This window comes from Pinus tabuliformis, chromosome 2_1, assembly GCF_031772625.1.
Source record: "Pinus tabuliformis cultivar Carrire ecotype Pingquan chromosome 2_1, CPIR1, whole genome shotgun sequence".
Taxonomy (NCBI): Eukaryota; Viridiplantae; Streptophyta; class Pinopsida; order Pinales; family Pinaceae; genus Pinus; species Pinus tabuliformis.
Window position 1 is genome coordinate 107,630,108 of NC_142299.1, and position 144,179 is coordinate 107,774,286.

General features: G+C 38.4%; 1 pseudogene; it reads right to left on the bottom strand.

Moving 5' to 3' along the window:
• Nucleotides 1-33,506: 33,506 nt before the first annotated feature.
• On the bottom strand, nucleotides 33,507-93,505 carry LOC149199021 (maltose excess protein 1-like, chloroplastic pseudogene; annotated as a pseudogene).
• Nucleotides 93,506-144,179: the final 50,674 nt, after the last annotated feature.

Genomic DNA, 144,179 nt, shown 5'->3' on the forward strand with positions numbered 1-144,179 from the left:
CCTCGCCCCTGTCCCCTTTCTTATAATTGCAAGGCCTTCGCCCAACTGATTACTAAATCACTACCATGATTACTTCTTTAAAGACCTTTACAATATCGGCAGACCTCATTTCTTGGCCTTCAGTCACAAAGGAAACTGCAAACGAGATTCCAGTCTTACCGGTCCCTACCCATCACAGTTTCAGAGGCAGCAATAAGAAGAAAAAGAAGAGTAATAGCTGTATCCGTTGTCATTACACAGTTAATGAAAAACGAATGCAGCAAGGATTGATGTATCGTCGCCAATTCCTCATGGCTTCCACTTCGTTGCTCTTGAAACCCCAACAGATTTTGGAGGCTATTCCTCCTCCTGTTAGCCTCACCGATTATCATAAACTCGTAAAGGCTGTGCAAGAAGCAGAAAAATTAAAGAGAACATCATACAGACGCTCGAACATTAATGACGTCGTCTGCACGCTAAGTTCGCCGGAGCCATTAAGGCCACCAAACAGCAGGAGCCCAGATGAGCGTAATTGCAGTCCCTCGTCCGCAAGAACTTCCTCGTGAAATTAATCAAACTGAGGTCGTCACAGCTCGGGTAGGAAGAGCTGGAGCATTCAAGCTGGTAAAGCAAAAGGAAGAGCAGTTGGTGTTACAAGGAATAACGGTAACAGATGAAAAGAAGGCACATTCAATCACATGCCTCCTCGCCAAAAGCAGCTAGGGTGCCACACCAAGAAACACGATTTTGATGGTGGTAGTCATGAGCAGAAAAGGACCGTCAGGAGGTGTTGCTTGAGGTTGGAAATAAATGGCATATTAATCCATCCACATAATCGCAGGGCACACCAAGAGGAGAGTGTTATCGTAAAGTTAGTGCAAAGAAGCAGGCAGATGTCTTGACAAGTCTGTTGGGTATTTTTGATGGGAAATACCAAAACCAATCATGCAAAGACCAATGCTCTGTTTCCTCTGTCCAGGATCTTTGCACAGGGAAGCTATTTAAAAAAATTTATCTCAGAACAAACCATTACACAGCCATACCACATTTCTATTGATTAAAATATAAAGCCTGATACAAACTTCATCCTCTTTCACTCAGAGGGATTTTCCAAAAATACATTCAGCCAACTCTCATACATATTCATCATCTTTGCTGAGAGGGATTCACCAAAATATTTCAACCAATAAAAACTACTCTGTCTTTTCTCTCCACCTGAGAGTGAAAGAGTTCACTGTGCTGGGTTTACTGCTGTAAAACTCCCTTTCCATTCATTGCTGTGAAAAACATTTTACACACATACTACTGTAAAGTAAAGTTCACTGTGCTGGGTTTACTGCTGTAAAACTCCCTTTCCATTCATTGCTGTGAAAAACATTTTACACACATACTACTGTAAAGTAAATTTACATTTACATCTGAGTGAAATCCTTTTTTCTTACATTCCTGGATTTTCACATTACAAAAAAAACTTATGCATTCTTTTCTTTTGCATTTCAATGCAAATCCAATTCATTAATAAAATCTATGCACTACTGTGCAATGTCTTCACCTGCTTCATGTGCGCTCCCCTGTTCTCTTCACTCACACTGCTGTGCATAAACTTCTATTTCATTTTTGCTCCACACCGGGCTCTCACACTACATACATACCTTTTTATTACAATGAGAAAACTGGATTATTTGTGCACTGCTGTGCAACAATACATATAGTTTTTCCGCTGCTGCTACGTTTCTCCCATGCCCAATAACAACTCCATAATACTCCTCGCTGCTGCGAACACATATGTATTTGTTCTACTCCCGTGTGCGATAATACAATGCCATACAAAGTCAACGTTTTACAAAAAAATATTTTTATGTGTCAACAAAACTAAATGTCATATTATGTGCCGTATGGACAAAACTTAAAAGTTTACCAACGCATATGACATTGCATTAAAACAGGTATGGTCAACCAGACTTAGTTTTTACTCCACGCAAACCTTGATTTGATGCGGGCGGGCTGCATCTTCGGAGATCGACGGCTGACTACACGCAACCAGATCGGACGACTGTGATGAATATCGGAAGCCACTTTAATGCTGAGCTTTAGCACCCGAGAAAGTGACTTTGGCTGATGTCAGGTGAGAAACACGTGGCGCCACCATATTCCATCGGGTTCGTTTGCCGGATTATTCCTTCGCCGGAAAGCTGGTCCGAGAAGTTCCAGGCGGGTATGCTGAACGGTTTCTGGCGATGTTGCCGCTGCGTTGAAATTACGATTTCAACACTCCCCTTTAATTTCAACAGCTGGGCATTCGGTCATACCCAGACTCTTCCTCTCGTAGAGGGATTCCTTAGTACTGCTGTTACAAAGATATCTTCCTCACATAGAGGGATTCACCAACTGCTTCTGATGCAGTTCACAAACAAACAAAGTTGTCTTCCTCTTAATAGAGGGATTAACATGAAACTGTGCTTAAGAGCACCTTCCTCATGACAAAGGGATTTACCTGTGACTGTGCTAAAGAGCACCTTCCTCATGACAGAGGGATTCACCTGTGACTATGCTGAAAAGCATCATCCTCTTGATAGAGGGATTTACCATAACACTGTGCTGAAAAGCACCTTCCTCTTTAACAGAGGGATTCACGAAGAACCTCACTTCCTCTCACGGAGGGATCACTGCCAAACACTGCTTTAGATGCAGTTTCAAATCAAACAATCATTGCACTGCTGTGTGTGCAAACTCATTACATTGTTCTTTTATGCTGCTGCATATTCTCTGCTGCACTGTTGTGCCATCTTCTTTGCTGTGTCTACCCCACACTGCTGTGTCTACACTTGCACTGCTTGTGCACTTTTCAAAGACAAAATACTCTGTCTTTTCTGGAACAATTACACTGTCCCAACTTACAAATTTACACTGCTGTGTGTAAACATTTCTTACACTCACTGCTGTTGCATATATTGCATTTCAATTCAATGAACAACAAATTCATTACATTTACCTTTACTGCTGTAAGGAAAATTTCTTTTGCATGTGCTGCTGTTCAAAACTTCTTGCTGCTGCATTTTTCATATTCACTGCTGTCCATACCCATAACCATAGACTGTCATCCCTGGGTTTTTATTTGCTGCTGCGTTGCCTCTGCAATTTGCACTGTGGCTGCCTTTTGTTTCATCATACTGCTGTGTGCCCATACACTAACTCTTTACTCTCCATTACTTGCACATAGAGAGAAATCATCCTCACGTTGTTTTGCGCTGCATTCTCCACACAACAAAAAAAAATTAACACGGGCTGCTGCCTTTTCTTTTTACACCCTTGCTTCACATAATCTTCATCTTCATTTTTTTATTACACAATGCACTGCTGTGCAATTCCTTTCATTTTTCTGCTGCCACACATTATCATTCACCCATGTGCATTAAAAATCTGTTGTCCCTGTTTTTCTTTATGCATTTCTTTGCATGTTGCATTGCATACAAAAAAAACATTACATTTTTCACTGCTGTGTGAAAAATTTCATTGCATTCTCAGCCACTGGGCATTTACGCTCTGCTGCGTTTTGCCTTCTTCTCATTTTCTTCTCACTGCTTTGCATTTTCATTCCCAATACAAAACATTTCCATCTGCTGTGTATTATACTCACTCTGTTGTGAGTATATTCTCTCACTTTACATAGAAGGAAACTACCTTCCATTGCTATGCATTTCAATGCATGTGCTCCATAACAAAAATTTCAAACTGCTGTTTTATGTTTTGTCCTCCCACTGCTGTGAGGGTCTCCATGCTTTGCATTTTTCTCTTATCTCGCTGCTGCTCTTTACATTTCAGCGCTGCCATCTTTTCTTCTTTATGCATTTCTGTGCATATTGCATAAACACAAAGCAAAAACATTGCTGATTTCATCACTGCTGCATATTACCTTTTAGAGGGATTAACAAAGATTTCATTTGCAACTGCTGCGCTGCAATACATCCTCCATCAACAAATGACTGTTAATACAGTTCAACAAACAAAAAGTTACAAGCTCCCCTTTAATGTATGCTTGTCTTCTTTTGGCAAGTTTTCTCAAAACAAACTTAGATCAGCTGCGTTGCTTAAGGGGCTTTCACACTGTATTTCTTTTCTTCTCCATACTTGTGTAACTTTCTTCTTTTGCATGGGTCTAGCTTGTGTAAGGGCCCATGTCAAGTTACAATCTCGTGCCATATGCCCAATGTTATGACATTTGAAACATTCAACATTGTTCATGAACAACATTTCATGATTTCTTCTAAAATTGTTTCTTGGAGATTTTCGGAGACCACAACATTTATCTTTATGAAATGCTCTACAGTCTTTTGCCATATGACCAAAGTTTGAACAAGCATAACAATAACCAAAAAATGAACTTTGGTACCTGTGAGATGGAGGTTTCCTTGATGTACTTCTGAAGCCTTGGTGCCTTGAGATTCTTTGTTGATGACCATTGCCTCTTACCTCTTTGACATCAGCTACATTTCTTCTTGGAGCTGGTTTTCTACTTGGAGTAGGATTTCTTCTATTGCACCCTTCATTTTTCTCCTTGCCTTTGCTGGAACTAGGAGCATCACCATCTCTTTCTGGCTTCTTCACATCTCCTTTGCTTAAAGCATCCTCATCCTTGTTTGAGGGTTCAACTACATACCCAAGTCCTGATTTATCAGATGGAGATCTGTGATAGTTGAGCATGTCATCCAAAGCTTGAGAGCTCTTCATGATCTTGTTCATCCCTTCAACCTTCTTCCTGAGGAGGACAATCTCTTCTTCCAACTTTTCACATGCATTATTTTTCTTTGCTAGTTGTCCCTCAGTTTCTTCCTTGCTAGGAGTAGCTTCAGCTGCTACTATTTTGAAGGAGATAATATCTGTCTTCATTTTGGAGATTTCTGCTTGACTGCTCTCCATTTTCTTTTCAGCTCCTTGTGCCTGCTTCCTGGCTTCTTGTAGATCAGACTTAAGGGAGGTGACCTCTAGCTTGTACTGTCCAATCTCTTCTGCAAGTTTGTTCACAATCTTGTGCCTTTGTTCAAGTTGACTTGACAAGGCATCTTCCTACTTTTTTGCTCTGTTCAACTGATTTGTCATAGACATGACTTCTTCATGATGCTTCCTCTTGCATTGATCCAACTCCTTCTTGAGCTTGGCAAGCTCTTCATCCCTTTCTTTTACTTGAAGCTTGATGAGGTCAAGCTTTTCATTCTCAGCTTCTATGATGGGTTCTTCTTGACTCATTGTCATGGTCAGTGCTCCCTTTGCATGAAGGTCATGTAGTCTGTCCCATATATCCTTTGCTGATGAGTATTTTCCTAGATTCTTCTTCACAGAATCAGGCAGTCCATCCAAGATAGTCTTTGCTGCTTGTGCATCATACTCCATGGATTCTTTATCCATCTTGCTGTCATCAATCACTGACTCCCAGACTTCAATCCCCTCAGACATTAGGAAAGCCCTCATCATTATTTCCCATACATCAAAGTTTCCATCAAACTTTGGGGTTTCAAATAGAATGTATTCTAATGGATTGCCTTCTATTTTAGTAGAGGAGGGAGACACATTTTTAACAGGCTTGGAGGCTTTCTTCTTTGACCTTGCCATTCTTATCTAGGCTTTAAATACTTGACTGTGTTTTCTTTTAAATCACTGACTGTTCCTTTAATAGTAACAGAAAGGAAAGCTTTGAAAAATACCTTAACTCTTTTGGCTGAGTCTTCACATTGCTGGAGAAGTTTGACTGCTGCAACCACACCTTCCTTCAGCTTCTTTGAGTCTTCAAAGAACCTGGACTAGCTTCGATACCACTGTTGGGTATTTTTGATGGGAAATACCAAAACCAATCATGCAAAGACCACAGAGGCAATGCTCTGTTTCCTCTGTCCAGGATCTTTTCACAGAGAAACTATTTAAAAAAAATTATCTCAGAACAAACCATTACACAGCCATACCACATTTCTATTGATTAAAATATAAAGCCTGATACAAACTTCATCCTCTTTCATTCAGAGGGATTTTCCAAAAATACATTCAGCCAACTCTCATACATATTCATCCTCTTTGCTGAGAGGGATTCACCAAAATATTTCAACCAATAAAAACTACTCTGTCTTTTCTCTCCACCTGAGAGTTCACTGTGCTGGGTTTACTGCTGTAAAACCCCTTTTCCATTCATTGCTGTGAAAAACATTTTACACACATACTACTGTAAAGTAAATTTACATTTACATCTGAGTGAAATCCTTTTTTTTTACATTCCTGGATTTTCACATTACAAAAAAAACTTATGCATTCTTTTCTTTTGCATTTCAATGCAAATCCAATTCATTAATAAAATCTATGCACTACTGTGCAATGTCTTCACCTGCTTCATGTGCGCTCCCCTGTTCTCTTCACTCACACTGCTGTGCATAAACTTCTATTTCATTTTTGCTCCACACCGGGCTCTCACACTACATACATACCTTTTTATTACAATGAGAAAACTAGATTATTTGTGCACTGCTATGCAACAATACATATAGTTTTTCCGCTGCTGCTACGTTTCTCCCATGCCCAATAACAACTCCATAATACTCCTCGCTGCTGCGAACACATATGTATTTGTTCTACTCCCGTGTGCGATAATACAATGCCATACAAAGTCAACGTTTTACAAAAAAATATTTTTATGTGTCAACAAAACTAAATGTCATATTATGTGCCGTATGGACAAAACTTAAAAGTTTACCAATGCATATGACATTGCATTAAAACAGGTATGGTCAACCAGACTTAGTTTTTACTCCACGCAAACCTTGATTTGATGCGGGCGGGCTGCATCTTCGGAGATCGACGGCTGACTACACGCAACCATATCAGACGACTGTGATGAATATCGAAAGCCACTTTAATGCTGAGCTTTAGCACCCGAGAAAGTGACTTTGGCTGATGTCAGGTGAGAAACACGTGGCGCCACCATATTCCATCGGGTTCGTTTGCCGGATTATTCCTTCGCCGGAAAGCTAGTCCGAGAAGTTCCAGGCGGGTATGCTGAACGGTTTCTGGCGATGTTGCCGCTGTGTTGAAATTACGATTTCAACAGTAGTCATGAGCAGAAAAGGACCGTCAGGAGGTGTTGCTTGAGGTTGGAAATAAATGGCATATTAATCCATCCACATAATCTCAGGGCACACCAAGAGGAGAGTGTTATCGTAAAGTTAGTTAGGACATTCAAACTGCATGAAGATCCCATCAAAGCGGAGAGGATTTCCATAGATACACACCTTTAACTGTATCTATCTCTTGAATTTATTTAGAAATGCATATTTAAGTGTCTGTCTACGCAGTGTTCTAAAAAATATTTGTTGAGTATACCCAACTGTTCCTACTATATACTCACCTCTCAATGAGAACAGTTTAGTTGGGCCTCTTATTGCACGGACTTGTTTGTTACGGGCTTCATGCACTTAAAAGGTGAAGGCTAAATATTATTTGGGATTTTGTGCTTATTCAAATGTCACAGTGTAACCTAAAACATCTTGCGAAAGTGCAAACTCGGAAAATGGTTTTAAAGTCCCACCACGGCATCCAGTATCAAACATAAATAATTGTATTAACATCGAAATTAATGAACAAGATCCAACAATTGCATATTATAATCGAGGGTTCAGATTTACTCCGTTAACCTCCTGGCAATTGTTAATCCGGACCATATTCGTCCTGCAATCACGGACGATAGGTGTCCTGCAATCAAAATCTACGTTGTAATCACGCTTTGAGTGCCAATTTTGAAATGAATGAGCGGTATTCGACAATGCAAGGAAATATGATCTAAGACTCAGATTTACTCCGAAGCTCATATACAGAGCTTCGGATATATGATTGAAATAAGCTTTTCACTTTATTTATTCTTATTAACTTCTTTATGTATTTATTATATTTTGACTTTCTAGATTCCTTGTCGCAAAATCTTTTGCTTAGGATGTTCGACCATGAAATACAAGGAAATACTAGTTATAGAAATCTAAAACTAACAAACATTTCTTTAAAGATAAAAACGCTCCGTGAAAGGTTAAGCCATAATAAGGATGTAAGAAGTGGTATATGCAACGTACCAAATTTGTTACGGTAGTGGTATATGCAACGTACAAAATATGTTACCGAGAGTCCCTTATAATTCAATAGAGGGAGATACCAGTATAGGAAGATTTGGTTGATAAATTTTAAATTTGCAATTGTATCTTATGTTGCAAAAGAAATTTTGTAAGGCAATAGCATATGGAAGAAGAGCATAGATGAAGGGAGATGTGATATGTTATGTGATCTAAATATTGTTTAGTTTGGAAGTATTTCTTTTGCATCATAATTTACTACTTCTAACAATAGGTAATAAATTAATTTAATTTTACAAGAAGTTTGATTTAATTGGAGAAATTTCTGCTCTTCTCAAGAAAAGGACATGGTACAAGATGTTCTGTGCTGGTAAAAGACAAGCTTAGATGGCCCATGGTTGGAGCAACATTTCATTTTCAACTCCAAAACAATTATGTAATCTCCATTTTCTAGGAAAAGAAAATTGGAAGGCATTTGACTAATCACCATCTTGTACAAAAAATAAAATCTAACCCTGAAAACAATATGATGTGACAAATCTGCCAATTGGTCACCAACAGTGCAAAAAATTCCAGTGTGTCATTTGACATCCGTCTGTTACCAAAAAACACAAGAAATATTTTACAGGGGATGCCATTTGTGGTAACTTGAAGCATTGGTGTCTAACATGAGACATGTGCCATGTGAGCCTGTTATATGATAAGTCTAGTTGTGGTAACTTCCAACATTTGCTTAAAGTTACAGGTATAATACCCAATCACTAGTTCACTCCATAGGACTCCCTAATTTTGGGTGCAATGAATTTATTGTGTCCTAAGTTCCACACAGAGATCCATTATTACCCAAAAGGTTTCTTATGATGCCCAATATCCCTGTTGGGGTCAATAGCATATTTACCCCACCATTGAAAAATTGGGTCTCACATGAGGTTGCTACCAATTTCAACTACATGAGAGTGCCCATAGGGCTTTGGATTGGATTTGATGAAGAAATTGTACAAAAATTAGATGAGATGTACAATAGGCTTTCCACTTTCCCTTTGTCTTTAAGTGTGAATACCTAATTATATGGCTTGAAATTTCTTCTTCAATGTTGAAATTGGTATCTCATCTAATGTTACCACTCTAGAATTGAAGGCTTGAAAAGGTTTAAAAATATTTCAGGTCTACAAACTTCTGAAAATGAAAGTGTCTCTTTTGGGCTTCATAGGCACGAGGCTCACTATATGGTGTTGGTGTGTTTTGTGTGAGTGATAAAGAGATCTTATTTATTATAATTGTGCTTCTTTTTCCTTTTACATACCCAATATAGTTGTTCTCAATGGAAAATTGTTAATGTCTTTCTTGGGTGATGCAAAGAGCATTAATATTATGATGTATAGGTTGGTTTTTTTTTGTAATTATGGATCTCAAAAGAAGATTCAAATACATGGGACGGTTTTTTAGGGAAGATATCCATACATCAAAGGCCCAACTTCATAGGACCCAATTGAATTGTGACAACAACTACTCTATTAATTTTCATTTTGTTTATTTCCTATGAATGAATTAAGTTTTGTGAAACCATGGCTTCCAGCACAAATGTGTGTTATTTTATGCTTTCTACTAGGTCTTGCCAAATATTGATAGTTAAAAATGCATGTTTTCATGGATATTTTTCATAGCATTCACTGAAAAAGGTTCGACAATGAGGGAGGAAGATCAATTTACAAGCAATATACCCTTCATATTACCAGAGATTATCTAATTTATCTTAAATTACAAGGTCAATATGAAGAGGCTGAGCAAACAAGAAAAAAGAAAAAATAAGAAAGATGCAAATGATAGTAATTAGCCTTGTACTCAAGTATGTGTTCCATCTATAACATAGTCCATAGAAGTTTTAGTAGTTGTCAATAGGAAGAACAATAATGACTAGCCTAAATAAAATTTATCTCCAAAACTGCATTCAAGTAAGAATCACTATTTTCACCTTCTTCTGCATTTCTAGCTTGTTTTGTCCTTCAATTGAGATGTAATGGTAGCCCACCTATATCCACAACATATGTACCCAAATTCAAGAAGTGCTAGATACGAATGTGTTACCAACCAAATATTAAATTTTGACCCATACTCAATTCAATTGAGATGTAATGGTAACCCACCTATATCCACAACAAATGTACCCAAATTCAAGAAGTGATAGATACAAATGTGTTACCAACCAAGTATTAAATTTTGACCCCATACTCAATTGGCACATGTGTAGAAACAATTATGAAATTTATTTTCTCTCCAATTGAAAAAAGCACACAATAGAAAATTGATTGAAGAAAATTAGCAATAATCCCTTAAAGACAACTTTGATTTTAAAAACATGGGGAAGGAGGAATGGTGATGGACAAGAAATAACTTAATGATCTTGTTAAAGTTGCCCCAGGAATCTCAAACTACAAATGATATGTCACTAATCTAGCGAAAACTAAGCCAACCGTCAACTTGGCCATCTCCAAATGCAGAGGCAACATAAGTCCAATCAACAAGACATGTTTGACATAGCTACCTGACCAACAGTTGGGTAAATTGACCCACGACTTTCCTGGCGTAAGGTGAAAATAAAAAGCACCCTTCCTCAACCGGTAACAAGGGGAAAACAAAGGAATTCACAACCAAAATGTTGCAAGAGACTCAAGATCATCTTTACGTAGTCACAGTAGCCAAAAGAAAGCTCTGTAATCAATAATATACTTAATTAAGAAGAGTATTTGTTTACTGGTGGATATTTTATACTCCAATAGTGTTTTCTTCATGTAAATTCATGTGTTATTGTGTGCATGCTCTATTTCCCGAGTTCATTATTACTTCATTGGCATTCATCAGAATCTTGAAAGAAAGCATTGTTACTTATGTTATTGTAATTCCACAATTTAGTGTCATGTGGTTGTTAGACGCTTTGTTATGTCCTCCCTCAATTGTGTGTTTCTATTTCCTTTTTAGACCTGTTGTATGTATTGATGGTAGACATTGCAAGCATGAAATATTACAGAGATTAAGTTGGTAGTGCAATGCAACATTAAAAAGACTTTTAGCCAATATGCAGTGTTCCATCACTAAAATTTAGTCTCTGCTAAATAAATTGATGGCATGCACTAAAACCATGAAATATTGTAGAGACTAAATCGATACAACAATGCAACATTAAAAAACTTGTAGCCAATATGAAGTGTTCCATCACTCAAATTCAGTTTCTCTAATTTTAGTTATGTGATTTCATATCAAGTCAACATTAAAGCCAAGTTCAAAATTACTTGGGAGTAATGCATGTATGGTAAAATACAGGAGTAGGTACGAAAAGAGAATAGAACCACTTCAGCCAAAGTTGGAAAGGTACAAATAGAAAAATATGAAAGGGTTTCCCCATGAAAAGCAATGCCAAGAGGACCCAAAGGTTAGGTTTTCCAGTTGGAGTGAAAAAATGTTTTGCTAAGAGAGACGATGACTGATCTCATGAAGACAATGGCCAAGAGAAAGGAACACTCAACAACCTCTGAGTTGAAGAGGAGAATCCTGACCAGGAGGAAACCAAAGGTAAGAAACCTGAAACCTCCATTAATAATGTGGATTCTTCTTTATCTTCTATTGCACCATTTAAAGAAAGATCAATATACCAACCTATGATGGAAATGTTGATGGTGAAAATCTCAATGATTAGTTCACGCAAGTGGAGATATATTTCAGTGTCCAGGGACCAAAAGGCAAGGAAAAAGCATACTTTTATAGGATGAAAATAATTAGTCATGCATTAGATTAGTGGGAGATCTATATGGAGTCTGAGTCCCCAAAACAACAAAAGAAAGCCCCATTGGCTTCTTGGGAGTTGTTCAAAACACAACTACAAAGGCAGTTTTATCCCATCGGTGCTATCAAGAGGAACATCTGATTAAATCATAATACCTTACCAAAGTGACAGAAAAAGAGCCAAAAATAAGAAGCAAACCATTATGTTAAGCACGTATTGATGAAACACCAAGGAGGCTTATGTGGCAACATAGAAAAGGAACTATCCCTCTTTGAGGTAAAGAAACTTGATGATATTTGTAAGAAGGCATTTTTTTATTGTAGCTTGCGATAGGAAACCATCACAAAATCGGTTAATGTGAAACAACAAGGAAGGTACCCAACAACATGATCGGAGTAGTCTAGATGGAGATTAACAGTCAGTCGAAGGACAATGGTGAGAATCATTGCAACTATTGTGGTATAGATTGACATAGTGAGACTAAATGCTTAAAATTTTCCTTGAAATTTCATCCTAAAAATCAGAAGAAAGCATCAAAACAAACTCTTACCAATATTTAGGGACAATAATCAGAATGTGACTCCAATTCAGATGTCAAGAAGATTATGATCTCATAGCTATTGGTGCAGAAATTGAGATTAAATAACGACAAGAATCCATAACATTGTCCATTGCATTGGCTTTACAAGACAATGTAAGTTCAAATTTGGCATATTAGTTCATTTCATTGATAAAGGGAGATGTGATGTAGTCTCATTAGATGTCTTCAAGGTAGCCTTTTGCAACACTTTTGTGGGAACACAATGCCATAAACCTCAAATGACTGCATAAATCATTAAAATATGGAAATCCATTCCAAGTTGATGCCTATAAAGGTAATCAGAAAATATTTTTGGTTTTAGCTAATAAAGCCAAGAGATCAATTAATGAGAGAAAGCAACTTGTAATTAAAGTTAACAAATTTCAGAGCTCCCAGGGGTTAGCTCAATTGGCTATCACAATGATAATGAAGTGTTATGTACCAAGAGATTTGAGGTTCAAATCCCATGATTTACATCTGTTTGTGGAAGGGGCATATGTAGCCACTTATAGGTTATAATGGTAGTTTTCAAAATTATCAAGTGAGTAGGAAACGAAGGCATTTGTTGATTTCTCTAGTCATTAAAAGAAAACATAAACAACTATCAAACTTCAAGATAATCAAGCTCCAAAACCAAGTCTTCAAACACAGGTTTGCCTACAAAGAGATAGGTGAAGCATGAAATATGTCTTCAAATGGTTATTTTCCTCCAAAAAGAGGTGAAGCATGGAACACCACTATTGTTCATCTCAATTGAAGTTTTTTGAGACCAAGAACGTTAAATTTGAGGAGGATTGATCTATAACAAATCTAGCAAAGAAGAAGTCAACAACAAACATAACCCTCTCCAAATGCAGTGGTAGAATAAACCCATAAAGCTAGACCAAGACGACATCTTAGTGAGCTTTGATGTAAAAGCCCTTTACACCAATATTCCTATAAACGAGGCCATGGATGTGGTACACAAAATCACTGACCCCAGCACGGCTAAAATGGTTGAAGTCTGTCTAAAATCAACCTTTTTTAGCTTCAAGGATGATATATATGAACAAACATGTGGTGTAGCCATGGGATCACCCCTGTCTCCCATCATTGCCAATTTATTCATGGAAAATTTTGAAACTAAGGCCATTGAGTCTGCTCCCCTAAAACCCAAATTATGGAAAAGATTTGTCGATGACACATATGTCATTTGGCCTCATGGGAGAGAAAAACTAAATGAATTTCTTGAACACCTTAACAGCCAGTCAGATTCCATCAAGTTCACTATGGAAGTGGAAGAAAATGGTTGTCTTCCCTTTCTTGACATCCTCATCAAAAGGAACCAAGATGGTACGATTTCTCACGAGGTCTATCGCAAAAAAGCTCACACCGAGCACTACCTACATGCTAACTCTCATCATCATCCAGCTCAGAAACTTGGGGTACTAAACACCTTAGCAACAAGAGCAATTCGTATCTCAGATCATGATAATTTTGAACAAGAAAAGAACCACCTCCTGGAAGTCTTCAAAAAGAATGGATATAAGAGACATCAAGGGATCAAGGCTTTCAAGAAGATTGAAAATCCCATGAACAAACACCATAAAGAAGATTACGCTGGCACGGTTCACCTCCCTTACATTCAAGGAACCACTGACAAAATTGCTCACACATTAAGAAAGAATAAAATAAAAACCACATTCAAACCTCTGAAAACTATTAGTAGATGCCTTAAATCAGTGAAAGATCCTGTTGACCCTAAGCACCACAAAGGAGTCTACTTGGTCCCTTGTTCATGCGGAAAGGCATACATTGGTGAAACTGGCAGATCTATATTAACAAGGATTCAAGAACATGCTGCAGACATTAACCATAACCGCTCCAAAACCTCAGCCCTAGCTGAACACTCAAGCAAAACCAATCACCACATTTGCATCGAAGACTCCTGTGTCATGGCCAAAATTGAGCATTACCACCATAGGAAATTCAGAGAAGCTATTGAGATAAGAAAACACCCTAATAACCTAAATCGCGATGACGGTTGGAAGATAAGCGATAACTGGATTCCCACAATATTAGAGGATGCCGCCACCTCCTAGTCCCCCGTTCCCCTTCTTCCCTTTGTCTGATCAATTTCCCTCTCCTTCATAATGCAATATACCCTTCACCATATCCAGTTAATTTAAATCCATAATAAAAATCTATATATATCAAATATATATACACATATACATATTCATAGCATATTAAATCAATATATATACATATATATGAGATTATATTAAATCAACCAATATACATATAAATAAGAAATATACTAATTCAACATATAAACAAAAAACATAATAAATATTAAATCAATATGTAAATCAAAATATAATATTTATTAAATCAAATATATTAAACACCCTTCACCTTATCCAATTAATTTAACTCCATAACTATATACAATAAATATATATATACAAAAATATATATCATAACACATTAATTCAATACATATATATATGAGAAGACATTAAATCAACCAATATACATATAAATAAGAAATATACTAAGCATTCAAATTCACAATGCACTTGTAGTTATAACAAACCATAATACATATCAAACAAATAAATTTATATCTCAAATAAAACTAAACATAATATATATTAAAGAAACATATAAATCAAAAACATAATATAGATTAAATCAATATATAAATCAGAACATAATATATATTAAATCAAAATATACATTTATATCATAATATAATAAATATATACATATTAACATCAATCAATATATATATATAAGTATAAAAAGAAATTAACATAATACATAGTGAATCAAAATATAAAAATACATATATATATATATATATATATATATCATAATACAATAAAACAAACCGAAAAAAAAAAAAAAAAAATAAAAATAAAAAAAAATCAATATATATTAAATCAAATCATAAACATATATAAAATCTAAAATATATATATATCATAACATAATAAATCAACATATGCATATCTTATCACATTAACATTAATCAAGATATATATAAGTATAAAAAGATATAAACATAATACATTGTGAATCAATATATATATATATATATATATATCATAATACAATAAAACAAACCATAAGATATCTAAAAATCAAAATATATATTAAATACAATCATAACATATATTAAATCCATAATATATATACATATCTTAATACATTAATCAATCATTATACATAAATCATTCATATACAAATGAACTAAGTCTATTTCATAACTAAAAAACATGATTAGGTTAAACATATTTAAACACAATTCAAACAAATAAAATGATAATTAAAAATAGCAATAAATTCTAAATCTAATTAATAAACCACCTATCTGGATCTTGTCGGCCATGTACTATCCCTCATCTTCACCTATTTATTCACCATCACCCATCTCTGACTTCTTCAAATAATTCTCATCCTGATGATGAACCACAGAGGCTGGTTCGAAACGTCGATGCACTAAAAACAACAGATGCGATGAATCCAGAAGATACAACCACACAAAATACAAATCGCAGAAGTCTCAAATCCATAAGAATAAACCCAGTCAACAAGGCAAGTTAGCACCATGTTGTTGTAAGTATGTAACTAATGGATGGGAAATTGGCCTACAAATTTCCTTGCTAAGATAGAAAAGAAGACATTCTTCTTTTGGCTGAAAAGGAAAAATAGAGAGCGTGTTCATAGTCTATTGTTATAGGAGACTCAAAATCCTATGTATGAAGGCATGGTAACCAAATGCGTTGAATATGAACAAAAATATTTGTAATCATTAATGATTTCTAATGAAACAAAATGTTTGTTTGGTAGTGCAATTTGCATATCCTAAGAGGATGTTATGTGTTGAATGTGCGTATACTATATTTTCAGTGTTCATCATCATTACACTGATATTTGAATGCAAAACAATTTTACTTTCATAAGTACAATTTCAGATTTTAATGTTATTGTATGCGAGATAGAAGCATTGTTGTTTTTTTCTATTTTCATATTAAAATTACTAATACACTCATAGCGGGCATCTAAAACAAAAAATGTTGCAGGGTTTAAGTCTCTATAGCAATGCAATGGTAAAAACACTTACATTCAAGGGGAAGTGTTGCATCAGTAAAATGAAATCTTAGTAATTTCAGATCATCAAATGGAAAATGAAGCTACCCTACTACAAGGATCAAATTAACAAGAAATCAATAGAAACAAGGCTGCCTCTATGAAATTGCAGATACAATCTAGGAACAAGCACTAAAAAAATACCAAAAAAACACTCATTTCCTTGAAATAAAAGGTAACTCATGTCAAATATTATGTGATACCGGTGAAATCCAAGCAAACAAACACATACTACCATTGGAAGATTCAATAGGTAAGAAGGAGTATGTACGACATGAACAAACTCATAATGACAACTATATCCTTCTTAGAAACACAACAACGTCAAATGAAACTGCATTTATAGAATTTGTATAGCATTTTCCTCATAGCTAATGCCACTTAAAACATAAATGAAAAATTGATAGTAGACTCCCATTGTTTACCCAAAAAAAAGGCTAAACACTAAAGACCAACTCTTGAAAATATAATGTTGGCTGTGTTAAAACTTACTTGTCCTATAGACAAGGATCCTTCTCAATTGGTAGCTTATAATGCTAGTTTCACAAGTTCATTTCTCCATGTTCAAAATGGTATTATGCCCAAGTTACCCAAAATAGTGCTTAACATATCTAATTTTGATCTAAAATAGAGCAGAGGTAATCACATCAAAACCTGCTCTGAGAAATTAGAAAGAACACAGTGTCTTGCCCATCTTATTCACTAAACCCAGATTCAGGAAGTCACGTGATTGTGGGAAACAATTGCTTGGTATACTTGAATTAGTCAAGGAGTGTGAATTAGAACAACCAAGAAAAGGAGATCCAAGCTATAAGGAAGGGCCATAAAAGATTAAAGGATGGAATAAGGACGTGAAAAATGAAAATGGTAAAAAAGTTCCCAATGGTCGATATAGTTATAGCTAAAAAATAGTGCAACTGAGTATAACCTGATATATCATATCCAAAAGTAGTCCTCGCATGATAGAGATATTTATTTAAGGTAAAATATTAACACTGATTTGGTGGTTGCAATTGAGATGACTCTAGAATTTCAACGTGTAAGAAAGAAAGAAGAGAAAACAAAAAGGATAAAATTTGGGATTCAACCATATAAATACAAGTAAGGGGTTATGAACAAGTTCATACCCAAAAATACCCATAGTTTCCACCCTTCAGACTATTATTCTTGTTTCAACTTTCAATGAAGATCATCACGGTTTGGCTTAGTCAACAAGGAGTAGATTAACATTAAAACCTGCAATCAACAAAAAAATGTGTTACAAAGACAATATTGAAAATATAGAATTTATATATTCTACTAACATCAACAGGGGGCTTAGTATTGGATACATGTAGGGGGGAGCAGAAGGCGGAATGAGGGTTTCAGAGGAAGAGAAGGTCTGATCAGACTTTCCTGCATGCAACTTTGGAGCAGAGAAGGAACACAAGGAGCTCGGTTTCACCAGCGGAAGTTCAAATCAGAGATTTGCAGATCGTAGCAAAGGAGTGGAAACAGGAAGAAGCAAGTGCTGAAGGGATTAATGGAAGCAAACGCGGGGAGGGGAGAGATCCCCTCCTACAAGAGCATGGCAACGGGGGAGGCAAACAAGGAACGAATGCAGAAGGGGACGATGGAAAATAACGGTGAGAACCCATCAAACGGGACAAACTGGCAGACGGGTCTGAGGGGAAAATGCCTTCCTAGGGCATCGAAGAAACCCAGGTTCGTAATACCAAGCAACAAACTTGAAGAGTATAGGAGTTATATGAAAGATTATGCCTTAATATGTAAATTTGTAGGGTTCTGGCCGTCAGAGAAAGATTTGTCCAAATGGATACAACAGAGATGGAAACCTAAGGGGCATGTGGAATTGAAACTGGGTGCGAAGGGTTTTTTTACAGTAATATTCTCTAACTTAGAAGACAAAGAAAGGATTTTCGAGGGAGGCCCCTACTTTATGAACAATGCAGGCCTATTTATTCGGCACTGGGAAGACTGCTACAATCCAGACAAAGAGAAAATGCTAGCGGCCCCGGTCTGGATAAGACTCTTCGGGCTCCCAATGGAGTTTTGGGATCCGGAGATTTTAGAAGGGATAGGGAATGCTATAGGGTCATTCGTGAAAGTAGTTGAATCTACAAAAAGAGGGAGATACACGTCCTACGCCAGAATATGCACGTATATGAATATAACTGAACCTCTCCCAGATTTCATTGAATTGGAATATCATGATGAGATCTGGCAACAACCAGTGGATTATGAGCACATACCATTTCGGTGCAGACGATGTCATGAATACGGTCATCTTTTCAGACAATGCCCATTAAACAGAACAGAGGAAACAAAGGATAAGAGGGAAGAAGAGAGGGCAACAGCAGAGGGACCAGGATGGGAGGAAGAGGGTTTTAAAGAAGTACAGAACAAAAGGAAAGCAGGGAGCAGTAAACCCCAAAGACAAAAACCAAAGGAGAATATACCCCTGGAAACGCAGAACAAATTCAAAGTCCTCCAGGAAGAAGAGGTTGAGATGGAAAAAGAAGACAGTGACGAAGAGACAATGGAAAATTCAAAAGATTCAGGAAAACAGGCTTCAGGACAAAAGGATACAGAACATGAGGAGGCAGAAGAAAAAGGGGAGCAGACAAATGAACAAACGCAAATGGAGATAGACCCACAAAAAGATAAAGGAGGAGAAGAGGAGCGAATAATGAGGAAACTGTTGCAGGAATGGAGGCTGTTAGATGAAAGATTCATTCCGGAAGAGCAGAAGCAAATATATAAAGAAGCATTTCAAAAATACAAGGAAAAGGCAGGGGTAACAGCAGCAAATAAACTGGAACAGATAGAAATGCAGGGAAATCAGAACATGGGAATGAGCAACGCTGGAAAAGGAGGAAGAAAAAGGGGTAGGCGCTCGATGAGCGAGACAATCCAGGAGGTAGGAGAGATGCTGGTGAACTCAGGAAGAGTTATACCTCTATCTGAGGTATTTCAACTACCCCCAAAACTATTAAAATGATTATTACAAGTTGGAACATCAGAGGCCTTAATAGCAGAGGTAAATAGAGATATTTGAGAGACAGATTAAAAAGAGACAAACCAAGTATAATGATAGTCCAAGAAACAAAGATTAGTATGCAAAAATTGGAAGAAATAATGAGCAGGAGTAATACTAGGTATGAGATAATGGGGCAGGACGCGACAGGCAGTGCAGGAGGATTGGCAATCCTATGGAACCCGGAGGAAATACAATTTGAAAATTGGATAAGCCTCCCTCGGATCCTCTCAGGAACTTTTAAGGTGATAGGATCATCTGAATGGGTAGTCCTATCAGGAGTTTATGGACCACACTCTCCAATAGAACGTAAAGGATTCCTTCAAAACCTGAAAGCAATATGAAGACTTATTCCAGAGAAGCCATGGATTATAGGTGGAGACTTTAATATGATTACGACCTTAGAAGAAAAGAGGGGGGGATTGAGAAGGATAGATTCAGATATGGAAGCTGTTAGCTACCTATACCAATAGGTTTCATATTTCATGATTGGCAAATAAAAGTTCCAAATATGCTCTGCTTTGGTGATTCAAAGATCCCATATTTCCATAAGAAGACAAGGTGTGTACAAAAGCTTGATGTTGACTCAATTTTGGATGGATGGTCCAACAGCCTAATCTGGATCATGCCATGTTTCAATTTTCTGTTGTAGAATAGAGAAAGAAGTCTGTCCAAACTGCTTAATCTTGGCAGACCAGTAGCTAGGTAGAGAAAGTAAGGTTCCCAACTGCTTAATCTGGGACCTTGGAAGCAATAAGGGTAGCCTTAGATAGAAAGTCAAAAGAAAAAGCCAAAAGAAAAGAAAAGGCACATAAGGGTCTGCAAGTCTAAGTGCACCCTCCATGAAGAAACAAAAAATGTTAGACAAGTAGATGGGTAGGTAGATGGGGTTGCAGAAGTGTTGTTACTCTCAAATGAGTTCTGCTGGTCTAGCATAAACGAAACATTAGTGGATAGAGAAGCTCCTCTTCTCCATCATGTTGCAGCAAAGCAAAGGAGCATGACTAACTCCCTTTTCTCCCCTTTCGCATTCATTACTAACATCCCTTCATCAGTTGTGTTCATGAAAGAATTTAAGGTTTTATGATGGTTCTTATTCCTTTAAAAGCCACATTTCTTGTCTAAAATTCTTTTCATTTTGATCTACTCCCTAAGCTAAGTTGCTTTTATATAAACTTAGTGATATCACTCCTCATTCACCTCTTCCATTCATATTAACCCCTAACTTCTTAATATATAAATCCCCTATGTTACCCTTTCCCTATTATTATAAACACTATGGTGTATAAACCCCAAGCATTCTATAACTATCCCTTCCCCCTGGCATTATAGCCATATGTTCACAGTGAGGGATTAAATTGACATCTGGTCAGTTTAAGAACCCAAACCCTACCCCTCTTCCCCCTTCAGAAGTTATCTAAACCGTTAACCCCTTCATTTGCTAAAAAAACCTTGTAAATAAACCCATTTTCACCCCTAACCCACTCATTTGCAAAAATACATGAAAAAACCCACATTTCGGCTTTATCCAAAGTTTGGCACAAAAGCACATTTGCATTAAAAAAATACACTGAAAACCATACAAATCGCCGAAAGTCCTAAAGTCCCCGCCGGGCGCATCCTCCAAAGAAAAATATTATTTTATTCCTGCCCCCTTCCGTATTGACCTGGCACATTAACGATCCGTCGATCGTCGGATCTGGCCTTTTTCATCGGACGGCTCTCATACATTTCGGACCGGGCTCGACGTCCGAAAGTTACCTTCCAAAATTTGTCAGAGGGTGACGTCAGGCCTCTGCCACGCGTCACCCCCAAATCGTATCAGAGCGTCCTCTGACAATTCCGCTTCCGTATAGAGAGCGGTGCGATATTATACCGCTTACCATTCCCGGTTTCTGTGAACCCGCCTTGCTAACGACACTACCACGTCATTACCGCGTCACTGCTACATCACCGCCGTGTCAGCGCCCCCGTCCGCCACTGCTCTGACTTGCCCGCCACCTCACCATCCCCGTGGACCACTCTCAAGCCGCCACGTCACTCGATGACATCATGCTGACGTCATCCGACCTTGACCCCACATGATGACGTCATGCTGACGTCATCAAAAAAAGCGCCAAATAACCCAAAAATCCATATTTTGGCCGAAAAGTCGTGTTTTTCATTACTTTTGCAAAAACGACTGTTACACCTCTGCATGTATTTTACGACCAAACAAGCGTCAAGCTGCTGAATTTGACCCAAGGACCGTTGATACGCCAATTCCACCTGCATTTGTGACTATTACCGACAGTTTACCAGGTATTTATCCCAGTCATTCCCTCTGCGCCTGGTTTTATCCTGCATTCTCCAACAATAGCTTAAAGAGTAAGAAAACACTGTGTTTACCGCTAAATCCCCTGTGGCTAGCCTCCATTTTAAGTTGTAAAGTCGAAATTCACCTGCAGAGCCTTGTTCACCCGAGTTTTCACAAAACATACAGTTAGTTCGCGCATTCGTGAACTGAGAACCCAAGCTGCACCAATTCACCGTAAAGAGTGTTTTTAAGGCCAATCATTTGCCCTATCAGTGCTTTGTGCAGTGTTTCAATTGCTGCCATTGCCATTTTATCCTCTGCTCCTCGGTAAATCACCTCTCTTTCCAAGAAATACTCCTTTGTGTTGCTCTGCACAGTAACACCAGTTCATACCAACATAATCCTAAAGTAACCATGGATGCACCAGTAGCTCCTGTAGCCTTGAATATTGCTCCATTAAATGCCCCTCAGAGAGAATTGGAATGGCAACCATTAGCAGACCTGGATTATCAAATATCAGAAGAAATGTTAATGCACAAGAAGTACCACATCCACTTGTTAAACGAATTGAAGATTAAACATGAGACTGGAACAGATGTATTGGGCATTTGGGAATCTTTCCTCCCTATCTTCAAGCTCCCTCAGGTCAACCAGTTCCCTGACCTCATCCACCTATGTGTTGACTGCTACGACGCCACTCAGAGGGCTGTGATTGACCCTTCAGGCTCAGTTGTTTTCTATGTCACCCCTGAAGCCATCAGAGAGATGTTGCACTTCAAAACTGAGAAGAAATTAGTTCCTTTATCACTATCTGATCTGATAAAGCAAGGAGCTAAATTGACAGATGCTCAGCTCACCAAACTAAATCAATTGTACATTGACTCTGACACCGTGAAGTACCCTCCCATTTCTCATGTTTACCTCAACCGATTGGGCAGGGACCTTGTAGATATGATCAGTCCCATTCTGGGCTATAATTCAATTGAGTTTGTTGATGAAACTGTGCTGGTGATGATGCTCATGTTTTCCCCTCACAAGTCTCCCATATGCTATGACTATGCCACCTATATATCTGACAAAATACATGAGCAATTGATGAACTTGGCAAGAGAAAGGGTGTTCAGATACACCTCCTACATCTACCACTTAATTTTGTATTATCAACATGAGAAATTTCATTTTGCTATGAAGAGAGTGGATGCACAAGGCAATCCAAGGTCAGTAGTCTATTGGTCCTCTGCTATCCACTGCAGATCTTGTTCTCCATACACGTATTGTGAGTTTATAGACCTTTTCATCCACCCGACCATGTCTCTGCTTCTAAGATCACCTCCTCCTAGACTAACTGATGAGATGCAGAGGATTCTTCAGCTGTCCAAGGTATACAGCATTGGGGATTGGTACTATTACCAAAACCACACAGTCATCAGAATATATGGGTGTGAGTTGCCCCCATACAGATTGCCTAAATATGTGCCCATGAGATTGTTTGCCCTTGAATACTTCAGGCAGTTTGGGAATGCTGATGTGCTACATTTTTTAGGCAAAGGCAAGAAAGCACAGCTCAAAGTAAGAAACCAATTAGGCCACTTCATTTACAACAAAAGGGAGGAAGGTTGGCAAGAAGCAGACAGAATGCTAGAATCCCTTGGCCTACAGACCAGTTTCCTTTGGAAACCTTATGACCCCAATCACTTCATAACTTTAAGAAGGGTCAAGTATAGGCTGGCCAATTATGACCACGTAAGGTTGCCTCACATAGAAAAATATGCAAATCAAATAAAGTGGAGGAGGGGAACCTTGGAGGAAGCTATCACACAAGAAGAATTAAATCAAAGAGCAGTTAAAAATCTCCACAAGATGGCTGACTTAGAGCTTTGTGCACAGGTATTTGCTCTGCCAGGCACTCAAGTGGGAGCAGCTGCCTCATCCTCCACAGCACTTCAGCAAGCAGCCAAAGATACTGATCAAACCTCTAGCAAAGGCAAAGAGAAAGAGATGGAGCCAGAGCAGCCACCTCATGAATAGGTACAGCAGCACGAAGTGCAGCAACAGCCATAGGTACAACAGCAACAAGGGGGGCAGCAAGAAAAGGAACAGCCAGTGCAACAAGAGCAAACATCACAGGCCCCAAAATCCACCGAGCAGCAAGCTCAGGACACTCTGCCTCCTAGGCAGGAGACAACAGTGGAGGCCTCAGTCCTCCAAACCCCACAAAAAGAAGACATAAGTAGAAAGAGGGACAGAGAGACTCCCCTCACAACATCAACAACTCATGGGGAGAAAAGACACAGAATGAATCCCGTCTCAGAGGAAGAAATGCCCATAGGGCAATCTTTGGGCATGGGCCCACCTAGCATGGAGGCATCTGTGAGTTCCTTCCAGTAGGAACAAGAGAGGACAGTGGGAGGAGAAGTCATCTCCTCAAGCCAGCAAAGAGGAGCTGAGGTGGGCATCAAGCAATAGTTCATTGATATAAAGAAGAGGAATGAGCCCATAAGAGTACAGCTATATAATCATTTGTTGAAAATGGCTCCCACTAACCAGCGAAGACTAATGTCTGCATATGATGTCCAGGAGAGCAAGATGATCATGAGCCACTTTATGCCAGCCGTGTTGCAGCCGCAGTCAGCTGCAGATTACATAAGGACCAAACTTGAGGTCCTTGCCAAGGACATCCACCCAATGGATAAAATCGAATTACATAAGCAAACGGGTGAGATGGTGTATGCCTCCTTGGCAGATAAGACATTGGAGAACTACAGGCTAGAAAATAGCCTAAATAATACAGCTGCCCAACTTGAGTTGGAGAGAGCATCCTCTCAAGCAAAGAACAACAGAATCAAAGCCTTAGAGGAGATAATCATAGAACTTGGGCATGATCCCAAGGACATCAAGGCTATACAAGCATTATTGAAGTTAAGGGATGCAGATATGGCAGCACTAAGGAAAATGGTAAAAGTCCCAGCAACCATTCACCCACAAACTGGAGAAGTTGCCCAGCTGAGACATGACCAAGATGCAGCAGCTATGCTAGTGTCCCTATACAAACAGCTAATCCAAACACAAGAGAAATTGGGAGAATCAGAGGCTGCACAGGCTGCACTACAGGAAGCATTACAACAAAAAGAAGGAGGACAAACATCTCAGCCTCCTCCAGAGATAATTAACTTGGAGGAACCTCCTCAGACTACTGCTCCTCCTGCTAAACAGACAGCACCATCTACATCAGCAACTGCACCAACAACAGAGCAGGCTCCAAGCCTGGATATGCAGAAGCTCAAGAATGAAATTCAGGCCTTAGAGGCCCAAATGGCAGAGCTAAATGAGGCCAGGGAGAGTCTAGCCAAGCTCAATGAAAGATATGATAAATCCAAGCAGACTGTAGCAGAAAAAGGAAGGGAAATAAAGGCCCTTAAGGATAAGATAAAGGAGCTAGAGAAGGAGCTCACACTTGACAAAGTGATAGCTGAGCTTAGGACAGTTTTATGGGCCAACATTGGCCAATCAGTCACTGATCAATGGAAATACATTGAGACCATTCATGAGCAGATAGAGCTCATAGGGAAAGCACATAGAGAAATTGAAAGAGCAAGGGCATCTCTAGGCAATATGCCTGAGGTTGCCAACAGAATGATTAATGTGCTTAATAACAGAACAAGTGCCCAGCTGGCAGCAATGGAAATCTCCAGTAGAACTGAAACCATCCAGCTGATAAAGAGGGTCCTCACACTAAGAAACCTGGTACAAACACTGGAAAGAAGAAGCCAGGATATGCAGACAGAGGTTAATAAGTTCACGGACAAATTTGTGGCATTGCAAAACAGAGGTCTTCCTAGCTTACTGAACAGCGCAGGAAGACTACTTTCCCATGAACATTATGCCAAAAGGGTCAACACATTTGCTACAAATCAGATTACAGAAAGGCCCAGTACTTCAGAAGAATCAGGGCCAGCATCAGGGCAGAGTCTCTACAACAGGGTTGAGAACCTATTTTTCATCATGAATGAAATCCAACATTTGTTTGAAGTGCCTCCAAATTTCTACAAATACACAGAGGCAGATGAGACTCTAGAGGCAATCCTGAGACATCAATTGCCCACACAGGAATTCTGGACCAAAATGATACAATTAATACTGTAAACCAGAGCCTGTATTCAAGTTTTTTCATTTAAATATATAAGTTATCATGCACAGGAAAATTTTTGATAAAATCAGCATGCATGGAGAAGAATGGGCTGAGCCAACTCAGCAAAACTATTCGGCCACTAAAGCAGCACTGACAATCATAGGTGACAGGGCCAAAAAGATACAGGAGGACAAAGCCACAAAGACACGTCATCCAGCATTTATAACAGAACATTCAACCGACTCAGTGGCCTCCAAAGGTCAAAAAGTCTTCTGACAGAATTGAAGAGCATTTATGTTGTATTCAAAGTTGTAATAACTTCTTATCTGTTGTTCTGTGCAAGTTGGTGAACATATTTATTTCTCAGATGACTCAACGCTTCAGATATTTTGTATCACCGTTTGTATATATTCCCCCCTCGCATAAGTTTGCAGGGGTTGTTGTTGATTTCTCTTCTAGAGTTTCTTATGCTGTAAATTTCCAGAGTATCAATACAAAAGTGATGGAATTTCCAAAGCTCTGTGTTATCTGAGGCATTCTGGTGTTTTGCTGAAAGTTACAGGATTCCTGCGTATTTCATGGCACAATAAGTTCTCCTTAAAAACTCTTCGTTATGTGTTTGATTATCTTTTCATAGCTCATTCATGTTCCTATGTTTCATAGTTAATGGCAAAGAAAAAGAATAGTTCCAGGATTTATTCACAGAATACCCTGAACTCAATCTATGCTGTTATAAATGTTTTTCTTCAGTTATAGTCATAAGGTGTAATTCTTAATTGCTGCACCTCCAAACTATATCTTTCACAGTGATTGTTGTTTCAGGAATTCAAGTTTGCTCCTGTGCAATATATCTCTTTCTTACACCCCAGCTTAGTGGAAAATTCTTAATTGCTTTTCACAGGTTAAACACACTTCATATTCTCAATCTCAAATTTGTTTCATGATGTATTTGAATGGCCCTGCAATTTCAGCAACTCAACTTAATATTTCAGATAAACCTGTAGCCACAGACTCCATTGCCCAATGGACTAATACTACCTGAAGACTTCCACCTTAGGTACAGAAGACATCCCTCAAACAAAACATACAACCAAACCCTGAATTCATAACTAGCCTAAAATCTTCACAAAACAGAGACAAACCTTAAAGAGAGAGCCCTCTCTGATTACAGTTTGGCTAGAAGCTGTAATCCAAAGATTGGTTAGTGGTTGCCCCGGCCGTATTCCCTTGGGAGTCAAAGGGAACAACTTGGGTGTTAACAGAAGCATTCAGAGATATGATTTCAGAACAAAGAATGGTGGATATTCAAACAATAAATGGTACCCATACATGGAATAATCGTAGAGGAGGAACAAATCAAATAGCCTCAAGATTGGATAGATTCCTTGTCTCTGAACAAATCATGATGAAAGATGTGTACATAGAGGCCATGATTCTACCAGTAGTAGGCTCAGACCACTGGCCAATAAATTTAGAAATCGATCTCAAGCAGAGCCCCAAAAGAAGACCATTTAGGTTTGAATCTTTTTGGCTCAGGAATCAGTAGTTTCTACCTAAAGTAGAAGAATGGTGGACTACGAGTAGACAAAGTGGGAGAAGTAAAATGCAAACATTCCAACTAAAATTGAAAGAACTTAGGGGGAAAATAAAAAAATGGAATAAAGAGGAATTCAGGGATATTTTCAAAGAGCAGCAATGCTTAGAACAGAGAATGAGCGAGTTGCAATAGGAGAATATACTGGAGGGCAGAACTGAAGAGAGAAGCAGAGAAGAAGGAATCGTTATAGGCCAACTAGAGGAGCGAAGAAAGCAGGAAGAGATCTTATGGAAACAAAAGTCCCGAGTTCAGTGGCTCAGAGAAGGAGAAAGGAACACGAAGTTCTTTCATAAGGCCATGATCCAGCACAGGCAGAGAAATAGGATCTTCTCAATTAAAAACTCGGAAGGTCAACGCATAACCCAGCATGAGGAGATAGAACAAGAGTTGGTGGGCCACTTTAAAGGTATTCTCACTGAACCCCAAAGGAGCAGAACAGAGGCCATAGGCAGGATAAGCAGCGAAATTCCAAAGCTAGTAACTAGGGACCAAAATTTAGCCTTGATGAGGGCAGTAACCCTAGAGGAAGTGGAGGAAATAGTGAAGGGCCTGAAAAGAAACAAAGCCCCAGGTCCAGATGGATATACAGTGGAATTCTATCAAGCTTGTTGGCAGTTCATAGGAGAAGAAATCCTGGAGGTGGTGGAGGAAGCGCGCAGACAACAAAAGGTATGGCCTAGACTAAACTCTACTCTGTTAACACTCATCCCTAAGACAGCTCACTCAGAATCAGCAGAGGGCTTCCGGCCGATTGCTCTCTGTAACGTGATCTATAAGATTATAGCTACCTTAATGGTCAAAAGACTAAAACCAATCCTCTCCAGCATAATATCCCCAGAACAAACAGGGTTCGTGGAAGGGAGGCAAATCTTAGATGGTCTGGTGGTCTCTCAAGAAGTAATACATACCTTAAAACAAAAAAAGGAACCAGGCATGATGATCAAACTGGATTTGTCAAAAGCCTACGATCGTCTAAACTAGAAATATTTAGAATCAATTCTACAGGCCTATGGGTTTTGCAACAGATGGGTGAAATGGATACTTAGCATGATCTCCATGCCTAACTTTTCCATCCTCCTGAATGGTACTCCAACAACAACCTTTAACGCTTCAAGAGGACTGCGCCAAGGAGACCCCTTGTCTCCATTCTTGTTTATAATAGCGGCTGAAGGATTGGGAAGGTACATCAAAAAAGAGCTGAGAGAGAGGAAAATTAAAGGGCTGCGTCCATGGGGAAATAACATCCCTATCACACACCAACAGTTCATAGACGATATCATGATATTCTGTAAGGTCTCACTGAGAGAGGTCAAAAAAGTAAAGGAGATCCTAGAATTATTCATGGAAGCTTCAGGTACTGAAATCAATAAGGACAAATCGAGCACCTTTATTTTCAACTCACCTGAAATGGTCAAATCCCATCTGACAAGAACGTTGGGGTTCAGAAAGGGAGATCTACCTACAAAATACCTGGGCACCATGCTTGATGTAAGCTCTCTGAGGATAGCCAACTGGCAGCCCACCCTGGAGAAAATGAAGAACATATTAGAAAACTGGTCCTTTAGGACTCTTAATATAGCAGCTAGATTGGTGCTTCTCAAATCGACTCTCCAATCAATTCCAATCTATCCCCTATCGGTAATGGCAGTACCGAAAGGAGTCTGTACCAAAATGATTGAAATCTTCAGGAAATTCTTATGGGGAGGGCCAAAACAGCAGAAGAAGTGGGCCCTAATCTCATGGAACAGCCTAACAAAAGCAAAGGAGGCAGGGGGGCTAGGGTTAAGAGATCCATTCATATTAAACCAAGTCCTAGCGGTAAAACTTTGGTGGCGCTGGATGAATGGAGGCAAAGATTTATGGAAAGAAATATGGACACTAAAATATAACATGCCCACTGCAGCTGAAGAAATCATGAGAAAGGAAGTGATGCCAAAAGGATCCACGATATGGGAGTTGGCATGCCAGAACAGAGATATCATAAATAGGCATGTTTTTTGGGAAATAAGAGATGGCAGGACAGCAAAATTCTGGGAGGAAGCATGGCAGCAGAGGGGAAGAATGGAGGAAATTCAGGAGTTGCAAAACATTTACAGGGAAGCCAAGGCCAAAGGCTTAAATTATGTCAAAGACTACTGGAAGGAAGGAAGAGAAAATGAGATGTGGAGGGAATGGAAAGAACCTGAAGAATGGGATAATAACATCGATGAGGATCTAAAAGCTAGGATAATAAAAGAGATGGACTCAAGGAGGATTAAATATAGAACTGGACCGGATATCCTCAGATGGGGCGGAACTACAAAAGGCACCTTTACGATCAAAGAAGCATACACCATAAAGTCTAAGCAAGTGCAGGAAGAACAGACCCAAGAATGGAAACAATTATGGAAGAACAGGTGGTGGCCAAAGGTTACCATGTTCGCCTGGTTAGTGGGAAGAAGACGCATACTAACATGGGATCAAATCCAGAAAAGAGGATTCCTAGGACCACCAAGATGTTGTTTATGTAAACAAAATGTAGAAACTCAGGAGCATATCTTAAACTCATGCCCGGTAGCTCAACAACAATGGGAAGAGACCAGAAGCCTCTTTGGAAAGACGAACCGTAACCCCCAGGACATAGCTCTAACTTTATTCCAATGGGGAAAGGGACAATTTCAAAGCCTGGTAGTGAGAAGAGCATGGAACCTGGTAGTGGGATTCAATATATGGACCATCTGGAAAGAGAGAAATAGAAGGATTTTCCAAGGTAAGACCAATTCCCCGGAGGAGTTATGGAAAAGAACCCAAAATATGATAAGAGAGACAATACTAACGGAAGCTTGGGATCAGGAAGATTGGAAAACCACAGATGAGGAAAACTACATTTTAAGGAGGCTAAACCTGGACCAGGGGATGGTTCACCCACAGCAACAAAAAACACAGGGTACAAAGAACCAAAGCCCAGTCGTGTTCATACGCCCTCAGGACGGATTCATCAAACTTAATTTTGACGGAGCGTCAAAAGGAAATCCGGGGCCTGCTGGATATGGCGGGATCTTCAGAGACAACCAAGGTCAAACCAGGTGGATTTATGCAGACAAAGGAGGGATAATGAGTAACAATGAAGCCGAGTTCATGGCGGCCTATCAAGGAATCAGGATTGCAATAAGAAATGGATACATGAAACTAGAAATAGAAGGCGATTCAAATTTGGTAATAGAGACAATCAGAAAACTAAATCATGGTAAGTCATGGGAACAGGTGGCTAAGAGCTGGAGGACGGCGGGTCTCATCCAGGACCTAGAAGAATCAATGAAGCATATTGAGTATAAGGTCATTCATCATGTCAGGAGAGAAGGCAACAGGCCTGCAGACTACCTGGCTAATTGGGGATGCAACGAACAGGACGGAAAAGTAGACACCATATGGACAACTCAGCTGGCAGAGACAAGATGGGAGAACCTAAACCGAATCACCAAACAGGATAATAATGACACAACACAGGTATGATCATATTAACATACACACCCCGATTGGGGTGGAGAAAGGTGAACTGCACAAGGTTATGATGGGGTGCAGTACATGGCAGCATACGCCTCACCTCAGGGTAATCATATTAAGGTCTGTAGCGACGGCATGCGAAGGAGATCGAAAACCAAGACAAGGAACCGGGAGAATTATGGAAATGACAGGGGAGAAGAACGACAACGATCAGTTGGTGAAGCAAAGGGTAGGTGGCGGCATATCTATAAGAGCAGGGGAAGATAGCAAGACAGACAAGGCGAAGACTGGAAAGGTGGCGCAGAGTGAAGCAGTTTGGCAAAGAGACCTTGGGTATCGGCTCAAAAGAAGGCAAGAAGTTATGGCGGAGGGAGGTAGGAAGGAAAGGTTGTACAGGGACGGAGAAGTTAGGAACATATAGAGGGAGCAAGAGCGAACAGAGGAAGAATAAGGAAATTGCAGGGAAGGGGAAATGGAGACCGGGAAGGAAGAGTGCATGGCGAAGGTGACTTTCGAGGTGGGGAAGAGTAGCAGGGGGAGCAATAGGGGCAGATCATCTGGAAGAGGTAAGGGCAGAAGGCGCAGGGGGTGGGGAGAACGAGGCAAGCAGACCGTTACGAAACTGAGACACCGGTTTCTAACCAACAGAAAAGAGGATGTAGGTCCACTGAGCAGATTGCTCAGGAAGCAGAGAGAGCTTACACCAAAGGAACCAACGAGGAGATCAGAAAGATTATAGATGCTTTGGAAGATAAAGTCCTGGAGGAGGCTTCTGATCCAGAAATGGAGGAATGGAGCATTCTCCTTCCAGACCCTGGGAATACAAGAGGGCGCCTTTCGCTATATAAGCAAGCATTGCACATGTACTGGGTTGTGAAACACCTGTTAGCTAAAGCCATGGAGCAGGTCGCCGAAGAGATGACGGAGATAGCTCAAGGTCTACCGAATTTGAAAAGGGAGATGAACAATCTGCAGCTCATGATCCAGAAACAGGACAGCAGAATGGAGGAAATCCGCGGCATGCTGAAGAAGATAACCACTGCGCAGCATGAGGAGGAAATCAAGCAAGAATTCATGGTAGATTAACTGTTTTGCTCTGTTCTCATTTGATTTCTCTTCTAGGCATAAGAGAATCAGCTTTTGTGAGCAAGTCTTTTGAACTGTAATCGCTGATAGGTATATAGATATAGTAAGTAGATAGGGTGTTGCCCTAGTTTTAAACATTTTGATGCACCAGCTAAGTTGACAAGTTGATAACCTCAGACTCTTGGTGATAAACAGACCCGGTTTCCCTCCGGGACATGTTGAGGTCACCAACGATTGTATATTTTTGTGGTTGTATATAATAGAAAAGAACACACCGTAGCTTACAAAGAAAAACATCAACAGGGGAATAGTAATATGCTACATTATAATAAATGAAACATTGGATATTGTCAATGTAGGACTCCATTATTCTCTTAGGATGTCCAAAAAGAGACTACCATTGTTGTTTATACTTGGGTGGAAAACCTTAGTGGATAATGCAACCTACACAGTATTTGAAACCTTTAACCACATCAGAGTAACAGATTTGTTATGTTACTTGGATTTCACCAATGACCAATAGACAACATCCCTAAAACAAATACACAACCCTAAGGTTTCCATTGGAAAATACTCAAATTTACACACAAAATCAATCCACGACCATTTTTTACTAATTTTTGAGAAATTCCGCTTATCTACTAATTTTTAAGAAATTCCACTTGAGCCTTTAATTAAGAAGAGAAAAAAGAGGAAAAAATCATGTAATTTTTTCTAGAAATTGTACTTATCTACTAATTTTGATCATTTTTAAGAAATTCCACTTCATCTCTTTAGTGAGGAGAGAAGAAAAAGGGGGCAAAAAAACCCAAAATAAAAAACATAAAAATTTATACGTTTGATACCTGAAATCATCCTAGAGAACCACAACGTGACCTGAGGAGAAAAGGATCCATCCACTACTCCACTTAGTCTGTTGTGCAAACCCTTCTCTTCTTCTAAGGGAACAATAAAAAAAGAAAATGAATGGATGAAATCAACCACGAAATACAAAAAAAAAGCACCTGTGCATTCCTCCCTCTAGAGCAAGCCTCGAAAGAAGTCATGTTTATCATATGAATTTATTATTTAATAGATTCTTCTTTCTGTTAGTTCGCATTAATGTATTAGGCAAAATCATTTAAAAATGAATATCAGATCCACATAAAGTTTTTTACAACCATTCTAAGCTAATGTGGGATTCATTCATCTAGAAATTATTCACTACTTTCATTTATTCCAAATGTTTATATGACATCTTAATCAAAATCCTCAAGTAGGTGTTCATGCCTTATTAGTAGTCTCTAGGCTGAAAATACACTATTTCGTTTACGACACAAAACTAGGCATCAATTGTTTTAGGGACCTAAATGGAGAGTTCAATCCATAGGCCTTGGCTTCCCTTCAAATTATTTTTCCTAGCAACAATATTAGAGCACTCGTAACTTCCAAGAAGTATGTCTGCAAATTCCTCTGAAAATGAAAACATTGAGAATATTTCCCCAACCATAGAATAAGGCTACCAAAGATGAACCAGTGAACCACATGATATCATGAGTAGACAGGGCTCGTGGAATCAAAAGACCATTGCCAATCATGGCCAAAAGAATTGAATCAACTAGTAAACGTCAAATGTTTTTAGGATTAAGGTAGTTTATCCACATTTGTGCTATTGGAATCCACATAAATAGTAGATTAGTAGTTCATCCTAAGGTCGATCCCATAGGTTTCACAGCCTTCTCTGAAAGTTTTCCACATCGATCAAGAATAATAGTTGTTAAGTCCACCACAAGTGATAAAATACTAGTATAATGCTATGAGGTAGATAATGGACGAAATCTGCCCACATAGCCTGTGCAAGAACAAAGAGTCCACCAATTGTAATACAATCTTCTCAAACCCTTCATATGATAGCATTAAGAATATTGTAATAGTTGAGTGATTAAGATCTTTTCACTTCAAAAATGCATACAAAATTGCAGTTAAAAGGGCACGTAACCATAATATACATACACATAAAAGAAACAAAAATAAATGACAACCATGAGAAGCAAAGACACAACAAGTTTATAACGGAGTTAACCCAATGTGGGTAACATCTCCGGGCCCTGCTTAATGTGGGGAGGCCTCTTTCATTAATCTTGGTGAAATCAAATTACATACATGTAGAAAAGGCACCTTATACCTCCAGTTCCAGGGATGGCCTGAAAATGCACACCTTTTCTGAAAAATGGATTGCATTGTTGAATTATTGGCATGAAATCGTGTCAAATGACTATAGTATTGACCCCTTTCTACCTTGGTTAAAACCCAGACGCTTAGGAATCTCAACGATTCTGTTGGGTCCCTATAATACTAGTGATTACCCCATTACTATTGTAGTTATACCCCTTATTTATATTGTTGTGCCCCTATTACCCCCATATTATTATTTCTGTGCCCCATAGAATCCCTCTATTGTTATTTTTGTGGCTTTATATTATTATTGTTAGGTCGGCTGGATTATATTGTGACTCCTTAGACTCCTATATATAGAAAGGAGGTTTTGTCATTTGTATCATCCAAGAATTGTTCATTTATGTAATGTAAAGGAGGTTTCCCCCTCGAAGAGGCTGAATTCTAAGGCGTTGATCTATCTTTTCTATCTTTTCTTGAGCTGGTTTCATAACATTTGGTATCAGAGCTTTGGATTCTAGGGTTTCGCTGCTCCAAACAGGTCATCGTGGAATTTTTGCTATAACGTTTTTTTTTGTGATGTTTCAGAAGTCGCCAAAAAAACCCATTTGAGAAGAATTGGCGCTGAACCTTGGGTCCGAATTTCAGAGCTTTTCGCGCGATATTTTCGGAGATATGATCTGAGGAAGTTGGTATTTTTGCAGACTCCTGAATTACATTCAAAACAGGTGACCTGGGGAAAATCGTCATAACTTTCTCTCTGAGGATCGGATTGAAATTTAGTAAAAAGGTGCAGAAAGAGGACGGACTGTAGTTTCTTTTGGGTGTTTTTTAGATCCAAAGTTCAAAACAGTGACTCGCGGCATGTCGTACAAGTTAGCTCTTCTGAACTAGTCTATAATCAAGTCACTGTGGGAGATTTCGCATAAATCTTCCTTGGAGAATCCAATTTGGGTCAGACTTCTGGAATTGGAAAGAGGACATAGAGAGATACTATAGGTCACAATTTCAGAACTAGATGACTGGAAAGTACAGAGATACATCAGAGGCAATATCGAGCTCCTACAAAGTGAAAAAAGGTGTGTAGATTTTTTTAAATTTTTGCTTAAGCTTGGTTTGAAAATTTATTTTGAAGGAATTCAAAGGGCATAGTAGAGAATTATTATCGGTAACTGATGCCCCGAGGAAAGAAAATGCAAACACCTAGTAAGGAACCTGAAAGCTCTAGCATGACTCATGAAGAAGAGGAAGAAATGCTACATGATATATCAAAATTACAAGAACAAGTGCAACAAATGTCACACTCACAAAAGTTAACAAATGCTAAGATAAATGGCGTGGAAGCTAAGATAAATGGCGTGGAAGCTAAGATGAATGGCATGGAAGCTAAGATGGACAATTTGAAGATAGATTTGAACACAAATTTGAAGACAGGCATGGCAGATTTGAAGAAAGATTTGACTAATTTTCTACAAGAAATACTTACTAATGGTGAAAAGGTAGTAAAGGAAACTCATGATGAGAACAAAAGAAATGTTAATCATGATTCCATAGACGCTAATGTTGGATCGAAGAATCACCATATTCCAAAAATCGATATGAGGAAGTTTGATGGCAAGGATCCCGCCACATGGATATTACAGATGGAGCAATTCTTCGATCTCAATAATGTGCAAAACACACAAAAGGTACGTATGGCAACTTTATATTTGGAACCAAATCAGTTTGTATGGTATCAATGGCTTTGTTCTCGTAAACAATTTATCACTTGGGCAATTTTTACGGAAGAATTGATAGCACATTATGAGGATACAAAAAGCAACACTTTTTTTAGCCAATTGATAAGTCTCAAACAAAAGGGTTCAATAATGGAGCACATTGAGGAGTTCCAAAAATTGAACATAAGGGTAAAAGATATTCCAGAGGAGCATAGGATTGATGTGTTCATAGGGTCTTTAAAGGATAATATCCAACATGATGTGCGCCTTTGGGAACCTGATTCATTAGAGAAGGCATTCAGGTTAGCAAGAAAAATGGAAAGCAAAATTATGGCAACTAGGAAGCATACCATTCACAACTATAAAGACGGAAGTGTTGTTGCCCATAGTCTTCCACAACCTACAAGGTTGACACCACAACAATTGGAAGAAAAAAGAGCAAAAGGGCTTTGTTACAATTGTGATAGCAAATACACAAAAGGTCATAAGTGTGCTGAGAAGAAATTATTCTACATAGATTGTGAAGAGGAAGAAGAAAAGGAGCAAGAAAGGTCAAAAGAAGAGAATATATTCCAGGAACAAAGCCTAGATGAAGAACAAATAAATCCGACCATATCTTGTAATGCATTGGCGGGAATTACCACTCCTCAAACCATCAAGATAGAAGGACAAATCAAGAAGAAAAAGGTAATAGTGTTGATTGATTCAGGAAGCACCCACAATTTTATTCATTGTAGGGTAGCAAAAGAATTGAATTGCTTCCTATATCCAGCACCAGAGTGTCAAGTGATGATTGCAAATGGAGGAACAATAAATTGTTCTGGAAAGTGCCATAATATCAAGCTATCCATGGGAGAATATGTATTGACTAGCCCAATGCTTTCCATTCCAATGGGAGGTGCTGATGTTGTACTAGGAGTCCAATGGCTACAATCCTTGGGTACAATAGCTTTTAATTTTCAAGAACTTTTCATGAAATTTTCTGTGGAAGGAAAGGAAGTTGAATTAAGGGGTATTGCAGGGAAACCAGGAAAGATAATCAGCTCTAATGGCATGACAAAGCTTCTAAAAAAGGAGCAAAGAGGTGTAATTGCACAATTATGTTCGCTAGATGTTTCCACATTGGAATCATCTATTTCTCCAGATCTCCAAAAAGTCCTGGACAATCATTCCAAGGTATTTGAGACTCCCAAAGGTCTCCCACCTATGCGTGATCATGATCATGCTATTCATCTGATTCCAGGAAGTGTTCCTCCAAACATCAGGCCGTACAGATATCCCTATGTCCAAAAAAGTGAAATTGAACGTATGGTTGCAGAAATGCTAGAGGCTGGTATAATTCAACCGAGTCAAAGTTCTTTCTCAGCTCCAGTAGTATTGGTGCACAAGAAGGATGGATCATGGCGCATGTGTCCAGATTATAGGGAGCTCAACAAGCTCACTATTAAAGATAAGTTCCCCATTCCTGTCATTGATGAATTACTGGATGAATTGCATGGATCAATTTACTTCACCAAGTTGGATCTTCGTTCGGGATATCATCAAATCAGAATGAAGATTGAAGACATTCCGAAAACAGCATTTAGAACTCATGAGGGTCATTATGAATTTTTGGTCATGCCTTTTGGCCTTACCAATGCACCTTCAACATTTCAAGGTTTGATGAATTCAATTTTCAAACCATTCCTTAGAAAATTTGTGTTAGTATTTTTTGATGATATACTAATCTACAACAAGTCTTGGAAGGATCATGTTGAACATGTTGACAGGGTGCTACAACTATTGGAGGAGAAACAATTATATGCAAAAAGATCCAAATGTTTCTTTGGAGTCCAGGAGGTGGAATATTTGGGTCATATTGTATCTCATGAAGGAGTTAAGGTAGACCCTAGCAAAATTAAAGCCATTAAGGAATGGAAAATCCCCACATCCATAAAGCATCTGCGAGGATTTCTTGGGTTGACAGGGTATTATCGCAAGTTTGTTAAGAATTATGGGAGAATAGCAGCACCTCTAACAACATTATTGAAGAAAGATTCATTTTCATGGACTCCGGAAGCAACAAAGGCCTTTGAACATCTTAAAGAGGCAATGTGCCAAGCACCGGTCTTAGCTACACCGGACTTCACAAAAACCTTTATTGTGGAATGTGATGCTTCAGGAAATGGAATTGGTGCTGTTCTAATGCAAGATGAAAGACCCATTGCTTTTGAAAGTCGTCCAATCAAGGGAAAGTTTTTAAGCAAAGCTATTTATGAGAAGGAAATGTTGGCAATACTCCATGCACTTAAGAAATGGCGACCCTACCTAATGGGAAGACACTTCAAGGTAAAAAAGGATCATGATAGCCTTAAATACTTTTTAGAACAAAGATTATCCTCTGAAGAGCAACAAAAGTGGGTCACAAAGATGTTGGGTTATGACTTTGAAATCATCTACAAAAAAGGGAAGCAAAATGTGGTGGCAGATGCACTCTCAAGAAAGGATGAGGATGTGGAAGCATTGTTGTGTGCCATTTCTATTATCCAACCAGATTGGATAAACGAAGCAAGGAGGAATGGAAGAATGACGAAGAAGTGTGGGCACTTATTCGAAAGCTACAACAAGATTCCAGTACTTCTGATACATTTAGCTGGCAAAATGATTCGTTATGGTACAAAGATCGCTTATACCTCTGTAAGAATTCCCAGCTAAAACAAAAGATTCTTATGGAATTGCACACTTCTCCCTTAGGAGGGCACTCAGGATTTTTAAAAACTTACCACAGGGTTAAGAAGGAATTTTTTTGGGATGGCCTTAAATCAGATATTCAAAAGTTTGTGGCGGAATGTTTGGTTTGCCATAAAAATAAAGTTGAAACAATTAAGACACCGGTCTATTACAACCTTTATCCATTCCAAGCCAACGTTGGGAGGAGGTTTCAATGGATTTTATCACAGGTTTACCCAAGTCTGAGGGAAAGAGTGTCATCATGGTGGTAGTTGACAGACTTACCAAGTATGCACACTTTTGTGCATTATCACATCCATTTAAAGCCAGTACAGTTTCTACTGCATTTATGGAAACAGTTCAAAAGCTACATGGAAACCCAAAGATTATTGTAAGTGACAGAGATCCCATTTTCACTGGAAATTTTTGGACAGAATTATTTTCTTGTCTTGGTACTCAGTTAGCTCATAGCTCATCTTATCATCCTCAATCTGATGGGCAAACTGAGATAGTAAACAAATGTTTGGAAGGATATCTTCGTTGCTTTGTATCTGATAAACAGACACAATGGGTCAAATGGTTGCCTCTGGCTGAATGGTGGTATAACACTTCCTTCCATACAGCAACAAAAATGACCCCATTTATGGCACTTTATGGGTATCAACCACCATCCATCACATCATATTTAAGAGAAAATTCTAAGGTTCAGGCAGTGGAACATCACATCGAACATCAACAACAAGTCCTCCAACTCTTAAAGGATAACCTCGTGTTGGCACAAAATAGAATGAAACAACAGGCAGATCAACATCGCAGTGAAAGAAGTTTTGATGTAGGTGATTGGGTATTCCTACGGCTACAACCATATAAGCAAATGTCCCTAAAGCAAGCTAAGAAGGATAATAAATTATCACCAAAGTATTATGGTCCGTACAAGGTGTTGCAAAAGATTGGTACTATGGCATACAAATTGGAGCTTCCTGCAGCTTCTCGATTGCACCCAGTTTTCCATGTTTCATGTTTAAAGAAGGTTATAGGCGACAAGCTCCCAGTTCAAACAATATTGCCAGAACTTGACGAGGAAGGAAAAATTATATTGGAACCGGAAGCAGTCACAGAAACAAGAACTCGACAGCTACGAAATCGATCAATTTCAGAGTATCTTATCAAGTGGAAGAACTTATCCGCTGAAGATTCCACATGGGAGGATGAGAATTTTATGCAGAAGTATCCAGAACTACTCAAGCGTTGAGGACAACACTTTTTTGAAGGAGAGGGGCATGTTGGGTCCCTATAATACTAGTGATTACCCCATTACTATTGTAGTTATACCCCTTATTTATATTGTTGTGCCCCTATTACCCCCATATTGTTATTTCTGTGCCCCATAGAATCCCTCTATTGTTATTTTTGTGGCTTTATATTATTATTGTTAGGTTGACTGGATTATATTGTGACTCCTTAGACTCCTATATATAGAAAGGAGGTTTTGTCATTTGTATCATCCAAGAATTGTTCATTTATGTAATGTAAAGGAGGTTGCCCCCTCGAAGAGGCTGAATTCTAAGGCGTTGATCTATCTTTTCTATCTTTTCTTGAGCTGGTTTCATAACAGATTCCTCAAAGATTCCTTCTCGCTAGTTGACTAGAATTCTACTGTTCATATGATAAATCTAACTTCACCACTACGCTTCTTGTGAAAAAATGAGTAAAATGAGTATAAAGTCAGCCTAGTTTTGAGACTGTCGAAATTGGGCCTTTAGAGAATCTTTTAGATTCCTCATGATTCCACAAAGATTCCTGATCTATTTTTAGATGATTAGTTTTGTTTTACTAATAACAATTACATATTTATAAACATGTGCTTGCTTCTTTCTTCTTGTGCTGAGTTTTCCGTAGTTGTAGGTGCTTAAAAATAGGTAAAGTTCCTTAAGTTAAACAAGACATTCATGAGTAAAATAGCTTCAAAAATGAATAATGAATAGCAAATATATACAATGTAGCAAACCATTAAAGAGGCACATTAACACAATGTTTTGATGAAGGATTTCACCCCTCTTGGGCTACATCTCCTTGGTCCAACTTCTATGGCTTGGGCTTCTATATTAGCTCCATGTGGTAAAAATGTTGTTTACAAAGCTCTATGGCTACTAATACCTACACCAATGTGTTTAGAAGGTTCAAATTAGCCAAAAACAATTTTTTTATCTCAATTTGGTTGAAAATTAAACAAGTTATGCTTCATTCAATTTTTCCTAGGAAACCCCGCTAAATTTGGAGAGACTTGAGTTAAGTACACAAAAACTGGAAATTTATGCCTAATTTGGCATGCCGCCAAATCCGTCGCCAACTTAATAAATTGTTTAATTAAGTGATAAACTACATTAATTAAATTAAAACGTGATTAACGCGCTAAGCACTATCCATTCGTTGACCCTTGGTTTTTTGGTGCATGACCACATGGGGTGGAGGCTGGCTCCCACCACCTCCATTGTCAGCAATTAAGCACCATTTAAATATCATTTCGTGGCTATTCTTTTCAAAGTTCCACGTTGTGGTTCAATGGTAAGGCACATGGGTTCAAAACCCACCTCCGTCCAACCCATGTTCTTTTGCCATATTAAATGTAACACCATATATATAATGGACTTTGACCATATCAAATAATATTTAAATATACGCCATTGAAATATTCATATTTGTAAAGTCGAATTTAAATTAATTTAATATATAAAATATATATACGATATTATAATATAATATATAGTTAAAAAATATATAATATAAATAAAAATTATATCTATATATATATATATATAATTATAATTAAAAAAAAATCAAATTCCACCTTAAGATCACTTAGGCAAATTCACCTTCACAAAACCAAACTAGTGAATGTTAAGGTGACATTTATCATGGCCCCATTGGGCTAAAACTGAAGAATATTCCTCTTTTTGACTAGACTACTAACTGGACTGCCATGTCATTATTCTGTCCCATTTTGCAATTTTTTTAGCTGTTTAGGAAAATGAACATCAGGCCTTTTCTCCTTCATCCAGATTCTATTTTCAGTGGAACAAATTGCCTTGCGATCATCTTGATGAGATGGATGCATCCATACAGTTTTCAAGCCAATTTGAGAACTTTTATTTTTGAGCTAAATATTGAGCACCTCATCATTCCTCCCCACTAGAAGCCTTTTGGACCCGAGAAGATACTATTATCTGACAAGTGGATGAGGATATAGCCTCCTCACCTTTCCAAGCTCGATCTAATTGGATTTTTGACGAATTTGTTTCCTTCAGCTCCTCTCTAACAAAATCAACATTCACAGGCCTTGAGGACCCCGATCTACACCTGTACTTGTCTTTTCCCTTTTCAAGCCGATCTTGCACTATTTGTTGCAGCATTTTCAGTCGTTCATAGAAACTCATGGTTTTTTCCATGTTGCCATCAATAGAAACATCCTTCTTACCAAGATGACATAACAAAATATAATGCAAATGGATGACAAATTTCACTACTTGGTTTTCTTGACTCAAGCCCGATTGTACATCTTGAAAGTATGAAATTTTCTGAACATAACTTTCATGTAAAACATAATGATGCTTGAATACAATAGCTACATAACCAATAGGCCTAAAAGGCATAACAATGAACTTGTTTCTTATACCTCTTTTGTACCTTCGAACCAAGTGAAATTTTTGACAAGTATCCATCCAATGAAAGTGCATGGATCGCTACAACTTAATCTTTACACCATTGAAATCTTCTGAATGAAATAAGATGGTGAAGTTTCTTGCATAAACTTGAAACTAAAATGAACCTTTCAAGTTTGAAAGAACATAAAAAAGAATTGAACTGATCTTTTGGTTTGAAGCAACACATGCCTCTTGATGTTTTCCTCCCCATTGGAAGTTTTTGCACACACCTGAAAATGCATGCCAAGGATATTTGAAAGAAGAAATCTCAACAACAACTCTCCTCCAAAATTGGGCTGCTCCCAACAAATGTCTTATCAAAATGACTATCTTGGACATTGACCAATCAACAATGGCATCCAACTTGGAGAGGCTTGCCTTCAACTTATCATTTCCAATATCATGGCCCAAATTCATCAAAGAAGTGATACCCAACTTGTACTTTGATATCTTCAAAACATCAAACAATTTTCCTTCCTAGATGACATGTGCATAAGAAAACATTCTAAACATGTTTTTGTCACCCAAGTGGACAATTTCTTCAAGAAAGGACTCTTTTTTTCCATAATTCAAATACATGTATGTAATAGAAGTGCTACAAATAACATACAACATTAAAAACCATACAAACCATTCTTGTTTGGTGTTATGTATATTCTTGCACTAACCTCTTTTTACAACTTTTCCTTGGAGAAAACTACTCCTTTTGTCCTCTTTCTTGAAATACTTACCATTCGTCTTTGGTGCCATAACCATCGGTGCACAACATGGCATAAGCGATGATTGAATGAGCCCATTTTTCAACAAACTTTTGCATTGCATTCGTGTCTCTACACTTTGCAATTTTGTCAACCCTTGCATGCTAAAATCACAAAGAGAAACCTCTTGGTGCAAAGATATTTCATGTGAACTTTTTTTCTCCTTGAAGGACGATTCATTCACAACCTGAAATACTTCATCACTCTGGCGAACTGAATGAACCAAATCAGGATTGAAACTTGCATTACATGCAACAAAATTTTCATAAACAATATCATCATTTGGCTTGAACATGAGAAGTACTAAACTTTTACTTGAATTCACTAGTCTTTTTTCCTCCCCTGCATTCACCAAAGAAATGTTCAGCTTTTTGCGATGGGCTCTCACTATGTACTCCACCCCATCCTTGAAGAAGTGATACTTGTTTTCATGGAGGTAAAACACTGCTTTCCATTCATACAAATATGGACTACCCAACACCACACCTAAAATATCAAGCGATACCACATCTAACTCTACTTCGTCAACAAAATTTGTAGTGATTGCAAACTTAAACAAAATTTTTCTTGTAACCTGTAACTAGTGTCTCTTGCTATCCATCCCAAAGGGTATATTGTGAGGTACAGTTTCAAGATTCAATCTCTTAACTAAGTCTTCGGAGATCAGATTCGCTTGTGACCCACTATCGAAGAGTGTGTCAATCTTGGTGTGTTTAGATATGACCCTGACATGAAATAACTCAATTCGTCTCTTTTCATCTGGAGTAGTAGTAGTTTTATAGTTTTGTGAACTAGTGCTTGAAATATCTTGTTGTCCTTCGATTCCCATGACAGTGATTTTGTTTTCATCACCTGATTCAGAACCTAAGTCTTCTTGAGTGATAGCAGTGGTTTTCTGTTTCCCTTTATTGTTAAACTTATTTGGTCTCATTTTTGGATGCAATTTCCAGCAGTGGGCTTCATCATGCCCCTCTTTGGAACAATGTTTGCATCTGATTTTGTCCTCTTATTTCTTCACACTTCCATTCTTCTTTACCTTCCATTTTCCTCCTTTCTCTTTCTCCTTACCCTTAGATGGCCTTTTATCACTACTCTCTTCATAAGTGTTCTTTCCTCTAGATTCAAGATGCGTGGCTTGCACACATCATCTAAATTAGTTGGATTGAACATAAGAATAGTGTGTTTAAGATAGGAATGTAAACCCCCAATATATTTCAGAAGTGTGTCTTGGGAATTAAAGTTCCCTCCTAATAACAAAACCCTTTTCCTAAACTTCTATGTATAATCTTGGACTATTTGACCTTTAAGCTACCTAAAATTCTGCCAACTCATAATGCCTTTTTCCATATAGGCTGAAGGATAAAATTGTATTTTAATTAAAAAAACAAATTCAAACCAAGTGATGGATATCCTACCATGGATTCTCATTTCCTCTTGAGTCTTTGCTTCCCACCAAACTAGCGCAGCTCCTTCTACCCTCAATGAAGCCAACTAGATCTTTCTGTCGTCTTCTTGAAGTTTATGAATTCTGCAGTATACCTCCAACTGTCGAATCCAATTGTCCAACTTTTCTGCATTCACTTCTCCATTATACATGGGAAGTTCAAATTTTATGTCCAATTTCAGTAATGGAGTTTTTCCTTTTGGGGTTTTTGAACGAGTATGGGCAGTTTCAGTGGTGGTAGTGGAATATGATGCTATGTGAGATAGTGAAGATGACGAGGAATATTATGAGGATGGTGGAGATGGAGGTGGATTTCCACCATTCCCTTTGGAATCCTTCTTCTTATCTTTTTTGTCCTCTGAGCTTCCTTCTCCATGTGGAGGTTTAGAACTATCTCCAACCATTCTAGTGTTCCTCTCTTCATAGAGGAATTTAACCATCTCAGTCAAAGTATAGAAATATTTCTTAAATTCTTCCTCTTCTGAAGAGGGATCTTCAAGCTCTCTTTCTCCAGACATAATGGCTATGGATTCAAGCTCAGAAATTTGTACTGATTGTACCTCTTCAATATCAGTTGAAGACAAAAATTGAGGAGCTTCAAGTGCAACTAGATTTGCAACTTTGGGTGATGGAAATTGTGGCCTCGTGGCTCTCCTTCTTCTAGGCATTACCTCAGGAGTTGCAACCAATTTCCTCCATTATCCTCTCTACAACTTTACCCTTGTAAGCATCAAAATTTTGCAGCCATTAAAATCCTAATTGCACAAACTCATTTAATCAAGCAATTCAACCTTGTGCTCTGATACCAACTTGATCTATTTTTGTATGATTAGTTTTTATGTGCTAGTAACAACTACATATTTATAAACATGTGCTTGCTTCTTGCTTTTTGTGTTGAGGTTTCCTTAGTTGTTGGTGCTTACAAACAGGTAAATTTCCTTAAGTTAAACAAGAAATTCATGAGAAAAATAGCTTAAAAAATGAATAATAAATAGAAAACATATATAGTGCAACAAACCATCAAAGAGACACATTAACACAGTGTTTTGATGAAGGAGTTCACCCCTCCTGGGCTACATCTCCTTGGTCCAACTTCCATGGCTTAAGCCTCTGTATTAGCTCCATGTGGAAAAAAATGTTGTTTACATAGCTCTGTGGCTCTTGATACCTATGCTAATGTATTCCGAAGGTCCAAATTAGCCAAAAACACTTCTTTCTGATCTCAATTTGGTCGAAAATTGAGCAAGTTATGCTTCATTCAATTTTTCCTAGGAAACCCCGCTAAATCTGGAGAGACTCTAGTTAACTCTGCCAAAACTGGCAGTTTCCGCCTAATTTGGTGCACTGCCAAATCCGTCGCCAACTTAATCAACTGTTCAATTAAATGATAAACGACATTAATTAAATTAAAATGTGATTAGCTCACTAAGAACTATCCATTCATTGGCCCTTGGTTTCTTGGTGCATGGTCATATGGGGTGGGGGTTGGCTCCCACCAACCCCACTGTCGGCAATTAATTTGCATTTAAATATCATTTTGTGGCTAACATTTTCAAAGTTTTTCATTGTGGTTCAATGGTAAGGCACATGGTTTGGGTGGGGGACATTATGGGTTCAAAACTCGCCTCCACCCAACCCATATTCTTTTGCCATATTAAATGTAACACCATATATATAATGCACTTTGACCATATCAAATAATATTTAAATATGTGCCATTCAAATATGTGGATTTGTGAATTCGAATTTAAATTAATTTAATATCTATATATATATATATATATATATATATATATATATATCTATATATATATATATATATATATATATATATATATATATATATATATATATATATATATATATATATATATATATATATATATATATATATATATATATATATATATATATATATATATATATATAATGCAATATATTGTTTTTTTTTAAGCAAGAGTATGGAACAAAAATTCTTAACCCGACAAACTTTGCGCGGATCTGAGGATGTGAATAATGACTATAAAATAAAGATTTTAGGTCCACGAGGGAGTGCCTGGACCCACTGACCAACTTGACAAATTAGAGCCCTTGATCTACATCTGCAAGATCTAATGTCCAAGGGAAATATCGGGCAGAGAAGAAGTCGGAGAAAAACCCACTGACCAACTCGACAAATCAAAGCCCTTTATCTACATCTGCGAGATCCAATGGCCGAGGGAAATATTGGGTGGAGAAGAAGCCAGAGAAATACCCGCCCGATGAAGGCGGTATTCTCTCTCCTCTGGAAGCCACATGTTGAGCACTAAGTGGCATCAGAGACATTTCTAATAAACCACTTCATGTTTTGAGGATGCCCAATAACCCAAAAATCGCTTGATGCCTAATAACCCAGAAACCACTTGACACGTGATAACCATTCGACTTCAGATAACGGCTTGGCACCTGATAACCACTTGACGCCTGAGATCCACCTAATGCCTGATAACCACTTGACGCCTGAAAACTCTACATTGTTGTCATCCATTCGACTAAGCCACCCAATTGAACCTGTGCCTCATAGTTTAGAGCAGATTCTCACCATTTTTCTAACGGCCTGCTCTCCTGCAAAACCCTCGAGTAGGCAACCTGAGTTATCCCACTGCGAGGCCCGACTATGCCAAAGCTTTGGTTGACTAACAATCAAACCCTTGTCGTCCATTGATTATAGGTCAGCTGGCAGATTCCCCTGCATGTGCTGATAATGCTCCTTGTCTGTGAGGGCCAGAGTGTGGCAGCTCTCATGCAATTGTCCTGCGGGTACCATCTCCCATAAGCAACACTTGTTGTCTTTTGTGCATCTCACCCCTTCATTAGTGAGCCAGTCCGCTACTCTATTGGCGCCTCTTCGCACATGCACAAAACTAAGAGTTCTGAGAATTATTAGGTGTGATTGAATTCAGTAATAGACTTGCAAAAGTCTACAGTGTCTCCAGACTTTGTCAGGTGCAATACCCGTGCCTAGCCGCTTGACCGCCTTAATTACTAATTCTGAGTTAGCCTCAATGATTGTATTATGTAAATTGAACTTTATCAGAATCTCTAAGCATTATTCAATGGATATGAGTTCAGCCAGGTTGTTAGTGGCCCTCCCCAGATGACTGTGAAAGATGACCTTTATGTGGCCTTCTTCATCTCTTATGACTCCTCCATAACCAACATCTCCAAGGTTACCTTTTGAGGCTCCATCAATATTGAATTTTAAAAATCATTTGGGAAGGGGTTGCCAGAAAGTCCTTCCAGCTGATATTCTCTTTTTTGTCTTGATTATTCCCTGAGGGATGAGAGACCGAAGTCCCAATAGTTCCAGGATGTGAGTGTCCCGATGACCCGGGGGTTTCTCGGGAGGATGATTCCGATGGACATTGACTGTTTCTTTGAGCTGTTTTAGTATTTGAGCTATGATGCTTTGAGTTGTCCTAGGTTTATCTTTGAATATCCTGTTGTTATGTTCTCTCCAAACATCCCAGATCAAGAATCCTGGAATCAGAGCCCAGGTTGTGTTTACTATCTCATTGTCCAAGAAGTCCTTCCTCTAATTCTTTAGAGTGTCGGTAATGTCACTATCGTTCCTGTCTGTTTGCTTGAAGATACTGGCTATCCAATTCCATAAGGTGGAGGTGAAAGAGCAGAGGTTGAGAAGGTGATCTATAGTTTCTTCCTGCTGTCCACATAAATGGCATCTTGATGGCCCAGAAAAACCTCTCTTTCTAAGATTTTCCCATGTGAGAATCTTCCTGTGTTGTACCAGCCAGCTGAACAGATTTATCTTCGTCTAGTGTGGGTTTTTCCATAAGTCCTTCCATGTCTTATCAAGGCTTGGGTAGTTAAGCCCTGTGGCTATTCTTTTGGCTTCTTTGAGGTTGAATATACCCTCATTGTTTTTACCCCATATTAGTAGATCATTCGAGGTAGAGGTAAAAATTTGTCTTTTCTCCAGAATAGCTTGCAACACTATAGCTTGGGTCTTCAAGGGGCATTCTTCACTATAGTCTGGTACCTTCCAAATCCTCCATTTGCCAGTGCCCTTGACTGTTCCCAGTAGTCACTTACTTTTTTCAGTCCTCTATTAAAGGTGTCAATTTTGATAATGTCAAGTCCTTCTCTACTGAGGTTATGTTCTTGCTACTAGTTGTCCTCCCAAAACCATGCAAGCTTCCCATTTCTGATCTCCCAGAAACTGTGTTTCTGAACTAAGGCTCTATTTCCCCATGCCTTGTTCCAAATGTGGGAACCTTTGATGTGGCCTATCATTCTGATGTGGTTCGTTTCTTGCCAATCCCTTGCATATTTTTGTTTCTAGAGTTTGGCCCAGGGGTTTCTGATTTCCTTTAGCCATCTCCACCAAAGTTTTTCCCCCAAAACTTTATTTAAAATGTCCAGGTCATGGAGGCCCAAACCACCATGGGTTTTGGGTTTAAAGAGCTTGTCCCATGCTACCAGAGCCCGTTTCCTTTTCTCTTCCCCTTTACCCCAAAGAAAATCCCTTTCAATGTTCCTAATATGTTGTAAAACTCATGTTGGTGCCGGAAGGGCTGATAACATGAGGATTGGAATGGTTTGTCGCACTACTTTTGTGAGAACTAACTGTCTAGTCAATTTAACATCTTAAATTGCTCTACATAAATTATCAATCCGGGTATCATAAATTGATGAAGTGTGGTGCAAAATATGTGCTTAGTTAAACTTTCTCTTACTTCGTTGTTTTATAGTTTATGTTGTTTTTGGGGTTTTGTTCTTGTTGGTTTTCTAAAGTGTTTAATGCAAATGGAAATCCTATTCTAAGGTCTTAAGAATACTTTTAAAGGACAAGTATGGATAAAGATTTCAAGACAAGGCCTATGTCCCTAATGGTAACTTCCAAAACTTAGCACTTCAAAAGAACTTAAAACATGTTATTGATGGAATTAGTATTTAAACAAAAGTGTAAATATACAGCTAGTTCAATTAAAATAAAATGCAATAACCAAACAATGAGCTAGTGACTATGAGACCCAGTATCCTTGCTGCTTCTGCAGAAGGACAAGATGATTCTATCATGTCATTAGTCATTAAAAGGCTATGTGCATCACTAATCTACAATCAACCAGTTGAACACACTTGCATGAATTAAAATTGCATGAATGAAAAATCTAATCTATCAAACTTGAAAGCAATTAAATAACATAATGAAATCAAAGCAATATTTACAAAATGAAATCTACTCTACCTTACATTCTAATATGCTCCATGACATCTACTTCACATCTCCTTCCATGTTGAGAACATCAAAGCTTTATTCAATTTCTTCAAAAGTACAAAGTACAACAAAGTTCTCCAAAGCTTTCAAAAGCCATCAAGGAAGAATTACAAACTTAAGAACTAGGGACTAACAAGCTTAAGCTAAAATAGACTAACAAATGAAGGAGAGAGATCTCCTATTTATACAAAAAGATGAGAGCCATCTTATTAATGAGAGTCCATGAATCTCTCCCTCTACCTCTAGAGTCCTAATCAAAATAGGAATTGATAAGGCACATGTCTTCTTAGAGTTACAATACAATTAGGAGATGTGACACATATCCTCATGATCCCATGATTCTTTCCAACCAAATTCGAATTTAGCCTTAGAGTGCCACATAAGGGTCTTCTAGAAGTCTCCTTTCAACCTACACATGTCAACAACCTCAACCCATTTGTTAGGTATAAGCATATGCACATTATTTTCTAATTTTTAACCACAAATTCACTTAAAAGACTTAGAATTAATAAAGATTGGAAAAACATAAATGTGGCCCAATGATAATGAAAGTGGGATGAATGTGGTGACATAGTAGTGAAGTGGAGGTGATATAATGGACATAATAGTGAAAGTGTAATGGAAATGAATGACATTTTCAAGGCTCAACACTAACCTCCCAGCTAAATTCAAGGATCTGTTTATCCATTTGCTGACTTTATCCTTCAATTTATTGATTACTAACTCCTAGATTTCCTTGCTTAGCAGTTTGTCTATGAGGGGTATTCCCAGATATTTTGAGGGAAGATGTTCTCTTTGAAATCCTAGAATTATGGAGAGATTTATTTGAATTGAGATATCCGTATTGAAAAAGAAAACTTTAGATTTTGTGAGGCCTACCTCAGTACCCGCAGCCATTGCGAACTCATGTAGGATTTGTTTGAAAGCTTTGGCTTCCTTGACTGTTGGTGTGCCCTGCAGCATGGTGTCATCCACAATTTGTTGATGGGTCAATGTGTCCCCATTTGGAGTGAGTCTTATTCCCTCGATCCTTCCCTCCTCCTTGACTAAAGTGATCGCTCTGCCCAATCCTTCCATCATGAGAATGAAGAGGAAGGGGGACAGAGGATCACCTTATCTGAGGCCTCTTGAAGGCTTGAAAGTTATGGGAGGAGAGCCATTAAGACGAATAGAACAACTGGTAGCAGTGACGAGAGCCATAACCTATCTTATCCAGTTGTGGTCTAAGTCGTATGCTTTAATAACTTCCTTTATATAATACCAGCTTAGCTTATAATAAGCTTTTGCTATGTCCAACTGTATTATCATACCTACTTTCTTATTGGTCCTAAGGGAATGCACCACTTCGTGAACATAAACTATGTTATTGGGAATTTGTCTACCTTCCACATAACCAATCTGCTCTTCTGACACAAGTGTTGGAAGAAGGGGTTTGAGTCTGTTAGCAATTACTTTGGAAATGATTTTGTACACCACATTGCATAAACCGATGGGTGCAAATCTATCTGGGGTCACGGATTTTTCCTGTTTGGGGATTAAGGCTATGAAGGATTCATTAAGCGCTCTCAGAAATAATTTTGATTTTCTCGAGCCCTCCACCACCTCAAGGATGTCGTTTTTTACTATTTCCCAGCACGTTATGAAGAAATCTACATTGAAACCATCAGGGCTTGGAGCTTTCCCACTGTGCATCTCTTTAATTGCTTCATTAACCTCTTCCTCTGTTACTGGCCTGTTGAGATTATAATTGTCTTCTCTGGTTACCAATTGTGGAATGTGCTGAGTGAAGCTTTTAGTAAATAGAGATCTGTCTTCCATGGTCTCCTCTGCTATACTTTGGAAATGTTGGACCAGAACCGCTTCCATTTCCTTGTGAGTATTTTGCTCTATACCCTAAGGATCGATAAGTTTGTGATTCTATTATGAGCTCTGTGATCCATGGTAGACTTGTGAAAGAATCTGGTGTTTCACTCCCCTTCCTTAGTCCATTGCACTCTGGATTTCTGTCTCCAGAAGATTTCCTCCTGCTAGTATCTGTCGTCCCATTCTTGTTGAAGTGAGTCCACTTGCATTTTATTTTCCTCTGTAAATCCTTATGTGATGAGAATTTGATTAATTTCCCGCAGTTTTCTTTCCACTTCTCCCTTGGCTTTGAATATATTTCCATACTCACTGTGATTCCATTCTTTGAGCTTTCTCTTGATGTGTTTTAGTCTCTGATGTAGGAGGAACATTTTTGTGCCATGGGTGGGTATTGCTTCAGCCCACCACTTTCCAATGTTAGTGATGAAATCAGGGTGTGTAAGCCAGACATTTTTGAACCTAAAAGGTCTATTCCTCAGGGTTCCAATAAAGGAGGCTTCCAGCTGGATGCGCCAGTGGTCCAAACCTTCGTAAGGGAGGACCAAAGCAATCATGATTTGACCAGTGAGTAGGCGATCGTATGAGATTATGAATCTATCTAATCTCAAGGCGACTTGGGAAGTTCCACCTCTCTTGTTGTTCCATGTGAAGATGCCATTTATTGTGTCCATATCCACCAGTCTCATATTGTTAAGGAAGTTCTGGAAGGCTATTGAGTCTCTACCAAGTGATCTCGTTCCTCCTTTTTTCTCTGTGAGAGATCTGATCATATTAAAGTCCCCTCCCAGAATCCAGGACACTGTTGGATGTCTCCCTCTCAGCTCTTCTAGAGAGGTGAGGAGCCTGAGTTTATCGTCCAAAAGTTGAGGACCATAGACATTTGTGACCAAGTAGCTATCCTTGTCCCCCAACAGTTGGATAACCATTGAAAGGTGGTTTCTTGATGCCTCAACATCCAAGATTCCAAATTTCTGAGGATTCCAAAGAGTAAGAATGCCTCCAGTTGAATTATTTGCTTTGATTTCTAGATAATCATACTTAATAAGCCATTTACTATGTAGTTCTCTTATTTTTCTACTGAGCATTTTGTTTCCTGTATAAACACAATATCTGGTTTTTCTTCTTTTATTTTGTTACCGAGATTTCTTTGTTTCCTTTTACTCCCCAATCCTCTAATGTTCCAGGTTGTAAGCTTCATAATGATGGGTTTGTAATAGAGTAACCGGTGAGATCTTTCATCTTACCTGAATTAATCAATAGTTTTCCACACTTTGTCAGTAGCTCATTCTGTCTCTTACATCCTCTTTTCTTGCTTGGGCTCTTGGTGGAGTGTCCTATTATTTTCTCCTTTGATTTCGCCCCTCGGTTCTCTTGGCTATCATGGTTCCTTTTTACTCCTATTGCCTTTGTGTGAGACCTTCAGAGGAATAGCTGTTGTACTCTATCAAACTCCTCCTGTGGTAGAGATTATATTCCCGTGTTGATTCCTTGCTCTAAAATTTTTCTAGTCCCAAGTTCTCCATTTCTAGGATCTCCTATAGGTCTTGGTCCTCCATACCTCCTTCGCTTGGGGTCATCTCAAGGTCCCTTCCAGGTTCCATGATGCTTGGAATGTCCTCCTTTTGTCCATTGAGCTCCTGTATGATTTCCATATTATCCTCTTTTTCCTTTTCCATTTGATAGTCTTTTGTTTTCTTGTGCATTCCATTTTCTCCTCCTTCTTCCTCTAAGATCTCGAAACTGTTGTGACTTGGTATCTTGCTTTCGCTAGATTTCTTTTGGGACATTTTCCCCCCTCCTTTCCCTCTACCTCCCACTTTAGTGAAGCCTTCTCGGTCTTTTCCCTTGTTAGTTTTTAAGAATTCCTCCCTTCTATTGAGTGGGCAGTCTCTGAAGAGATGCCCATGTTCATGACATTTATGGCATCTGAATGGGATGTGTTCATATTCGACTGCCTAGATCCATTCCTCCTCATATACTTCCAGGATGACTTCATCCGGGAGTGCTCCCGATAAGTCCATCTCGACACATATGCGGGCAAAGGAAGTGTATTTCCCTCGCATAATCACCTCTGATATCTTTATGAAATGCCCTAATTTGTTACCTATAGCTTTTAAAGATTCCGGCAGCTAGTAGTCTAAAGGTAAGGAATATAATATAATCCAAACTAGGACCGATGTGAATGTTTCTCGATCTGGAACAAAGTTCATCACCCAGGGTCGCATGTAGAGTCTTGCAGCAGCATAGAAGTACGGTTCTCCATCGAAAACTCTATCTTTGTCTTCTAGGTTAGTGAAAACCACTGTGAAGAAACCCTTTGAGCCAAGATGTAGATTTATTTCTCCCTTCGGTTTCCAATTATTTCTTATCCAAGTATATAACACTTTTTCCATTGCCCATATGCCCATGAACTTGAAAGCGACTGCATAAGTCACCAGATGTCCTTTGTGGACTTGTAGGGCCAGATCATTTAAGACCACCTAGGGTTTAATGTTAGCCTTGGGCTTACATGGTCCCGTTGTAGACAATTTCTCATTTCTCTAACTAGTGTCACCAAGAATCTTTTCCCTCCTAGCTTCCTTGCGGGTCCCTTCCTTTTCTTGGGAAATTTTGCTTCCCAGCTTGTCAATATCTATTGTCTTTGTTTCTGCCTTAGGTGGATGCCAAAAATTGTTCAAACTCATCTCTTTGCTTCTGTTCGAAACCATGTTACTGTAGGAGGGAGTGGAGCTCCCTCCTCCAAGCCCCTCCATCATTACCTGCTCGCACTTGTCGCCCCCTGTTCAAAACCCTAGTTCCTCAGAGCGCTCTCGAATGGGATCTATGTTGTACAAGTAATGCAATATATAGTTAAAAACTATATAATATAAAATAAAAATTATATATAATATATGTAAATATAATATTTAAATAATTAAAAAAAATCAAATTCCACCTTAAGTTCACTTAGCCAATTTCACCTTCACATAACCAAACCGGGGAATCCGAATGTGACATTTGTCACAGCCCCATTGGGGGAAAACTAAAGATGATTCCTCTTGTTGACTTGACTGCTGACTCGACTGTCATGTCATCATTCTGTCCCATTCTGCAATTTTTTAGCTGTTTAGGAAAATGAACAACATGCCTTTTCTCCTACATACATAATCTAATTTCAGTGAAACAAATTGCGTTGGGATCGTTTTGACGAGATGGATGCAGCCATATAGTTTTCGAGTCAATCTAAGAAATTTGATTTTTGAGCTGAATACTAAGCACCTAATCAATTCCTCTCTGCAAGTGGATTGGAATTCCACTTCTCATATCAGAAAAATGATCAGGCCATCATACTCTTGGGGAAATTCTGGTTCGTTTGAGTATAAACTTGGCAGGTATCTCACACTGTGAAATTTTGTCTCCAAAATGAATCTCTAAGATTCTCCTCAAGATGATGCATGGAATATTCTGTAGAATATCCCCCATAGAATATTACCCTCGAATTGTGTGCCCAAGGTGGTACCCTCTTGATTCTTTCATTCGTTATTCTGCTCTATTGCCTTCCATTCTCCCTCTACTCGGCGTTGAACGAATCTGAGGATAAATGATAAAATTGGTGAACTTTACAAAGCATAGGCCCGTGGGCCAATGGTGATAGACCCAACTATTATGGGACCCATCCAGGGTCATACCCCATGGGATCCCAATTGGAAACCTTTTTTATGGCATGTTATTATTTTTTAATTGGTGGTGGTTATGGGGTCGCCGTTAGCAGGCCAATCCACCGATCGACGCAGGTCAGACCCCCACAAACCCCTTATAATAGGTGGTCAACATTACGTGGTGGGCATTTTGGGTGGGTCCACCAATGGTAGCCCACCAACCTTTTCTTTTTATATCTATTTTGATTTTTATAATAACTTGGTGTTAATTCGTCAGAAAAGTTTTAGGGGTTACCATAATTTTTAAGTAGACGACAATTTCACCAATTCTAACCATTAGAAACCGTCGCCACCAAGTGACAAATTGTTTCCTCTTTAATTTCTTCTAAATTTAGCAGCTCCGCCAAATTTAGTCAGGCTCCAAATTTAACTGGCGCTATGCTAACTTTACCCAATGGGCATAGTTCACCAAAACTTTGACTGGCCATAAATTTCGCATAAGATGTGGGATTGAGGTGCCATTTTCATGATTCGAAATATTGTGGCGAGCTAACCGATTGAACTCTGGTTTCATTACAATCCCAGAACTTTAATTTTTTTTGCCTTTCGTGAGCCCTCTTTGATCACTGGGTGTTTTCTGGAACCAACTGGACCATTGAGAAAATTCAAAAGTATCCCTAAACCTACAACAACAAAAGTGGCAATGAAAGGGGTTGAAAGCATGGATCCAGCCATAGCAAGATGGAAAAGAACATGAGAAATTGGTATTACTCCCATTGTCTATACAACCACACCTCTTGACTCCTTTTTCTTTGAAAAATATGAGAGCAGTGACAGATTTCCCAACAATCGAGTTAACCAACCACCCCTCTACAAATAATGCAACTTTGTTTCCAGCCAGTAGATTCTGATAATTCAACATAATATGTGGCAATTGTAGAAGGAGAAACGGTATGGTAGAAGAATTTGGAATGGTGGATGTCAAGGAATCCTAGTTTGTATAAGATGGATTTTTCACATGCAGACTATCATCACCTAATTGCTTATTTTCATCACCTAGATCAGGGAAACCATATTTAGCCTCTTAGTTCGATGTGGTTGTCGGAATTGGGTTTATGCATTTCTTGCAAGCATTGGAAAAGTAAGGATTCAGATGGATGCTTTTGAGATTACCACAATGGGTACTAGTACTAATACTTTGACCAAAACTAGGCATTGTAGAACTGAAATTGGAACCCAAAACATCTTTTTTATATTTATAGTAGGAGGAAATCGATAGCCTCAACATCATTATAGAGGCCGTTAGTCATTTCGCCAAACTTACATTGAATATTTCTTTGTATGTATTACATGTGTAGTGCTTTCAGTTGCAATATTTCATATTTGTAGAAAGGAGGGGAGTCGGGGAAAGAGATGAGCAATGGTGAATCAATAGTCTGCTGTGGAAAATGGGATGTATGAGCAGTTGACACATCAAGTGAATCACAACCTTATGTTAGGGGCGGTTGGGGTGGTTGATATTATAATAATCCAATGTATCAAATTAGTCTGATCATCTAACAAATTCATCTAATGGTGCACGACGACACAAAGTGACACAAGAGGGGAGTCATTCTCAAAGGAAACACCTTACAGTGTAAATACTAAATTAAAAAATGGGTTGAATTCATTTGATTATATTGTAATTTAAATAATTTTTTGAGAAAAAAGAATTAATTAATAATGATTCATATTCGTAACCATAATATTTAAGAACATGATATTTAAATTTAAACAATGACCATATAAAGATTTAATCTTAAAGGTGATGATGAATTTTAACGTAATCTTTCATGTATTTTAAACATCTGTGTGTGTGTGTGTGTGTGTCAGTTCATAATATGATGTAGTAGTGTAGCTATAGAAATTAAATGGCTAGTAAAGATGGATACAAATAAAAATACTTACCTCACGATACATTTCGAGTTACCAAGATTAAAAAATTCATAAAATAAACTATATTATAACTTTATTTTAGACTATTAATTATTATAAAAATAATTACTATATAAAATAAACATATATACATTAAAAAAAAAAAACTAAAAATATTCTTAATAATTTAGGATCCATAAAGTGTCATGGATATTGTACTTGACAGTTCATCAAAAAAAATTTCGTAAAATTATACTTACAATCTGAAATCTCCACTATGAGGTTCTATTTGTCCTTAAATTTCTCGAATTATAAATTATTGTACATTGCCTCTGAATGCAACTAATTATGCAAAAAACATAGAACGACGAAATAAAACCCAGAAACCACAAATCAACACAGGATATAACTTTGGAAACCCTCTTGGCATAAAACCTGGCTGGAATGTGAAGTCGCTCTACTCCCTTTCTATGAATGGAAACTCAATACAAGCACAAAGAAGTGAGGTCAGTGTCCCGTGGGTTGTTATAGTGAAAAAATCCCTTGTGTTTTTTCTCTCCCTATACAAACTTGGCTACAATGCACTCAAATAAAATGACACGCACTTTAATCCTAGTGGTCCAATTATAACAGAGCCTGATACCTTACTAATGGTTAATGAACCTCCTTAACTCTTAACTAAAGTTAGAATATGGATTTTTCTAGAGAATTCTTCATCATGAGCATGTGGGTAACTCATTTTCCATGAATAATGTGGGTTTACATGGCATCCTATTGAATTATTATGGTCAAAATAGGAAATTCAACTTTGGAGTGACATAACTTTTGCATACGAGCATGATTGAGGCAACTTTTGCATCGTTAAAAAGGTTTTCGTATATAGAATAATACAAAAATCTATGGTTCTTAAGAAACAAATTGTTACCCACAAGAGATGCAAATTGATGTCTCAAACTACTCTAACAAGATTTCGACCCTAATTTTGCCAATTGGGTCCCATAGGTTAAAATGGTCTAGCGAGATGATTCTTCTAGTTTTTCCACTCTCGAAGCTTCAAAAGAAATAACAAGCAATATAATGATCTAATGTGGTTCACTTTACCATAGAATTTTTTAAACTATAAATAAACTTCATTAATATACCATGAGATAAAGTCATAGCTTCCTACTAACTACAACGTGCCCAAAAAACCATAAGTCATGTTCATATAAGATTATTTTTAATTAGTTAATTTAATTAAAATGACAAAAACATAACTCATTTTCAAATAATGTCCATCTTTTAAAACTCTTCCGTTAAAAAATTATATATATATATATATATATATAAATTAAAATGAGTAATTAATTTTATATATTTTATTCTACATATATATAATAAATAATAATATATAAAATAAATTTAAAATAAAAAAATATATATTATTTATTAAATAAATAAAAGCAACTATTCAAACTTAATTAATTTTTTTTTAAATAATTATTATAAATAAAAACTTATAATATATAAAAATTGACAAAACAAAACCACCACTCATTTAAAAGAGGAGTGAAAGAGGAGTATTATTTGTTTAATTATGGTATATTAAAAATATAATAAATGCAGATTTAATAAATAAAAGCAAAAAAAAGGAACTTACCACACATTTATTTAAAATACGAATGAAATAAAAGATTTAACGTCAGATTGAGAGTGAAAGATTAGATTTGAATATAGTAAATTTCAAAGAGGCCACATGATATTATGTTCCAATATGTATTTTCGAAGAGAATCACATCCCATTTAACTCGGACTTTTCTCTTTACAATGGGATTACTCTCAATAAATACAAAATCTTTCCGGGATTACAATAAAGTAAAAGTTTATAAAACTGAAGAAGAAAAAAAATTAGTAGAAATTATATATGAGAATTTTATGTTCATGTTTTTCGAATCATCCAGTGTGGTTCATCGTCTTAACGATGAACCAAAGGAGATGGTTCGAAAACCATCGGCATAAAATTCTCTTATGTGATTTCTATAGAAAGTTTTTTTTCTTTTTTTCTTTTTCTTAATTCATTATAGATCACAGAATCTTGAATTCAGAAATTCATAAAACAACTAAATATTTCAAACATGTAATTTCAAATTTTAATGCTAAGTTCATTGCTTGTGGTCATAGGTGCTTTATTTTTCAGTGTAGGGGACATGTTTAATTGTTACGTATAATGTACGAAAGAAAGTATATCAATTTTAAAAAAATGTTTGTTCAATATGTTAAATTTATATTTATTTATATGTTATTTTTATATATTTTTTATGTAAGCATTTTCTTAAATTATGGTGGAAAGTAATTGATGATAAATATTTTATGTACATAAATATGAAATATTTTAGCTCATATTTTGAACTAGCATTTTGATGAGATGCTGCAAAGGAAACACCATAAGTCGGTAGTGCATATGGAATAAGAGCATAGATGAAAAAAATGTGATATGTTAGGCGATCTAAGTATAACCAAATTTGAATGAAAAAAGAAATCTTACTGTTAAATGTAATACAATCAGACAATCTACTCAAAACAGAGGCATGCGCAACTTCCTTCTCAAATTCTCAATGGAAGAGCTTACTTTCATTATAAATTACATCTGAGACCAGTCCTTTGTCTTTCATTGCCTCATCCAGACTGAACCCTTCACCCTCATATGGTAATGGTTCTAGATCAAAATTTTGTGCAAGTATTCTACAATGGTGTTTCCATTTATAGGAATCTCCATTAGCATAATCAAAGGCCTATTTCTTTTGATAAGGATCTCTGACAACCCAAATTTCATGTTCTGCAATCAATTCTGCATCAGATGCGTCCATAAATTATTCCCGGGAAATATTATTCTCTAGGTACTTGAAAGACAACCCCTCATGTTTGCAAATGGCAGTGTAAACACAAAGTGTGCTAAATCGACCATGTCAAGACCCCATGCAAGTGAAAACACTAAAACTAAGATGAGTGAGGAACAGTTTCAACAGGCATTCTTAACCATGCAACAGATGTTGGGAGAATTGTACGAAGACAAGCAGGTGAGAGATGTAGTTTCTTCTTCAAAGGCATCGAAGAAGGACAAAGGTAAATGGAAGACTGATAAACCACCTTCACCTCCATCATCTCCATCATCCTCTTCTTATTCTTCCAGTGCAAAATCTAAAATGGAAAAGAAACCTAAGAAAAAATCTCTTTTGAAACTTGATGTTAAATTTAAGTTACCTATTTATGATGGCGAAATGAATCCTGAAAAGCTAGATAACTGGATAAAGCAATTAGAAGTGTATTGTTGCATTTAGAACATTTCTAGAGATAAAACTAAAATTCAGTTAGCTACACTTAGAATGGGGGGAACAACTTTAATCTGGTGGGAAAGTCAAACTCAGCGAGACATAAAGCGTAAAGAAAAAGTCATCTCATCATGGTCTAAGTTTTTAAAATCTCTTAGGAAACAGTTATATCCTTTAGGATACATGCAGCAAACTGTTATTGATTGGCAGCATCTGAGGCAAGGTAAAGGGCAGAGTATTCAAGAGTTTACTCAGGAGTTCAGAAAGAAAGAATTGGCACTTGGTATTTCATTAGATACACGTGAAACTTTGTTAAAATACATTGGAAGTTTACATTCATATTTGCAACATACTTTATTGATGTTAAATCCTAATGATTTTTATGAGGTGTGTGTTCAAGACATCCATATTGAATCAGGTGGCAGACCATTCAAGTTTTCATCTCAGTCATCCAAATAGTTGGAAACCACAGATTCAAGTGACATTAAGGGGAAGAAAATTTCGAAGTGAAAGAAATCAACGATAGCTCAAAAGGAAAGACATAGTTGTTCTGATTGCCTGAGAATCGGTCATGATGAATAGAAGTGCTGGAAACTTCATCCAGAACTTAAGCCCAAAAATTTCCTTAAGGAGAAAGATGAAAAGAAGGCCATTGCAACAATCCAGCAAGATCTAGGTTCAGATTCAGGTGATGAAAGGAGGATAACCGCCATGGTTACGATAGGTAAAACTTCTGATACTGGTTCAAGTTCGAAAACTAATGTATCTTCTTCAAACATAAATCCTCCACATGAGGATAAAAGAGTTGAACTCTTCCACATAAGGATAACTTCTAAGCATACAAATATTGACACAATGTTTGACTGTAGATCGCAAGTAAATTTAATATCTAAACATATAGTTAACCAATTCGGATTGGAAACACAAAATCATCCAAGACCATACCCATTAGGTTGGATTAACAAATCAACTCAGATACATGTCACAAAGCAGTGTCGATTAAAATTTGCAATTACATCTAAGTACATTGATGAAGTGGAGTTAGATGTGGTCCAAGTAGTTAATAATTTCAAGTAAATATGAACTCATGTTTATTAAGGAACAACATAAGGATGATTGTTTGGAATGCGAGATTCAGGTTATAGATCAATTGTTCAAGGTAGTTAATTCTTTTCCAATAAATCTTATTCATAAACAAGATAAGCAACATGAGATACATTTAATGTCCTATCAACATCTTCTTAAAGACAGAATGACTCTCAACTCATTAATTCAATTGAATTCTAGAAACTATCATCATCAGCAGTGTATTGCAGTGGATGGTACATGTGAGTCTAATCAGAGACTTCTTTCAGATGGTATATTTATTTTCAGTCTTAGGGGTGTAGGTCAGTATTGGGGAAAGTCGGTTTTGCATTTATTTAGTATTACATCATCATTTGATGCTTTAAGAAGTAATGAAGCCTCTTTTCAAGTGAGAAGGAAGTTTATAAGTTTTCATGACAAAGCATTTTCAAAAGTAGATCTAAAGTTTCCTTATCATGATTTGAAAACTAATGCATTAAGTGAAAGTGTTAGTGAATGCAAATATCAATTAATAGATGAAGAAATAGTGATTCAAGTAAATCAACAATTACTTAGATACTTTCAAAGTCAAACTAAGTTGCAGCAGTCTTTACATCACAACTGGATGAGTTTTGTGCAGCAAGTTCACTTAGTAATCAGTCAACAGGAAAGTAAATCAAGTCAAGTAATTGATATGAAGTCAAAATCAAAGGAGTCTTTGAATATTTCAATTATTCCAGAAAGTAGATTGTTAATACCCATCAGATGTATTGAACAAAGTTCTACAAATATTGTTTTCAAAGATGTTTTTGAATCACTAACTCATGATTCTTCGTGGAAAGAATTCAATTTCCATGTTGATAACAAGTTGTTTGCCCATCGTCGCAAGTTGTTCATACTTCAGATGGAAGAAACAAGTCACCAACTCGAATGGTATCACGGTCAGCATCATCAGGGTCATCACATCCAGGTGATTGATCGAATGTATTGGTACATCGTCAGGTCAAGGTGGAAAGAGAGGGAGTTCTACCCTCATCGACTATTTGTTTAGTCAAACCTTTGTGGTCCAAAAGATTTCAAGTGGAGAGGAATGATCTAGGAGGATCTGTTGATTCAAATTTTATAAGTGTTCAAGTGTCGTTTAGTGTCGTCATTGCTTTAGTTCAGCGTCAACAAATTGAAAATGTTGGTTTTGGATCAAGTTGCTCAGGTAATGTTAAGGTTTCATGGCATTCAGTTGATATGGGTTTAGCGCCTAGTTGTCGACTTGAGTTCATCAACAGTTCCCCTAGGTTTGGTCGAATACATGTTTTATCGATCATCGTTGTAGGATATGTTGACATGGGTGTTGTCAGTGGCATAGGTTCATTGTCAAGGTTGTCGTTGCAAAGTTAGCTAGATTCGACGATTTGCGTGGGTTTTGTTGTCACATGTGGTTTTATGTTACATTGTGACAAATGATTGTAAAGGTTTTTTGTTTTAAGTTCTAGATCTAAACCCTAAATCCTACATCTAAGTCCTAATGCTAAAACCTAAGTCATCAAACCTAACACCTAAAACCATATCACCTAAGACCATACTCCAAACAAAAAGCTATGTGTTAAAAGTCCTAAACCTATCACACCAAATTATGTGTTAAACCATGGTAAAACAACTCTCAGCCTATGTAATTAAAAAAACATTACATAAAACATATATATGCCCCTAACCACAGGTTACAAAACCACGTCAGAACCAGATTCATGTGGGCAGCGTTGGAAAACAATGCGGTGAACAGTTAGTAAACCGTGGGTCCCTAACCACTGGTCATAACCACATCGAGACCGCAGGGCATATGACTAGATGTGTAAAGACTGCTAAAGGATTTGTCACCGTGACAGAGATGAACTTCCAGGGTAGGTCGCAATGGTCAAAGAACACAGACACATGAACCGTCAGCCCGCGCTATCAACCGGAACCGCCAGTGTACTAACCGCGGGTTAGTTAAGTGTTCACATGAGGTGTCACCCTCCTCCACCTGGTTAGCTAACCGCTAACGGCATTCGGGCTAACCTAGTTTATTTTTGGTTTTAAATTGTATTTTTGGATTAATTTAATTCATAAATGGTGAATGTCACTATGTGACATTAGAGACTCTTAACCAAAACCTTAAATCAACCCCAAAAGTCAGCTCATACACCTCAAAGGCATTCAAGGAGGTTTGAATGTACTTGCAGGGCTATAAGAGGCAAATTTTTCTCATTTAAGAATAAGATTGGAGTGGTTTTGAGTTTCATGTGCAGATTCTGGAGGTTAGAGGTTGTTTTTGTTTTTAGTGTTCCAGGAGCATCGAGAGTCAGAATTGGAAACCGTAAGCAGCGTTGGAAAGCGGGTTCAGAGGGTGATTTGATGATAGAGGTCAAAATTGCATGTGTGCAAGTTCAGTCTATCTAATTCACTGTGTAATCAACTCCTTCCTTCTCATTCCTAATAAAAAGTGTTGCCCATCTTGAAAGCGGACCCGAAGGCGTAGTCCATCAGGGACGAACTCAGTAATCAATTTTTCTATCTGGTATATATGTGTATTTCTTGTTTTCACTTCTTTTTCGCATCTTACTTATGGTTTATATTCTGTCGTAAAGTTTTCTATTCAAGTAGTTTACTTTGATTTTTGTGCTTTCAGTTAACATTCAACTCATTAATGGCTAATCAATTCTACATCAGTATTTAGTTTATGGTCATTTCAGATCTCCACCAGATGACCTGCATGCTTCTTGTGTCTCTATTGACCTTCATCAAACTTCTTTCGACAATCTTTAGCTATATGACCAACTCTACTGCAATAAAACATTTTGGTCCTGAATCACTTCTGTTTAAAGAAATACCTTGGGATGGAGGTGGCTTTCTTTGTGGGGTTCCTCCACTTTTTTGTTCTGCATTTGTCTTTCCTCTGAATGGCTTCTTCTTTGCCATTAGGGAAAGATTTGAGCTCTGGGGTTTCAAGGCCATCCGTCTTTCCTCCTCTAACATTAGGATCCCTGTCAATTCTTCAAACTTGGGGGATTTTTCTCTCACATTCAACGCAGTGATGAACATCTGATAGTTGTTAGTCATACCATTCATGGTAATTGTGACAAAATCAGTGTTTGATACTATTTCACCAATGTTTCCCAACTTATTCTTAAGCTTCTTGATATGAGAGATGAACGTTGCTACTGATTCATTCTCGCCCATTTTAATGGAGAGAATATTTCTCTTTAGAAACAGTAGTCGATTTGTGTTCTTGATCTTGTACAAGTATTTGAGAGTTATCTAGATGTCTATTAGATATTTACATTCTCAAATATGGGGAATAATGAAATATTTCACATACAATTTGACCAACACCTTTGCCTTATTCCCCCTCTTTTCCCAGTCCTAGATTGTTGTTGTTGTTCCACTTGTAGCTATGGTCGGCTTCAACTCATCATCAGTTGCAATCGCCCATGCATTCTGCCCCTCCAACAAAGTCTACAACTTAAATTTCCAATTAGAGTAATTGGAACCATCGTGCTTATTGTTGTCATTTAGATAAGCCTCTGATATCTGATTTTTCATCTTGATAGGTCCCCCTCAACAAATAAAAAATTGACATCCAACAACTAAAAAACAGATGTCCAAATCCAAGGAGCAATCTAGGAAAAAAATGTATGTGTGCCCTAAAAAAAATACAATCCCTCTCAAACAATTTCTTCCTCCAATAATTAAAACACACGGATCTATCACCAAATCCAAAAGGGCAATCACAAAACAAATGGTCATTTTGTTTAAACACAATTCTTTGAAATGGATGCTTTAAAAAAAAAATATAGTCCACCTTTTTTAAAAGATATAGAAACCATTTTAAACAAAATAGTTCTCTTTATAAAAAACTATTCAAAGACTATATGCATCATCCATACAAGTCTTTATGCTCCAACAGAGTGAATGCATCCTCCTCTTCACGACAGTGGAAGAAGGTTTCAATTCATAGTATAAAGGACTGCATAGTTGCAAGCTTGGCCAAACAAAGTTAGCTTCAGGCCTCTCCATGCTTCAGTTGTGCCTACCCTGTTGTAGCATGCATGCAACAATAGCACTCTATCACTACTCAGCCTCCCAGCAGTCCACCCACTCTCAACCTTCGAGCTGCCACCAAGATCCGCACTTCGGCTTTAAGAGGCACTCAACAATGCATTTTGGCCTTCGCCAATGTACCACTAACAATGATGCGTGCACATGCAACACGTTAATTGGACTACAAAAACCGGGTTTGATGATACCTTACAAATCAATGCTCATTTTATTTTCCACAAGCCTGAAGGGAGAACCAGGGATTACATGCTCTTAGCCAAATGTGGAAGGTGTTCTTGGAAAATCTTATAGGCAAAATGTCCAAAACCTAGTGAAGGTGGGAGTGTCAATTCCTATCATGGGTGGCAAGAACAAGTACCAGACCTCGTCTCTTCTCCCAGCAAATTGCAAGGCCTACATTTTCAAGCCCAATTCTTCACCAGCCCATGAGACTAAGAACTCACACAGGTTTGGTGATCTACCTCCAAACGATTTACACCACAAGAAGCTCCAACATTTCCAACCAATCTAGGCTACTACCAAATAACCACTGCACTACATGCTGCTCTCCAAAACTGCATGCTAAATCTCATATCTGAACTGGATATGCAATCTCCAATTCGAAAATACGCCGATCTACACAATATCCATAGATTAGACTCAACACTCAATCACTTCACCACTCACACCAAAGACGATGCTAAAACACGCGGCCTTATCACTTGATTTGCAATCAACAACATCCATCTAACTCGATCTGTCGCCACCAACATTTGTCGAGTTAATTTTTTTTTTTTTACCTTTGAGTGCAACACGCAGCACTGTCGCTATCAATCTCAACAAAAAAAAAACAAATCACTCTGCCCTCTGAATTTTGGGATGAGAGGAATGTGGCTAACAATCCAACACCAGGAATATCACTTGATTTGCATGCACCAATGATCGTATCACTCAATCTGCGGCCTTCAGATGCATCTTCCACCAACTCCCTACTTAGGGATTCACATGCCCTCTCAAACCTGTAGCTTTGATACCATGTTAAAAAACATCAAACCAATCATATATTCATAAATTTAGTATCTCTCAGGTGAGGGCTTCACCTAGAGACTGCCTCTAGCAGAACGCTCTACATGTTCTTCATTACACACATGAATATATATATATCTATATATATATATATATCTATATATATATATATATATATATATATATATATATATATATATATATATATATATATATATATATATATATATATATATATCTTAATCAAATATGGAAGTTAGAACAACCTCCAAAGGAATAGGAACTAAATCATAATGAAAGGCATACACTCAACTAATGAACTGACTCCCTCCTAAAATATATTTCTCCATTATCTTCATCAAAACATGTAAAAGAATTTATGGTTTGCATTTATAAAATAAAGATAGGTGACTGGAAGTTGGCATTTCTTGAAGTGGAAGGAAATTTGGTGGAAGGACATTAATTTTCAAAGTTCGTCATGTGGCCAATAAAACCCATTGAGGTTACGTTGGCATCTTACCCACGCTCAATATTTTCACCCGATACAGGTCACTTTGAACAGAGTTCTCCACGAAAGCAATCTGTCATGATCTATCTATATTCTTTTGTGAGGTTTCTTCTACATCAGTTTGACATTTGTTGTTTTTTATTAAAATTATTATGATTATTCCACTGCATTCACATAATTATCCTTGAATGTTCTAATATTGTGAGGAATGTGCAAATATTTAGTTTTAAAATCTGTTGGAAATATTAATCGCAACCACCACCTTAAACACACTGACAAACACCATGCTTGCCCGGTCAACTACTACAAGGTCGCAATTTTGTTTGCGGCTGAAAGGACTGAAGCCAGAGCATAAGTACAACGTTGACCATTATGCAACACAGTAGAGAGTTTAAGGAATTTAGTAAATTTTCCTAAATAGATATGGGCAAACATTTACTCCGTAAGTGTTGCCCACACTACACAACACCTGCAAGTTCAGACAACCATTTACTATGTAAAATTACCCATGTTGTGTATTAATTATTTGCTCTGTCATGTATTAATGTCAATTTGTATGTTGAGATAAATATGAATGTAAAACTCATTTGCATAGTTGGGGCAAGTTAGAGAGTGAGATTCTGTGAGGTAGTGAGGAGAAAATCGTGGAGGAAATATTGGTGGGTGCATGAAAACTAGTTTTACAGAGTTTACATACATTTACTCTGCAACTCAATGATGCGTAAATCGTAGTAAGACTTTTGTATTTTCAGTTGGAGGAAATATTGGTGGGTGCATGAAAACTAGTTTTACAGAGTTTTACATACATTTACTCTGCAACCCAATGATGCGTAAATCGTAGTAAGTCTTTTGTATTTTCAGTTGGAGCCGTAACCTCCATTTATCATGCGAATGTATTTTCCTATGTTTTATATTATAATCAAGAGTATTTTATGTTGTGATGTGATCTTAAACATTCATGAGTAAATTTACCAAACTAAATTTTGAGCTAGACTCCTCTCCTCTACCCTGTAAAATTTTTCTAACATGGTATCAGAGCGAGTTAAACTCTATTAGTGTAAAAACAAGTGGTTTTACTAGGAGTTAAAATTGTTTTGAGGGTAGATTGTTTTTTAGCATATTTACCAGCAAGTAGAAAGTTTTTTTTTTACTCAGAAATGGCAACATCAAGCACAAGCTTGACTAATCCTTAGATACCTCAGTTTAACGACAAAAATTATGATTATTGGGCTATTAAAATGAATGCCCTTTTTTCTTCTCAAGACATTTGGGATTTGGTGGAGAATGGTTTTCAAGAACTAGCAGATACAATAGGAAGAAGGATTCAAAAGCCCTGTTCTATATTTTCCATGCAGTTCATGAAAGTATTTTCCCAAGGGTTGTAGCAACAACGAAGTCCAAGAAAGAAAGGGACACCCTCCAGACAACCTACCAAGGAATGGCAAAAGTCAAGACAATAAAGTTGGAAATGTTGAGAAGAGACTTTGAAACACTTTGTATGAAAGAGTCTCAGAATGTAGAATTTTTTTTTACACATGTAATTGAGTTGGTTACTCAAATCAAGCCTCATGTTAAGACACTTGAAGAAATGAGAATAGTTGAGAAAGTTTTGAGAAGTTTGCCAGCAAGGTTTGATGCCATTGTTGTGGTCATAGAAGAGACAAAGGATCTCTCACATTTCTCAGTGGATGAGCTTCATGCATCACTGATTTCTCATGAACATAGATTGAATAGAGAAATAAGCTCCTCATTAGAGCATGACTTCAAGATGCAAGTTTAATTTGGTCAAGGTAGAGGCAGAGGAAGATCATATTCTAGAGGAAGAGGAAGAAGCCCACATAGAGGTGGAAGAAGCAAACCTTCAAGCTCAAGTGGAAGAGGAAACAATCAAATTCCAAGTCAAGGCCCAAGCCAAAATCAAGCAGAAGGTTAGAGGTACGATAAATCTCAAGTCCATTGTCATTACTATAAGAAGTATGGGCATTATGCAAATGAATGTAGAAAGAAGAAATATGACATTAGTAACAAACCAAGTGTAAATTTCACAAAATAAAATCATAACCATGATAGCATGTTTTTAGCTTGTAATGTAGCACAAGAGAAACAAAGTGATATATGGTATCTAGATTCAGGTTGTAGCAACCAGATGTCGGGGAACATAGAAATGCTTTCGAATCTAGATGGAAGTGTGAAATCTGAAGTGACATTAGGGACTAATAATAAAGTCTCTGTCATGGGCAGAGGAAGAGTTAATATCCTAACGAAGAAGGGGGTGTTAGAAACTTATATATTACAGAGCAATGGAACACATAAAATATTGCAGAAATAAAAACACATAAAATGCATAAAACAAGAGAGACACAGATATATGTGGTTCATCCAGTTTGGGCTACGTCCATGGGAAACAGCCAGTCCTTATTTTTTATATTATCCAACAAACTAAAGAGATACAACCTACTGCAGATCTGCTGTAACACCCTCTTCGCTCTCAATCTCCTCTCTCTTCCTCACTGAGAATACCGATATGCATAGACACAATACAATTCCCTCATATATAGTGAGGGGTTGCCTTCTATGTTGGGTTGCATTATATTCTTTCCACGACTAGCCCACATAGATAACCAGGGAGTTAGAGAGGGAGCAGAGCCCCCCTTCGTTGTGCCGATTGTGTAGCGAGGGGGGGTGATAGGGGGTTTGAGGTGTACCCATAACCCCACTTTATGGAGTCTGGGGCAGCGCCCCAGAAAATTTTGGTTTTGGACCCTATGTTAGGTTGGGCGGACCCACCTATGGTTTTGTGCATGATTTTCACACATGTTTTTGGACGCGATGGTTTTCAGTCCATGGTATTGGATGTTTCAGCATGTACAAATATTTATTATAACATTGAAAGGAACATAATGAAAAATCAAGCTGGTAGTCCCAGTTTTGGGATCCAGGGGAAATCTCTGTGTATATGTGTTTTATGTGTTATGCTCTGGCATTGTTTATTTTCTGTGTTTTAGAATTTGTATGCAGGTAATTTTATGTATGGGGTTAAAACCTACATTTGGTATCAGAGCAGTTTTAGCTTCAAGGGGACGCCTTTGTTGCTGAGGGGTTTCGCTCGGGCCTGTGGTAGACCCTATTCAGTGGAATATCTCTGAGATCGATTCTGGTGGTGAAAGAAGATGGCGAGCAGTGGAAAGATAGAGATCAAGAAATTTAATGGTCATAGTTTTGAGTTGTGTAAACTCAAGATAGAGGATCTGTTGGTGGATAAAGATCAGTGGATTGCAGTAGATCTGAGTACTAAACCAATGGGAGTATCTGATGAAGAATGGAAGAAGTTGGATCGGAAGGCAAAGAGCACAATACAATTGTGTGCCTCAGATTCAGTATTGTTGAATGTATCAAGGGAAGCTACGGTGAAGGCTTTGTGGGACAAGTTAGGGACTTTGTACCAATCTATGTCTCTGGTGAATAAACTGTTCCTACGGAAAAAGCTGTATAACCTAAGGATGAAAGATGGAGACTCGGTGACATAGCATCTGAATGCATTTAATACTGTGGTAAGTCAGTTAGCATCTGTTGATTTTAAAACTTTAGATGAAGATAAGTGCATCAGTTTGTTGTGTTCTCTACCAGATTCGTGGGATAGTCTAATTATTGCAATAGGTAGCAATGCAACTACCTTGCAGTTTGATGAAATAGTGTCAGTCTTGCTGACGGAGGAGATGAGACGGAAAAACATGGAAAGCCAAAATGGTGATGCCTTGTTTGTATGAGGAATGTCCCAAAATAAAAACAAAAATAAGTCATTCAGTGGGAGATCTAAATCTAGAGGGAGATCTAAACCTCTAGGAAAACCTATAAAGGTGGTGTGATGTAAATGCAGAAAGGAAGGCCACTTCAAAAGGGACTGTAAATCTAAATCTCTTGACAAAGGAAAGGGATTTGATGATGCTCCTTCTGCAGAGGCGAAAACCACCTCAGATGAGGGTGGGGATGTTTACTTGGCTTCTTCAAGTACACATGTAGATCATAAGGAATGGTTGATTGACTCAGGTGCATCCTTTCACTTCACTCCCCATAGAGAGTGGTTCTGCGAGTATGAGAAATAAGATGGTGGTGATGTCGTCTTAGGGGATCATAGGAAGGCTAGAATCGTTGGTCGCAGAAAAGTAAAGTTGAATTTGCAAGGTGGAAGGATTAGAACACTTTCGGGTGTTCTACATATTCCTGCATTGGCCAGAGATCTGATTTTTGTAAGCAAGATGTATGATGCAGGTGTAAAAACAGTGTTCGAGAAGGATACCTGCAAAATGGTTCGGGGAGTATTGGTATTGATGCGGGGAGTTCGGATTGGAACTCTGTACAAGCTACAAGGTAGCACTGTTAATGATGGGTGCAATAGTTCAGTGGTTCCTGAAAGTGGAGCAGAAAAGCTAGTGGTCTCTGGAGAGAAGACCATGTTGTGGCATCAAAGGCTTGGACATATGGGAGAGAAGAGCCTTCGAATACTTCATGGTAAAGGTGTGGTAGAAGGTATGAGTAATAGCTCTCTAGATTTTGATTTCTATGAAAATTGTGTATACGAGAAGCAGAATCGGGTGAGTTTCCCCTCTGATGGTAAGAGGGTGAAACAAATATAAGAGCTTGTGCACAATGATGTGTTTGGACCTTTGAAGGTTCCATCACTGGGTAATTATGTGTACTATGTATCATTTATAGATGACTTCTCAAGGAATACATGGATATATTTCCTTAAGAAGAAATCTGAAGTCTTTGACAAGTTTAAAGAATTTAAGGCTCTCATGGAAAATCAGACAGAGAAGAAGATAAAGGTGCTGAGAACAGAAAATGGTGGAGATTTTTGCAGCAAGGAATTTGAAGAATTCAGTAAGAATTGTGGTATAGCATGGCATAAGACTACTCCATATATACCTCAGCAAAATGGAGTTGCTGAAAGAATGAATAAGACGTTGATGGAAAGGGCAAGAAGCATGCTCAGTGGTGCCGGGTTAGGACAAGAATTCTGGGTAGAGGGAGTGGATACTACATGTTACCTGGTCAATAGGTCACCTTCATCAGCGTTGGAGGATAAGACTCCACAAGAGGTACGGACTGGTAAGAAACCTTTTCTTTCACATCTAAGGGTATTTGGATGTGATGCATATGTACATGTTTCAAAGGAGAAAAGAACCAAGTTGGATAGTAAATCTGAAAGGTGCATCTTTATTGGTTATAAGGATGGTTTAAAGGGTTATAAGCTTTGAAACCCAGTAACAAGGAAGGTTGTGTACAGCCGAGATGTGGTGTTTAGAGAGGTGAAAGATGTTATTAAACATGAAGTCCAACCAAAGGAACCTAAGAAGATAGAGTTTGAGCTAAAAGAGGAAGAATTAGACTCTACAACAGAGGAGGAATCAGAAGATGAAGAGCCACAAACTCCAGCTGTGAGAAGATCAGTTCGAGAAAGAAGGTAGCTTGAAAGGTATAGTCCATCTGCTTTGTGTTCAAATTTTTCTTTGTCTGTTACTGATGATGATCCCATAACTGTGAAGGAAGTAGTGGATTCAGAGGATGGAAAACTCTAGAAAGAGGCCATGGTTGATGAAATGGAATATGATGATGATCCCAGAACTGTGAAGGAAGCAGTGGATTCAGAGGATGGAAAACTCTAGAAAGAGGGCATGGTTGATGAAATGGCATCTTTGCACAAAAATGAGGCTTAGGATCTAGTGGAGTTGCCGGCTGGAAGGAAACCCATTGGTAGCAAATGGGTGTTCAAAAAGAAGACAAACATAGAAGGAAAAGTGGAGAATTACAAAGCTCGGTTGGTAGCAAAAGGTTATTCCTAGGTGCGGGGAATTGATTTTGGTGATATTTTTTCTCCTATTGCCAAGGTAACTTCTATTAAATTACTTTTATCTGTTGCTGTTGCTTTTGATTTTGAGGTAGAATAGATGGATGTGAAAACATCATTTCTTCACAGGGATTTGGAAGAGGAAATCTACATGAAGCAACCTGAAGGCTTTGCAGTGAAGGGTAAGAAAGAACTAGTATGCAAGTTAAAGAAGTCTCTGTATGGGTTAAACAGTCACCAAGGACATGGCATCAGAAATTTGATACATTTATACGGGGACTTGGCTTCACCAGAAGCAAAGCAAATCATTGTGTGTATTTTAAATTAATTGGTGACCATTTTATTTATTTGGTCTTGTATGTGGATGATATGTTGCTGGTTGGAAATGACAAAGAAATTATCCATGATTTGAAACCCAATTATCCTCCAAATTCGACATGAAAGATATTGGTGCTTCAAACTATATTTTGGGCATGGAAATTAAAAGAGATTGGGTAAAGAGGAAGCTCTGGTTAAACCATAGGAAGTATGTCGAGACAATACTGCAGAGGTTTAATATGCAGGATAGTAAACCGGTGAAGGTTCCTATTCCTATAGGTGCGAGGTTATCTACTGAATAGTGTCCCAAAACACAAGAAGAGGAAGAGGACATGTCCCATGTTCCATATGCAAGTGCAGTTGGTAGCTTGATGTATGTAATGGTCTGTACTAGACTAGACATTGCACATGCAGTGGGAGTATTGAGCAGGTTTATGTCAAAACCAGGGAATGAGCACTAGACAACAGTGAAGCGGGTTTTCAGGTATTTGCATGGCACTAGTGATTATGGTTTGTGCTACCAAGGAAGATCAGGATTGGATAGAATGTTGGATATTCATGTCTTTGTTGATGCGGATTGGGCTGGAGATCTGGATCAGAGAAGATCTACAAGTGGGTATGTGTTTAACCTATTTGGAGGTGCAGTCAGTTGGATGAGTAAGAAACAATATGTACTGGCACTATCAACTATAGAGGCAGAATACATGGCAGCCACTCATGCAAGCAAGGAAGCAATTTGGTTGCAGATATTGTGTTCAAATATGGAGTTAGTACAGGGAGCTATAAGGATAGACTGTGACAGCCAAAGTGTAAATTTTTTGGCAAAGAACCCTGCATATCATTCAGAGACAAAGCACATTGATGTTCAGTATCACTTTGTGAGGGATATGATAGAAGACAAAAAGGTGTTGCTAGTAAAGGTGGACACTTTGAAGAATACTGCAGATGCATTGACAAAATCTGTGAGCTCTGAGAAGTTCTCTTGCTATACAAAGACAATGGGCATTTCAGGGTTGGAAAAATGACTAAGCTCTCTTGTGGCCCCTTGTGGAAAGAAAACAACAAGTGGGAGAATGTTGGGTTGTGCTATATTCTTTCCACGACTAGCCCACGTAAATAACCGGGGGGTTAGAGGAGGAGTGGAGCCCCCCTTTTTTATGCCAATTGTGTGGCGGGGGGGGGCTCACAGGGGATTTGAGGCGTACCCGTAACCCCACTTTATGGGGTCTAGGGCAGTGCCCCAAAAAATTTTGGTTTTGGACCCTATGTTAGGTTGGGCGGACCCACCTATGGTTTTGTGCATGATTTTCACACATGTTTTTTGGATGCAATGGTTTTCAATCCATGGTATTGGATGCAATGGTTTTCGGTCCATGGTATTGGATGCTTCGGCATGTATAAATATGTATTATAACATTGAAAGGAACATAATGAAAAATCAAACTGGTAGTCCCAGTTTTGGGATCCAGGAGAAAATCTCTGTGTATATGTGTTTTATGTGTTATGCTCTGGCATTGTTTATTTTCTATGTTCTAGAATTTGTATGCAGGTAATTTTCTGTACGGGGTTAAAACCTACAGTCTAGGGCAAAAAACCCTAAACTAAACATCACTTCTACCGTCAGATCATCCGCCTAATGAACGACCCAGATTAACTAGAAATTACTAGACTTTTACAAGGAAATTTTGCATCTATTTTTTTAGCTCCGGGTGCACTGCCCCCAAACCCTCACCGAGGGACCGTTGGCCCCTAGAACCCTGTGGGGGGGACAAGTCCCCCCCGCATGGAGGGGTTTACAATCTTCCTAGGGTATACATCTAGCTGAAACCTTTGAATACAAAAGATAATCAGGCTCCACACCCAACAATCTCCCACTTGGAGTGATCCAGGTGGATATTGGTGGCCACCTGCCAAGTCCACCTGGACCCCCACCATTGTCTTTCTCAGCATTTTCAGTTTCCTTAATTGTAGCACAGTTTACTATTTTTAGCAGTTTTTCGAGTCCTGAACTTCCGGAGCCGTTTTGAGGCCCTAAACGACGTTTTTTTTGGAATCTGGGGCAACATGGGTCCGTGGACCCATGTTGCCTCCCAAAGTGGTAGTACTCAGATAGATCTTTCTAACGAGCTATTGTACGCGTCAAACGGAGATCATATGCCAAAGTTACGACCCCGGGAAGTTGATGTACCAATTTACCCCCAAACGGGGCCCACAGTTTGGCGTTTCATCTCCTAGGGTTAGGTTTTGGAATGTTAAGGGTTTTTCATTGTTTCTCAACAATAAATAGGCCTTCGAGCCTCATTGTAACACAGTTCAGAGGCATGTAGCCATCACATCTCTTCTCAGAGATAAGCTACCATCGCCCTAGCTGGTTTATTTCCATTTCTGGTTGTAAGCATATTTCAGTATTTTTCATTAATGAAATGAAGTATTATTTCCGCTGCATCTTTGTGTATATGGTTATCTCTGTAATTTGTTGTGTTCCTGTTTAAATCCGGATCAGTGGTATCAGAGCGGTCTGCTTTTTCTCTGTTTTTCTTTGCATGTCCCCAACAAGGTCGGGATATAAGGAGTTAGGGCTTGAATTGGTTGAACCTTTGCAAGACCAGCCTCGCAAATCCCGACGGCCTCCCATGGCGGACGAGAAGAAAGATGAGGGGGCAGGAGATCCCATCAAAATCTTGCTCGAAGAAGCCCTCGAGCGACAATGGAATGCGATGATGGACAGCTTTGCCCAGATCCTTCAACGGCTACCCAGAAGCAACGCATCGGCTTCCAGCAGCTACTCTGGAAACGCCACACCCTTTAAGGTACAAGTTAATTTTGAAATCCCCATATTCGAGGGTCAGATAGACGCAGATGCCGTAGATAAATGGTTAAATCTGCTAGAGGGTTATTTTTCTGTTCATGAATTTTCGAGTCGGGAAAAGATTGTTTTTGCTCTTCTCAAAGCAGCCCCCCACGTCAAGGACTGGTGGGAAACCTACTGCGAGCAGAAGGATGAAAGTACTGGCTCACTATTTTCAGCCGCACCCACCTGGGATTCGTTCCGGGATGCCATCAAGGAGCAGTACTACCCTGTCGGAAGCTATGAGGATGAATACATAAAGTGGACCACGCTGCGGCAGGGAAGGGACCAAGACGTTCCGGAGTTCACCAATCTCTTCCATACCCTTCGCACAAAGTTGGGTATCAAGGATTCGGAGCAACATTTGATACTCAAATACCGTGGCTGCCTGCACAAGTACATCCAGGAAGAAATACAATTCCTAAACATCCCCTCGCTCGGCGCAGCATACCGATATGCCGTCAAGGTCGAGCAGAAGTTTAAACAAAAGAAGCGAGACTTTGGGTCTGCGAATCCAAAGCAGGGGAAAGGTGCCCCTAAACCACAGAACAAAGGACAAAGCCAAGGCGGGACAGCCCAAGACAACCAGCCGAAGCTACAAGCAAAGAACAGCGCCGCGAAGCTGAGGAAGGACACTGGAAAATGGTGTGAGTTCCATAAGAGCTCCACTCACAACACAAGTGAGTGTCGGGCCAAGCAGTCACTGGTGGCTGAGCTAAAGGTTTCAGAATCAGATGCATGTTCCGACTCTGAGTCAAAACCCGATAATGGGTATGAAAAAGGGAAGCAGATCATTGATGCAGATCCCAGCGCCACTATTTCTACCGCAAAGATCCAGAAAAATGAACCCGAAGATCCAGAGGAGGAGGAGCGTCTCTTCCACTCCTAGATGTGGGTAAAGGGCTCCCCAATATAGTTCATTGTTGATAGCGGGAATCAAAAGAACCTCATTTCGACAAAGGTCGTGAAGCGGTTGGGCTTACCGACCACAGCACATCCACAACCATACACCATTGGGTGGCTTCACCAAGGACGAGATCTTCGCGTGAGCCAGCAGTGTCGCCTTCCATACAACATCAAGCCCTTCACGGATGAGGTACTGTGTGACATTGCTCCCCTTGAAGTTTGTGATGTATTACTAGCACAACCATACTTGTGGAAGCGACATGCTATGTATGAATCAAGGCCTCGTGCTGTTATTGTTACATTGGGAAATAAGTTGTTCAGGATACCAGAGGTAGCACCACCTGCCACCATCTCTTTGATTACTGCAAAACAATGCAGTAAGATCATTTCCAAAACCAGGAAATTTGTTTTCTTGATGATACGCCCTCAAGGAAAGAAGAAGACAGTGGCCGCGGCCTCCAAACGGGGTCCCTCTGCACAACAACTACAGATGGACAAGGTTGTGGAGGAGTACGAGGACATCTTCACCTCCCCGGCAGGGGTTCCTCTGCACTGTCAAGTCAAACACTCCATCGATCTGACCCCAGGTGTGCCGCTACCCAATGGACCAATTTATCGGCGCTCCGTTCTGGAGAACAATGAAATCAATAGGCAGATTCAGGAGCTCCTGCAGAAAGGTCACATCCGTCCGAGTTCATCGCCCTGTGGGAGCCCGATCGTGTTGGTACAGAAGAAGGATGGGACGTGGAGACTCTGTATTGACTATCGGGCGCTGAACAAGATCATTGTCCGTAATAGGTACCCGATCCCGCGGATTGATGACCTCCTAGACCAACTAAAGGGGGCAAAATATTTCAGCAAGATCGATCTGAAGTCAGGATATCACCAGGTACCAATCGAACCCTCCGATGTGTGGAAGACTGCCTTCAAATCCAAGGAGGGCCTCTTCGAATGGTTGGTCATGCCTTTCGGATTGACGAATGCTCCTAGAACCTTTATGAGGCTAATGGATGACATCTTGCAGCCATTCACCAACTCCTTTGTAGTAGTATACTTGGATGACATTCTAATCTTCAGCCAGAGTTGGGAAGAGCACCTCCACCACATCCGACAGGTTCTCCAAACACTGCGGCAACACAAGCTATGTGCCAATTTGGAGAAATGCACTTTTGGCATGACCCAGGTTCAGTATCTGGGATACATCATTGATGAACAGGGGTTGGATGTCGATCCAGCCAAGATCCAAGTCATTCGGGATTGGCCCTCTCCAACCACTCTAACAGAGCTCCACAGCTTTCTAGGTCTTGCCAACTTCTACCGCAGGTTTGTGTTGGGGTTTTCTCATATTTCTTGGCCCTTATGTCAAGTCACCAAGGGCGGGGTGAAAGCAAAATTCTTTTGGTTTGAATCTCAACAGAAGGCATTCAGGGAGTTGAAGGATCGCCTCTGCACAGCACCAGTGCTCGCGTTACCAGATTTACAACAACCATTTGAGGTCGAGACAGATGCCTCTGACTATGCTATTGGGGCAGTCCTTACTCAACATGGACATCCAGTGGCATATCACAGTGAAACACTTTCAGACACAGTCCGGAAGTACCCCACTTATGATAAAGAGATGTATTCCATTGTACAGGCCTGTCGACAATGGAAGCATTACATTTTGGGGAAGGAAACAGTCATCCACACAGGCCACCGACCTCTGCAGTTCATACAGACCCAAGGGAAATTGCAGAATGATCGCCATCAGAAGTGGTCTACATACCTGCAACAGTTTCACTTGAATATCAAGTATAAAAAGGGCAGCACCAATAATGTTGCAGATTGCCTCAGTCGGCCACCGATCATGGTGCTAACCACCGTGCTCAACTCTTGTGGGCACGAGACTTCTGATTGGCCACTTCTCTACAAAAGCGACCCAGAATTCGGCCACACATATCAGACACTCTTGGAGGGTCGGCATGTTGCAGATTTTCACCTCCAGGACGCCCTATTATGCCACCTCGGTCACCTTTGTGTTCCTTCAAGCGAGCGTGCCAAGATGATTTGGGAAGCACACTATAGTCATGCTGCTGGGCATTTCGGGGTCGAGAAAACAGTGGCAGTACTGCAAAATTATTTCTATTGGCCGAATCTTCGACAGGATGTTGGGAAGTACATCCGATCATGTACTGCCTATGCCATTGCCAAACCGACCATTAAGAAGCACGGCCTCTATACCTCGTCGCCTACCCCTAGTCGACCTTGGGAATCCATCTCCATGGATTACATGTCAGGCCTTCCTTCCACTAAGCATGGAAATGACTGTGTTTTTGTGGTCGTCGACAGGTTCTCGAAGATGGCCATTATGATGGCCTGCAAGAAGAATATCACAGTAGAAGCCACTGCTAAACTCTTCTTTGAACGAGTGTGGGTGCACTTTGGGATCCCACAGTCTATCATCTCAGATCGGGACAGTCGGTTTCTCAGCACATTTTGGTCCAGTCTCTGGTCAATCCTGGACACCAAACTCACGAAGTCCACAGCCTTCCATCCTCAAACTGATGGCCAGACAGAGGTTGTCAACAGGATGATTGTGCACATTCTGCGCATGTATAACTCAAAGCATCCACGCACATGGGACGAGAGCCTCCCCTATGTTCAGCATAGCTACAACCGAGCTCTTCACAGCTCCACTGGCCATAGCCCTTTTCAGGTGGGTTTGGGATTCCAGCCACTATGCCCCATTGATGTGGCCATGCCCCTTGCAGCTACTCACATGAATTCAGCTCATGTCCAGTCTGAAACAGATAAGGCCACCATCTTCATTGAGCGCATCCAACATATTCGCCAGCAGGTCCATGACATTCTTGAGAAATCAAATGCCAAGTACAAGCAGCGACATGATCAACACCGGGTGCCACACAAGTTTCAGGTGGGCGACAAAGTCTGGTTGCATTTGCAAAAGGAACGCCTTACTGGAGCCTATCGGAAATTGAGACCACTCCGATATGGTCCTTACACCATTACTAAGGCTATGGGAGACAATGCATTTGAGCTCAACATTCCCCCATTCCTTGGCCTGCACCCAGTGTTCAATGTGGATCACCTTCGGCCATACTTTCCACCATTGCTAGACACATCCGACATTGCAGAACAGCTCAAACCCACAGAATTAAATCCAGATTGCATGGAACAAGCTGCAACTGATCGGATCATGGACACACAGATCAAGAACACTCGCCAACAGAATATCCAACTGTATCGAGTTGTCTAAGCAGGCCAACTCCTTCAGCAGGGCAAGTGGCTCACCAGGGAACAAGTTCAGCAGAAGTTTCCTCATCTCATGGAGGAGCTCAACGCAATGGGGACCATTGCTTCCTAAGGGGGGAGGAATGATCCAGGTGGATATTGGTGGCCACCTGCCAAGTCCACCTAGACCCCCACCATTGTCTTTCTCAGCATTTTCAGTTTCCTTAATTGTAGCACAGTTTACTATTTTTAGAAGTTTTTCGGGTCCTGAACTTCTGGAGCCGTTTTGAGGCCCTAAACGACGTTTTTTTTGGAATCTGGGGCAACATGGGTCCATGGACCCATGTTGCCTCCCAAAGTGGTAGTACTCGGATAGATCTTTCTAACGAGCTATTGTACGCGTCAAACGGAGATCATATGCCAAAGTTACGACCCCGGGAAGTTGATGTACCAATTTACCCCCAAACGGGGCCCACAGTTTGGCGTTTCATCTCCTAGGGTTAGGTTTTGGAATGTTAAGGGTTTTTCATTGTTTCTCAACAATAAATAGGCCTTCGAGCCTCATTGTAACACAGTTCAGAGGCATGTAGCCATCACATCTCTTCTCAGAGATAAGCTACCATCGCCCTAGCTGGTTTATTTCCATTTCTGGTTGTAAGCATATTTCAGTATTTTTCATTAATGAAATGAAGTATTATTTCCGCTGCATCTTTGTGTATATGGTTATCTCTGTAATTTGTTGCGTTCCTGTTTAAATCCGGATCATGGAGACTGATTATAGCAACTCCACCATTGCTTTATTTGCTATACAATGACTCCACTTTGGACCTGGCTATTTCTCATCTTCTTCATCATACTTGAAGACCAATTGAAACTGAGAAGATTCTCAGTTTATCCCTGGTTACAACTTTTGTTAACATATCTGCAATATTCTGGCTAGTGTGTATCTTTTCCAGCTTCAACTGTCCATCTTCCAATGTTGACCATATGAAATTGTACTTGAGCTATACATGCTTAGTCTTGGAATGAAATGTAGATTTCTTTGCAATATGTATGGCGCTCTGGCTGTCACTGTATAAACTACCCAATTCATCCAAAAACCTTTGTAACCAAATCATTTCTTTACTAGCCTCTGTAGCAGCAACATACTCTTCTTCTGTTGTTGAGAGTGCAACAACACTTTGCAGTTTTGAGATCCAACTAACAGTTGTTCCACCTATAGTAAACACATATCCTGTAGTGCACCTCCTGTTATCTCTATCACATGCCATATCTGCATCAACATATCCTTGTAGAGCAATGTTTTAACCACCAAAGCATAATTCTTGATTTACGGTACCTCTCAAATACCTGAGAATCCACTTCACTGCCATCCAATGTTCTTTTCCTGGATTGTTCATGTACCTGCTTACAACTCCCACTGCATGTGCAATATCAGGCCTTGTGCATACCATTGCATACATTAAGCTTCCAACTACTGATGCATATGGAACTTTAGACATATGAGTCATTTCTTCTTGAGTCTTGGGACATGCCTCCTTACTTAATTTGAAATGGCTAGCCAAAGGTATATTAGATGGTTTTGCATTCTACATATTAAACCTTTTCAACACCTTTTCTATGTACTCACTTTAAGACAATGTTAATTTGTGATTCTTCCTGTCTCTAGTTATTCTCATACCAAGGATTTGTTTTGCAACACCCAAATCCTTCATTGCAAATGAGTTTGCCATTTTCCTTTTGAGAACATTTATTTCCTGCATGTTAGAACTTGCAACAAGCATGTCATCTACATACAATAACAATATAATATAGCTTCCATCATTTTGCCTTTTGAGATAAACACAATGATCAAAGTGACACCTAGTATAACCTTGTTCAGACATACACCTGTCAAATTGTAGATACCACTGCCTTGGAGCATGTTTGAAGCCATACAAGCTCTTCTTCAACCTGCACACTAGTTTCTCCTTCCCTTTTACCTCATATCCTTGTGGCTACTGCATATATATCTCTTCCTCCAAATCCCCATGGAGAAAGGTTGTCTTTACATCTAATTGCTTAAATGCAAATCTTCAGCTGCTACTAGACTTAGAATAGTTCTGATTGAAGTAATTTTCACAACAAGAGAAAATATCTCATCAAAGTCTATACCTTTTTTCTGTGCAAACCCTTTCACCACAAGTCTAGCTTTATACCTTTTTCTACCTCCATCTTCTTCCTTCAACTTGTAAACCCATTTATTCTACAATATTGTTTTACCTGCAGGCAACCTGACTAAGTCCCAATTCTGGTTATGTTCTAAGGATTCCATCTCTTCTTTCATGGCTTTCTCCCACTTCTTCCTGGTTTCTACCTGCATTGCTTCTTCATAACATTCTGGTTCACTAGAATCAGTCAACAATACATAATATAATGAAGGAGAGTATCATTCAGGGGGGCTACTCATCCTGGTAGATCTTCTAACACCACTTTCAAGTGTTTGAAGTGCTTGTTGCTGTTGTGGTTGTTGTTCTGGTTGTTGATCATTATGATTTTCAGGCACCATCACTTTTTCTGTGATCTCATCAAGAACTGTGTATTCTCTATTTTCTTTTTCCTGTTTCTTTTCCTGCAGTTGATCCTTATACAAAACCTTTTCATTGAATATGAAATCTCTGCTCCTAATGATTTTGTGTTTTTCATAATCATAAAAGTGATAACCAAAATCATTAACACCATATCCAATAAAGGTACATTTCTTTGATTTTGCCTCAAGCTTTGTTCTATTTTCTTTATTAATGTGGACAAAGGTTTCATAACTAAAATTCTTTTACCTTTTTACCTGTTCATGCCTCCTCTAGAATACCACCATCCAAAGAACTCGAAGGCCCTCTATTTATTAGATAAACAACAGTATCTATAGCATCTACCCAAAATTGTAAAGGCAATCCTGCATGCAATCTCATGTACCTTGCATACTCCATGATTGTCCTATTCAGCCTTTCTGACACGCCATTTTCTTGTGGTGTTCCTGTAACTGTCCTCTCTCTATGAATTCCATTCTCTAAACAATACCTGTCAAACTCTTTGATGCAATATTCACCTCCATTGTCTGATCTGAGACACTTCAATCTTTTTCCTGTTTCATTTTCAAACCTCGCAACAAATTTCTTGAGTGAAGAATCTGCATCCCCTTCTCACTCATGTGCCCGAGCCTGTGATGCCAAAATGTCTTATCTTCTCCAATATAGGTTAAAGAATTAACAGAATCAGAAATACCATTGCATAAATACAATGTACCAACATTTCCTCCTTTCGCTATCACCAGGGATCCTTTAGTGACCTTCCAGGTTTTACCTGTGAAAGTAGTTACACAACCTTCACCTCCCAACTGCCCTGTTGAAATCAGGTTTTTCTTCAGATCTAGAACATGCCTTACCTCCTTCAATAGCCATTGATTTCCATTCTGCTATTTTATGAAAATTGTACCCATTCCAACGATTTTACAGGGCTTATCATCACCCAATCAAACCTGTCCAAAATCTCCTTGAACATAATCATGAAAATGTTTCTTATCAGGTGTGGCATGCAATGAGGCCCCTGAATCTACCACCTAGGCATCAATAATATTTTGTAATGAAAGAATCAAATCATCTTGCAATACATCCCCTCTTACATTCACTTCATGATTAGTTTCTTGCTGCGCGTCTCCTTCTTTTCCCTTTTGAGACTTGTAGTCTTTCTTTCGGTATCCTTTCTTCCCACATTTCCAGCACACTATCCCCGATCTGGACTTGGATCTACCTTTTCTTGACTTACTGCGATATCCTAGGTTCTTTCCTCTTTCCATTTTTCTTCCCCTAGTCTCTACAGTCAAAGCATTACCTGATGTCTCACCGGAGCTTTTCCGTCGCATTTCCTTGCTAAGGATTGCACCGACAACATCATCAAACTTTAAAGTACTAGATCCAGAGACAGAGTTACTAATGGCCATAACTAAACCATTCCAACTTTCTGGCAATGAGCACAGAAATAACAGAGCCCTAACTTCATCATCAAAAGTTACCCCTATAGAACTTAACTGACTTGTAACTATATTAAAATCATTTAAATGATCAGTAATAGGTCCACCTTCTAACATCTTCATATTAAATAAACGCTTCATAAGAAATACCTTATTTGAGGCTGAGGGTTTTTCATATAGTTTGGCCAAGGTCGACATTAAACCCTCTGTTGTCATTTCCTTTGAGATATTAAACACTATCGACACCGCTAGACATAGCCATATTGTTCTAAGTGCCTTTCTATCGAGAATATTCCATTCCATGTCTATCATACTCATCGGCTTCTTTGTCTGTCCGCTCAATGGTAGGTACAGATCTCTCTGATACAGATAATCTTCCATCTGCATCTCCACAACTAGTAGTTTTGGCCGTTAAATTTTTCGATCCTAAACCTACCATCTTCCGCCATTACTCCCACTCGAACCAGGAATCCTTCTCTCCTGCGAGTTTATTAACCAAATAGACCTCTGGCTCTGATACCAGTTGCCAGAAAATTATATATTACAGAGCAATGGAACAAATAAAATATTTCAGAAATATAAACACAGAAAATGCATAAAACAAGAGAGACACAGATATACGTGGTTCACCCAGTTTGGGCTACGTCCACGGAGAAACAACCAATCCTTCTTTTTTATATTATTCAGCAAACTGAAGAGATACAACCTACAACAAATCTGCTGTAACACCCTCTTCACTCTCAATCTCCTCTCTCTTCCTCACTCAAAATACTGATATGCACATACGCAATACAATTCAATCATATATAGAAAGGGGTTGCCTTCTAGGGTAAAAGAGCCTAAACTAAATATAACTTCTACCGTCATATCATCTGCCTAATGAACGGCCCAGATTGACTAGAAATTACTAGACTTTTACAAGGCAATTTTACATCTAGTTTTTTTAGCTCCAGGGGTGCTGCCCCCGGACCCCTCAACCAGGGGGAATTAGCCCCCCGTGGAGGGGTGTACAATCTTCCTAGGGTATACATCCGGCTGAAACCTTTGAATACAGAAGATAATCAAGCTCCACACCCAATAGTGGGAGAAGAAGTACATCTCAGATGTTTACTTTGTCCCCAGTCTGAAGCATAACCTCATAAGCATTGGACATCTCATGCAAATGGGCTACAATGCCTTCTTCAAAAATGATGTGTGCACAATTTTGGATAGGCCTCCAAGTAGACAGATGATTGCAAAGGTTCAGATGAAAAATAATAGAATGTTTCCCCTAAAGATAAGATCATATTTGAAAGAAGAAGGTGGACAAGCACAACTATCAATGAACTCACAAGAGGATGGAAGAAAAGATGCAATTGTCACACAAGTAAACTTTCAAATAGAGGTCAAAGATGAAAATTGGTTATGGCATTTGAGATTTGGACATCTCAACTTTGGATGTTTGAATTTGCTACATAGGAAAGGCATGGTGAAGGGATTACCACTCATAGAAAAACCGAACAGCCTATGTGAAAAATGTATCTTGGGAAAACAACATAGAGAGACATTTCCAACAAGAAAGTCAGTAAGGGAAAAGGCACCATTGGAGATTGTCCACTCAGATTTATGTGGACCAATGCAGACACCATCAATTGGTGGCAGCCATTATTTATTGACCTTCATAGATGAGTACACAAGGAATACATGGTGTTAGTGCCTAAATCTACCTCAGGTTGAAAGAAGGTAGGTTTAGGGTAACATCAAATAATGCTTAACCTGGTAGCTATCCCTACCAAGTCGGGAGAGGGCTTTCTCCTTGTCAATCCCATTTAAAATATATGCAACTAGGGCTTGAGATGACTAAAATGAAATGATGATTTTAGGCTAGGTATATTAGGTCAAAGGATTTTGTTTGATTTTGATGGTGGTTGTTGGATCAACTGCAGAAGGAAAATTTGGGTCCGAAAAATCAACTTAAATTTGCAGGAATTTCTGTGGGGCGAGGTAGGAAAGTGTTTTGGAACTTTGAATTGGATATGATGGTAAGTCTAAGACTAGTGAGGAGTTGGAGAGGTCATGCAAGGTTCACAAGTCCTCTTCAAACAACATAAAACATTAAAAACTAAATGTATCCTCAAAGCAAAGCACTGAATATCAATGGATTCCACTATATATCTTGATTCATTTAGTTATGAGGAAAGAAGTAGATGCTGGAACATATACACATAGGAGAAACTAAATAAAAGAGGAAGAAACAATGCCAAGACACATTACCACAAGAATCCCACAAAATGATGCAAAACCCTGGTTCATTTCCTTGCCAAATTGCAGAAATGATTTACAATGAAGCTCAAAGAATCCACAAGAGTCCAACCTTTACAAATGGCTAAGAAAGTACATAATATAGGTATCAAACCACCTATGCTAGCCATCAGGGGTCGAATTTATGAGTCAAGGAGCTGTTTCAACAACATCTAAACTAGGAAGTAGAAAATAGGCAGTAGAACAACTTACCTCTAGAATTATGGAAACTGATTCATTCAACCTCAAACCACCTCTAACTGATGTATCTACCCCCTCAAGTCATTTTTCATCATATTTACATCAAATTACATTATTTACCGCCACAAATTTACCAAAGAGAAGATAAAAAGTCAACTAATAGTCAAACTAGGCAAAATTATGAGTTTTAGGTAAAATTGGCAAAAGTTTGCCTCATGTGCAACGCCCTGAGCCTGATGCACAGTGCCACTTCAAGTCTACTTTTGGAGGCCTTACACTTCACCAAATTAGGCCCAAGATAGATTGTTGGAAAGATCTGCCTGTCTAGTTTCTGGAAAACTTTGAATTTTTGGATTTGCAGTTGATTTGTCCCTCCAAAAATAATTTCTCCCAAGACTGGTTCCTGTGGGTCCAAAAAGTGGCAGAGAGGGCATTTTCTAGGTGTTTTTTGCCCCATAGGTGACCCATATCTCCTCCAAATTTTATGAAACTTTCTAGGTTTCATTTTTTTTCCATGAGGAATCCAAAAATGCAAGCCATTTTGGAAAATACTGATCCACTCAATGCATAGTGCCAGTGGCGCTACTCATCAGCTGAAATTTCCTGTGTTGCAAAATTTGATGCGCAACACCCTTTTGAAGACCGATTTTGGAGGCCTTCCTGGTGTCCAAATTGGGTTCCAGATAGCTCATTGGAAATATTATTGAGTCTAATTTCCAAAACATCTTGAATTCTTCAATTTGGAGTTTATTTTCCATGCCAAAACTTCAATCTCCCAGGACTGGTCAAAATGTGCAAAATGAGGCTCCCTAAATGCAAAGTGTTGTTGCAGTCAACTTTTGAAGGTCTTCCTCAACTCCAAATTGAGCTCATGATATCTCATTGGAAATCTCTTTGTGTCTTGTTATCATTTCACTTATCAAGCAAGTCATGCGGCCATCCAAGCTAGGAGAAATCGTGATTTTCCTATGGTCACTCCATAGGTGCAGCAATTCTCCTGAGGCAACTATATTTTTGACATTTCTCTAAAACCATGACACCTGTGTAAAACGTGAAGGATTTTTTTATTCCTTGGTATATTTGGGACAAAAACCTCTCTCACTGTTTCCAAATTAATGTTTTCTTGCTCAGAAACATCATTTGAGTAAAACCTATCCCAATGTGTGGAACGGGGGATTTGTTGAAATGAAGTGAAATGAAGGGGATAAGGGGCTTATAAATTCTTGAGAAAGTTTTGGGAAGTAGGGAGAGATATTAGGAAATAGGGGAAAGTGGAATTTCAAAGATTTAGTGAGGGGAAGGGGTCCAAAATTGAGAAACACATGGATAGCCTAGGAAATTGTCAAATTGTAGCAAGAAGCTAGGGTTTGTAGGAAAATGATGAATTTGAGGGATATCAGTGATGGGAAGTGTTTAATAAGGTAGATTGAGGATAGGGGAAGGTGTATGAACATCAGGATACAAGTTTTGTTAATGATTTGACCATCCAAGAGAAATTACCTTCAAAACCCTAGGAGAGGGAAATGAGCCTTACCTAAGTACACCTAAAGCACGAACAAGGAGTAAAATGATCCATGGGAACCTAAAATGATGATGAAAACTCTCTGAATGATGGTACACTCAGCTAAATGGTGACATGGACTGACACTTGGAAAACTTTGGAAAGAGTGAAAACAAACCCTAAAACTAATACCTAGTGACCAAATTTTATTTGAAGACTCTCTGAAATGACAAAATTTGACTTCGACACCCTAATACCACTTTGTAAGAGCATATTTGATCACTGGTGTAAAGTTTCAAAGACTAACACTAACACATGGGTCTATCTCCTCAAACAGAAAAGTGAAGTGTTTGAGCGCTTTCACCACTACAAAACTCTTGTTGAGAAGAAAAGTGGACACTACATCAAAGTCCTTAGCACTGAAATAGGTGGAAAATACATCTCAAATGATTTCCTACGTTTTTGTAATGAACATGGAATTCACAAGCAATTTACAACAAGATATACACCTCAACAAAATGGTGTGGCCGAAAGGAAGAATAGGACCATTATGGAAATGGCAAGCAGTATGTTGGAGGCAAAGAATTTGCCAAATGATTATTCGACTAGAGTTGTAGCTTATGCAGCATATATCTTGAATGGATGTCCAACCAAAAGTGTCCAGAACTTAGTTCCTGAAGAGTCACTCACGTGAGAGTTTTTGGATGTGTGGCATATGCACATGTCTCAGATGAGTTGAGGAAGAAATTGGACAGCAAGGGAGAGAAATGCATACTTGTTTGATACAGTGATGAATCCAAGGCATACAAACTCTACAATCCATTAACCAAGATGGTCATAATCAGCAGAGATGTGCAGTTCATATAAGAGGAAGCATGGGATAGAAGTTTAGAGAAGACATTCAATGTGAAAGCATGTATACCACATGAGGACAAAGAAGAATTGACAACAACAAGTAATTCCTCAACAGTGACTCCCTCTACACCTATTCAACCGCAACAAAGCAAGAAACAAACAACACCATCAACAAATAATAAGACAACATCACACAGTCAAGCAAGTTATTCTCCAAGCATGCCGTAAAGCACAACACCAAGTGATATGTCAAGCCCATCTTCAGCAAACATAAGAAGACCAAAATTCAGAAATTTAAATGAGATTTATGAGCAGGATGAGGTTGATAGCAGCACTTGTTTGAATCCATTATTTGTTTTGTTTTGTCATGTAGATGACCCAATCCATTTTGAAGATGAAATCAAAGAAGAAAAATGGGTTGCAACAATGAAGGAAGAAATAGAAGCAATAGAAAAGAATGACACATGGGAGTTAGTGAACCTTCCACAAGGAAAACAAGTCATTGGAGTGAAGTGGGTCTATAAGACCATGAACAATGTCGACAGTAAGATTGAAAGGCACAAAGCAAGGCTAGTTGTCAAAGGATAAAAGCAGCAGCATGGAAGAGATTATGCAAAGATGTTCATTCCAGTCATGAGGATGGAGACAGTGCGTACAGTTGTGGCCATTACCCCATAACATAAACGGAAGGTGTATCAAATGGATGTAAAATCAACGTTCTTAAATGGAGTGTTGAAAGAGGAAGTGTATGTTGCGCAACCACCTGGTTTTGAGCTAGAACGCCAAGAAGACAAAGTGTATCGATTGAGGAAAGCTCTTTATGGGCTGAAGCAAGCACCATGTGCATGGTACAACAGGATAGATGTCTACTTGTTGGACAATGGTTTCGACAAATGTGACAGAGAGCCTACCCTTTATATCAAAGAGAGCGATGGTAATATTCTTATTGTCGTCTTAGATGTAGATAATTTATTTTTTAGAGGTAGTGATGATTTCCTCATCGCTAATTTAAAAGAATTCATGAAGAATGAATTTGAAATGACTGACTAAGGGTTGTTAAGATATTTTTTGGGCATAGAAGTTAAGCAAATAGAAAATGGAATTTTTATCTCTCAAGCAAAGTATGTGGCATACATTTTGGAGAGGTTTAAGATGCAGAACAATAAGCCTACACCAACTCCAAATGTCATGGGCTTGAAGTTGAGCAAAGGAGATTGCAACAACAATTTCAATCCAACATTATTCAAAAGTATGATAGGCAGGTTGATGTATTTGACCGCCACTAGGCCGGATATAATGTATACAGTGAGTTTGGTGTTGAGGTTCATGGAGACACCCAAGGAGACACATTGGCAAGCAAAAAAAATAATTCTAAGGTATGTCAATGGGACAAAATAGTTTGGTGCTTTGTATACGACAATAGATGATTTTAGGCTGGTTGGTTACACTAACAGTGATTGGGCAGGAAGTGTCGATGATAGAAAGAGCACGTCAGAATATTTTTTTCATTTGGGCTCCAGAGCCTTTTCATGGGCTTCCAAGAAGTAGCCAATAATGTCAATGTCAACAGCAGAAGTTGAATATGTCGCCGCAACAGTAACATCGTGTCAAGTAGTTTGGATGAAAAGGATTTTGAGGGATCTTCACCACGACTAAGAGGGAACGAAAGCTATTTTCTGCGACAACACATCCGTAATTGCATTGTCAAAGAATTTTGTTTTTCACAAGAGGACCAAGCATATTGATGCTAAATATCATTTTATCAGAGAGTTGGTTAACAATGTAAAATTGTGTTGCAGCACTGTAGGTCACAGGAACAAATTGTTGATATTTTCACAAAGCTGTTAGCACGTGAAAGTTTTGTTTATCTCAGATATTGTTCGGGAAATGTCAATGGCAGCAGTTGTGATTAAGGGGGAGTGTTGGAAATATTAATCCCAACCACCACCTTAAACACACTCACAAACACCATGCTTGTTCGATCAACTATTGCATGGTTGCAATTTGGTTTGCAAGCGGAAGGACTAAAGTCAAAGCAGAAGTACAACATTGGCCATTGTGCAACACAATAGAGAGTTTAAGGCATTTAATAAATTTTGGTCAATATATATGGGCAAACATTTACTCCACAAGTGTTGCCCACACTCTATAACACTGACAAGTTCAAAAAACCATTTACTATGTAAAATCGTCCATGTTGCATATTAATTATTTTCTCTGTCATGTATTAATGTCAAAATGGTTGACGAAATATTGGTGGGTGTGTGAAAACCAGAATTGCGGAGTTTTACATACATTTACTCCACAACCGAGTGATGCGTAAATCACAACAAGTCTTTTTCACTTGGAGTTGCAGTGTCCATTTATCACACGAATGTATTTTCCTATTTTTTATATTATAATCACGGGAATGTATTTTCCTATGTTTTATATTATAATCAAGAGTATGCTATGTCAGGATGAGTTCTGTGTTTGTAGTTGCGATTTTCTGTTTTACTCTATTTTGCAGTGAATGAGTTCTGTGTTTTATTAAGCCTCTGTGTATTTGCTTCCTATGTTTTATATTATAATCAAGAGTATGTTATGCTGGGATGAGTTCTGTGTTTTATTAAGCCTCTTTGTAGTTGCTTCCTATGTTTTATATTATAATCAAGAGTATGTTATGTTGGGATGAGTTCTGTGTTTATAGTTGCGATTTTTTTTTTACTCTATTTTGCAGTGAATGAGTTCTATGTTTTATTAAGCCTCTGTGTAGTTGCAATTTCCTTGCCGCAGCTGAAATTAAGTTCGCTGCAACCAATTTTGAGCTAGACTCCTCTCCTCCACCCCTAAATTTTTTCTAACAAAATTCAAGATTAAAGGTGTAGAATATATTAATATAAAATTCATGATTAAAGGTGTAGAATATATTATTAAAATGAGGGGAATAAATAGAATATAAATTTGAGACTATAATAATTATAATTTATTTTAATTTATTTTAATTAAACTAATATATTTTTGATAAATGAATGAAAGAAGTAAAATTTGATTTCTCCATTTTAAAAATGAATGAAAATCTAATCTTAACATTTGTTTTTTCAGAGTAATAAATGAAATATTCAAATAAATTTAAAGCATGAAACAAATATTAGTAAAAAATAGTCCTCGGTTTTTGTTTTCATTTTCCAAAAAGAACAGGTATTTCCATACCAGTCCTCATAGATGGTATTAGATTTACAGTCTCATATGTTACGATTCAATAGACAGTAACTCCAACTTATTATAAAAGTACATATTACCCTGTGAGGAAATTAAAATGTTTGGAATTTGCAATAACAACCTGCACAATTTATTGAATTCAAGAGAGTTATACAGAGTTCAATGTGTATGACCAACATCCGCATTTACGTATAGCCTGTGAAAATGCACACAGATTGCGCTGAAATTTGAGATGTTTGGAATTGGAGAAAAAAATGTAAAATTCTGCATTTCTGAATAAATTCAGGAGGACTATACAGAGTTAAATGTGCATGAGGAATATCCGCATTTAGGAAGAGTCTATGAAAATGCTTGCGACTTTGATGGGATCGTCATCAACTTTGAATGCGGGAACCAATTTTACACACTGTCTGCTCGATGGGTTAACATGTCATTCAATCCCAACCTCAAACAACACCTCCTCGCTCTTTGCTGCTCAAAATCGTGTTTACTTTTGTGGCGCCTTTGCTGCTTTGGGTGAGGAGGCATGTGACTAAATGTGCCCAAGTATAATTCTTCTTCTTCATCATTATCCTGATCTTCTTGCCCTAACATGATATACACGTGGAAGCACAAGGGCTTATCATTTGTTACCTCTATTCCTTGTAACACCAACTGCTCTTCCTTGTCCTTCGTCCGCTTCAATGCAGCGGGTCTTCTTACGCGAGCTGTAACGACTTCTTTTTCATTAATTTGAGGAAGAAGTTGTTGAGCAGGAGGGACTGCGGCTACGCCAGAAAGCTCATCGGGGCTCTTGCTGTTTGGAGGCTTTAATGACTTCGGAGATTTGAGCCAGCAGAAGACGTCATTAATTTCAGGGCTGCCTTGTGGCGAATTCTTGATTTTTTCCGCTTCGTGCACAGCGTTTGCGAGCTTATGATAATTGGTGAAATCGGGAGGAGGAGGCATAGCCGCCATGATTTGCTGGGGTTTGAGGGGCAATGATGTGGATGCGAGGAGCAGTTGGCGACGGTTCATACATCGTTGCCCCATTCGTTTCTCAGGAGTACTGTGACAACGGATACAGGTACTATTCCTTTTCCATGACTGCCTGCTCCTCTTCTTATTGGTTCCTCTGAAATTGGAGTGCGTGGAGGTTGGTGAGACTAGAGTCTGATTTTTTGTATTTGCTTTTATGTTTGGAGGCCAAGCGATGAGGCCTGCTGATTTTGTAGAGGCCTTTAAAGAAGGAATCATGGTGGCGATGGCGATGATAGCCTAATTGAATTAGGCCAAAACCTTACAAGAAAATAATGGAGTGCAGAGGGAGGATGGCGTAAGTTGGGGGAGCGAAAACTTTCTGATTACAAGAAACTTAAAAGGGACGAGGGCAGAGGGAGGTCGTGAGGTAAGTCTCGTAATGAGTGACACCCCAGGCTTTCTTATAAAAGAACTCGGGAGGAGGAGAAGCGTAGGTTTCACGGTCACGCACGACGGCCATGCTTGACATTTGACGGTAGGTGTAGTAGACAGGTGTAAAGAGTGGACATTTCTGTTCCTCCTACCAACTCATTAAACGCGCGTTTTCAAACATAAATGGTTGGATTGAACAGCCTTTGTCGAAGTTTAGATTTTTCGCACGGTGGCGTTTGAGTTACTGCAAGTCATGCTTCAGAGCAACCCTCTCCTTTGTTTTATTCTTGCTACGAGCCAGCCATGTGGTGAACGTAGAAAGATACGTTCTTTCAAAAGTTGTCCAATCAGATGCTGGACATTTGTTTGGGTATCCAAATAGGGAATGGCCGTTTGTATAGAGAAGAACCGCTCATGAATTCATGGACCAAATTGAATTAAGAAGAGCTGTATCCACAGTCTTACATCTCTAACGTTTGTTCAGATTTCCGGTATTTTCAACGTTTTACAACCAGCGAAGGCCCACGTAAACTTGGGTTTCCTTTTTCTCTATATTCTGGGATATTTTTTCATGAATGGACCATCTAAGTTTGGGATATTTATTTAGAGATGGATCTTTTGAATGTTTGGTTGTTTTTTTTATTTTTTTTAAATCAAGGATACTTAGTAACTAGTGAGAGTGAACAGATCAAGGATCAAATCTAACTCGCTGCCACTATAAATTTAGGCTAGGCGCAACAGCCTGCAAACTGCGCAATAGCAGGAAATGAGGTCACGGACTCTTCTAGCCAAGACACAACAGGTCATATATATACTCAATGAGATTTGAACCCTCATCCATTTGAACCCTCATCCAGGTCATATATATACTCAATGAGATTTGAACCCTCGTCTAGTGGGTTTCACCCAGCGAAACTTACTGTTAAACTTCTCATAACCTAAATGTTACTGAGAAATAAGCATCTTTGGTTACAGGTTATTATTAATTTTTATGGGGAAATTAAAGGAGGTCATTTTCTTTTATATAATATGATTGTGAATTTTAGGATATCAATTTTCTTTAACGTTATTATAGTTATAATTGGGTTTTACGGTTTATTTTAAAATTTAGAAAGGTTAACTTTTTAATAGTGTAACTACTAAGTTTACAACATCAAGTATTTTCAAATAACATTCAACTTTAATTTTTTTATATAAAGTTGAATACTATTTTAAAATACAATTTAAAGTTTTATTTAAAATTTTAAAAAATAAAAATTGAGTATTTGTTTCTTTAATATCAATGTGTTAATTAATAATTAATGAAATATATATATATATATATTTATTGAATTTTATAGCTTAAACAACTTTTTATGACATCTAAATCATATATATATATAAATTAATAAAAAAATATTTAATTAAATATATATAAATTTGGGTGTGGGTTGGAGAACATGAAGAAGTAGCTAGCACTGAGGACAATCTCCACAACAATCCAAGTGTTGCATCTCTAATTAACCAAACCATTCCACGTACCATTTATATATCCACGTCTTTTTGTTAGTTCCTCTTAACCTATGGTTTTTCTAATTCTCCAAAGTTGAAGTAGAGTCTCCAAAGTTGTCCCTAGTTCTATTACTTTTGGATATCCTCAGAAGGTAAGGAACTATTTCTCCAAGGATCTTTCCCCTAGATATGTTAAACAATGTGTGGAACTGTACATGAATTATAAAGTTTTAAAGTAAATACATGATATGCATCTCAACAAGTAAGATAGAAGACGCATACTTATATCCCTGGTAGATTGGTGAAGTGTGGAGACCCTGAGAATGGATTTGAAGACTCTGCTAGAAGATCTTACTCCTAGCATCCTGATCCAATGTGTTACTAAAGAAGATGATGTTTTTCCTCAACAAAATGTAGGCCAACATGCACCACTAATAATCAAAATTGCATCATATAAAGGCATGAAATGTGTGCGAGAGAACTCACACATGCTTTCATTAATTGCAATAGGATACATACTTTATACCTTGGTGTATAAATGAACAACTCATTGATCCTGGGCAAGAACCTTTCTTCAAATTGTTATAAGATTTGGGGCACCTTGGGAGTTAATGATAAAGAAGTTAAATATTTTAAGGTTTTCATCATTTTCAATTTATTATCATTAAATTTTAGTTAGACAAATTTTCTTAAATTTCAAACTAATAATACTATTATTATGTATAAGATATTTTTGGGAAAAATCACATTGAAGATTTTGATGACGTGTTTGAACTAGCAAGTGTGGTTCATCTTCAGAAGGTTAAATAGGGAAAAAGGTCAACCTAACAACTAGGAGAAAATGACTATATTTAACCAAAAAGACAAATTAAAAGAGACAAATTTAAATAATTTTTTTTTTTTTAATGGTATAATATCTTATTTAAATTTTAACTTTTAAATTCAATTAAATTTTTATTTATTTATTTGTTTATCTATTTATTTATTTATTAATTTTTATCAACTTATTCTTCAACAACTATATTTAATTAGGGTTATAATAATTTTTAAAAAGGTTTTGATCTTATTTGAAAATACATTAATATTCTATTAAATATTCCCAAGTGATATTTACCTAGGGTTTACTTAATAATAATTTTTATTTATTTTAAAAATTACTAATAATAATTTTTTTATTTAATTTAAAAATCACTATTTTTATTATAACTATATATAGAAAATATTAAATTTTAACCATACTAAGCTCTATCTATCTATCTATATATATATATATATATAATAGTGGATATTAAATTTCAACAATGCTAAATACTAATAATAATCTTATATGTATATATATACTAACATTAGTTAGAATTTAACCATATTCATAATAATAATTAAAAAAAAAAAATTAAGAAGAGAGGGCACGAATCCAGCAGCTACTAATTTTCCAGTGGTCATCCCTACTAATATTACTGGAAGGCCTATCAATTTCAATGGCTTCCATAAACTTATGATGATGAAAGTGAGGAATCTTAGCAATAACCCTAGCCTCCTCAATGCATATATGGTGCTTGGTCTTTTCTACATGTTCGACCAAAGTCAAGGATTTGGTCCTCCCGTGTTTGATATCAACAGTGTGTTCCTTAATCCTCTGGTTAATAGAACGACCAGTCTCACCAATGTATGAGGTTTAACAGGAACAAGGGATGATATAAACACCTTTCGTGTCCATAGGGTTCACCTTGTCTTTGACATATTTAAGGGAGCTTCTGATGGTGCTAAGGGGTCTAAAGGTTGAGGGAATATTATCATTTTTCAGGATTCTCGCAATTCTGTCTGTGGTCCCCTCGATGAAGGACCAAAAAAAAATATTTAAATTTGTCCCCTTTCCTCCCTTATCAAATATAATTGTTTTCTCCCAGCGGTTAGGTTGACCTTTTTTCCCTATTTAACCTCTTCCTTGATCTGTTTCTTCATCGTGTCCTGAAGATGAACCACACTTGCTGGTTCGAAACGCGTCGACCAAAATCTTCAATATGACTTTTCCAAAAAATATTTTATACATTATGATATGGATCACAGAAACTTGAATTAGAATATTATTATTTTTTATATTTTAAAATAATTTTATTGGAATTATATATATATATATATATATATATATATATATATATATATATATATATATATATAGATATATATATATATTCATTCATTCAAAAATAATTCTCACTTTACTTTTAAAAAAATTCTTAATTTCTTTTTTTGTATTTTAAATGATTACAAAATATCTATGTAAAAATTAAAAATGTGAATAAAATTTCATATATATAAAAACTTTGGTTTTTTATTTCATCTCAGTTTAAAATTATAATTAATTATTAGAAAATAAGAAAACTCCCTAGATTATTATTTTCCCTATAAAAATATCCATAAGAACTTGTTATTTCATAGAAATCAAAGTATATAAATTATTATTCAAATACATCTTTCTAGACAACATTGTAAATACCTATGGCTTTTCACTAAACCAAAACATGAATAGTAAACATGCAAAGTTCCAACTAATATAGCAATATTATTTTTGAAATTGTTGTTACCATGAACAATGCTTTCTTTGATTTTGTATTTACATCAACATACTGTCCTCTTAAAAATATGTGATATCTCTAGCTCCTCCAAAATTCCCCCAAACTTGTTATTCTTTCAAATTCAAATCATACAGCTTCATAGTTAGAATGTTACCACTAATTAATTTGACAAACCTTTTAAACATAACTTTTAAAAATAATTAAAATAAAATGAATATAAAATAAGATATTTTAATAAAGCTTTGTATAAATTAAAACTCAACCTTTTATTTCATCCCGTTAAATTATTATAAAATTGGACAATTCCGTATGAATGATTGAAAAAACTCAATATAAATAGTTAAATATTTTCATAAAATGGTGTATCAATTAAAAAAAAAATCAACTTTTTACCTCATCCCATTTAGTTATGAATTGGACAATTTGTCAAAACTTAATTATCTCTCACCTCATCATTAAGAAATAGTTTTATTGTTAAAATGTTATTACTAATTAAAGTGAGAAACCATTTGGTCAACGCGTTTAAAAAGAGTTTATGGCTTGTATTTATCAAAGTAGCTGAACCACATTAACAAATATGGTTGATATAAGCACTAGGCATTAAATTAATATATGTATTATGATAAATCTAATATGCCTAAATTGAAACCTCTATAATTTATAATGTGTATAATTTAAAAAATCACCTAAGTTAAATGAATATATTGATATTGTTAATATATTAATATGGTTAAAATTAAAAATAAAATTAATATGAATGTGAGGGTTGGGGTTGTAGTATTTCTAGAGAATCCTCGAGAAATATTGAGCAAATCCAGAAGCGTTTTATAACATATAACCTCAAAATTAAAAGCAACACACCCTATCATATTCCCCTTATAGAAGTGGGTCTTTCCCCTATCGAGAGCCTAGCTATGACTAGGCTTCTATTGTACAAGCACAAACTCAATAACATAGGAGACCATAGACTTCCTAAGCTAGCTTTAAATTCCAACCACCACCTAAGGTTCAAACGAGGTTGATATAAAGACACCAGGGCTTGGTTAAACCATTGGGAGATCGACGAGAATGTTGCATTGCAAAACATTAAAAATATTGTTACTTCTAGGTTCAAAGAAAAAGTGTGGCATGAGAAAGATTTATCAGCTAAAATAAAATAAAGATATTATAAGGAGGTCATCAACCCCACCCTAGAAGATAAAAAATATCTCTCTATTTTATCTAGCTCAAATAAGAAAATTAATATAGCCAAGATTAGAACGAACTCTCATGAGCTCCATAGTGAAATGGGTCATTGGGCAGTTCCTAAAACATCATGGATGGAAAGGTTCGGTCATCTTTGTGAGAATATGAACATCGAGGATGAATATCACTTCCTCTTAGAGTGCCCCCGTACAACCACATTAGATCTCAGTTTCAAAATCTTGTTTGCAATACTGACCTTCCTAGCTTACAGTGAGCTCGGGAGGCTTCTCTCCAAGCTTTTTGAGCATAGGAATAAAATCTTAAATCAAACTAAATAATTTGTTTCTTTAGGTCGATAGACCAAAGTTTTGTCTCAGTGGACGTTAATCATCATCATCATCATCAATATTAATATTAATATTGTTAATTTTATTCATTAATATAAATATTTTTAATTGAATAATATAGTTAAATACTAAATAATGTTAATTATTTAATAATTAATAATTGTTAATTAATAATAATAAATAATAAAATTAAAATTAATTAATAAATAATAATAAAATAAACCCTAAAACAAATATATGGTTCACTATTGATGAATATTAATACTAATATTATAAATTTAATATTCTAAATTAATATATTAATATTAAATTAATAAATTAAATATTGTTAATCGTCTATTAATAATAATAATAATAATAATTATAATTATAATAATAATAAAATTGATTGATAAATAATATTAAATTACAATATTATTAATAATTCATTAATTATTAATATATAAATATGGTTAATAAATAAATAAATTCTCAATTAATTATTAATAAATAATAATAAAATAAACCTTAATTAAATAAATATTTAGATAAATATTGTAAATCTAAGCTATATAAATTTTTAGATAAATATTATAAACCCTAAAACAAACATGGTTGAACATAGATGATATTGGTTGATTTTCATATTGAGACAATCTTTGTCACAATGTGCTATTGGACCATGGTTGACCATGATTGATTTTCATATTGAGAGATATTCCTCACAAATCGATATTGGAACCTGGTTGACCATGATTGACAATGGTTCATGATGGTTGATTTTCATATTGAGACAATCTGTGTGATAATGCGGCGTTGGACCAAGGTTGACCATGGTTGTCACAATTTGACATTGGTGCATGATACAATCTTTGACACAATGTGACCATGGTTGACCATGGCTAATTTTCATATTGAGACAATCTTAGTGAAAATGTGACATTTGACAATGTTTGACAATAGTTGACCATGGTTGGCTATGATTGACCATGGTTGAACATAATTGATATATAAAGCAAAGGGATTAATAAACCCAATGGATTAATGCCAAAACCCCAAGATATTATGAACCCAAGGGAATATTATTAAACCTAAGGGACTAATATTATAAATCCAAGGTATATAAATTGAAGGGATTAATAAATTGAATGAATTTATATTATAAATCCAATGGATTATAAACCCACGGGATTTATATTAAACCCTAGGAATAATATATCAACCCTATCAATATTATTATACCCTAGGAATATGAAACCTTAGATTAATAAACCCAAGGGATTGACATTATAAAAGCTAGGCACTAATAAACCCAAGGGAATAATATTATAAACCCAACCTATATAAACACTTAAATAAATATTATAAACCCTTAAACAAACATGGGTTCAAGAAAACTACCAGTTTCTTGAATTACTGATTTAGCCCCCCCACCCCCCCCCCCCCCAGCAATTCCTTATTCCAATAATTCGTATCAGAGCCAAGTTCCTGCAGCAATGACTTAAACAATGGAAGGTAGATCCATAAGGAATTATGAATAGGCAAGAGACTCAAGAAGTTTACTCAAGTAAAGTACTGATCCTAGATGGAAAAAAATATGTGTTTTGGAAAATAAGAATGGAGGCATATCTTATGTCCCTAGGGGTAGAGGTTTGGACCCAAATACTAGTATACTACAATGTCCCTGACATTCCACCCACTGATGCAGATGGAAAGAAATTGTATCTGAGAAATGGTAAAGCCAAGAATAGCATTCTTGCTGGTCTTAGTTAGTTAGAAATTGTGAAAGTTATGCACCCTAAGTCTACTTATGAAATGTGGGAGAAGCTTAACCAGTGTCATGAAGAAGATGAAAAAGTCAAACAAGCAAAACTTTAGACCTTCAGAATGAGGTTTGAAAGCTTGAAGATGACTCAAAATGAAAGCATAGTTGAATAATTCCTCAGACTTCATGAAGTGGTTAACATGATTAGAGGACTTGGTGAAGAATTCAAGGAAGAGATGATCGTTCAAAAAGTATTGAGATATCTACCTATGAGATTTAATGCCAAAATCTTAGCTATTGAATAAATTCCTAACTTTAAATATCTCAAGATGGATTAGCTACATGGTACTCTCACAACCTATGAGATGAGATTAGGAATGGAGAAGTCTAATTCAAAGGAAGTGGCATTCAGAGTATCCAATAAGGACAAGGAGCAAAGATTTCATCAAGGCTTCTCTAGCAGTGAATTTGATTAGGACCTGGCTCAACTAGCCGGAAAAATGAAGTGTGGCTCTGGTAAATATAAAGGGAAGTTGTCGCTTAAGTGTTTTGACTGTGGAAGAGCTGGAAATTTCTCTTCCAAATATCCTTACAAAAAAAATCTAAAAAAGGAGAAGATTTGAAATTTAGAAATAAATCTCAGACGTATCAGAAGAAGAAACCCTATAAGAAGGGATTATGTTCCAAAGAGGATAGTTCATCTTCGGAATTAGACTGTGAAGACTCATTGTAAAATGAATCAAATAAGTATCTTCTTATGGACCTCGAAACACACTCCAAGAAACAGGGTAATATGGACTCTGAAAAGGAAGAAGAGGAAGGAGTGGTATACCTTGAAGGAGAACTCATCAATTCCCTTGATGAGTTGAAGAAAAAAAGGAATGAAAAGAAGAAGTTGAAGGAACAGTTGCAACATGTAGAAGAAGGAATGTATAACTCAGATAATGAGGAGTTTTCATATCATAAAGAAAAACCTGAAGAGGCTATCAAGAGAAAGGAAAGTATAGCTCTTTTTCTAAAAAGAGAACAAGGAAACCGTGAGAGACTATAAGAGGAGAACAAGCAGCTGAAACAAGAGCTTATCAAGTTGAAAAGGGAAACGAACTCAAAAATCTACAAAAATGATTTTGACTTTAAAGGTTGAGCTGGAGGAAGTCAGATGAAAGGAAGAGGCACTTCAAGATATGATTCAGGAATGGGAAGAAAATTGTCATTATCTTGAAGCAGAGGTGGTCTCTCTAAGAACTGGCCTTGAGAAAGAAAATATTGAGAAGGCTCTAAATGAGAAACTTTTTAAAGGGACTAGAACACTAAATTAGATTCCCAGTTGTCAAAGGTCAACGTGAAACAGAACCGTACTAGGGTATGCTAAGGGACAAGAATCTTCAATAAGGAAGAAGAAGATAAAATTCAGGTCCGCAGGAGTTGAAGAACCACAAATTCATAGGAAGAATCATCATGAAAGAGTTAATGAAGAAAAAATAGAAGTTGGACATAGAGGAGATCGTTGATGGAGGACAAACCAAACAGTCAATCAAACAAGGTATTTCTCTTCTAAATCTCATAATGTTTTTAACAATAGGTGTACCTAGTTGTTTTTTAGTCGCTGTTATAAGTGTCATATATTTGGACACAAAGCGATTCATTGTGGAAGTGTTAAAGTTGAAAGAGATTAAAATCTAAGGTTTAATACACACTCGTCTGCTAATTCTCAAGATTCCTCTTTTAGGAATCAGAATGTATTCACTACCCTACAAAGTGAAGCTGAATCCTTTAAATGTAATAATTTTGGGCACAAGGCCAATGAATGTAGAAGCAGATTTAAATACATGTCCAAATCTCAAACTAAGAGACAGAAACACATATAAAAGGATAAAGGAAGCTGGAAACAAAAGAAAAAATAGAGTATACCATGTGGGCATGATAAATAAAACAAATGGTTTGTAGGTAGTGGTTGTTCAAAACACATGACTGGAGACAAAAACAAGTTTCCGTCACTAATAGAAAAATACAAAGGAAGCAATGTCACCTTTGGCAACAATACTCCAACAAGAATCAAGCGAAAAGGAGTGGTTATTCTTGATCGGAAGACAGAAGCACAAATGTGTTGTATGTGGAAGGCCTCTAACACAATATTCTCAGTGCTAGCCAGATGTCTTACAATGGTTATAATGTGACCTTTCAATCTAAAGAATGTGAGATCTTCAATATAAAAGATGGAAAACTAGCGGGGAAGGTAGTCAGGACACACAATAACATTTATTTGTTTGACAACTCAAGGGTCAGTTGTTACTTGAGAAAAATAAGTGAAGTGCGACTATGGCACAAGAGGCTCAGACACGTGAATTTTGACAACTTGACAAGGATAAGAAAGATAGACACGATACAAGGATTGCCTAGATTGTCAAGGCTTGATAACACCATATGCAAGTCATGTCAATTTGGAAAGCAGGCTATGACTCATTTCAAATCGGAAGAGTCCCCCCTCATCCAAACCTCTGGAGTTTATTCACATAGATATCTATGGCCCCACTAGAATAAAAACATCAAAAGGAGAAATGTACTTTGTACTGTTCATTAATGATTACACGAGGGCTACCTAGAGTTCCTCTTAAAATAGAAGTTAGAAACATTTGAGCACTTCAAGAATTTTAAGGCTTAGGTAGAGAATGAGAAAGATTTGAAGATAAAATACTTGAGATCAGACAGAGGGGGAGATTTCATCTCAAGAGAGTTTGATGAATTATGTAAGGTTGTTCTCGGTGACCAGTACTCCTTAGAAAAATGGAGTTGTGGAGAGAAAGAACTGAACAATCTAGGAAATGGCCAGAGTGATGGTAGATGAAGCAGGAGTGGCTCACCACTTTTGGGAGAAGCATCTCAGGCAACAATATACTTGTCAAAATAACTCATCTCAGGATTAACAGTGACGAAACTCCATATGAATTATGGAAGGGTAGACCTACATTAGTCAAACACGTGTTTGGGAGAAAGTGCTTCATTAAAAGAAATGAAAAGAACCTTGGGAAGCTTGACTCATGCATTGATGAAGCAATACTACTTGGATATTGTATTCAAAGTAAAGGGTACATATGCTATAACAAGTGGGCAAGGAAGATAGAAGACTACATTGACATAGTGGTTGATGAACTAGGCTAACAACATGATCCCTTTGAAAATAAATTGGACTCAAATGATGAAGAGAGTTCAGACAATAAAGATGTGGAAGTAAGCATGTCTTCAAGGCAAAAAACGCCTTCCAAGTATGTGCAAAAGGAACACAATGAGAGTCAAATTCTTGGACATCAAATACAAGGTGTTCAAACCAAAAGGAAACTTGTGGGAAGTACAAATCATGCAAAAGTTTCTCTACTATCACAAATATAACTCAGGAACCTATGTCAAGAAAGTCAAGATAAGTTATAGGTGAAAGACATGAATGAAGAGTTAGACCAAATTGAAAATAATGATGCATGGGAGCTTATTACAAGACCAAAAGAGAAAATATTACTAGAACCAATTGGATTTTCAAGAAAAAACTAAATGAAAAAGGTTAAGTAATTAGGAACAAAGCTCGATTCGTCTACAAAGGGTATGCCCAAATAGAAGGGGTATATTTTGAAGAAACCTTTGCACCAGTAGCTAGACTAGAAGCCATAGCAATATTTCTTGCTCTTTCCATTCATAAGAACATCAAATTATATCAAATGGATGTGAAGTTTTCCTTTCTCAATGGAGACTTAGAAGAGAAGGTTTACATTGAGCAGCCTAAAATTTTCTGCTCTCCTCCAATTAAGGGCTGGTATGCAAACTTAAGAAGGCCCCGTATGGTCTAAAAGAGGCCCCCAGAGCCTGGTATGAAAGGTTGGATAAGTATCTCTAGCAAAAAGGGGTTTAATAAATCCTCAATTGTCAACAATCTTTATTTTAAATCTGAGGATGATGATCTACTGATAGTGGTTGTATATGTGGAAGAAATTATATTTGGTAGCGATGAGGAGAAGTTGGGGCATCAATTTGCAACTTGTATGCAAGAAAAGTTTGAAATGTCCATGATTGGTGAGTTTTCCTTCTTCTTGGTTCTGCAAATTACTTAGTCTCCATGAGAAGTTTTTATATCACAATCCAAATATCTTAAGGAAACTCTAAATAAATTTGGAATGAAGGATTGCAAACCTATCAACACACCTAGGACTACAGGCTACAAATTATGAAAAAATATGCAATGCCGCAGGTAAATCAGACTGAATACAGGTCTGATAATTTCAGGTCCAGATATCATGCAAGCAATGGGAATTGTGGCAATATTTCAAGCCTATCCACAAGAAATTCATATGTTTGTTGTTAAGACAATTTTCAAATATCTTCAAGGTACAATAGAGTATGGATTTTGATATTCCAATAGTAAATAATTCAATCTGAAGGCCTACACAAATGTAGATTGGGCTGGGAGTCTTGATGACAAGAAAAGTACTTCTTGGCACAACTTTATTTCTAAGTGAATTCTTGGTGTCGTGGTTCAGTAAGAAACAGGGCCCTATCTCTTTATCAACTGTTGAAGTAGAATATAGCGTTGTTGCTACCTAATGTACACAAATTATATGGATGAAGCAAACCTTAAAGGATATACAGGGAGAGTTCTCTAATCCCATACCAATAATGTGTGACAACGCAAGTGCAATGAACATCTCAAAAAATTCAATCATGCATCCAAAAGTCAAGCATATTCCTAACAAGTAACATTTCTTAAGGGAACAAGTTGCAGCCAACATTTTTAAACTTATATATGTATCCACTAAAGAGAAATTGGCAAATATATTTACCAAGCCACTTGCAAGAAAACCATTTTAGTATCTCCGGCAACAGATAGGAGTTGTGAATCCTCCCTTCAAATGATATATTTTTGGTAGGTGCTGGCAGCTATTCAGCAGAACGAATACAGGGGAGAGTGGGTTGCGTTGGTTCAGGTGGAGTGCAAGTGAAGTTTTATTTTCCTCTGACGTCAAAGGGGAAGAAATTTGGTATCAAAGAAGACCATTCCAATCCTAACGGGGAGTCTACATTGTTTCCATCAATGTCAAAGGGGGATACTGATGGACATTTGATGGTATGTAGGTGGTTGGATATGTAAATGTTGGCATTGATGTCAAACAAGGCTTAAGCTGATGATTGGGCATCATGAATTGGTGGTTTTGATTCCAGTTGTGTAGATAATTTGGATCCCTTATTGAGGTATAAAATGGGCTCAAATGATAATCGAAGCCCCACCATTGGATAACTTTCATAATAAGCTTTCCAACGGTATGTGGAAGTCCTAGAATGGACTTCTGGATCAAAAGTTAGAGCTAGTTGAATTTCTACCTCTCCAAAAGAGGAAGCAAAGGAAAATGAGTTGTTTTCCTCCTGACACGTGTCCAATTGGAAATTGACGATCGGAGGTTCCAAGGTGCAACATATGCAAGTCACCGATTAGCAACTTGTGATATCCGTAATATGAGGTCCTGACATATCAACAATCAGAGGTCCCGACACATTGGCAATTAGAGGATCGGCTGTATTGCATATCGACGCATACATAGCTAGAGAGCCAAAAATACACTTAACAAAGGAAATCAGTTGCAAAACCAAGTAGGGCGAGGCTCTTTCTCTCTCCTCTAAGAGGACATGTGGAGGCATCTGATTGGGTCCGATAAGGACACACAACAACTAGTGATAAACTATGATGAGGACACGTGGCATGATCTGATTGGTTTCGATAATGCCAAGTGGTTGCTAATGTTAGCATGATGTGGCAGTAAAGAAGGACAAGTGGCAAGAATTTTTTACCGTTGTGGATGGCCTAATGGGCCATATTTTGGAAACATGTTTCACTAATCAGAAAGTTCCACATGGCAGTACGGAAGGACATGTGGCAAGCATTTTCAACCATTTTGGATGTCCTAATGGGCCATATAAAGGAGCCACATGTCACTAATAAGAAATTGGCACGTGGCAGGTGATGATGTCACATCGGCGATCAGTGATCTATGGTGTCTGGCATAGGTACATTAGGTAGAAATCCCAGATAAAAGGGATCCATCGGTCTTAAGCCCATGTATTTGAAACAAACATGAAACCAAATTCAAAGCAGATAAAAAGGATATATATACCCCATTGGGGATCTAGAGGACTAAGAGCCTTGAGGTTGAGCCCTCAGGAACCGCCCTCGATCCTATGATGGAAGCTCGATAAGGTTCGAATCAAAAGGGGCTAGACATGATCAGAGGTTGGCAATCGACCATTTCATAGTGTTAACACCAGCACACAAAACTATGATGAAAGCTCTGATATGATGGTACAGGGAGCCATTAAAATGTATGTATCGATAGTTGTGGTCTTAAATGTAGAATAGTAAGGTTGATGGTCGAAGACTTCTTGCGCATGAATTGTAAATATAAATGAAGAACAATGACACCATGAGGATGTATAGCTAAATCTCTGGAAGTCATAAATATGCATGGGGAGTCTCTGTGAAATGTGTAAGGGGGACTGAAATTAAATACATTGCATGGAGAGTCAGCAGTGAGACAGGGAAGTGATCATCGCCCATTCTTATGATTTTAATGCAGTGACAGAACTGGAGAATGCTTGAAACAACAAAACTATGGGGTGTCATGCCAGGGGTACATGTTTAGGCCGAGTTAATGGTGATAATGGATAATGGAGCCAAGTGTGGCACAAGAAAAAAAATTAGAACCACCATTGGGCTGAGTGAGCATACGCATGAGAGAGAAGAGCAACGATCTTGGGAATCTAAGAAACGTGTTGCAAGGGTAGTGTTGAGGTGAAGTCAGTGGAGAACCTTGGATAGTGAGAGTATAGAAGAGAGGAAGTGTTGCTATGAGTAGCAAGAGGAGGTTTGCCACAAGTGTTCAAAAAGCAGAGTGCAAAAATTGAATCTGAAAGACAACCGTTGGTTAGCATTTTACTTGTAATTTGTAAGACTTTGTTTTCAGTTTGAAAATTGTATGAAATAGTAGAATAGTGGCAATGACAGGTTGGTGTCTGCACACTTAAGAGGTTGGTGCCTCTTGGCAAGGTTGTGCTTGCTAAACAAAGGGGGTTGGTGCCTCCAATGAGTGGGTGCTCACAAACAAACAAATGTAATTAAGTTGGTGCTTAATTTAAATCATAAAACAAATAAAAAATTGGTGTTTTTTTCCCTCTGGGTTTCCACGTGAAAACATTATGTCAAATGTGTGTTTCTCATCAGATTGTTATTTGAGTATGTCTGTCTAAAAGCGTATTGATTCATTGTTTCATAAATGAATTCTCTCACATGTGGAAGAACATAACAAGGAACTATAAGCATAGTAAGAAAAGAAAATTAATAGTTTCTTGAATTACTGATTCAGCCCCCCCTCTCAACAATTCCTTATTCCAACACATTACATAGTTCCAGTCATCAATCTTCCACATTGACTTATGGGAATGTGTATTGCGCGGTTCCCACAGTCAGTCAATTACCCCTGTCAGTCAAAATTATGCAATTACTCTCACTAGATGCCCTGTTTGTTGATTGATCATGCTGTGAAGTTAGATTTTTAAGAGCTAAGATTTGCTTGCCATGAGTGTCTGTTCTATCACATAGGTACCACACTTGTGAAACACTTCTCTCCAGTAGTCATTCTAGGATGGCACCAAAAAGAGTTGCTTCAAGAGCGACCACTGAAAGAAGTACATGGGAAGAAGTTGAGCAAGCGCCAGTTTACTTGCCAATATATGCAGATGCCCAACTGTGTGTGGAAAAAGGAATCGACATTAACATGGAAGTAGTGGCAGAAGGCATCAATCCAATACAAGATCAGGGAAAGAGGAAATTGTTGGCATGATAAAGGGAGAACAAAATTGTAGAGCGAAAGCGCATTCAATATTCATGGAAGAAGCTTTGACAACATAATCAAGAGGAATAAGAGGACACAGACAATAGAGCAGAGGAAGAGAGAAGAGCAGAGGTTGCAGGTAGCAAAGTTGAGAACGCAGCAAGCAGAACAAGAGCTGAAGGAAGAACAAGAGCTGAGAAGGAAGGAACATGAAAAGAAGTAGAAACAGGAAGAAGAAGAAAGGCAAGGCGCAATGACAGAGAAAACAACACCAATATAAGTGGAGGACATGGAATAGTGAGAAACTGAGGGAGAGAGTAAGCAGATGTAGGTTCCCTCACCAAAGCTAAGAACAAGAACCAAGTACGGTTGGAGATCAACAGGTACATGGAGTTGCTAAGGTGAGAGTCCACTAGGGATGACTTGGAGATGAGTGCACCAAACTTGCAGAAGCACAGTGGTGGTCCTGTCATGGTTTACACGATGCTACACATTCTTTAGGATGAGAGGGACATGGATTCCAAGACCATATACTTGGATGCTATGGAGGCAAGAGTACACTATGAAGAAGACACCATCAAGTAGTTAGTGGACATCATTGCACAGTATCAAGCTTGGCATCAGTACGTGACCAAGTAGCATTGAGTGGAGGTTTTCAAATTGGTCTTTCCCCAAACTATAGAGTCATAGTTTTTTGTCTTGTTGGGATGTCTTTAGCCTATTTTGTCTCACATGGGTACATGTGCAAAATTTATATTATTTGTAAATATGTTGTAAGTGGAATTCAAGGTGTCACTAGTGGAATGTGAAGAATCACTGTGTAATGTAATGTGTTTTTTTAAATAAGTTGAAGAGTCATTGGGTAAGTCTAGGGTCACTCCATGCTTTGTGTTAACGTTGCTGGACCTGTGAACATGTTAGGGGATCTCCCTGATAAGAAGTCCTAATTAGACCTCAGACCATTTGGTGTAGGAGTCCCATCAGTGGGTCATATGGTATCATCTTGTTCGTGATTTCGCAGAGAGGCAAGTAAGATGTCCCTGTTGCTAGCAAGGGTGTGACATATCCAGTAAGTCAAGGAAGGTGTATCAACAGTTCTAACACACGAAGGGTGATGTGAGTATACCCCTTGGAAACCTGTGAAATCGCGTAGTTAAGAAGGGAACACACAAGAAAAGATGCATCACAACATGGAATGCAAGTAAGCTAGAAATCTAAAGTGATGGTGAAACCAACAACACATTTGAGTAAGATTCATACATACATATATAGAAAATAGCTACACATGCATGCCTAAGCAAATAGATACATATATCATTTAGAGTAAACAAGATAGTTGAAATATAATACGACATATGCATGAAATGTGTTGACTTTGTTATATTAAGAAGTGTAAGTTCTGGTCATACAATACATCCATGTCCAACCACTAGTTCCGACAGCGAAACGTTATAGTCACTACCTCCTACTCCTCCAAAGAGATATACTAGCTCTGCGCCTTGGAGAAGCCAAGGCTCTTTACAATACTATCCAAGCTCTTTGTAAGATAGTCCTATCGGAAGCTTGGCTGACCAAAAGCCTCTACAATGAGTTATGAGGGACTATATCTAGCAAAGGGTGGGGTGGCCCTTGACATTCCCCTTTGTGATAGTTCAACTAACCTCATGACTCTTCATCTACTCTATGATTGTTACATCCAACTATCGACACTTGAACTTACACTTGACAAGACGTTAGATACAATCTGCACATGTAACCATGTGAGACAAAATAGGATTGAGAAAGTCATGCAAGGCATAACTATGACTCAGACAATTATTGGAAGACCAGCTCTTCGACATCCTCATGGTGATTTATAGTAGCGAACTGATGCCAATCTCAGTAGTTTGTGATGATGTCTGTGTACTCTAAGGTGACATCTTTGTAGAAATGAAATCTGGCCTCCATAACATCTGGGTGCACTGCTCGGTTTCCTCTGTCCAACTTGTCTAATAGCATGTGCATCATTTTCTTGAGTGTGGCCAGACCAACAACATACTTGTGCATGGTGTCTGCACTGATCACCAAGTTTGGGCTTGTGGCTATTCGCATCAACTCATCAAAGTACGAGTCAAGCTCCAGTCAGACCTGTGCCTTTATCTTCCCCTAGGTGAGTGTCCCAATAGATGGGATTACATATGCACGCACAAAAACATCCATACTCTTGAATACTCATGTATGAGAAGCCTGTAGACTAGTGATGAGCTGCGGGAGATCTTGATAGTTTCAAATCTGACTCTCGATGTGTGCCTTCAACTCGATCGCTCTGGGCTTCATCATCTTAGGCAAGTGTAATAGGGCTCCCTTATATCTCATCGTCCATGTTTTCATGTAATCAACAACAGTATGCATGTTTGACAAGACATGTGCTCTTCTAGCACATCATTGCTACCAATCGTTGAGATGGACGACTGCCTTATGCACGGTATTGTTGTACTACGAAACAACCTCCACATTTATAAAGAACAATAGCTAAAGTTAGAGTTATAAATGGGGACCTTTTTAATTTTTTAGGCTTAGGGTAATAATACCTAACTCTAAAAAAATACCTAGCAAAATCTTGCAAAATGAACTAAGGATGAAATCCACATCGCAAATTGCAAATCGCACTTTTTCACGTGACTATCTTAAAACATCTTCAAAAAATTGCGATCTATGATTAAATCTCCTGCTGCAATAACCTGATAAATATAACCTTGTCATTTCGGCATCACATTTTGCACTTCGTAAACTTCACAAGAAACTTAGCTATGCCATTAGAATGTCCATTAGCAATTTGCGAAATGCGATATTGCGATATCTGAAATCACATTTCACTTGATGCATCTGGTAGCACTATAATGTATCCCTTTAAAGATTTCAATGGGTGATTAAGAGTAGTAAACTGTGTGAAATAATTACATTTTAAATACAAAAATGAAAAAATTGATAGGTTAATATATATTTAGCAGCCCGAGGAAGGATAATCATTTTCCAAATTATGGGTAGTTAACATCGAGTATCTCATTAAACCTTTCTCATGATCCAAAGTCAATTCAGAGAGCTTTCAGTCTTAATTATCTGATACCGTCTGCGCTGATATATCTTGTTTATTTTAGGCAAGCTACAAAAGACATGTCACTAAGAAAGGTGATGCAAAAACAGAGCAAGCACACCATTGTTGAAACTGAGTTTACAGAGATGGATCTTATTTTAACTGATACAGTTTGCGACATTGCCGAAAGCACAACAGCTTGGGAGGTCATATACAGTATGCTTGAGGATGAACGTCCTAAAATCACTATCATGAGAGAAACAACTGGCTCAACAAGGCCTTCAAGACTTCAATGCAAAGATGCTTCCTGTTATTTCCTTGATTGGATAGGAGCAAGAGCTAAAATCCTCCCATACATGGATATGATCAGGTGGGTGATCAAAAACCTTATCATTGAAGATAGGCAATTCAAGAATTCAAGAATGGAGCTCATAGGGTTGTTAAGAGTAGAGGACTTGAAGAAAATGTACCACATACCTGACCCTCATGATATCTACGACAACACATTTGGGCTAACTTTGGAAAGAAGAACCTAGACTCCTTCAAGTTGATTCTAGGTTGGAGAGTGTTGGACAAAAAATTCAAATATGACAAATCGGGTATGTATGTTATAGCCTCTTTGGAAATCCCCTAAAACCATGCAACATCTATGTTATGTAGATTATATGGGCTACCCAATAATACTAAGTTTTCCATAGAATGGATTCCTCTGATTGATGCCTGTGTTAATTCCCACATCATGAATTGGCTCTCCATCCTATCTGATAACCTAGCCACCACCATTACCGAATATCGACAAAAGAAAGCCTCCTCTTCAGATAACCTCCCTCCATTCTACTTTAGTGCCTACATTATGGATGCTATCTATTTTTGCACGGCATTTCCAACCATGGGTTGGAAATGGACATTACAGGACCCCTACCCAATCCATCTCAGTAATAAACAAATATGGGAATTGCATTACATACCTCACTTCTATAAGATATTTCATGTTGTTGTGTTGCCCCTACATCAAATAATTTTAAATAAGAAAGCCATCAGGTTTTCCCAAGAAGTCGCAACAGACTTGTTTACTGTCGGAAAATATTTCATTGAAGAATGGTTCACCTACATTATGGTTTTTGGTAGCATAGTCGATCCACATGTCCTTCCTTTATATGTTTTTGATAAATTAATAGCAAGAGAGATTGCCTACTAGACTGTGGGAAAAGGCTTGACTAAAGTTCTCAAAGACAGCAAGAAGTCATTATGGCCCTCTTTCCCTTTCAAGTGTGGTTCTTTTTCTTTAGCAAATTTTGTTCATGCTACTAAACAGTCAACACATATGGAAGCCCTCAGGCTTCATACATTGCCTAAGAGGCAATTTGATCCAAACAAACTGGCATATAATGTCACTACTAGAGTAAAGATCAAGCCATACAACCATGAGGATAATGATTTTTAAGACTTGTTACAGTGGGCCGTATCCTTCGAACAAGCATTCAAATGGGAAAAGGTGAATCTGAAACCTGAATATTTTCAAAGCTTTCATGAATTCAGAAACAAGAGGCTCCAAGTGATTCCAGTGCATCTATTAAAGCCCGAGGATAAGCCTACACTAAGTGTCACTATTGATAGTAAACACTGAGAAGACACCAGACACAGGGAAACCCTAAGATGCAGATAACATAGCTGAGTCGAGTAGGAATTCAACTGAGAAACAAGTGATGAGCACCCTAGCTATAGATATCAATTTAGAGGTCCAAGTCAGTAGTTTGGAGCAGGAGTGGGATCATTTTAATCATGAATTGCAAGGAACTCCCAAGGAAACAAATACCCAAGAAACAATGGAATGTAAAACTCCTTTGCATGTTCATAAGGATAGAGAGCCCAAGTCTATCGGCGAATAGTCCAAGCTTATGGAGGAACAAGCGACAATGTCCCAACATATTGAAATTATCCCTGCTCTTCCCACATTAGAAATTGTTTTGAAAGTAACTAAAATACCTCCACTTAATGTGTTGTATAGCCCTGTCCACAAGGCTGTAGTAAGAAGGAAGAGAAAAAGGAGAAGGGTAGACACACCCAAATTCCCACCTGGAAAAAATCTAATGGACGTTGTTTGGAAGGACATTCCTTTCAATCTTGTTGAGAATTGACTAGATTATCATAGTTCATAGAAGCATACACATCAGAAACTATGGAAAAAGCTACTGAAGTCTCTACTTTGTTAATGGAAAAAGAAGAGAGGATTGCACAGCTCGAATAATAGCTCGAAGTAGAGAATGTAAGCATAAATAGGCAAGCGTCTGAGAAGCTTGCACAATTGTAGCAAGACATGGAGGTCCTGAAAATAAGCCAGGAAGGCAATATATTAGCCAAAAACATGCAACTCCAAGAAATGCAACAAAATATGGAAAGATACAAGGATGTTCCCACTATTGAGGAGTTTATCACAGAACACTGGAATTATATTCCCTTCTTGTGAAACAACAGGAGTATTTATCCTAAAATATGTCACACGTTACTCCCTATCTGACTACTAGCGACGAGGTGACAAATAAGGCAATCAACTAGAGAACTAAGTTTAGCGACTTAAACACCAAAATATCTGAGTTCATTGAATGGGAGGATGTTGGCATTATGATTCTGGTATGGCTCTATGTTACAGGTGTTGTACTTGATGACAACTCACTCAAGTGGCAATGCTCTGTTCAGGCTCTCAAAATGTTGGAAATTAAGAGGCACGCAGGTGAATGGTTCAAAAGGTGCGGACCCGTAGGTACGCCAACCAGGAAGTGTGTTCATACCCGCAGGTTACCCGTTCATAAGGTGCGGACCCCCAGTTCACTCACTTCAAGGCAGAGAAGTGCACTCACGTGGGGTTTCTTATGTTTGGCCAGTGGTATTTAGCCCGCCGTTCTTGATTCTATGGTTTTGGCCCGTGGTATAGGATCTAATTTAGCCCCGGTTTGATCTCTTGTATTGGTTATTGATGGTTTTGTCCCATGGTGTGAATAAGGGCTTGACTATAAATAAGGAAGGAGATCACTTGGCTAAGGCATCTTTGCAAATTGAATATCTTAAAATCTGAAATATTGGCATGTCGGTTTAAAAGGCTTGATCTATATAAAAGTGAAGTTAAAAGTGAATCTATGAAGTGTGATCTCTCGGGCGCATGATCAGATCTGGGCATCTGACTGTCAGTGGCTCTTCGGAGGTTTGTTAATTCGGTTCAAATCAAAAGTCCGCAGATATTTCACGTTTCAGGTGCAGAGGATCGCAACTCGGTGAAAGGTGCATTGCGGTGGTACGCGGCCCACAGAAAGACACAATGCGTGGGATCGCAGCGCGATCGAAGGCGCAGTGCGAAGATGCAGTAAAGGTACGTGGCATAACAGAGGGTACTGTGCGGAGGTACACAGCGAGCCAGAAGAAGCAGTGCAATGCAAGGTCAAAGATACGCGGCGTGATAGAAGGAGAAGCTACGGATATACATAGAAGTATGCGGCGCGATAGAATAAGCAGGTGCGTTGGCGCAGCAAAGGTTCGCAGTCAGGTGAAAGGCGAGTTGCGGGGATACGTAGCGAAGCAGACGGAGCTCTGCGTGGATACACAGGAAAATAGAAGGCGGGGTGTGGAGTCACGCATTCCAGATAAGGAAAAACTGCAGATCTGTCTTGAAACATTTGTTGGTTATCTTTTATCTCTTGCTGCAGAGTTCTGGGTTTATATTTCTGGTACTATATTTCTGTTTACAGCATTCTGAGAAGTTGGGGGATTCTTGGCTGATTATATAAGGAGTTTGGGTAATTTGCATGTACTTGATGATTATTTGATATTCTTGGATCCAGTTTGAAAATTTATGAAAAGTGATCCTTGAAAGAAAAGAAGTAGGGGGTTGTAGCTCCCTTCCAGGAGAGACTGGAAAACGAGAGAGAGTTGTAGCTCTCTGCAGGTTGTAGCCTGCATACTGGTAAAGGACTGCACCATTTCAAAATCATTGTAAAAGGAGTTTCTAATTGAAAGAAGATAGAGACATATTGCAGCAGGTGGTTTTCACCCACATTGGGTTTCCACCTTATATCTGGTGTTCTTTGGTGTGACTATCTGTTTTTCTTGTTCATGCTCATTATTTTATGATACTGACATACAAAGTAATGATCAATATTTGAAGAATATAAATAAGGAAGATATATTGAAAAGAATTTGATAATACTGATTCACCCCCCCTCTCAGTATTATTTCCAACAATTGGTATCAGAGCAGGTCCTTCAGAGAAGCTTGACCGCTTGAAGGAAGATCATTCATCATGAGCAACTACGAGAGGGAAGCATCAATCAGGCCACCAATTTTTGATGGGACAAACTTCAATTATTGGAAGGTAAGAGTTACTGCCTATCTTCAATCTCTTGGTACAGAAGTTTGGGATATCATAGATACAGGCTACACTTTTCCTTCAGCTACTCCTACAGATCCGGCCGAAAAGAAGAAGTATGAAACAAATGCTAAAGCAGTCAATACTCTGCTGGGATGCTTATCTCAAACAAAATTCGTGAAGGTTATGCAATATAAATCCACAAAAGAAATATGGGACAAGATTGTCTTGAGCTACGAAGGAGATGAACAGGTAAAGCATGCTAAACTTCAAACCCTCAGGATTCAGTATGAGAATCTCAGAATGTATAATGATGAAATTGTGGCTAACTATTTCCTTCGAGTAGACGATATTGTTAATTGCATGAAAAACTTGGGTGAAGAAATAAAAGAGGCTATTGTGGTTGAAAAAGTTCTAAGATCATTGTCCCCCAAGTTTGAATCTAAAGTGTCTGCCATAGAAGAAAAGGAAAATCTACGAACTCTTACTATGTCTCAACTACACGGAATTCTAACTGCTTATGAAATGAGAAAAGGAGGTCCATCAGACAGGAGAGAAGCTGCTTTTAAGGCTTCAGGCAAAGGAGACTACTATGAATCAAGTCACGTGCCAGAAGAAGAAGAAGAATCAAATTTTGTCAGAAATCTTCAACGAGGTACTGGAAGGTTCAGAGGTAAGTTACCTTTTAAATGTTTTGCTTGTGGAAGAGTAGGTCATTATGATGCGAAATGTCCTCATAAGGATAAGATTGACAAAGGAAAGGAACCTACTAGATGGAACAAGAAACAGAATGCAAATAAGAAAAGCTACTACACTCATGAAGACAATGATGGTCTATCAAATAGTGATGAAGATGAATGAGGTAATGACTATAAACTTTTAATGGCATTTGAAGATGATGATTACATGGATGCTATAGATGTGGATAGTTTTTATGAAGAGATTTCTAGACTCAAGACATGTATAGAAGAAAAGAATATGATCATTGATACTCTACAATTTCAAATTGATGAAAAAGAAAAGTATCTTGAAAAGTTAGAAGGTGAAATTTTTGGCCTTAGAAAAGAAATTGAGAAAACAAAGGCTATTAATCTTAAGTTTGTCAAAGGATCTGAAACTCTGGATGCGATCATCAATGTACAGCGTTCTCCGCTAAACAAGATAGGTCTGGGGTATAATGGAGAAACATCTCAAGCATCCACCTCAAAGAGTTATCTTGATGCAGCAAGAAGAAATGAGCAAAAGCACAATGGAGATCACCAGGTAAAGCAGGGACGAATTACATCAAGAATGAACAAAGACTATCAGGTAAACTAGGGGCAATCTGTCTTAAGGGTGAACAAAAGCTACAACCAGCCACAGGTAAAATATTCTCAATTTGCTTCAAGAATGGATGACAATAGAAATTACAATCATTTGGTTGGTAGATTTGATAATCGCAGAAATTTCTTCAATGGGCAATGTTTCTCTTGCCATAACTTTGGTCACAAAGCAGCTCAATGTGTTGCATATAAAACAATCATGACTAGAGAAGCTCAAAAACAAAGAAGTATGACCGGGATTAAAAAAAGGACCTATAACAACTTTTCGGCTCTTGAAAATGAAGTTGAATGTTCTATTTGCAATAACTTTGGTCATGAAGATTCTGAATGCAGGAGCAGGTTTCAGCAGACAAAGGAACAAGCCTCAAGCACCAGAACATGGATAATAAAGGAACCACAAACAGAAAGATGTGGGATAGCATTTTATGCAGAGGGACAGGAAAATCTATGGTACATCGACAGTGGATGTTCGAAGCATATGACGTGATAAAGAAAAACTTGAATCATATTCTACTTTAGAAAAGGGAAAGAAAGTTTCTTTTGGAAATGATACTCCTGCAGCTATAAAAGGAAAAGGGACGGCTCAGTTAAAGGAAAAGGTCAAAGCTGGAAATATTTTGTATGTTGATGGATTGAAGCATAATCTTCTGAGTGTCAGCCAGATGTGTGATCAAGGAACCGAGGTAATATTTAGATCAAATGGATGTCGTGTTCGTGATCTTAATACAGGTGAAACAGTGATCAAGGGTAGAAGAACTCCAAATAATCTATACATATTTGAAGAAGGACAACAACAATGTTATTTGAGCAAGAATGATGAACATTGGTTATGGCACCGGAGGTTGGGGCATCTAAGCTTTCCAAAAATAAGGAAAGCATGCAAATATCAGGCTGTTCGTGGTCTTCCAGATATCAGAATTCCAGACAACACCATATGTAAATCTTGTCAGTTTGGAAAGAAAACCAGAACTAACTTTCCGGAGAAGGAAGGATCAGCTAGCATGCCTCTTGAGCTAGTCCATACAGATGTATGTGGTCCATTTAAGAAAAGGACACCCCGAGGAGAAGAATACTTGATATTATTCATTGATGATTTCTCCAGGTTTGTTTGGTTAGGACTTATGAAGCACAAAGACGAAGCATTCGAAAAATTCAAATCCTTCAAAGCCTTGGTTGAAAATGAATCAGGTTACAAAATTAAGTGCCTCAGGTCCGATAGAGGTGGGGAGTTTACATCAAATGAATTTTTCGATTTCTGTGAAGAACATGGGATAAGAAGAGAATTCTCTACAGCTAGAACTCCTCAGCAAAATGGAGTGGTGGAAAGGATGAACAGAACAGTCCAACAAATGGCTCGTGCTATGCTTGATGAGTCTGGAACTCCCGCAACTTTCTGGGGTGAAGCTGCATATGCTGCGGTTTTTATTCTCAACAAAACAAATGTCCAAGTGAATAGCACTCAAACTCCTCATGAGCTCTGGTATGGTGAGACTCCTTCGGTAAAGCACTTCAAAATCTTTGGGAGCAAATGTTATATTAAGAATACTGATGAGCAACTTGGCAAACTTGAACCTAGAGCAGATGAAGGCATTCTTCTTGGTTATTCTCCACACAGCAAAGCATATAAGTGCTACAATAAAAGACTTGGAAGAATTGTTGACAGCATTGATGTAGTGGTTGATGAAAAGGGATACATTCCTAGGCAAGTAAATCATGAAAATATCGAAGAAGATGAAGACTACCCTCAAAGACAGAATGATGAAGAAGAAGAATCTCAAGAAGCACCAGAGGAATAGATAAGGATAGAAGAAAAGACTCCATCCAGGTATGTTTAGAAGAATCATCCACAATCTCAAATTTTGGGGCAGAAAGAAGCAGGTGTACAAACAAGAAGAACAATTGCGGAAGCTTCAAGCTATTTGGCATTACTCTCTTCCACTGAACCACAAAATGTGAAAGAAGCATGCAAAGATGAATGTTGGGTCAAAGCAATGGATGAAGAACTTGAGCAGATCGAAAAGAAAAACACGTGGGAGTTGGTTCCTAGACCAAAGGATAAGAATGTTACAGGGACAAAATGGGTGTTCAAAAATAAGTTGAATGAAAATGGGGAAGTAATTAGAAACAAGGCCAGACTTGTTTGTAAAGGGTATGCGCAGCAAGAAGGAATAGATTTTGAAGAAACGTTTGCTCCTGTGCAAGACTTGAGGCCATCCGAATGTTCCTTGCTCTCTCAAGCTTTCAAAAGTTCAAAGTATTTCAAATGGACGTGAAATCAGCCTTTCTGAATGGAGACTTAGAAGAAGAAGTATACATTGAGCAGCCAGATGGTTTCATTCTTGGAAATGATCCAAATCTTGTATGCAGACTGAAAAATGCTCTCTATGGTCTTAAACAAGCTCCAAGGGCTTGGTACTATCGTTTGGAAAAATATCTTCATCAACAAGGTTTTTCAAAAGGATCAGCAGATAGCAATCTTTATATAAAAATTGAAAATGACAAATTGCTAATACTTGTTGTGTATGTAGATGACATTATCTTTGGCAGCAATGAAGAATCTATGAGTCAAAGCTTTGCCTTGGTGATGCAGAAAGAATTCGAAATGTCCTTGCTTGGAGAATTGACATATTTTCTTGGCTTGCAAATCCAACAAAAGGAAGGAGGGATCTTCTTGTCACAAACCAAGTATCTCAAGCAGATTTTGAAGAAATATGGCATCGAAGATGCAAAACCAGTATGTACACCCATGGTCATAGGATGTAGCCTCAGTGCAAATGATGAATCAGCAGCAGTACATCAACCAACCTACAGATCTATGATTGGAAGTCTACTTTATTTGACAGGTACCCGACCAGACATCATGCATGCAGTGGGAATAGTTGGAAGATTTTAGGCAAATCCAAAGGAAACTCATCTTCAGGCAGTGAAGAAAATCTTCAAATATCTTCAAGGACTCAAAATTATGGCTTATGGTATCCTAGAGATACAGATCTCACACTTCATGCTTATACAAATGCAGATTGGGCCGGAAGCGTGGATGACAAGAAGAGCACAAGTGGTGGTGCATTCTTTATGGGTTCCAGATCAGTATCTTGGTTCAGCAAGAAACAGAGTTCGATTGCCTTGTCTACAGCTAAAGCAGAATATGTTGCTGCTGCATCTTGCTGCACTCAACTCCTTTGGATGATGCAGACCTTGCAGGATTTTCAAATCACTTATACACCACCTATCTCCAGCTTATGTGATAATACAAGTGCAATCAGCATTTCAAAGAACCCAGTCATGCATTCGAAGACCAAGCACATATCGATCAAGTATCATTTTCTCTGGGAACAAGTGCTTGAACAAAAGGTCAAGTTGGAATATGTTCCTTCTAAGGAACAGGTTGCTGATATACTCACCAAACCATTGCCTAGGGAGACCTTTGAATACCTCAGGAAAAAGCTGGGGGTTGTTGATGCATCATCTTGTTGTTGAATCTCTTCTGATGGTTGGTTGAACGCAAGGTTCATCTGGGGTATATGCGTACATGTGCTGGGTTGCGGATTGGTCAAAGATTGAATGGAGCATATAATGCACTGTTGGCATTATGAAGGAAGTGCAGAAGGAGATCATGGATGTTGGTCTGAATATTGCTGCAATATGTCTCTATCTCTTTCATCGTCATTTATGGTGTTTGGTGGATTATGGTTCTTCTTTACAGATCTGGTTTATAGTCAGGGGGAGCATGTTCTTAGGGGGAGCATAACCATTTGCCCTTGATGTCAAAGGGGGAGAATGACGTTGAGGATCTTGAGGTTGCCATCAAGTCCAAAGGGGGAGATTGTTGGCATTATGATTCTGGTATGGCTCTATGTTACAGGTGTTGTACTTGATGGCAACTCACTCAAGTGGCAATGCTCTGTTCAGGCTCTTAAAATGTTGGAAATTAAGAGGCACGTAGGTGAATGGTTCAAAAGGTGCGGACCTACAGGTACGCCGGCCAGGAAGTGCGTTCATACCCGCAGGTTACTCGTTCATAAGGTGCGGACCCCCAGTTCACTCACTTCAAGACAGAGAAGTGCGCTCACGTGGGGTTTCTTATGTTTGGCCCGTGGTATTTAGCCCGCCATTCTTGATTCTATGGTTTTGGCCCGTGGTATAGGATCTAATTTAGCCCCGGTTTGATCCCTTGTATTGGTTATTGATGGTTTTGTCCCATGGTGTGAATAAGGGCTTGACTATAAATAGGGAAGGAGATCACTTAGCTAAGGCATCTTTTCGAATTGAATATCTTAAGATCTGAAATATTGGCTTATCGGTTTAAAAGGCTTGATCTATATAAAAGTGAAGTTAAAAGTGAATCTATGAAGTGTGATCTCTCGGGCGCATGATCAGATTTGGGCATCTGACTATGAGTGGCTCTTCGGAGGTTTGTTAATTCAGTTCAAATCAAAGGTCCGCAGATATTTCACGGTTCAGGTCTGGGCATCTGAAAGACACAGTGCGTGGGATCGCAGTGCGATCGAAGGCACAGTGTGGAGATGCAGTAAAGGTACGCGGCATAACAGAGGGTACTGTGCGGAGGTACGCAACGAGCCAGAAGAAGCAGTGCGGAGCAAGGTCAGAGATACGCGGGGCGATAGAAGGAAAAGCTGCAGATATACATAGAAGTACGCGACGCGATAGAAGAAGCAGGTGCGTTGGCACAGCAAAGGTTCGCAGTCAGGTGAAAGGCGAGTTGCGGGGATACGCAGCGAAGCAGACGGAGCTCTGCATAGATACGCAGGAAAACAGAAGGTGGGGTGCGGAGTCACACAGTCCAGATAAGGAAAAACTACAGATCTGTCTTGAAATGTTTGTTGGTTATCTTTTATCTCTTGCTGCAGAGTTCTGGGTTTATATTTCTGGTACTATCTTTCTGTTTACAGCATTCTGAGAAGTTGGGGGATTCTTGGTTGATTATATAAGGAGTTTGGGTAATTTGCATGTACTTGATGATTATTTGATATTCTTGGATCCAGTTTGAAAATTTATGAAAAGTGATCCTTGAAAGAAAAGAAGTAGGGGGTTGTAGCTCCCTTCCAGGAGAGACTGGAAAACGAGAGAGAGTTGTAGCTCTCTGCAGGTTGTAGCCTGTGTACTGGTAAAGGACTGCACCAGTACAAAATCATTGTAAAAGGAGTTTCTAATTGAAAGAAGATAGAGACATATTGCAGCAGGTGGTTTTCACCCACATTGGGTTTCCACCTTATATCTGGTGTTCTTTGGTGCGACTATCTGTTTTTCTTGTTCATGCTCATTATTTTATGATACTGACATACAAAGTAATGATCAATATTTGAAGAATATAAATAAGGAAGATATATTGAAAAGAATTTGATAATACTAATTCACCTCCCCTCTCAGTATTATTTCCAACAGAGGAAACATAAGACGGAAGGAAAGATAATCTACTCGAGATTGAGGAAACTCATAAAGACTTTCTCTTCACAAATTGAGATGCGTGAATCAAACAGGCTGAACTAGCAGTCGCAAGGGCGGACGGGGTATCAAAGATTATCATTAAGGAAGTGAATCACATCCTGTTTGCCACCAATCTCATTAAAGAAGGAAATCTGAAAGAAATTCCTGATTTAAATGCACTGTATAAAATCTGGCAAGAAAAGGCGAGGACTAAAAGAGAGGAAATTACAAAATTGACCAAGACCAACTAGGAGTCGTATTGGCAGTATCTTGTTAAGCCAAAAAACCAGATTATGACTCTCAATTGTTCCATTCATATGACTCAATGGATGTTGCCACCCCTCACCGATGCGATCTTCACAGGATAGCTTAGGACACATTTCGGGGCACCTCCTCAAATTAGTTTAGCCTTTGTTTATTTTTGGAGTTAGTTACCTAGTTAGGATGAATGTTGTTTGAAACCTCCTCAAATTTTGTATAATCTATTTTTGCACATTATTTAGAATAGTATTTATACCCTTCTCATGCATTTAAAGAAGGGTCCAGAATTTTATCAAAAACATTTGCAAATAAGGCACTATTGTAAGTTTGTGAATGCTTTGTTGAAATTATGGAACATGATCATTTCTTTTAGATATCAAACTACTTTCCTTTATTGATGCACTACTGTATTCTTGGGAGACAATTTGATTTGAAGAAATAAGTTGGTCTATGTCATTTGTGAAATGAGTAGGACTTCACACATATGGTACTATTATTTTGTATGATTGATTTTGTTTAAATTTAATTAGTGGAAAAACTTCACTTTCATGAATTGTATGTGAGATTTATTGTTTCTGTTAAGCGTTAATTGAACTTTTGTATGATGCCTAGCTGAAATTGTGATTTTCATATATAACTCATCATATATGTGATACATTTTATAAATTTCTTTGACTAACTATTTAGTCAAAGGAATTATCTTTTTATGTTATCATCTCGGTTTAGTTGTGTTCAATCTTTATTATCACATTTTAAACAGATATCTTTGTAGATTGCATACAAAACACAAATACCCAGGTTTATCTTAGAATAAGTTAGTTAAAGAATTGCATCATAGAATAGGTCATTTAGATTATCATTATTCTATTGCGAACGGTCATGAACCACCCATTCTCATCTTAAAACCAACACTTGGAAATTGGTCCCATTATCCCCAGTCGGAGCCACCACTTCAAATGGAAAATAAGTTGTCTTAAGGTCCGGACCGGGTGGTTATCCCCCATGTTTCGGTAGCAGAATTATGAGGCTGCAACAGGTACCGAACTTCGAATACAATTCCTACATGATTGTGTCAAGGGACAATACTTCATCTAGTATTGCCTTCTTCAATTCTTCTTGGGTGGATGTTGTAACCAATTCTCCTCCTTTCTTGGTCATCTATAGCTCCTTAGCCATTCACTCATTCTTAGCTATCATGAAGTGAACACTCAAGCTAGTGGCATCAACATATGCTCTCGTAGCATCATCCAATGCTTTTGGATGTTTTTTCATGTCATACACGACCACTCATTCCTCAAACTACATAGGAGATGTATGATCATCTGGAGTTGACACTCTGCGAGATTTCACAACTCTATGTTGAGACTCATCAAATGAGATATTGTGCATCTCTCCTTCCAGCTAATCTCCAAGGATCTCAGTGTCTCCTTGGTCGCTTAGGACTTGCTCCTCTTCTGGATGCGGTGAAGCTGGTGGGTCGACCTCTTGGTGGTGAGGCATGAGGTCGATATCTTGCTCTCACTCTTGTTGCTCCATATTCATATCCATCTGTTCAAGTGCTTGCTCTATCTCCTGAGTGAAGTCCTGCTCCTGCGATGGTTCACCCAGTCTACCTGATGCAAGTTGTTCTAGTGAGTCTACTGCGTGTATAGGTGTGATTTCATTTGTCTTCACAAGTTGTGCCCCCTGTTGTACCTATTCTTGTCGTACCTCCTTCTCCTTTCTGCGCAGCTCCTTTTCCTTCCGGAGTTTCTCCTTCAACTCATGCAACTCATTCTTTGTTTCCTCCATTCTTCACTTCTCTCTTTAGCTTTGTGTGTTTCTCTTGTCACATTGTTTCCTCTTTGCCTCCTTTTCCAAAGCTGCTTTCTGCACAAGTGGGTCTACTCAGAACTTGCAACTTTTCTCTTCCTCCATGTTGTCGACAATCTTCCTCTTTCCCTTGTCGCGCACTGATATGTTTACCTCTGTTGTTGTTGGTTCTGGTGCTCTCTAGTATTCTCCTTCGCTACCCATTCCACAGCGAGGTCGTCAATTTCATTGAGTCTGGAGAAGCTATGACAATATCTCCATGGGTATTTCTTTACCCAATGACATGCCTCATGGATCCAATTAAACTGTACTCTTGTGCAGGGTCTTTCACAAGGCAATGCAGGTCATATAGATTGTAAATTCAGGCATGGAATGGATATTTCTTCATCTCTTTTTCTTCAACATTTGCATGCTTGAAACTATGTATCTCGTATAACCTGATCCGCAATGGAAGAGCAACTGAAGGTGCCTTCTTCTTCCAGTGCAGCCTAGTTGATAAAGTTGGCAAGATGTGATATGATACTTCCTACATGACAAGTTTTTCCAAGGCAAACTTTGGTAGAACATGTGGAGGCTTCTTTGCATTGTACATCCATATGAAGCTACCCAATAGTGAGGCATGCCAATCAACTATGTCGATCGGTGCCTCCATTGCTGCCTTCGACATGTAGGGTAGATCTTTTTCGAATATCATTTTGTAAACCAGCGTGAAAGAATGATCAAATATTTGTGTGATAGTTCCTCTAAAGCTACACTTGGAAAATATCTTACAATAATTTTTCACAGAGCTCTTTGTCGATGTCCATGCCCACTTCAAGCCTAGGAACTCATACCAGGCATAGACTACATCCATGATGTAGGCGGACATGTATATTTTTTCTTGCATTACTTTGGGTGGCTATCAAGCCCTTGTTACCTATTCCTTCAGCTGATGAGCCAAAATGTCGCACTAGTTGCATTCTTTTCCTTCTCCAGTCAGTTGGTCCAACACGATCACCCAACTCTGTGGGAAGGTTTCCGTGCTTTCTCGGCCATACAAAAAACATGCAAAAATGACCAAGTATTGATACGCCTCCGACATTATCTTCGTCTTGTAGACCAGGTTGGGTGTCATCCTGAATTTAGCTAGCTCCTTCACCTAGTTCTTCAAGATATCTCTGGAATTGGCATTGCTATTGGGTATGCCGAAGGGTGTCTCCACGGTGATCACAGGAATCGACATATGATACATATGTTCATAATCCTATTCCTTGAAGGTAGCAATCTCCATCCCGTTGGCACTTCTCAATGTCATCGTTTCAGGATTAGTGTGCATGACGATCCAATGTTCATGTCAGCACATGGGAGCACAGGATACTTGCATGCAATCTGGTACAAACAAAACTTGTGGATGTTCACATAGACTTGGCGGTCTTCGAGGTCTTCCCCAAATGTGCCTGAAAATGTATCATTGACCTCTTGCCATTTCAGCTTGATGTCCTTGTCTACAATCAACTTCATGTCTTCATAGATCAAGAGACTTGTAGACACTAGCTCAACTGCTGCTCCAATTGCACTTTCGTCAGTGTCCTTTCATCCTACTCTCTTGGAGGCCATTGATCCTGAACTGCTAAGAGGTGGAAGAACACCTACTAGATCTAGAGACATAGTGACATGCATGGTAAGAAATCTGTTAGCTAAAACCAAAGAAAACATGAGGAAAGACATGCCACATACCTAGGGATTGACTAGCAAGGATTGTGTAATGTTTCCTAGGAGGTTGGGAGACTGGCTGCCAGAACTACACAAAAGGAATTCTAGGCTATCCGAGAGGTGGGTTGGCTGCTGGAATTGTGCAATGTGCAATCCAGGCCGGCCTACTGTTGTTGGAATTATGCAATGCGCAATTTCAGCTAGCAATGGTTGCAGGCCCAGTGACTACGTTACGTAATTTTCTGGACCAACTGTCATTGTCCCATAGAATTATGCAATGCAAGATAGGAGGACAGTCACTGGGCATAAACACGTATTTTCTGAGAGGAAGACAAAGCCTTCACTCTTAGGATTGCACAATGTTGTCTTGGTGAGGCAGAGTTTCAGCCAAGGCTGCCCAGACCTGCCGACGAGAAACTGAAATCAAATGTGAATGTGAATGCATGGTGATACTAAGTGTAAGCAGGAGTGAATAATCATGCATGCAAATAGTGAATGAAATATTGAGAAAACAGAACAACATGCATGTGGGTGAAACAAGTCACTGAATCGGCAACCGTTTGTGCAAAACAGTTTCATGCATGTGACATTAGTGAGATGCTAACAAAAATTGAAGCAGTGCTAGTACAAGCTAGTATGCATATAAATGATAGCAAGCGTTCATAGAAATCACGCAAAAAACACTCACACAAGCCAAAACACAAAAAGCGATAGAAATACTGAAAAGACAAGTTAAGCCAACTTACCTGGAAAATAGTTGAGCTGGATGTGTCGAAGACTCCTGGATGTGCTACGGGATGTCATAGCTCCAAGATCGATATGAAGAAATGAGCTCTGAGGCGTCGAATAAATAATTTTGAGTCATGATGTGCATGCCATAAATATAGGAAAAAGTGACACTTTGAGGAAAGATTCTAAAACAATCTTTGCATGTAACCTCCAGCTGCTAAAAATAGCTCCCTAAAGTCTAGGGATGCTTTTTTCATGTTTCTTTTTCTATTCCATGAAAAAGCAACACATGCATGAAAGTCAAGTTTTCTCGGTCCTGGGTGGAACTGGTGAACTCAATGGCACATGCAACAACCTACTCAGCTAAGGGGAAAATTTGCACATTTCTGGGAGGGAGTTGGGCTGGCTACCCAAAAGGATTGCATAATTTCTAAGCTAATCAGCTGACTGCTACCCAAAATTGTGCAATTTTTGGTCTGAGAAGTCTTGCTAGGAGAGATTATGCAATTTTTCTAGTGAAGGGTGACAGGAATATTTGTGCAATTCTAGAGCCCAGTAGGCTTCCAGATAATATTACATAATTTCTAGAGGGAAGGTTGGTTACCCTCCAAAATTGTGCAGTTTCTTGAGGGAGCTACTCAGCCTACATCTGGACCAAGTCTAGAGAAACAACCTCTCAGGGGGATGAAACAAGCTATTTGCACAGGCTGGCAGTCTGATAGAAAATAACTGAAGCTTGTGTACTTGACAAGGCAAGAGATATTGCTGAGGAAGGTCGGTAGGGAGGCTACAAAATGAAGCTAAAGCAAAATTTTGGAGGGTGTTTGTAGCCACTACAACACTTGGAGACAAACTGGTAGAACTCCATCTCTCTAAATGGACCTTGTTCGTGAAAATCAAGTCTAACACCTACGGAAGTATTGTTCATTTCTCAGTTCGTTTTCGTTTCCACACTTGCTTGATTGTAAGATGTAGCATCTACCAAGCTCTTGGTCGGTCGACACAATTTCCAAGCCAAGTCAACACACCTGTATTGATTAGGGTTGACGGGTATATTGGTGAACAAGCAGTATAATCGTCAGAGTCTTAGTTTCATCTTTGGTGTCGCTTTGCTGCTAGCATCCCTGGAAAGTATGTCGGTGGAGTCACGCAGGAACACAAGCATCGCTCCGCTGCCAGCAAGCCTGGTCAGTACCCTGGCGGAGTTACTTTCATCACCTCTCTTCACATGAAGCATTTCTTTTCTTTCGCCTTATTCATTTTTCATTTTTTTGAAACTTTTCACTTTTCATTTTCATAACTATGCATAACACTTATTCATTTCAGAGGCAGAAGAGGGCTCCCAACTTATTGAGAGAAGAAGACGTTGTTCCTTCAAAGAAGTAGTTTTTTATATACATCTGACATGCCTGTTAAGGTTTCCCCCTCACTTTACTCTATTTTAATGAGCTACCAAGGGTTAACCCATAAACAATCGACTAGAGTAGGTGACACTAGTTAGTGCGCAAGCATTATGTTTTCACCAAGGTTCACTTCGAACAGTACGTATTTTCCATCGACGTATCATGGACAAAATGTAACAAGTTCTTCACACAAAGGAAGGATGACAAATAACCAAATAGTGATCGCTGGACAAGGCCTCTTGTACTTTAACCAGCTTGTTTCAAGAGTCGCACATGGTTTCATGCATAACTAACCAACAAAAAAAACAAGGAAACAAACAACAAAGCAAAGCAAAAGAAGAAGTAAATGTGAAAGCAAAGTGAGTAAGAAAACAAGCAAGCAGAAAAACAAACATGCAAAGCAAGAAAGAAAACAGGTATGCATGCAAACAACTCAAAGAAAACACTACTCATACTCCTAAGCTAATGGTGCACGAGCCTGATCACATGAAGTGATACTTCTAATGCCGCCACCGGAGCATTGGTTGACCCATGTTGGTGAAGGCTTGGTCTGCGAGAAACCAAGTTGTGCAAACCAGGAAACAAGAAAGATATAACAATGAAGACAAACACACTTCATGTTTAAAAGTGTCCACAGGACATAAATGAGTGCAAGTACATGACATGTAGTCTGTGGACTTATCATGGTACTGAGCGGACACTGCGTGCAACTATGAAGCATTTACATACTCTTGACTATGACATGAAAGTAAATGAAAGAAACAAAGACAACTTGTGTCGTGCACGTGTGCTTGCAATGTAAGATTCCTCCAGTGGATGAGCGATGGGATCGTGCAATTCAAGTGCAGGAAGCATGATCTATTTGTGAGATTGATCTCCAATGCATACAGATGAGTGATGAGAAGCCTTGGTTATTTCAACAATTTCCTTATCAAAAGTGAGACCAACCTCAAGATAGCAAGGGCCTAACATAATCATTAGCTCGGGTTGAAGTTCCTCGACAGCCTATGGGGTTTCGACTTTGTCATTAGATAGATCATCATAAACAGGTGGCTTCAAAAAATCAACTACGATAGAATCATGATCATGATCAAATATGGGAGTAAATAGATCACGACAGCTACGATCAGAAAAATCAATGATGGATCCTGAAGTTCTGATGATGGATCCCGATTGGGATTTGAGATGTTGATGGAAAATCATTTTTACTGTGGATTACCCACTAACTAAGTAAAAAAAGACAATGATTTCATCAGCATCCTCATGATATGATAAATCAAACATAGGGGTAAATGAGAAGCCGAAAAATTCATCCTCTATGTTTCTGGAAAAGGCAGATCAAAAGTCAAGTGGATTTTCAATAAATAATTTATCCTCTCTATTGTCAAATGATGGACTAACATTCAATTTGTTTTTCAAGTGATCAATAATGGGTGCATCCGTAGATGAAGATACACATGTGAAATCATGGATGGAAGATTCACCAAAGATGTCAGGAAAGAACGGAAGAGGCTCAGACACAAGGGAGTCATCCTTCGCCAAGTGTTGATGCTCAAGTTCCCAGTCATACTCTTCATGAATGACAGTGCATGTTGGTTGTGAAACACCAACTATGTCGATGGCTTGATCCTTGTTCACAACAAGTGTAGAGTCTGGAATGTAAGAAGACAAGACAATATCATCTAGAGGATCATCTGAGTACGAAGATGGAGGTTGTGGTACAAAATTCATATGACAACTCAATGAACTCACAAACAAATTTTTGTGAAAATTAAGTGAAGTAATGTTGAGAGGATGTGATAGTTGAACATATATGTGTGTCTGATCTCTGACATCACTCTATAGTGGTGGCCCTGTTTGATGAGGCGACGGTGGAGAGTCACTTGTGATAGTGACCGTATCCATCTGTGATTGCACGGTGGCACTGTTTGATGAGGGGGCGGCAGAGAGTCACTTGTGACAGTGACCATATCCATCTGTGATTGTGCAAATCCATCACTAAATTATGCTGAGCAAGGATTTGGCTCATATTTCTTCTTGGGATTGACATATTTGATAAGGAAATACTCAAATCTGTCAATGAGATATTCAATTCAGAGCTTGAAACTGCAAAACACAAAAGCACTACCAAAAATCATCAGGTGATTCACACGAAGCCTTCCATTGTTGTAACAGTTTGTGGTCAAGATGTTCTGGATCAAAATGATGGAAAGTATCTTCAATGAGATCACAGAAGTGCTCAAGTGAGTGCACGTTGTAACCTAGTAGGCTACATAGCCACCTCAGTGGGGATTCACAAAGAGTGTATGCAAGCAACAGACTAGCCTGTTTGTTTGAACATCCATCTTCCTCATCAAGCATGGGAAGGAATTCATGTAAGAACACAGGTTAGGAAACTTTGCCTTCACCATCCTACGTGTATTTAGACAAGAGATCAAAGAACTCCCTCGTGATGTGGACAGGTTCGACATTCAAAAAACATTGTGGAGGGTTGACTATGCAAGACTCCATGATAGATGTACAAAGGTTCAAAATAGGACGAGAGGAAATGGTTTTTCATCTAGCCCTCCTTCTATCACCAGAAATGTTGACGGTGCTGGACCCACCAACATGTCAAGGGATCTCCCTAATAAGAATTCCAAATTAGACCTGAGACCATTTGGTGTAGGATTCCTAGTAGTGGGTTGTACAGTATCACCTTGACCGCGGTTTCGGACAGAGGCAAGTAAGATTTCCCTATTGGTAGAAAGGCTGTGACATATGCAGTGAGTCAAGGAAGGTGCACGAGCGGTTCTAACACACAGAGGGTGAGGTGAGTGCACCTCTTGGAAACCTGTGAAAGAACGTATTTAAGAAGGTAACACATGAGCAAAGATGCATCACAACATGGAAGGAAGTTAAGCTATCAATCCAAAGCGATGGTTAAACCAACAATGCATTTCATTAATATTCATACATACATATAAAAAAATAGCTACACATGCATGCGTAAGAAAAGAGATACATATATCATCTAGTGTAAACAAGATAGCTGAAATTCAATACGACATATGCATGAAACATGCTAGCTTTGTTGTATTAAGGTGTAAGTTCCAGTCATACAATACATCCATGTCCAACCACTAGTTCCAACAGCGGAACATTACAGTCATGGCCAGTTGCTCCTCCAAAGAGATATACTAGCTCTGCGAAGTGGAGAAGCCAAGGCTCGTTACAATACTATCCAAGCTCTCTCTAAGATAGTCCTTGGCTGACCAAAATCCTCTACAATGAGTTATGAGGGACTATATATAACAAAGGGTGGGGTGGCCCTTGACATTCCCCTTTGTGAAAGTTCAACTACCCCTCATGGCTCTTCATCTACTCTATGACTATTACATCCAACTATCGACACTTGAACTTACACTTGACAAGATGTTATATACAATTTGTACTTGTACCCATGTGAGACAAAATAGGTTTGAGCAAGCCATGCAAGACATCGCTATGACTCGGACAACTATTGGAAGACCAGCTCTTCGACATCCTCATGGTGGTTGATAGTAGCGAACTGATACCAAGCTCGGTAGTCCACGATGGTGTCCATGTACTATAAGGTGACATCTTTCTAAAAACAAACTCTTGCCTCCATAGCATCTGGGTACACTTCTTGGGCTCCTCTATCCAACTCATCTGATACCATGCGCATAATTGTCTTGAGTGTGGCCGGACCAACAACATACTTATGCATGGTGTCTGCACTAATTAGCAAGTCTGGGCTGGTGGCCATGCGCATCAACTTGTCAAAGTACGAGTCAAGCTCCAGTCACACCTGTGCCTTTGTCTTCACCTAGGTGAGTGTCCCAATAGATGGGATCGCATGTGCGTGCACAAAAACATCCATACTATAATGTATAAATATTTTTTTGGAAGAAGTCACATTGAAGATTTTGGTCGACGTGTTTTGAACCAACAAGTGTGGTTCATCAACAGGACACGATGAAGAAACAGATCCAGGAAGAAGGTTAAATAGGGAGACAGGTCAAATTTTGAATCCAAGGCTTTATCCTCTACTTTATTTGAACCTAAGCTTTGGAAAAGGTTTGTTGATGACACTTGCACCATATGGCAGCATGAGCCTGATAAATTAGATCTATTTTTCCAATATCTCAATAATTAGTCTAATTCCATTAAGTTTACGATGAAGCATGAAGTTGATGGTTTCCTTCCTTTTTTTGATGTCCTCATTTATAGGAAAGTTGATGGATCTTTTCCCATGATGTGTATCAAAAAAAGACTCATATTGAGCAATATCTTCATGCCAATTCTCACCATTTCCCTACTCAGAATATAGGTGTTTTCATCACATTACCCACTCAGGCTCTAAGAATTTCTGATGGCGACCACTTTTCTAGAGAAAAGTCCCATCTCCTTAATGTTTTTTTCCAAAATGGTTATAGTAGGTAGTAGGGTATCCAAGCTTTCCTAAAAGCAAGTAAGGGTCCCAAGGTGAAGAAAGAACCCAGTGATTGTAGTTTAGAAGTCCACTTCCCTTTCATCCAAGGGACGACAAACAAGATTGCGAGAATCTTGAAAAAGCATAATATTCCCTCAACCTTTAGACCCCTCAACACCATTAGAAACTCCCTAAATATTGTCAAATATAAGGTGAACCCGATGGATATGAAGGGCTTTTATATCATCCCTTGTTCCTATGGAACCTCATAGATCAGTGAAACCGGGTGTTCTATTAACTAGAGGATTAAGGAACACGCAGCTAATATCAAGCATGGGAGGACCAAATCTTCGTCTTTGGCCGAGCATGTAGAGAATACCAAGCATCGTTTATGCATTGAGGAGGCTAGGGTTATCAATAAGATTCCTCATTTTCATCATTGTAAGTTTAGGGAAGCCATTGAAATTGAGAGGTCTTCCAACAATATTAATAGGGATGACGGCTGGAAAATTAGTAGCTGATGGATTCCCCCCCTCTCTTCTTAGTTTTTCCTTCATCTTTGTCCATCTGTATCTTGACCTTTTGTACCTTTTTCTTATGAGTATTGAATTAATAGTATTACTAACATTAATTTAAGTAATTAATAGTGTTATTAAGTATTATTTTAGTAACATTTATATCAATAAAACTATTATTATCAATATTAATAATGAACATTGGTTTAATATAAGCTGAAGATTTGGTCATATTAATTATACTATTAATACTAAATTACTAATATTAATATAAATAATACATGATACTAATAATAATAAATATTAATATTAGCATTAGTGATATGAATATTAGTATTATTTAATGATATTAAAACTTTATATCCATTATTGTAATATAAATTGATAGTATTATTAAAAAAAAACGTTTTATAAATTAAATAAATAGTCATTGAACTATTAATAAATAATTTAAATTTAATTAAATAATATTAAAGTTTTCCTTTTCCTCCCCTGGTCCAATATAATCGTTTCTTTCTAGCTGTTAGATTTGACCTGTCTCCCTATTTAACCTTCTTCCTGGATCTAATTATTCAGCGTGTCCTGATGATGAACTACACTTGTTCATTCGAAATGCGTCGACAAAAATATTCAATGTGACTTCTTCCGAAAAAATATTTAAACATCCATACTCTTGAATACTCGTGCATGGGAAGCCTGTAGACTAGTGATGAGTTGCGGGAGATCTTCATAGCTCTGGATCTGACTTCAGATGTGTGCCTTTAGCTCGACCACTCTGGGCTTCATCATCTCAGGGAAGTGTAATGGGGCTCCCTTGTATCTCATCATCCATGTTTGCATGTAATAAACAATAACATGCACGTTTGACAAGATAAGTGCTCTTCTAGCACATCGCTACTGCCAACTGTTGAGATGGACAACTACCTTATGCATGGTACCAAACTTGGACTACAATGCCCGCATGACTGTGTCAAGGGACAATAATTCATCCATTATTTCCTTCTTCAATTCTACTTGGGCAGATGCTATAACCAATTTTCCTCCTTTCTTGGCTGTACATAGCTCCTTAGCCATTTGCTCATTCTCAGCTATTAGGAAGCGAACGCTCAAGCTAGTGGATTCAACATATGCTTTGGTAGCATCAACCAATGTTGTTGGATGTTTGCGCATGTCAAACATGATCACTCGTTCCTCAAACTGTGCATGAGATGTTTGATCATCTAGAGTGGACACTCTTTGATATTGTGCAACTCTATGTTGAGAATTGTCGAATAAGATGTTGTGAATCTCTCCTTCCAGTTGATCTCCAAGGATCACAGTCTCTCCTTGGTTGCTTGGGACTTGCTCCTCTTCTGGATGTGGTGAAGTTGGTGGGTTGACCTCTTGGTGGTGAGGCATGAGGTTGATGTCTTGCTCTAACTCTTGTTGCTCCATATTTGTATCCATCTATTCAAGTACTTTCTCTATCTCCTGAGCGAAGTTCTGCTCTTGCGATGGTTCACCCTGTCTGCCTAATGCCAACTATTCTGATGATTCTACTACCTGTACGAGCGCAGTTTCCTCTGTCTGCGCAAGTTGTGCCCCCTGTTGTACCTGTCCCTATTGTGCTTCCTTCTCCTATTTGTACAGCTCCTGTTCCTTCCAGAGTTGCTCCTTAAACTCATCCAACTCCTTCTCTGTTTCTCTCTCTACCTTTGCACATTTCTCTTGTTGTACTATTGCCTCTTTGCCTCTATTGCAAAAGTCACTTTCTGCACAAGTGGGTCTTCTCGAAAGTTGCAGTTTTTCTCTTCCTCCATGTTGTTGACAATATTCCTCTTTCCCTTGTCATGCACTGGTATGTTTACCTCTATTGCTGCTAGTTCTGGTGCTCTCTGGGATGCTGCTTCGCTACCCATTCCACAGCGAGACCAACCAGTTCATTGAGTCTGGAGAAACAGTAACAATATCTCCATGGGTCTTCCTCCACCCAATGACTTGCCCTATGAATCCAATTAAACTGTACTCTTGTGAAATGGTCTTTCACAAGACAATGCGGGTCATACTAATTGTAACTCCAGGCATTGAATGGATATTTCTTCATCTGCTCTACTTCGACATCCACATGATTGAAACTCCCTATCTCATATAACCTGATCCGCAATGGAAGAGCGGGCCAAGGTGACATATTTTTTTGGTGTAGCCTAGCTAATAATCATTTCGAGATGTGATATGATACTTCCTACATGACGAGTTTGTCCAAGGAAAACTTCAGTATAATACATGAAGGCTTCCCTACGCTGTACATCCATATGAAGGTGTCGGACGGTGAGGCATACCAATCAACTTTGTCAATCAATACCTCCATTGTTGCCTTTGACATGCAGGGTGGATCATGTTCCAATATCATCTTGTAAACTGGTGTGACAAAATGATCAGACAGATGTGTGATAATTCCTCTGAAGCTGCACTCAGACAACATCTTACGATAAGTGTTCACAAAGGTCTCCACCGATGTCTATGCCCACTTCAAGCTTGGGAACTCCTAATGGGCATAGATTGCATCCATGATGTAGGCGGACATGTATATTTCTACTTACATACCTCTGGGCGGCTACTGAGCCCTTGTTACATATTCCTTTAGCTGGGAAACCAACATGTCGGACCAGTTGCATGCTTTGCCTTCTCTGGCCAATTGGTCCAAAACAATGACACAACTCTATGCAAAGGTTTCCATGCTTTCTTGGCCATACAGACAACATGCAAATATGACCAAGTATTGATACGCCTTCTATAGTATCTTCATCTTCTATACCTGTTTGGGTGTCATCCTGAACTTAGTCGGCTCCTTCACCCAGTTGTTCAAGATATATTTGGAGTTGGCATTGCTGCTGGGTATGCTGAAGGGTGTCTCCATGGTGATCACGGGCTTCGACATATGACACATCCATTCATAATCCTATGCCCTAAATTTAGCAATCTCTATCCCGCTGACACTGCTCAATGTCATTGTCTCAAGATCAGTGTGCAAGACAATCTGATATCATGTTCGTGCATGGTAGCATAGTATACCTGCATGCAATCTGATACAAGCTGGAGTTTTGGATGTTCACATAGGCTTGGTGGTCTTTGAGATCTTCCCCAAATGTGCCTGCAAATGCATCATTGACCTCTTGCCATTTCAGCTTGATGTCCTTGTCTACAATCAACTTCATGTCTTCATAGATCGGGATACTTGTAGACAATTGCTCAACTACTGCTCCAGTTGCACTTTTGTCATTGTCCTTGGATCTTGCTCTCTTGGAGGCCATTGATCCTGAACTGCTAAGAGATGGACGAACACCTACTAGATCTAGAGACATAGCGACATGCATGGCAAGAAATCTGTTAGCTAAAACCAAAGCAAACTTGAGGAACAACATGCAACATACCTGGGGATTGATTGGCAAGGATTGCGTAATGTTTCCTGGGAGGTTGGGAGATGGGTTGCCAGAACTGCACAAAAGATAGTCTAGGTTGTCTGGGAGGTGTGATGGCTGCTGGAATTCCGCAATGTGAAATCCAGGTTGGCCTACTGGCTATTGGAATTGTAGAATATGCAATTTTAGCTAGCAATGGTTGTAGGCTCAGTGGTTTCATTGTGCAATTTTCGGGGCCAACAATCACTGTCCCCCAGAATTTCACGATGCAAGACTCAAGGACAGTCACTGAGAAGAAATGCACATTTTATTAGAGGAAGAAAAAGCCTTCCCTCTCAAGATTGTGCAATGCTGTCTTGGTGAGGCAGAGTCCAAACCAAGGCTGCCCAGACCCACCGACGGGAAATTGAAAGAAAATATGAATGTGAATGCATGGTGATAGTGAGTGTAAGAAGGAGTGAATGATCATGCATGAAAACAGTGAATGAAATATTGAGAAAACAAAAGAACATGCATATGGGTGAAACGAGTAACCAAATCGGTGACCGTTCATGCTAAACAGTTTCATGCATGCAACTCCAGTGTAATGAAAAGTGAAATGGTCCTAGTACAAGCTAGTATGCATGTAAACAATAGCAAGTGTTCATAGAAATCACACAAACAACACTCACACAAGCCAAAACACAAAAATCGACAGAACTGCTACAAAAGACAAGTTAAGCTAACTTACCCGGAAAACAGCTAAGCTAGATGTGTCGAAGACTCTTGGATGTGCTATGGTATGTCAGAGCTCCAAGATCAATGTGAAGAAATGAGCCCTGAAGCATCAAAATAATTTTGAGGATCATGACGTGCATGTCACAAATTTAGGAAAAAATGACACTTAGAGGAAAGATTCTAAAATGATCTTTGCATGTAACCTCTAGCTGCTAAAAATAGCTCCCTAAAGTCTAGGGATGTTTTTTTCATGTTACTTTTGCTATTCCAGGAAAACGTAGCCCATGCATGGAATTAAAGTTTTCTTGGTCTCGGGTGGAACCAGTCAACATAATGACACATACAATAGCCTGCTCAGCTGAGGGGAAAATTTGCGCATTTATGGGAGAGAGTTGGGTTGGCTGCCTAGAAGGATTATGCAATTTCTGGGCTGAGCAGGTCACTACTACCTAGAATTGTGCAATTTCTGGGCTGAGTTGTCCTGCTGGGAGAGATTTCGCAATTTTTCCTGTGAAGGCTGACAGTCATATTTGCGCAATTCTAGAGCACAACAAACTGCTAGAAAGGATTGCATAATTTTTAGTTCCCCTCCAGAATTGCTCAATTTCTTGAGGGAGATGCTCAGCTTGAAATTAGACCAAGTCTAGAGAAAGAACCTGTGAGGGGGATGCAAAAAGCTATCATGCACAGGCTAGCAATCTGCTAGAAAATCACTGAATTTTGTGTACTTGACAAGGCAAGACATGTTGTTGAGGAAGGTTGGTAGGCAGGCTCCAAAACGAAGCTAAAGAAAAATTTTGGAGGGTGGTTGCCACTACAAAACTTTGTTATAAATAGAACCTCATAGATCATAGAACAGGCTTTTGGGAGCCAATATTTTGGCTAGGCATTCCTTAGAGAAGGCTTGGAGAGTATTGTGATGAGCCTTGGCTTCTCCACAGTGTAAAGTGAGTACGTCTCTTTGGAGGAGCAAGCAGTGTTGACTATAATGCTCCACTACTAGAGATAGTGGATATCAATGGTGTATGTATGGATGGAACTTTCACTTAATAATATAAATGAACCAACACATTTTCATGCATATGTTTTTATTGTAGTTCTGACTATTCTAGTTACTTTAGCAATCTATGTTATTTAACTTACGCATTTGTGTATGACCTAATTTTTATGAAATTGTATGAATCTTGTTGAAGACGTGTTGTTGTATTAACCTGTCACATTGGATTGTCGACTATTCTGCTTCTAGCTTGTGATATCATTCCGCTCGTGTGTTCCTTTCAGGTTGTGTACTATTACAGGCTTCTAAGGGACACACTTCATTTCCCCTCTATGTGTTAGAACCCCCAAGCATATCACTTGACTCGCTACAAGGTCACACACTTGCTTCCAACAAAGTTATCACACTTACATCTGTGCACTACAGTGGTCAAGGCACTACTTTACTACCCACTACTGGGACTCCTACTCGAAACGGTCTGAGGTCTAGTTGGGACTTCTTACCAGGGAAATCCTTTGATATGTTGGCAGGTCTAGTATTGTCAACAATTTTAGTGCTAGACGGAGGGATAGATGACAAGTTAAGCCCTCAAAGTCTATTTGGAATCTCTGCACATCATTCATGACTTACATTAAAAGCTCAACTCCGACATGTTTTTCTCATTCAAATGATTTCGTAGTGTCGGATCATGTCATAGATGACTTGTCAAAAATCAAGTACAATGGTGAAGGTAGAGAAACCCTGTTAAGACACAGAGTTTCCTTCTTAGGCTTCTCTCAAAGGAATGAATTCCCTTTGAATGACATTTCCTATGGTTTATTCACTTACACGTTTGATGGCCATGTTGACCAATGGTGTCGCACATTTCTCGCAACATCTATTCACTCATTTGATCACATGATAAGAGAGTTAATTTGAGCTTTCTATCATTATGAATGTAAAGCTCTCAATAAAAAAATTATTAATTACGGAAATAACCTCATGAATCTATTCCAAAATTTTATGACTGCTTACGTAATCTCCCTTTTCAAATCCCTGAAGATGAAATTGATTAGAAAATTCTCAAAGAAATATTTTAGTATCTTCTTCACGTATCTGAAAATCCACATGAGTTGGAATTATTTGAACCTCTCCTAGCATACCGTGGTGTTAGAGCTTCCAAATCTAATACGGACAAGGTTTCTGTCACAAGTGACCCTCTATCCCCTTCTCATCAAACAACTCTAGCTCCGCAGGATGCCATGGGAGAATTTGTGAACCCATTTGTTGAATTATCACATCCTCCCACCCCACCTACTCTGACCATCTGCACAGATTTGGACTACAACCCTAATGGTTGTCACGAGGTCTTGTCTTCTCAACCTCCATCCTTTGGTTCATTTGATCCTCTGAATTGTACTTTGTTGTGTTCATCCATTCTAGAATCCACATCTATTATTCACAAGGATCAAATTGTCGATGATGTTGGTGTTGAGAGGCCAACCAACTGTCATTTTTTATGAGTATGTGTGGGAATCTGGAGAAGAAGTCACAGTGAAGGATGACCTCCTTCTGTCTGCACCTCATCCGCTTTATCCTAACATCTTTTGTGATCCTGCCATTTCTGATTTTTCTTATGAAAATTCATTCCTAGATGTTTCTACTTCCGATAATACACAGGAAACAAAGGATGTTAGTCTATAATTTGATTGCCGATAGGACAAATATTTCTTTCTAAATCCACTTGATTTGTCATCTTTTCTTTAAGGAAATTCTAAGGGTGAAATTTTTTGTTTCCCATCAACCCCTCTGTATGATTCGTCAAATCATGAGGATGTCGATGCACTCTCTCATTTTGTTTGTCGTGATCTCTCCACTCACTCATTCGATCATGATTCTGATTCACTTGTTGTTGATCTTTCTAAGCCACTGGTCTTTTATGAAACATCTGTTGATGAAATGGAAACCCCTCAAGCTGACGAGGCACTTCAGCCTGAGCTGATAGTTATGTCAAGTTCTCGCAACTTTGAGGATAGTTCCTCTTCTGATAAAAAATCTATCATGATCAAAAGAGTGTGCTCATTTTTTAGGACAAAAAGAGTGTGCATGTTTGTCATCTCCGGACAATGTGAGGAAACACCATGGTACATCCACAAAGTGTTTGTCTTGTGATTTTAATCTTTTCTCTTATGTGGACACATTTAAACCTCGAGCGTGTTGGTTTTCATTGGTTTATCTTTCTCATTTCTTGGTTTACCTAATTATCCTTCTTGTTAATAATGCCTTCACCTACATGGGTTAACCAATGCACTGGTGGCTACATTGGAAATATCACTTCACGTCAGTAGGCCCATGCATTTTTTAGCTTAGGAGTAGAAGTAGTGTTTGTTTCCTTGTTTTCTTTTGCTTTCATGTTTTTCTTTTACTTACTTGCTTTGCTTTCGTTCTACTTCTACCCTTTACTTGCTTGTTTATGCACCTGTAGGATTAGTTTTCCCATGAAACTGTCTTTGGTTCTTAATACAAGAAGGGTGAAATACAAGAGGACCTGTACAACTATAAAAATTTGGTTATATGTCTATCCCCTCTCTTTATGAAGATATTCATTATTTGAGTCGATGAAACCCTGATGGAAAATACATTCCTTTCAGAGTGAGTCCTGGCAAAAACAAAACGCTTACACTTTAACTAGTACTACCTACTCTAACCAGTTTTATATTTTTGGTTAACCCTTGTCAACTCAGTAAAGTAGAGTAAGGTGAGTGGGAAAACCTTAACAAGTATGTCAGAGGTATATATAACATCCTTCTCTGAAGGGAAAACCTATTCTACTCTCAATAAGTCAGGATGCCTCTTCCACCTCACGAAATAAATAAGTGCCTATGCATAGTTCTATGAAAAATAAAAAATGAAAAAATAAAATAAAGGAGAAAGAAGAGAAAGGATTCTTGCGCAAGGAGGAGAGGCAAGAAACTCTGTCAGGGCACTATCCAGGATCGCTGGCAGTGGAGGAATGCTTGTGTTCCTGAAGTGACTCTGTCGGGGTATTTTCTAGGCTTACTCGCAACACCAGAGATGGAACTAAAACTATGATAGTCTATATTACTTGTGCATCAATATCCCCCTTGTCCCCAATCAAAACAATTCAGTTGACCTGGATTGGTATCTGTGTTGACCGATCAAGACAATAGTAGGGACTATATCTTTAACTCAAGCTAGTGAAGGAACCATGACGATCAGAGGATCGAATAATACTTTCGGAGGAGTTAGACTCACTTTACATGAGACAAGGTCCATACCAAGAGTTTGAGTTCTACCAGTATGTCACCAATGTTCTAGCGGATACAACCACCCTCCAAAATTTTTCCTTTGCTTCGTTTTGAAGCCCCCCTCCTCAAATATTAGCAACTTGTCTTACACTGCCCAGGTACTTTTTCTTTCATTGAGTTTTATCTTTCTCTTTACAGATGGTGTTTTCTTACTTAATTTTCCTTCTAACAACAAACTGACCCTGTGACTTGGTTGCAAACTAGTTCTAGCACTGCCTTGATGATCTACGCAGTCCTTGAGGGCAACCACCCTTTTTCAAGAAATGCAGAGTGCAACCTAGCAATGAGCTTCGGCTCCAGAATTGCATAGACCCAGCTAGTAGGTTGTCTTTAGCTAGGAAACTACGCAGAACAGTCTAAGCCAGCAACTGAGCCCTCAACGCCAGAATTTCACAGAGCTAGCTGACAGCCTACCTTCAACTAGAAAATTGAATAGAGCTTGAGAGGCAGCTCAGAGAAACTTAGCCTAGAAATTGTGCAGAACATATTGTGCTAAAAAAATTCTCAGTGCATGAAATAGAGAGTTACCCGATCCTTCCCAGAACTACACAATCTTTCTCGGAAGTGTAGATTTTAACCCCGTACAGAAATTGCCTGCATAAAATTATAAAACACAGAAAATAAACAATGCGAGAGCATAATACATAAAACACATATACACAGATATTTTCCCCTGGATCCCAAAACCGGGACTACCATCTTGATTTTTCATTATGTTCTTTTTAATGTTATAATACATATTTATACATGTTGAAGCATCCAATACCATGGACCGAAAAACCATCATGTCCAATACCATGGACCAAAAACCATCGTGTCCAAAAAAAAAAAACATGTGTGAAAATCATGCACAAAACCATAGGTGGGTCTGCCAAACCTAACATAGGGTCCAAAACCAAAATTTTCTGGGGTGCTGCCACGGACCCCATAAAGTGGGGTTACGGGTACACCTCCAAACCCAAGTGACTCTCCCTCGCTACACAATCAGTGCAACGAAGGGGGTGCTCCGCCCCTCCTCTAAGCCCTCAGTTAACTAAGTGGGCTAGTCGTGGAAAGAATATAACACAACCCAACATTCTCCCACTTGTTTTTTTCTTTCCACAGGGGGCCGCAAGAGAGCTTAGCCATTTTTCCAGCCCTAAAATGCCCACTGTTTCTCTACACCAAGAGAACTTCTCAGAGCTCACAGATTTTATCAATGCATCTACAGTGTTCTGCAAAGTGTCCACCTTTACCAGCAACATCCTTTTGTCTTCTATCATATCCCTCACAAAGTGATACTGAACATCAATGTGCTTTGTCTTTGAATGATATGTGGGGTTCTTTGCCAAGAAAATTGCACTTTGACTATCACAGTCTATCCTTATAGCCTCCTGTACTAACCCCATACTTGAACACAATCTCTACAACCAAACTGCTTCCTTGCTTGCATGAATGGCTGCCATGTATTCTGCCTCTATAGTTGATAGTGCCATTACAGATCGTTTCTTACTCATCCAACTGACTGCACCTCCAAATAGGTTAAACACATACCCACTTATAGATCTTCTCTTATCTAGATCTCCAGCCT